The sequence below is a fragment of the Chiloscyllium plagiosum genome, unplaced genomic scaffold (assembly GCF_037043375.1).
Source record: "Chiloscyllium plagiosum isolate Xiang-an unplaced genomic scaffold, Cpla_swu_hap1 HiC_scaffold_28, whole genome shotgun sequence".
NCBI lineage: Eukaryota > Metazoa > Chordata > Chondrichthyes > Orectolobiformes > Hemiscylliidae > Chiloscyllium > Chiloscyllium plagiosum.
This window is the reverse complement of record NW_028270166.1, coordinates 46,825,094-46,960,164: the sequence shown is the minus strand read 5'-3', so window position 1 is coordinate 46,960,164 and position 135,071 is coordinate 46,825,094. Positions and strand designations below refer to the sequence as shown.

General features: G+C 44.9%; 4 protein-coding genes across 4 annotated transcripts in view; 1 reads left to right on the top strand and 3 right to left on the bottom strand.

The window, feature by feature from the left end:
• Nucleotides 1-22,041: 22,041 nt before the first annotated feature.
• wdr55 (WD repeat domain 55) lies at nucleotides 22,042-91,872 on the bottom strand. Its single transcript, XM_043720846.2, has 9 exons — nucleotides 91,687-91,872; nucleotides 53,931-53,999; nucleotides 48,786-48,934; nucleotides 44,752-44,852; nucleotides 39,312-39,399; nucleotides 38,642-38,821; nucleotides 31,343-31,442; nucleotides 29,679-29,848; nucleotides 22,042-26,571 (listed from the first exon to the last, which is right to left on the bottom strand). Exons 2-9 carry the CDS (start codon nucleotides 53,937-53,939, stop codon nucleotides 26,274-26,276), a joined length of 1,095 nt encoding a protein of 364 aa, XP_043576781.1. The 5' UTR covers nucleotides 53,940-53,999; nucleotides 91,687-91,872; the 3' UTR covers nucleotides 22,042-26,273.
• On the bottom strand, nucleotides 80,640-90,521 carry vmac (vimentin type intermediate filament associated coiled-coil protein). Its single transcript, XM_043720849.2, has 2 exons — nucleotides 90,170-90,521; nucleotides 80,640-85,275 (listed from the first exon to the last, which is right to left on the bottom strand). Exons 1-2 carry the CDS (start codon nucleotides 90,358-90,360, stop codon nucleotides 84,903-84,905), a joined length of 564 nt encoding a protein of 187 aa, XP_043576784.1. The 5' UTR covers nucleotides 90,361-90,521; the 3' UTR covers nucleotides 80,640-84,902.
• An 8,286-nt stretch (nucleotides 91,873-100,158) lies between the features above and the next one.
• LOC122565157 (uncharacterized) lies at nucleotides 100,159-127,323 on the bottom strand. The gene is made up of 6 exons (XM_043720850.2): nucleotides 126,649-127,323; nucleotides 122,651-122,747; nucleotides 120,605-120,729; nucleotides 113,135-113,198; nucleotides 101,248-101,276; nucleotides 100,159-100,308 (listed from the first exon to the last, which is right to left on the bottom strand). Exons 1-6 carry the CDS (start codon nucleotides 127,313-127,315, stop codon nucleotides 100,289-100,291), a joined length of 1,002 nt encoding a protein of 333 aa, XP_043576785.1. The 5' UTR covers nucleotides 127,316-127,323; the 3' UTR covers nucleotides 100,159-100,288.
• A 5,591-nt stretch (nucleotides 127,324-132,914) lies between these two features.
• The window catches only part of tax1bp3 (Tax1 (human T-cell leukemia virus type I) binding protein 3), a 19,116-nt gene continuing 16,959 nt past the window's right edge, over nucleotides 132,915-135,071 (top strand). The window contains exons 1-2 of the mRNA XM_087976176.1: nucleotides 132,915-133,037; nucleotides 134,665-134,784. Of these exons, the coding sequence (XP_087832302.1) occupies nucleotides 132,999-133,037; nucleotides 134,665-134,784 (159 nt within the window). The 5' untranslated portion in view covers nucleotides 132,915-132,998. The remainder of the gene's footprint in view (nucleotides 133,038-134,664; nucleotides 134,785-135,071) is intronic.

The following is a 135,071-nucleotide window of genomic DNA, read 5'->3' as shown; positions in this document are numbered from 1 at the left end:
GCACTTGGCTCATATCTCTCTAAATCCTTCCTATTCAGATGCCTTTTAAAATTTTGTAATTGTACCAGCCTCCACCACTTCCTCTAGGAGCTTATTCCATACACGCACCACCTTCTGCATGAAAAAGTTGCTCCTTGGGACTCTTTTGAATTTTTGCTCTCTCACCCTAAATCTATGCCCTCTAGTTCTGGACTCCACTAACCCAATAAAAAGACCTTGTCTATTTACCCTTTCCATGCCCCTTATATTTTTATAAATCTCTATGAGGTCATCCCTGAGCCTCCAACACTCTAGGGAAAACAGCCCCAGTCTATTCAGTCTCTCCCTAAAGCTCAAACCCTATTCATGGAAGTGAGACAGCCCTGTTCCTCATCCACACAGGGAGTAAGTACCTCAAACCTATTAGACAAGGTCTACAGAGACTCCTCTGTTCCCAAATACAAGATCTCTCTATCTGCCTCACTTGCAGTCACACCCTGCTGTCCCTGAGCACTGACCAAATTAGAGGTACTTAATCTACCAGGTGTGACCACCCCCTAAAATAAAGATCCAGGTAATTCTCCCACTCCCAGCTGAGCAGTAGTGTCAGAAGCTTGGACTCCAGCTCATCAATTCTGAGTCAGAGTTCCTCCAGCAACCAACACTTGCTGCAGATGTGGTCACTGTAGCTCATAATAGGATCAGCCAACTCCCACACCATACAGCTACAGAACATCACCTGCCCAACCATCTCTACTAATTAATTAATTAGTTAATATCCACATAGTTAATTTACTAATTGGCTTTGTTTTTTTCCAAACTTAAGACAGATTTCCTATCAGCCAGTCAGGTCACAGCTCTCCTAAGATGTCACTTTTTTAAACTTTTGCTTCAGTTACTCTGGGTATACACTACCTATGCTCTTCCCTCTGACTCTGCTCTTTGAAAACAAGGCCATGAATCTCTAAGGTAAGTTAGTCATTGTTTCTACCTGTGTGGCACAAATGTCACTTGCCATGTGTTGGCCTTTTCACAACAAAAAGTTGCTTGATGTTTCAGAACTCAAGGGCTGCTGGAAAGAAAAGACATGTCTTATCAAAGCTTTTCATTTTACACTCATCAGTACAATCCACAAAGATACCAATGCAAGCAGAAACCCTTTATACTGCAAGAGAAAGGTGTGCTGATTGAGCAGCAAGTGGAGTCTGATTGGTTGAGAATTTGCTACAGAGAATGGAATAACTAATGATTGTCAGTTAACTGACAAGCTTTGTTTAAATTTTAAACCAGGCAGGTTAACTCTGATTAGTTCTCAGTAATAAATCTGTGAACTGCTGTTGCCTATTTTGATGCATTTACAACACAAGTTGTGTTTGCTGCAAACAGGGTGCTGCTGTCAAACCAAGAGGATGGTCTGCCTCTCCCATGATGGGTAATACAGTATATGAATTTCAGTACTTGTTTGATGCCAGGTAGGAAGGTTACATGCCCTAAAGACAGGCAGATCATAGCAAGCACTGTATCCTTTTGACTGTTGTAAGGACTATATTTTTGGACTGTAGATTTAAAAATGGGAAAAAGTATTGTTTTAAACCAATGAAAATGTAACAAGATGTTTGTAGCTTTAAATAAAAGTTACTGGAACACACAATTGTATTACAATGTTGCCTCATTGGGAGAGGGAGAATTCCAAACAAATTGGCACCATGTGTCTATGTTCAGGGCAATTTTGCCCAGAGAGTCTTTTGATTGGGTTTCAATTGATGCCAGTTGTTTTGGGTTCAGGACAGTTTAGCATAGTAACAATATCTTGATAGGTTCCAGAACAAGTTGTTACAGCCTTGTGGGTGGAGAATACAGCAGAAAATATTTAGCTGCAAAGCTCTGTATGCAGAGGAGTAAAAGAGAGTTCCTAGATGTTTGCTACACTCCTTCACCTTATCCTGAGAGCTGCTTTCTCTGCAAATCCCCTATTAAAGGACAAAAACACTTTCCGTGATAGTGAAAGGTCAACTCTTCAATTACTAAATGAAAGACTAAGAATTGTAGTATCAACAAATGCTGTTCATTAGCAAAGGGTCAAATAAACTGAATGCAAACAATTTATCACTGTGATCCAGACTGTAATTCTAGGACATTTTCCCCCTTTCCCCACTCATAAGACATGTCTCTTGTCTTGTACATTTTGTGTATCTGTTTGCAAGTGTATGGGAAATTTAAGAAAATGATACTGTTTAAGTTGTAGATATGTTAGCAACTCAGTTTCTTCTTGCCATTGATTAAAGACAGTTATTTACTTGTTGATGGAAAAGACCTAAGGTACATTTTCCTTAAATGTGACTTAGATAGTTAGGTAGAATCAGGCAATTCATTGGTTTAATCAAATTTTCATATTTAAGAAAACATCGAAAATAGAGGGGCTCAATTTCCAGTACATTATACCGGTGAGTTATGACACTGTCCAACCAGTTCAGGTCTGCAAAGCTGAGTCCAATGTTAAATATGATTCTACGTTTGGACAATGTTAGCTGGATAATCCTGAGTATACAAATAATTACACTGACCTGCAATTTAGAAACTATATATAAATGTAGGTTGAATTGTTATTCTTGTTGAATTATCCTGATGAGTGCAAGACGAAAACATACATGTTTTGAGGAATTCTATTAAATAATTAATCATTATTAATAAATCTAATCTTTTCTTATTGTTTTTCATGGGATATTCCTATAATTTGTTACTATATTTCTAATATTATAAAAAGTTCATTTCATAAAGGAATTCTGCATAATATATTGCACAGTTGTGTAAAGTATGATATGAATCCATGTGTTTTTCACATTCCTTCTGCACATGAATCCTCCTTGAGATAAGCATAGGGTGTGATGTCTGTTATTGATCAGTACATGTAAAGTCCAAAGGTCTAGTAATAAAGATGTTTCTCAGCACACCTACATGCAAATCAGGACAGACACCAACTGGGATCAGCAAGGCATCCTAGTAAGAATGGGGAACCTGAAGTGTTTCTGAGACCTGGAGGTCAGTCAGAGTCAGATGTACAGACCCTTCAGTCCAACTCATCCATGCTGACCAGACATCCTATCCTAATCTGTCCCATTTGCCAACACTTGGCCCAAATCCCTCTAAATCCTTCCTACTCATATACCCATTCAGATGCCTTTTAAATGCTGTAATTGTACTAGCCTTCACCACTTCCTCTGACAGTTCATCATACATGCACCACCCTCTGCATGAAAAAGTTGCCCCCAGAGGTCAAGTCCACTCCATTATTGACCCCAAGATTCCATAGGCTTTTTAATTCTTCTTCCCACTGTGACTCATCTGTCTTGTCTCCTATAACCATTCCAGAGAAATGTAATATTGGCTTGTGTTTCAACACTGTACAAACTCCTTTCCTCCCTGGCTGCTGTTCTCCTGTAATTTCCATCTCTAACGTTTGGCTCATTGCCACTGGCCCTACACCCTTTTCTCTATTTAATGACCATGCTCCCCATCCTTGCCTACTAATATTAAAAGGTATTAAAATAAAATTAGTTTCAAAAATGAATCGAGAAGCATATTTTTTGACAAATTGCAGTGAAAAATCTCCAAAACGTCTGTCGAGAATAAGACCAGTCAGAAGTTCCAGTAATGAGATTGATGATTCTCCTTGGATAAGGGATAGGAAGCTAAGAAGGACAAATTTAAAGAATCATAGAATTTTACAGTACAGGAGGCCATTCGACCCATCGTGTCTGTACCAGCTCCTGGAAAAAGCTAACCAGCTAGTGTCACTCTCCAGTCCTATCTCCCGAGCCCTCTGAATGCATCTTGCAAATATATATCCAGTTCTTTCAAACCCTCCATGGAATTTGCCTTCACCACTCTCCCAGGCAGCGCATTCCAAATCCTAACAACTGAGTAAGGAAGTTTTTCCTCCTCTCACTCCTAGCTCTCTTGCTGACAATCTTGAAATTGTGAGCCCTAGTTACTGACACAATAAATGGAAACAAAATATCCTTCTTTACACTGCTCATAATTTTGAACACCTCAATAAAGTCACCTCTTAATCTTCTCTGCTCCAAGACAAATAAGCTCAATCTCTCTCTAATCTTTCCTTGTATCTAAAATGACTTATTCCTGGTATCGTGCTAGTAAATCTCCTCTCCACTCTCTGGAAGGCTTTAACATCCTTCCTTAAATAATGGTCCAGAGCGAGAGACAATACTCCAAATGTGGTCTGACTAATGATTTGTAGATGTGTAACATCACTTCCTTGCTTTTATAATCTATGCCTCTATTTATAAACCCAAGGATTCTACAAGTCTTAACAACCATTCTAACTTCTGAACACATTCAGAGGACGTGCACATGAATCCAGAAGTCCCTCTGCTTCTGTACTCCCCTCAAAGTTGTACCATTGAACTTGTATTGTCTTCTACCAAAATACTTTGCCTCTCATTTCTCTGCATTGAAATTCATCTGTCAGGTATGTACCCATTTGGCCAACTTGTTAATATCCTTTTTTGAAGTTGTTCAGCATCATCCTCACAATTCACTGTTCTCCCTTGGTACCATCTGCAAATTTAGAGATTTTGCCCTCAACACCCATCTCCAAATTGTTTTTTATAAATCAGAAAAAGTAAGAGTCCGAACACTGATCCCTGGGAATAACACTTTTTTTTAGACTTGTCTTCATTCTAAGCATGGATAGAGCAGGAACAGGAATATTTGTTGCAGGCTCTGAGGTTTAGATGTTTCAGTAAGATCTGAGAAGGTGGTAAAAGAGGGGGAGGTGTGGCATTGTTAGTCGAGGACAGTGTTACGGTGGCAGAAAGGACGTTTGATGAGGACTCGTCTCCTGAGGTAGCATGGGCTGAGGTTAGAAACAGGAAAGGAGAGGTTACCCTGTTGGGAGGCTTCTGTAGGCCTCCAAAAAGTTCCAGAGATGTATAGGAAAGGATTGCAAAGATAATTCTGGATAGGAGCAAAAGTAACAAGGTAGTTGTTATGGGGGCTTTAATTTTCCAAATATTGACTGGAAACGCTATAGTTTGAGTACTTTAGATGGGTTAGTTTTTGTCCAATGTGTGCAAGAGGGTTCCCTGATACAGTATATAGACAGACCAACAAGAGGTGTGAGGCCACATTGGATTTGGTACTGGGTAATGAATCAGGCCAGGTGTTAGATTTGGAGGTAGATGAGCACATTGGTCATAGTGACCACAATTTGATTACATTTACTTTAGCGATGGAAAGGGATAGGTAGGGCAAGAGTTATAGCTGGGGGAAAGGCAATTATGATGTGATTAGGCAAGATTTAGGATGCATATGATGGGGGAGGAAACTGCAGGGGATGGCTACAATTGAAATCTGGAGCTTGTTCAAGGAACAGCCACTATGTGTCCTTGATAAATATGTACCTGTCAGTAAGGGAGGAAGTGGTCAAGCGAAGGAGCTGAGGTTTACTAACGAAGTTGAATGTCTTGTCAAGAGGAAGAAGGAGGCTTATGTGAAGGCTCAATTAGGGCACTTGAGAGTTACAAGTTAGCCAGGAAGGACCTAAAGAGAGCTAAGAAGAGCCAGAAGGGAACATGAGAAGTCTTTGGCAGGTAGGATCACGTAAAACCCTAAAGTTTTCTATAGATATGTCAGGAATAAAAGAATAACCAGGAAAAGATTAGGGCCAATCAAGCACTGTAGTGGGAAGTTGTGCATGGATCAGAGGAGATAGGAGAGGTGCTAAATGAATGTCATTTTCCTGTGAATACCGACAAAAAATAATGTTGTCGAGGATAACACTGAGATACAGGCTACTCAACTAGACAGGATTGAGTTTCACAAGGAGGTGGTGTTAGCAATTCTGGAAAGTGTGAAAATAGATAAATCCTCTGGGCCAGATGGGATTTATCCTAGGATTCTCTGGGAAGCTAGGGAGGAGATTACAGAACCTTTGGCTTTGACCTTTGTCATCATTGTCTACAGGAATAGTGCCAGAAGACCAGAGGATAGCAAATGCTGTCCCCTCGTTCAAGAAGGGGAGGAGAGACAACCCTGGTAATTATAGACCAGTGACCCTTCCTTCTGTTGTGCGCAAAGTTTTGGAAAGGATTATAAGAGATAGGATTTATAATCTTCTGTTTTTGTTAGAGAGAATAAGATTGAGGTGACTTAATAGAGGCATACAAGATGATCAGAGGATTAAATAGGATGGGCAGTGAGTCTCTTTCCTTTGATGGCAATGGTTAGCACAAGGGGACATAGCTTTAAATTGAGGGGTGATAGATATAGGGCAGATGTGAGAGGTAGGTTCTTTACTCAGCAGTAGGGGCGTGGAGCACCTAGCCTACAACAGTAGTGGACTTGCCAACATTAAGGGCATTTAAATGGTCATTCCATAAACCTATGAATGATAATGGAACAGTGCAGGTTGGCTGAGCTTCAGATTGGCTTCACAGGTCAGCACAGCATCAATGGCCAAAGTGCCTGTACCACGCTATTATGAGAAATGCCTATCTATACCTTCCCTCTGCTTCCTATCTTTAGCCAGCTTCTAATCTATGCTGCCAAGATCCATCAATCCCAAACATTTCTAATTTGCTCACCAACTTGCCACATGGCACTGTATCAAATGCTTTCTGAAAATCTAACTATACAACACCCATAGCACTGTCCTTATCCACTGCCTGTGTCACCTTATCAAAGAATTCAATTAAATTTGTCAGACATGATCTGCTTTGCCAAAGCCATTTTGACTCTCTCTAGTATTAACTTTTTTTCTTCTTAGTGTATATTTATCCATTAATTTCCCACTATTGATGTCGAGCTAACCGGTCTGAAGTCTTCTGAGTTGTCCTTTGTCCCTCTCTTAAACAACAGTGCCATATTTGCGACCCTCTAGTCCCCTGAGGTGAATACTGTATTCAGACTGGCCTGTGCAATTTCTGCCAGTGACTCTGCAATTTGCTTCCTTAAGCAGTCTCAGCAATCTGGGATGTATTCCATCTGGGCCTGGTGACATCTTTACCTGGAGTGCTGCCAGCCTTTTTAGCACCTCTTCTTTATCTATCACTGTACTCAACACCCACGTTCTCAATTCAGCCATTGTCACCATCTTCTAATTTTGCCAAGACTGAAGCGAAATAAACTTGTACCTCTACCATATCATTTGCTTCAATGAGTAGCTTGTCCTGTTTGTTCCTTATGGGTCCCATTCTACCCTTCATTAATCTTTACTATTAATATGCTTGAAGAACATACTTTCCTCATGGTAGGGCCCTGGATAGAGCCACCAAGGGGTTCAGGTACATAGGTTTTTTGCAAGTGGAGTCACAGATAGACAGGGTGATAAAGAAGGCATTTAGTATGCATGCCTCTTGCTCAGTTCATTTAGTATAGGAGTTGGGACATTATGTTATCGTTGTACAGGACATTGGTGAGACCACTGTACTGTATACACTTGTAGTTGCCCTTGGAGAGGTTTCCGAAATAGATTTACAAGGGTATTACTGGGACTGGAAGGTTTTATTTATAAGGAGAGGCTGGATAGGCTGGGGCTTTTTCCATCAGAGTAAAGTATGTTGAGAGGTGACCTTACACAGGTTTATAAAATCCTCAGGGGCTTAGATAAGGTGAATAGCAAGTCTTTTCCCCCTGTGAGGGGAGTTCAAAACTTGAGGGCATGTTTTTAAAGTGAGGAGAAAGATTTAAATGGAACCTGAAGGGCAACCTTTTCCACATCAGAGGTGGTTTGTACATGGAATGAACTGTCAGAGGAAGTGATAGATGCAGGTACAGTTACAAAATTTAAAAGACAGTTAGACAGATACATGAATAAGAAAGGTTTAGAGGGATATGGGCCAAATGCAGGCAAATGGGACAAGTTTAGTACAGCAAATTTGGTCAGCACAGACGAGTTGGACCGAAGTGCCTGTTTCTGTGCTGTAAATCAATGACTTTTGACTTAATCCAGCCTTGGCCCTTCTCCTGTATTTGAGATACTCTTCCTGATTTCTATTGCTGTTATTATTCCAATATGTACCATATGCCTCCTTTCTCATCCTTACCTTCTCAACAATACCCTTGGTCATCCAGGGTGCTCTAGCTTTAGACATCCCATGTCTTCCACCCAATTCATCTCCCCTTTGAAATTCTCCCATTTATCATTCACCTTTTGTCCATGAAAGTGTATTTCCAATCAACATGGTCCATTTCAATGTTTAGACCCTTAAAATCTTCCCTTTTCCAATCTGGGATCTTAATCGTCAACTGATTCTTATGTTTCCAACTTAATATTGAACCTTATTGTACTATGATCACTATTCCCCAAATGCTCCCCAACTCTGGTATCCACCTGGCTTGTTTCATTTCCTATGACCATATTCAGCATAGCCCACTCCTTGATAGGAAATACTGTTCTCGAAAGTTCTCCTGCACAGGAATTTCTCCCCTTCCATGCTCCGCACTCTACCTATATCTCAGCCTAGTTGAAACTTTATTGCTGGAACAGCACAGCAGGTCAGGCAGCATCCAGGGAACAGGAGATTCGACGTTTCGGGCACAGGCCCTTCTTCAGGAATCCTGAAGAAGGGCCTGTGCCCGAAACGTCGAATCTCCTGTTCCCTGGATGCTGCCTGACCTGCTGTGCTGTTCCAGCAATAAAGTTTCAACTTTAATCTCCAGCATCTGCAGACCTCACTTTCTCCTATATCTCAGCCTACCCTTGGTAATTGAAATCACCAACTACTACAACCCTACTCATCCTGCAGCTTTCCATAATCTGCCTACAAATGTTCTTTTCTACTGTCTCCCCATTATTTGGAGGTCTATAATAAAAACCCAACAAGATCACTGCTCCTTCCTTGTTTTTCAACTCTAACCGGATAGATTCTAATTCAGGAATTGGATCTCATTCCAGAGCAATGATACCATCTTTGAGAAAGACTGCTACACCACCTCCTCTTTTACCCACCCTATTTCTATTAAAAAGCCTCAAATCAGAGGGCAACAGAGACGTCACTGAGAGCAATTCTGGGAGACTGCACTGCAGTCACTCTGGTCTGAATATCACAGAGGAACTGGTGATTAAACCCAAAACACTGGATTAGTGTAGTGTTTCTCCCTGTCCTACCTCTTCTAACCAAAATATAAAGACATGGCAAGGTGGACAGGCAAGCTAAGTTTCTTTTTTAAGTGCACAGGGCAGAGATAGCAGTTAGGGCAGTGGTATGATCCTTTTGCCCAAATGCGGGAAATCAGGGAGCAGTCTTGTATCCCTGACAACCACGTCTACAGGCAGCGAGACCAGCTGCAGCCGCTCACAGACCGGGTGGTTCAGTTGGAGAAGCAGCTATATGCATACAAATAGCAGAGAGGGATTGATACCAGCTCTAGGGAGGTGGTCACACTACAGCTCCAAACAGATGGGTGACTACCAGGCGAGGCAGGAGTTTCCTATAGCTATTCCCCTCAAACAGGAATACCATTTTGGATACTGTTGGGGGAGGGAGGGGGTGGCAAAAGCCTCTCAGGAGATAGTGAAAGCAGCAGCCAGGCCTATGCACCACAACTGGTTCTGCGATAGAGCAGTGTGGGGCAAGTTCCAGGAGAATGATAGTAGTAGTTGAGTCAATAGACAGGGGCACAAGAGGCACTTGTTTGGCTGTGAACGAGGCTCAAGGATGGTACGTTGCCTTCCTAGTGCCAGGGTCCTGGATGTCTCTGAGCAGGCACAGGACATCCTGAAACAGGGGGGGTAAATAGAGCGAAGTCATTGTCCACATTGGCACGAATGACCGGTAGGAAGAAGTCCTACAAATAACTGAGTTGGGTAAGGAGCAAAAAAGCAGGACTACCAGGATAGTTCTCAGGATTAGTACTGGTGCCCTGGGCTAGTGAGGCTAGGAATAGAGAGAGCTTACAGTTAAACATATGGCTACAGTGCTGGTGTAGGAGGGTGGGCTTTAGATATATGGATCATTGGAATGTCTCCTGGGGAAGATGGGATCTGTACAAGGACAGGTTGCACCTGAACTGGAGGAGCACCAATATCCTGGTTGGGAAGTTTGCTCAAGCTCTTCAGGAGGGTTTAAAACTAATGTGACAGGGGGGTGGGAATCTGAATAACAGTGCAGGGACTGGGGACACGAGTGAGACTGAGATCTGCATAGCACAGAGTAAGAACAGGCTCAGGAACTGGAGGTCAAGAGTGCAAGAACCATAACAGGTAAAACAGATGAACTAAGAGCATGGATTACTGCATAGAATTATGATGTTATCGCCATTACGGAGATGTGGTTAGAGGAAGGACAGGACTGGCAGCTTAACATTCCTGGATATCTGTTTTAGGTGGGACAGAAAGGAAAACCGAGTGAGAGAGTTGCATTGCTGAGCTGTGGTGAGGGAGGACACATCAGAGGGATCTTGCAGTGAGGCATTATGGGTGGAGCTCAGGAATAGGAAGGGAGCAATCACAATGTTGGAAGTTTTTCCAAGTATGGTGACAGTGAGCACGATGGGGCATAGCTTTAAATTAAGGGGTGATAGATATAGGACAGATGTCAGAGGTAGTGTCTTTACTCAGTAGTAAGATATGGAATGGTAGTAAATTCGCCAACTTTTTAAGTACATTTAAGTCCTCATTGGACAAGCATATGGACGGACATGGAATAGTCTAGATTAGATGGGCTTCAGTTGGTATGACCAGTCAGCGCAACATCAAGGGTCGAAGGGCCTGTACTGCGCTGTAATGTTCTATGTTTTCTATAGACTTCCCAACAGCCCATGGGAGACAAGGGAGCAGATATGTAGTCAGATACTGGAAAGGTGTGAAAAAAGCAGGGTAGTTGTGGTGGGTGACTTCAACTTTTCTGACTGGGACACCCTTATAGCCAGGACTCGGATGGAGAGCAATTTATTAGATGTGTCCAGGAGGGCTTTTTGAGATAGTATGTTGACAATCCAACCAGAGAGGAGATCATACTAGACTTAGTATCAGGGAATGAGCCAGGACAGGTGATTGATGTTTCAATAAGGGAGCATTTTGGGCTTCGTGACCATAACTCCATTAGATTTTGAGTAGTCATGAACAAGGGCAAGAATGACCTCCAGTGAGGGGGTTGAATTGGGCAAGGGTCAGTTACATCCAAGTTAGACAGGACATGGGAATGTGGATTGAGAGTAGTTATTTGAGGGTAAATCTATGTCTGGCATGTGGGAAGCATTTTAAAGACCAGTTGATTAAAGTGCAGGACATGATGGCACGGTGGCATAGTGGTTACCACTGCTGCCTCACAGTGCCAGAGACCCAGGTGCAATTCCTACCTCAGGCAACTGTCTGTCTGTGTGGAGTTTGCACATTCTCCCTGTGTCTGCGTGGGTTTTCTCTGGGTGCTCCGGTTTCCTCCCACATAGATGTGTGGGTTAGGTAAATTGGCCATGTTAAATTGCCTGTAGTGTTAGGTGAAGGGGTAAATGTAAGGGAATGGGTCTGGGTGGGTTGCTTTTTGGAGGGTCGAAGAGCTGTTTCCACACTAAGTAATCTAATCTAATGACTATCCTTGCAAATCTGCAGGATAGGAATGGCAGGATTCAGGAACCATGGATGACAAAGGAAATTGTAAGTTTAGTCAAAAGGAATATTATGCTAGTTACTGTGAGAAGCAAGGGTAAAATAGCATTAGCAGATATTTTCACATCCTTATTACTCACAGGTGAACTTCCTGAAGCCTGGGGATGAGCCAATGTTGCTTCCTTGTTTAAGAAAGGAAGCAGGGATAAGCCAGGAAATTATAGGCTGGTGAGCCTGACATCTAGGGGGAGAGGGGCGGAGGGGGGGAAGCTTTTGGAGAAGACATTGAGAGACAAGATATATGCACATTTGGAAGAAAATGGCCTAGTTAGTAATAGGCAGCGTGGTTTTGTACAGGGAAGGACATGTCTCACCAACCTGATAGAATTTTTTGGAATGGTGAAAAAGATAATTGTGGATGTAGTTTATCTGGACTTTAGGAAGGCATTTAATAAAGACCCACGGATTTTATACCAACCTGCTGACATCACATGGGATTCAGGGTGTGCTGGCTAGATGCATACAAAACTGGCTTGGTCATAGAAGACAGAGTAGCAGGGGAAGGGTGTTTCTTTTTTTTAAGGATGGAGAGCGGTAACTAGCAGTGTTCCACAGGGATCAGTCTTAGGTCCTCTGTCTGTACTGTATATCATTTTTATATATATTGCTGATAGTGCCGATTGTGAAAGGATACAACAGGATGTAGACCGTTTGGCGACTTGTGTATAGAAATGGCAGATAGAGTTTAATCCAGACAAATGCGAGGTGATACATTTTGGAGGAACAAATGTAGGTGTGAACTATACAGTAAATAGCAGAACCCTTAAGAACATTAACATACAGACAGATCTGGGCATGAGGTCCCCAGTTCCCTCAAAGTGGCAACACAGGTGGCCAAGGTGATTAAGAAGGTATATGACCTGCTTGCCTGCATCGGCTGGGGCATGGAATACAAGAGTTGGCAAACCATGTTGCAGCTATACAAAACCTTTTTTTGTTAGGCCACTTTTGGAGTATTGTGTACAGTTTTGGTCGCTACACTACCAGAAGGACATGGAAGCTTTGGAGAGTGAGTGCAGAGAAAGTTCACCAGGATGTTGCCTGGTCTCAAGGGTATTGGCTAGAAGGAAAAGTTTAAAAAGACCAGGATTGTTTTCTCTGGAAGGACAGCAGCTGAGGAGATGTGATAGAGATCTACACAATTGAGAGGCGCAGATAGGGTGGACGGTCATGAGGCTTTCTCTCAGGGTTGAAGTTTCAATTACAAGGGGGCACAGGCTCAAGATGAGAGGGGGACAGTTTGAGAGATTTGTGAGGGAAGTTTTTCACACCAAGTGTGATAGGAGCCTAGAACACATCGTCAGATTTATATAAATGATTTGGATGCGAGCATAAGAGGTGTAGCTAGTAAGTTTGCTTATGACACCAAAATTGGAGGTGTAGTGGACAGCAAAGAGGGTTACCTCAGATTACAACAGGATCTTGACCAGATGGGCCAATGGGCTGAGAAGTGGCAGATGGAGTTTAATTCAGATAAATGCGAGGTGCTGCATTTTGGGAAAGCAAATCTTAGCAGGACTTGTACACTTAATGGTAAGGTCCGAGGGAGTGTTGCTGAACAAAGAGACCTTGGAGTACAGGTTCATAGCTCCTTGAAAGTGGAGTCGCAGGTAGATAGAATAGTGAAGGCGGCGTTTGGTATGCTTTCCTTTATTGGTCAGAGTATTGAGTACAGGAGTTGGGAGGTCATGCTGCGGCTGTACAGGACACTGGTTAAGCCACTGTTGAACTATTGCGTCCAATTCTGGTCTCCTTCCTATTGGATGGAGGTTGTGCAACCTGAAAGGGTTCAGAAAAGATTTACAAGGATATTGCCAGGGTTGGAGGATTTGAGCTATAGGGAGAGGTTGAATAAGCTAGGGCTGTGAAGGGTGACCTTTTTTATAGAGGTTTATAAAATCATGAGGGTCATAGGATAAATAGACAGTCTTTTCCCTGGGGTGGAGGAGTCCAGAACTAGAGGGCATTGGTTTAGGGTGAGAGGGGAAAGATATATATAAAAGAGACCTAAGGGGCAACTTTTTCATGCAGAGGGTGGTACGTGTATGGAATGAGCTGCCAGAGGAAGTGGTGGAGGCTGGTACAATTGCAACATTTAAAAGGTATCTGGATGGATATAAGAATAGGAAGGGTTTGGAGGGATATGGGCTGGGTGCTGGCAGTTGGGACTAGATTGGGTTGGGATATCTGGTCGGCATGGATGAGTCGGACCAAAGGGTCTGTTTCTGTGCTCCTAAGAGGTGGTGGAAGCAGGCATGTTGATGACATGTAAGAGGCAAAGAAGAGCTTATGCCCGAAACGTCGATGCTGCCTGACCTGCGCTTTTCCAGCAACACATTTTCAGCTCGACATGTAAGAGGCATCTGGATGGTTACATGATCAGGGAGGGTAAAGAGGAATATGGACCAAATAGGCTTGTTTTTTTTAAGTTTAAAAATCACACAACACCAGGTTATAGTCCTCCAGGTTTAATTGGAAGCACACTAGCTTTCAGAGCGACGCTCCTTCATCAGGTGGTAGTGGAAGGCTCAATCCTCACACAGAATTTGTTAGGACTGAGCCCTCCATTACCACCTGATGAAGGAGCGTCGCTCCGAAAGCTAGTGTGCTTCCAATTAAATCTGTTGGACTATAACCTGGTGTTGTGATTTTTAACTTTGTACACCCCTGTCCAACACCGGCATCTCCAAATCATGGTTTCTTTTAGTTCGGGTAGAGAATGATCGGCACAGGCTTGGATGGCCGAAGGGCCTGTTCCTCTGCTGTACTTCTGTTTTGTTCTTTTGCAACTCAGGACGTTAAGTATTCAGTCCTGTTCTGGCTTGAACCACATTTCTGTCAATACTACTCTGTCATATCCCCCAGAGCAATTTCTGATTTCAGTTCCCCACTGTTGTTCACTATACTCTGACTTTACATACATACAATTTAACCCTACCCTTATCTCTTTCTCGCCCATTGGAAAGTGTTCATTTCTTTGCACACTGTACCCTTCCCTCTCTTCTTTCCCCCACTTCCTGTCTTCTCTCCTTTTTGCCCTCTCTGGTATTTTCCAAACGAGACCCATTTTACAAATGTGAATCTACTGCCACAACGCTATTTACCCTCTCAGCCAGGATCTCTTTTCTGCTCAGATGAAATCCATCTCCTCTTAACAGCTTTCTCCTTTCCCAGAAATAATCCTAATGTCCCAAAAATCTAAGCCCTTTCCTTCTGTACCGTCCCTCAAGCCATACATTTCATTCTGACCTAACTTTTTACCTAAGTGACCAAGCTTGTGGCACGGGTAGTATTTGTGAGATTACTGCCCTGGAGGTCCTGTGCTAGCGAGTTCAGGCTGAATAAACAGATTTAACTGCTTCCAAAAAGCAGGCATGCTGCCCATGACAGTCTACTCTGAAAACTGACCATGTAAGAAGAGGAAATCAAATCTCAGCGGTCACATTTGCAAAATAAATTGCAGGAATGTGAAGATTGCAGATCCTCCTAGGTTCGATGGGGGAGTGGTTGATCATTGCTGATCTTTTTTCTCTTCTTTCTTTCCCTCCTGACAACAGGAGCACACACTGGCTGTGGCCAGCCAACTCAGTCAGTCCTTAACTGAGGAGATTTTAATCTCCTGGTTATATTTTTTTTCTATAAAATCCCCACATTACTGCCTAACAGCATTCTGATCAATACTGTAGTGCTTGTCTGACGTTCTATACAGTATCTTTTGTGAGCAGTTCAGCAAAGGCTTAAATTTCTTATAGGTTCTCATTACACCTGTCACAATCAATGTGACCATTTATTTATTTTGGAAGGGAAGGTACACAGTTATGGTTCCTTGGTCATTTGAAAAGTGACCTCCAATTCTGTAACTCTAGGGTTCTGGACGAAATGCTGGGTTGGCTTGCTCTGATACTTTCTGATCAGCTTGCTCTTTGGTAATTGAATTTTACTGAACCCGTAGATCCTAATCCATCTAAACCTCTCTTCTAGCCATAGTGTGTCAGCTCAAAATATGATCAAGCATTCAGGTAAAGCCAAAACTGAATTTGAATCTAATCTGATGAGGGACAGTCGGCATAGAAATGTGTGCGAGAAGTCATGTCTGACAAATCTCTTTGGTTATGTTTTTGAAAAACCCTAAGAGATGGGTGAGGGTAGGGCAGTGGATGTTGTCTATATGGACTTTAGTAAGGCTTCTGACAAGGTCCCACACAGCTGGCTAGTCATAAAGGTTAGGTCGCATGGGATCCAGGGAGAGCTAGCTATTTGGATTCAAAATTAGCTTGATGATAGGAAGCAGAAGGTGATGGTTGAAAATTGCTTCTCAGACTGGAGGCCTGTGACAAGTGATGTGCCACGGGGGCCGGTGCTGGGACCTTTGTTATTTGTTATTTACAGTGGGAAAAGATCTGCCACCCTCCCTACCCGCAACTTGGCCACACAGAACACACAAATCAAGCCTGTCCAAATTATACAAGAAATACACAGAATGCCTCAGCATTGACCAAACAAGCTGACAAGAGAAGCCAGACATGACCATAGTTACTCGCAGACCAGGGAATACCCTTCCCAAGACAAACTGACAATAAGCTTCCTGGACCCAATTAACACAACCGTCCCAAAGCTCTAAGGGCAGTCTCGTACCTCAGTGATAGCAAAGCCCCACAAAGGACAGGTCAGACGGAGAAGCAGCAGAATACCTCACTCACAGGAGAGCGACAATGGGAACACCTTACTGCCAGGAAAAGGGACCTTCTCCCCTCTGCTCGAAGAGAGCTGGAATCTCCTGATCCCATTAAAAACTGATGCTGCCAGGATGCTACATTGTCTCTACAATCAGCACATTCTTCTGATAACTGCTTTGCGATTATCACCATTGTAACTGGATTACTTAATTATCAAATACATTATATTTTCCCTATCTTTAATTAGCAGCATTGCACTAGATTCCTATAAAACCTGGCTTGAGTTTCAGCTACCTGGACAGTCTGTCTGTGCTGTTTCAGCCTAGTCAATTTCTCTTCCATGATAGCGCTGTGTTAATTAACTGTTGATTTCATTTCGATCTGTGTTTTGTGATCTCTGCTTTATTGGGCTAATTTCTGATGTAAACATACAAGGCATAATTAGTAGGTTTGTGAATGATACAAAATTAGGAGGTATTGTTGATAGTGAGGAAGTTAATATTAAAAATTTAGAGGGATCTTGATAAAATGGGGGGAGTGGGCTGAGGATTGGTAAATGCAATTTAACACCGATAAGTGTGTGGTGTTGCACTTTGGAAAGTCAAACCAAGCTAGGACTTGTACAGTAAATGGTAAGGTCCTAAGGAGTATTGTGGAACAGAGGGACCTCAGAGTACAAGTATATAGTTCTTTGAAAGTGGGTGTCACAGGTAGACAGGGTGGTGAAGGCAGCATTTAGCATGCTGGCCTTCATTGATCGAAGTAATGAGTATAGGAGTTGGGACGTTATGTTACAGTAGTATAAGCTGGTGAGGCTGCATTTGGAGTATAGAGGGTACAGGTTTCAGGTGAGGGGGAAAGATTTAAGAAGAACCTGAGGGGCAACTTCTTCATATAGAGAGTGGTAGGTATATGGGATGGGGCTGCCAGAGGAAGTGATTGAGGCAGGTACTATAGCAACATTTAAAAAAAAAAACATTTTTAGATAGGTATGTGGATGAGAGGTTTCGAGGGATATGGACCCAATGTGGGCAATTGGAACGAGCTAAGTGCCATCATGGTCAGCATAGACCAGTTTGGGCCGAAGAGCCTGTTTCCATGCTGTTACACTCACCACAGGAAGGGACTGTAACTGAGAGTCTGGCCTGCATTCCTGTTCTAATGTGTGTTTGTTTAACTAACAGGGAGTGGCTGTGATCAAGCCTGTGGCAAGGCTCAGGGTCCATCACTTGTACAAACTCAAAGCAGCGAGGAAACCAGCAGTGTGTGATTACTGAGCCAGTACTCCATTGCACCTTTCCTTCATTCTGTCCAGAAATAAGTGTATGCACAATTGGTAAATTAAGCAGCCTCTAACTCTGCTGTCCCTGTCCTGGGAATGTTTGATGGGGACAGTAAAGATGGAGCTTTACTCTGTATGTAAACTCATGTGTCTGTGTCCTAGGAATGTTTACTGGGTATAGTGTCGAGGTTCCTTTACTTTCATTTTAAGAGTCTGTAACTAACCTATGCTGTTCCTGTGCTGAGAGCGTGTGATGCAGACAATGTTGAGGGAACTTCAGTTTCAGTTTAAAAGAGGAGAGGGAGCTTTACTTTGTTTGCTTTTTAGGTTAAAGCAGTAGAGCGGGCTTTACTTTGTATTCAACCCTGTTCTGTACCACCCTGGGAATGTTAGATGGGGACAGTTTAGAAGGGTCTTTACTCTGGATCTAAACCCGCTTTGAGAAAGTTTGTTTGACAAGGACAGTGTCGAGGTAGCCCTACTTCCAGTTTAAGCAGAGTACAGGCAGCTTTACTTTGTATCTAACCCAGTGCTGTAACTGTCTAGGTAATGCTGATGGGGGCAGCGTAATGGCAGCTTTATTCTGGCTCCAAACCAACTCTGACAACTCAACTCATACAAATATGTTGATCAGGAGTAAGGATACACCATTCAGCCCCTCAGGTCTGCTCCACTGTGCATTAAAACCTTAGCTAACTCAAGATAGTACAATCCGGGCATCAGTAAATCAGACCGTATGGTTTCAGCAATAAACTCAACTGCTTTCCAAATATTCCAAACAGCATTAACATGCTCACCCCTCCTTTTAATAGTTAAATGACCACCACATTACTTCAGAAGCTGGAAGTTCTTGGTCACAGGCCAATTTCTGGTGGATAGGATGAAGAAATCAGAAATCATACGCTTGAATATTAATGTGGGAAAACAAGATAAATGAGTTTTCACACTGCAGCAATTTTCAAAATGTTTTCTGTCCCACAGTCCTGACTAAAACATTTTGAGGAGGAAATCATTCTGATCTTTGTACTGAACATCATTACTTTCTTTTCCAAAAATTAAATGATCTGCATTCTCTTTCTTGAAATGTTAAGTTTCCTTTGACATTCTTCTATTATTTGGAGGAGCTGGTGTTGGACTGGGGTGGACAAAGTTAACAATCACACACAACAACAGGTTTAATTGGAAGCAGTAGCTTTCAGAGTGCTGCTCCTTCATCAGGTAACTAGTGGGACAGGATCATAGGACACAGAATCTATAGCAAAAAGTGACATCTCCGCTCAGACAATCCATTAAAGCTGAGGTTAGACTCTGTCTGTATCCCAATCTTGAGTCAGACTGGTTCTATTTCCAAAGTAGGAATTTATAAAAATGTATCAGCAAATGCAAATTCACCCCATAGACTTGTGTGTTTGTATGTGTGCACACGCCTGGGAGGAAGGGAGTAAGTGTGTTTGCATGTGTTTGTGCATGCTTGGTAGAGCATGTGCATGAATTTGACAGTATACACCTTTTTTGAGGGGTGTGTGTGTGTGTGTGTCTGAGAAAGTGTGTGCATGTGTTCCCTGACTGGGAGGAAACACCTTGCCTGGTGATTTTTGTGCTGTCCATTCATCTGTTGTTGTAGTGTGTGCTTAGTCTCACCAAGGTACTGTGCCTCAGGACATCCTGCAGTGTATGAGACGGGCAACACTGGCTGAGTCACATGAGTCCTGCTGCATACATGGTGGGTGGTGTCCCCATGCATAATGGTGATATCTGTGTCGACACTGACACATCTTGAAGCGGCTGCCATGACAGGGTTGTGTGGTGGTGGTTGATGTTATCCTGAAGGCTGGGTAGTTTGCTGTGAACAGAGGTCTGGTGGTGGTTTTTAAAGATGAGAAGTGAAGGCGGAGGGAAGGTCTTGGCGAGGTGCTCATTCTCACTGAGGTGTTGCAGGCTGCGATGAACATGATATAGTTTCTCTCCTCCCGGGAAGTACTGGACAATGGTTGCAACCTATTGGTTGCATCTTGGGTCTATCTCCTGAGGAGGTCATTATGGTTTCTTACTGTGGCACGTCAGAACTGGTGAGCGATGAGTTGAGTATCATATCCTAGTTTTGAGGGTGCCCTTCAGCACCTTCAAGAGTCTTTAGTGTTCCTCCTCACATAAACACCTGCTCTGTAAGTATAGGGCATGGTTGTTTTAATATGTTTAGGGTGGAGAAGTGCAACACCAGTGAGGTTCTTCAGGTGACCATCCTCCAAGGTGGATTTTGGGGTAAGCAACAATGCAGAGTGGCTGAGCAGAGGCTGATAACCAAATTTAGTACCCATGAGGATGGCCTCAACTGACTTTGGGTTCATGTGACACTACAGGTGATCCCTCTCTCCCAGTCACGCAGACCCAGCCTGCACATACACTCAAGTTCCCTTCCTCATGCACGTGTGCGCACACACGTACACATCTATGGGGTGAATTTGCTTTTGCACATACATTCTATTTTCACTCAAAGCACACCACCTGCAAGCAGTCTATTCATATAGCATTTTATAAATTCTCACTTTGGAATTAGAACCAGTCTGAATCAAGATTGGGATACAGACAGACTCTAACCTCACACCTTTTAATGCATTGAGCTGAGATGTTACTTTTAAAATAAAACCTTGAGTTATTTTGAGAATGTGAATTAAAAGTAGTTCTGGGATTTACATATTAATGAACAGAAACATGCAACCCATTCTAAAAGATGAAAGACTTGACAGCCATCCAGGTTTGTTCAATATATACTTTCAGTTGCATGACACTGATCGTTTTATATATTCTGGGTCTTATGACCCTGTCCCAGTAGTTACCTGACTGAGCAGCACTGCTCCTTCATCAAGTTTGAGAGATCAAAAAAAAGCGAGTGAAGGTAAACTGAGGTAAGTAGCAAAATAATTATTAGAAACTAGGTAAGGAAACATTCTTTCTTACAGCACGTGCGCGTGCACACACACAAACACATACCACTGTTCCTGCCCAATCGCAGTGTATTAATGTAAAAGAGATCCAACTGGTCCAATAACACATTCCAGCATGCCCTGACTTCCCACCGCCCCGATTCCAGCGTGCCCCATAAGAACAAGTGTAAAACAAAGAATGGAAGTTGCTGGAAACCCAGTTCTGAAAAAGGGTCAATGTACTTTAAATGTTAATTTTGCTTTCTCTCCACAGATATTGCCAAGGCTGCTGGGTTTCTCCAGCAATTTTTGCTTTTTGTCACAAAGACTAACGATAGAGACCAATTCCCAGGAAGCTATACAAAGTCAGAAGTCTACAGCAACAGAAAAAAGCCTTTTGGCCCATCGATTCTGCATCAGTCAGAAACCTCATCACTGTTCTGATATTAATAATAACACTTTAAATATTCTAACACTCAATGACACCAGTTACTATGGCTATTGCGAGGGTTCTGATTTTGTAAATAAATGCTCTTCAAAGAAAACCTACAAAGTTCATGTTGGACTGCAATGAAGTTGCTTAGCATTATTCTGAAGGTACATCCTCCCACTGAACTCTTATGGTGCTGGAGAGACTCTGGAATTCATTCCAGCCTGTTGGCATGCAGACAGCAATATTCACTTCCTGTAGATGATGCTCATTGTTCTACCTTGTGGTGGCCATATAATTCAGCCTTCATCCAGACAGGAGAAACCTGGCTGAAAGAGTGATCGACATAGAAAATCTTAGAATCCCTACAGTGTGGAAACAACAGCCCTTCGGCCCAACAAGTCTACAATGACCCTCCGAAGAGTATCCCACCCAAACCTAATCCCCTTTTACTCCAGCTATACCTCTGATTAATGCACCTAACCTTCACATCCCTGAACACTTGGGGTAACTTAGCATGACCAATACACCTAACCTGCACACCTTTGGACTGTGGGAGGAAAGCGGACCACCCGGAGGAAACCGACACAGGGGAGAATGTGCAAACTCCACTCAGTCGCCAGAGGCTGGAATCAAACCCGGGTCCCTGGCGCTGTGAGGCAGCAGTACTAACCACTATGCCACCCAGAAACTCATATCATTGTCTCAGTTTATCCACCTCTCCCTCATGATTTATTTAGCTTTCTTTCTGCATTGTAAGATCTACTTTCCAACAACTCTCTGGGTCAGATTTCTCCTAAACCATTGGCAATGAAGAAAACCCTGTATAGGAAGCCCTTGGGAGGATTCAAGTTCCTTCCTGAACTTCACACATATAGGCAGGATGACTCTCTGGTGCAGTGCTGAGGGAGTGTCACACGGTTGGGAGAAAATTTCTTCCAGTCATGAAACGAAACCAAGCCCCTGCCTCTACTCCTAGGTGGAGATGAAGGATCCTATGTTATTTTGGTGTCCAGGTCAATATACATCCTTCAACCACCTTCACAAAACAAATGGCCTGATCATTTTTCACATCACTGTTTCTGGGAACTAGTTATGTACAAATTGATTCATTCTCTGCGTTACAATAATTCAAAAAATAATTTATTTAGAACGTTAAAATGCTGTACAAATGAGAGTTTCTTCTATGGTCTCTTTACACAAAGTCTTTCGTGTATACACTCCTTTTTGCAAGGTTTGTAGCTCAGGTTGAGGTATAGGGTGTAGGTTTGATATCCAGACGTTTCATTACCTGGCTCGGTAACATCAGTGGTGACCTCCAAGTGAAGCGAAGCTGTTGTCTCCTACTTTCTATTTATATCTTTCTCCTGGATGAGGTTCCTGGGGTTTGTGGTGATGTCATTTCCTGTTCGTTTTGAGGGGTTGATTAGGTGGCATCTAGATCTGTGTTTGTTTATGGTATCAAAACAAAAATCAGGGTCCGCTACGTAGATGACACCTTTGTCATCACAAAACGAAACAAGATAGAAGAGACATTTAACATCGTCAACAACACCCTCACGAGATCCAAGATGGCAGCGACTCAGCAAGTCTGAGTCTATAGTGCTCCTCCCAAGACCGAGGCAAATTGGGCCACCCTCCCCCACCACACTCTCCAAATCAACTAAAAATAGTTTTTATTTAATGTAATTAGTGGTTTAGTACTAAATTTATACAGTTCAGTCTCCTGTAAAAATGACTAGGGGGAAAAGAGCCTGCAGCTCTCAGCAGGCAGGAGCCTCTCCCCAGCTGCAGCAGACGCATCTGCAGCCACCCCGGGGGACTTACCTAGTGTTTCCACGAGGCTCCCCAATCTCCAAACTCGACGCGAAGATCGATGCTTTCATAGAGTCCTGAAGTCTGTGGAATTCACTCTCAGCCGCGCTACAAAAGCACGGCTGAGACATTGAATGCAGAGTCGGAGGGGTGGAGCTAAAGACCGCGACCTGCGAGGCCATTGCAGAATCGGCCGTGGAGCGGGTCCGGGCTCTCGAGCAGCAAGTCCGGACCTTAGAGAACCACATTGACGACCTCGAGAATCGAGGAAGAAGGAGGCCAGCTTATAAGGTTCTTTGAACAGTGGCTTCCGCAGTTATTGAATCTGGAGGCCGGATCAGGCCAGGTAAGGGTGGAATGGGCCTACCGGGTCGCAATACGCGGGTCCGGCTCGAACCAGCACCCCCGCCCGGTCCTGTTCCGGCTGCAGAGCTATAAGGTGATGCTTTTGGAAGCCTGCAGAAATCTTGGGAAAGATCCACAAGCCATGACTCAAAGGATCCAAGATTAGGTTATTTCAGGACTTTTCCCCAGCTTTGGTTCGAAAGAGGAAGGCATTTGATGAAGCAAAGAAGCGTTTAAGGGATTTAAACATTCAATACTCCTTGTGCTACCCAGCTATACTACGCTTTAGCCATGAAGGGTCCGTGTTTAACTTCGGATCACCGGAGAAGGCCAAGGAGCTTTTTTGGACTCTTTTAGACAAACTATAAGAGTTAATTGATGTTGTTTTGCCCTACCCCCACCCCGGTCTATCCCTTTTTTTTTCCTTCCATTATCTTACTGTTTAACATTATCTCCAGGGGGTGGGAAGACTGGCTTATTTATTTATCCTTTACTTAGCAATTTCCTTTTCTTTTTTTTAATATATATATATATATATGGCCAGGGGGTCTAGTTAATGTAGATCGGGGGGGGGGGGGGAGGGAAAGAGAGAGAGAGAAAAAGAAAGGTGGCTACCTTATTTTATCTTTGTCCTTGGGAGCAGGGTTATTTTCCCCTGTTATTTTGTACTAATATTATTATTTGCTGAGACTGTAATTTTTATAGTCATATGTTCATATATGGTATTAACATTCCCAAATATATCCAGGTGTTGGTATGGGAGGCATAGGGTACTCACTGTTAGTTGTAGTTCAGTAGTATACTTGAATTTTCTTTATCCTATCGTGGGGTGCCTGGGTCAAGGGTGGGGCACTGGTTGGGAGACGTTATGATGGGTTTTTTGGAAAGGAAGTGATGCCCCCTGGGAATAAGGGGGAAGATCTCCATTTAAATATGTTTTATACTTTTTTTTTTACAATTTAGAAATGGTTTTTTCTATTATATTGATCTGAATGTACTAAAGAGTTTTTATTTTTGTGAATTTTATATGCTCTATTCTCAGGATGTTTTGGATAAATACGGGTTTTGTTGTGATCTGATGTTAACACATTCCGAGCATGTATATCACTGCTCAATTTGTGTTATCCGTTGGAATTTTTTTTTCTCTTGAATAATGTAAGAATTTAATGATACACTCTGGTTAGTTGTAAGTTAGATGAGTAGTTAGTTGAGTTTTGTCTTTTTTCTTTTCCTCTTGGTATTTCTGTTTTCTTGTCTGATAGATTTTGGTTATCATTTATTTAAGATTTAACTGTATATCAATGTTTCTACTTGGGTCTTTTTTAATTTCTTTTGTAAACTTGTGGAAAAAAAAATAAAAAACAACACCCTCACAGGCAAAGTTCACCAAGGAGGAAGAAACCGACAACAGTCGAAAGAAAGGACAACTGAGAACTACAAATCTGCGTACACTGACCACGTACTTAACTACACCATCCCAACACCACACAAACAAAGCTGTATCAGAACACTATTCCAATGAGCCACCACACACTGCAGCACAGACGAACTTCAGAAAACAGAGGAGAACCACCTATACAACGTATTCAAGAAGAACGGATACTCAAAAAATACAGTGCGCAGATTCTTCAAGAACAAAGCACAAGCAGACCAAACACAGCCAGAAACCCTAACCACCTTACCATGCATCAAAGAAGTTTCAGAAATGACAGCCAAACTATTAAGACCCCGCAGAATCCTAGTAGCACACAAACCCACCAACACTCTCAAACAAAAACTAACAAATTTAAAAGACCCAGTAGAACCCATGGACAAAACCAATGTCATCTACAAAATTCCATGCAAGGACTGCCACAAACACTCCGCAGGACAAACAGGAAGAAAGTTAGTCACCAGGATACACGAACACCAGCTAGCCACAAAAAGACACGACGCTCTCACCCTCGTAGCCCTACACATGGATGAAAAAAACCACCATTTCGACTGGGACAACACATCTATCCTGGGACAGGCTAAGCAAAGACATGCCAGAGAATTCCTAGAGGCCTGGCACTCCAACCACAACGCCATAAACAAACACATAGATCTAGATGCCATCTATCAACCCCTCAGAAAACGTACAGGAAATGACATCACCACAAACCCCAGGAACCCCATCCAGGAGAAAGATATAAATAGAAAGCAGGAGACAACAGCTTCGCTTCACTTGGAGGTCGCCACTGATGATGTTACCGAGCCAGGTAATGAAACGTCTGGATATCAAACCTACAGCTCAGCAAGCAAACCTACACCCTATACAATCCTTTCCTGAAGCTGTAGGTCAACAGTATGGAAGCTTCTGATAATTATTAAAGCTCTGAAACGGCAGTAAATGAAGCAGACTATAGCCAGCAGCCATTTCTACCTATGAGAATTCAGTCTCAGCGTCCTTGCAAAAGCTCTGTGTTCTCACATACCTGACAAGAACAGCTTTTCAAATATCATTAAACCTTGTGAACATTGAGCCTGGTTATGAGCTCTCGTGGTCAATCTAGGAGCGATAGGTCCTTGCACACCCTCTCCACTCCCTCCACCAAGACAGTCTGAGTGGGTTCAGGGGCTGACACTGCCACCTGGAAAACTGGACTTTATCTCAGCTCAGCAAGACCCGGGCAGACCAGGAGCTTGGATGGACCGGGAGTCCAGACTGGACAGAGGAGCTGCAGCACAGACGGAAAAGGACACACTGTACACTTCTCACTGTACTCCTGTATCCCGGAAGTTGAGTAGGTGTGATAATAAACCCCAATTCTGAAGGTTTAAATTCTCTCACTCTGGTTGTTGTGAGATTGCCAGAAGAAAGGGGAGTTTTGAAATGGCCTGATATGTAGTCTGAGGTCATGCTATAAATTCAACCCGGATAATGAGGAAAAAATAAAGGCAGGTGCCCAGGATCAGTAACTAAGGAACGGGGAGGGGGGCTGATGGGATATCTGTGAAGCCCCACACAGTTCATCTGCCAACTAACATACACAGGTATCACATCATAAACTAAGGGGAAAAATACAACTGAAACAGGAAATGCTTTTTGAGGATGTAGCTCAGGGTGAGTTGGAGTCTGTGCAGGTGAAGGGGATGAGCAACACCTTGTTTCCCCAAGTCCTGAGGCTGAGCAGTGAGAAGGGTGCACTAACTACTCATCCACAAAGCACTCCTACTCCACATCACTATCACTCTCTTTCTCTTCTCCTTCCACAAGGTCAGCAAAGAAGTCACTTCCGGACCCAAAGGCCTTCCTGCTCAGGGATTCCAGCTTGCCACGTTTCTTCCTTTTCCTGTAGTCATCAACAACAACTTTATGCAGGTCAGAAATATCCCAAAATTTCACTTTCTGGTCATGGGCACAGCTGGCCAAGAATCGGCCCTCGTGGGATATGGCAATCTGTTCAATGGGCTCTCCCACGTGCTGCCCCACACTCCCAATCACTCGGTTCGGAAAAATATTCACAGCCCTGGAAAAGATGGAGAGACAGTGACTGCATCTCTGCCACACAGTTTCAGGATCTCTCTCTCTCTCTCCTCCCCTCTCACATAGTGATGGGGGTCTCTCTCTCTCTCCCTCACACACAGTGATGGGGGTCTCTCTCTCTCTCACTCTCACACACAGTGATGGGGTCTCTCTCTCTCTCTCCCCCCTCTCACACAGTGATGGGGGTCTCTCTCTCTCACACGCAGTGATGGGGTCTCTCTCTCTCATGCACACGCAGTGACGGGGTCTCTCTCTCTCTCCTCTCCCCTCTCACACAGTGACAGCATCTGTCTCTCTCTCTCTCTCTCTCTCTCCCCCTCACACACAGTGACGGGGTCTCTCTCTCTCTCTCTCCCTCACACAGTGACGGGGTCTCTCTCTCTCTCCCTCACACAGGGATGGGATCTCTCTCTCTCTCTCTCACGCACACGCAGTGACGGGGTCTCTCTCTCTCTCCTCTCCCCTCTCACACAGTGACAGCATCTGTCTCTCTCTCTCTCTCTCCCCCTCACACACAGTGACGGGGTCTCTCTCTCTCTCTCTCTCCCTCACACAGTGACGGGGTCTCTCTCTCTCTCCCTCACACAGGGATGGGGTCTCTCTCTCTCTCCCTCACACGCAGTGATGGGGGTCTCTCTCTCTCTCTCTCCCCCTCTCACACAGTGATGGGGGTCTCTCTCTCTCTCTCTCTCCCCCTCTCACACAGTGATGGGGGTCTCTCTCTCTCTCCCTCACACGCAGTGATGGGGTCTCTCTCTCTCTCTCCCTCACACGCAGTGATGGGGTCTCTCTCTCTCTCTCCCTCACACGCAGTGATGGGCTCTCTCTCTCTCTCCCTCACACGCAGTGATGGGGTCTCTCTCTCTCCCCCTCTCACACAGTGATGGGGGTCTCTCTCTCTCTCTCTCCCCCTCTCACACAGTGATGGGGGTCTCTCTCTCTCTCCCTCACACGCAGTGATGGGGTCTCTCTCTCTCTCTCCCTCACACGCAGTGACGGGGTCTCTCTCTCTCTCTCCCTCACACGCAGTGATGGGGTCTCTCTCTCTCTCTCCCTCACACGCAGTGATGGGGTCTCTCTCTCTCTCTCCCTCACACGCAGTGATGGGGTCTCTCTCTCTCTCTCTCCCCCTCTCACACAGTGATGGGGGTCTCTCTCTCTCTCTCTCACACGCAGTGATGGGGTCTCTCTCTCTCTCTCCCTCACACGCAGTGATGGGGGTCTCTCTCTCTCTCCCTCACACGCAGTGATGGGGGTCTCTCTCTCTCTCCCTCACACGCAGTGATGGGGTCTCTCTCTCTCTCTCTCCCCCTCTCACACAGTGATGGGGGTCTCTCTCTCTCTCTCTCACACGCAGTGATGGGGTCTCTCTCTCTCTCTCCCTCACACGCAGTGATGGGGGTCTCTCTCTCTCTCCCTCACACGCAGTGATGGGGGTCTCTCTCTCTCTCCCTCACACGCAGTGATGGGGTCTCTCTCTCTCTCTCTCCTCCCCTCTCACACAGTGACAGCATCTGTCTCTCTCTCTCTCCCCCTCTCACACTGATGGGGGTCTCTCTCTCCCTCACACGCAGTGACGGGGTCTCTCTCTCTCATGCACACGCAGTGACGGGGTCTCTCTCTCTCATGCACACGCAGTGACGGGGTCTCTCTCTCTCATGCACACGCAGTGATGGGATCTCTCTCTCTCTCCCTCACACGCAGTGACGGGGTCTCTCTCTCTCATGCACACGCAGTGACGGGGTCTCTCTCTCTCATGCACACGCAGTGATGGGGTCTCTCTCTCTCTCCCTCACACGCAGTGACGGGGTCTCTCTCTCTCTCCCTCACACGCAGTGACGGGGTCTCTCTCTCTCTCCCTCACACGCAGTGACGGGGTCTCTCTCTCTCTCCCTCACACGCAGTGACGGGGTCTCTCTCTCTCTCCCTCACACGCAGTGACGGGGTCTCTCTCTCTCTCCCTCACACGCAGTGACGGGGTCTCTCTCTCTCTCACGCACACGCAGTGACGGGGTCTCTCTCTCTCTCACGCACACGCAGTGACGGGGTCTCTCTCTCTCTCACGCACACGCAGTGACGGGGTCTCTCTCACGCACACGCAGTGACGGGGTCTCTCTCTCTCTCCCTCTCACACACACAGTGACAGGGTCTCTCTCTCACACACACACACACACACACACACACAGTGACAGGGTCTCTCTCTCACACACACACACACACACAGTGACAGGGTCTCTCTCTCCCTCTCACACACACAGTGACAGGGTCTCTCTCTCACACACACACACACACACACACACACAGTGACAGGGTCTCTCTCTCCCTCTCACACACACACATTGACAGGGTCTCTCTCTCTCTCACTCATACTCCCACAGTTACAGGGTCTCTCTCTCTCTCTCCCCCTCCGCACCCACCACCCCCACACACACACACACACACACACACACACAGCTGGGGTCTCTCTCTCTCTCTTCCCCCTCACACACAGTAATAGGGTCCCCACCCACCTCACACAGTGATGGCATCTCTCTCTCACCACACTCTCAGTAACGGGGTGTTTCTCTCTCTCTCTCTCATACACATACACAGTGACAGCGTCCCCCACTCTCTCACACACACAATGAGGTCTCAGTCTCTCTCTCTCTCTCTCTCACACACACACACATACACACACACACACACACACACACAGAGTAACGGGGTCTCTCCCTCTCCAAATCCCTATGTGCCTCACAGACAGTGATTGGTCTCTCTCTCTCTCAGCCGTGCACGCACACAGTGACAGGTTGTCTGCATTTCTCTCTTGCACAGGATCACATACCCTCACAGCTTTACAAGGACCCTCTCTTGCACATACACAGTCTCAGGGTCTCTCTTGCACAGTTTATGGGAAGTGGGGGTGGGGGTGGGGGTGGGGGTGGGGTGTGTGCGTGCGCGCGCGCACATGTGGGGATGGGGTGGGGTGGTAAGTGTCAGGTGGGTGGGGATGCAGTGCAGGAAGGGGCCTGGGAGCAAAGGGGTGGTGGGAGGCAGATGGGATCTCAACGTGTGCCGTGATTGAACAGTTTCCAAGCTGTGTGCTCTCACCTGATGACTCCATCCATTGAGGCTGTGCACAGAATAGTATCACTGACGGGAACAATACAGTCAATGGATTCTCCTGGCACCAGGAATCGATCACTGGTGGCTCCAAACCCATCCCAGTTGAAGAGGTAGATCATTCCCGCAGTCGAACTGCAGACCACCTTACTGCCTCGCTGATCACAAACAGAAAGACGGTCAGCGGTGAGGGAGGATGAGATGAACAGGGTGCTGGCAGGGAGCTGCTCCGTGACCATAATAGACAGCTCATGAACTTTTCACCAAAGTCAAATAAAGATGTCTCAGACCATGAGGAACTCACTGATGATCTTTACAATATCAGTTCAGCTTGCGATCCTGGCCCATGCAGTTAGCCCAGAGCCTCTCTACCACACACACAGACATAGTGACAGGGTATCTCTGTCTCTGCTCCCTTATACAGCTGCTTGACTAGCAACTCAAAGGTTAGGAGATGAAATTCCAAACTGCCAAAAGGTATTTCATAACTTTTTCAAATATGCTAAATAAAATGCAAAAAAAAAATTGTACCTGTTGGAAACCTGAAGCAAACACAGAATGCTTGAGAAACTCAGCAGGTCTGGCTGCATCTATGAAGTAGAAATAGAATGTCATGGTAGCGTGCCTTTAAGAGAGATGTGTTCTCTGCTGCAGAGGGGGTGATGGAACGTCTGCTTCCGACAGGCAATTGGGAAACAGCTTTTGAGTTCTCCCTTGGTGGGTTTTTCAATTTAGACTAAAGATCATGTGTGGGTGGCCTCTGGGCTCACCCAGACCCAGGGTAATTTTTAGTTTTGCCTTCAGTTGGAAGAAGATTTCTGTTGGCTGCTGAGCTAAAAGCTTGGATTTCCAACCACTGAAGTGGAGTCTGAGATAGCAGGACTTTCTTGTCAAAATTAAAAGGGCTATATTGTTTGTTTCTTCTTGACCAGAGAGAGACTGAATCATAGCTGTTTTATTGAACTTCATTTTTACAAAAGGGTGTGTTTATGGGATGCTTCCTCTCTTGGAACAGTTAGGGTTTAGTGGAACAGTAAGATATTATCTTGTTGAGTTCTGCCTTTCTAAAAATATTTTTACTGTGTTGTATTTGATTAACGTGTGTTTGATTAGTGTGTTTGATTAACGCCTTGCGGTGGACTAATCAAACCACATGTGGAACAATGCCTTTAAATAAATATAAAAGTTAAGGTCAAGGCTATTTCCTTAAAATACTTTTTGGTGGGGGGGGTGAGGGGGTGAATATGTCTGATCTGATCTGTAACAAGAATTAATGTTTTGAGTCCAAGAATTACCGGCATATATTGGACATTAACTGTTTCTAACTCCACAAATCTGCCGGACCTGAACTTCTCCAGCACTTTTTCCGTGTTTACTGAGTAAATATGTTGATCTGTTGGACAGGTACCAGGAAAATGAGTATGATCAACATGATATAAACCCCAGTGGTCACTGATGTTCTCCTGTCCCTGGTGTGGGTGACTCCAGTCCCCGTAGGTTGGGCACCGTAGCGGCACAAGATGGAGCTGAGCCCAATCAGAGTGTGCTGATCCTGTTGGCCATTACTTGGAGAGGGAGAGGTGCTCTCTTCCTTCCTAGTTGAGATCGCAAACTCCTCACATTGAATAAATTTCAGTTTTAAAAGGATTTACCTTCATTATAGCCAACGATGTAAGGTCACCATCCTGAAATTCCGACTGCAGGTCAAAACGGCGCCTCTTGATGTTAAAAACACACATCGTACCATCACCGCTGCAAAGACAGACAGACGGAACAATGTTTCAAACAGAGGAATAGGAGAGCAGTCAGGGAGGAAAACAAGAGGGAGAGAGAGAGATGAACATGTAAACTACAAACAGTGCACAGCTTACCATCCTGTCGGGTTTGCATAGTGGTTGGGAAGGACAGAGCAATCAGTCAACCCGAACAACAGCTCAGAAATCTAGAAACTTCCTCCCTCAACTCGGCCTAATGAGACCTTGAAGAAGAGCTAAACGTACCACTGCACACTGGCTCAGTGGGTAGCACTGCTGCCTTTCAGCACCAGGGACCTGGGTTCGATTCCAGCCTCAGGCGACTGTCTGTGTGGAGTTTGCACATTGGCCCCATGTCTGCGTGGGTTCCTCCCACTGTCCAAAGATGTGCAGCTTAGGTGTACTGGCCATGCTAAATTGCCCCATAGTGTTCAGGGATGTGTAGGCTAGGTACATTAGTTAGGAGTAAATATAGGGTATGGGAATGGGTGTGGGTGGGATACTCTTGGGAGAGTCTGTGTGGACTTGTTTCCACACCGTAGGGATTCTGTGATTTACGAGAAGAATTACAATAGAATACAGCACAGGAACAGGAAGCCTGCACCAATTCCTAATCCTAATACAGACCCACCACTTATCCCCGATGGGGGGCAGTTTCTATCCCTCTGTTCCACTCTCTCCATGTGTCTGTCAAGGTACGTCTTACTGATGTAACTGCTTCCACCACCTCCACTGGCCTTTATAAGAAACATTCTCCCTGCACTTCTCTCCTCTCACTGTGACCCTTTGCCCTCTCGGAGTTGATATTTCACCCCTGGGAAAATGCCTCTGATTATCCATCCTATCACATCATTTTGTAGACCTGTGTCAGGTCACCCGCCAGCCTCCAGCTGCTCCCGAGTTTATTTGCAGCACAGTCTCTGGCTGAGCCTTCCTTTCGAGAATGCAAGTGGATTTGAGCAATGATGACCAGCCTGATGTTAAATAAACTGTTTCCTCCTTCCCCTTGTTCACTGCAGCGCCCTCACTCAGCAGGCTATTGCAGCTACCACATATGCAAAGCAAGATCCCACAAATACAATGGAACTGGAGGACTTGTATTTATTTCCTAGGTTTCGTGTGAAACCAAATAATAACACCAATGAGAGAATTATGGGTAGAATGGGCAATGTTAATAGTGACTGCTGGTGGTTGTATAGCTGCTTGCTGGAAAAAAAACATCCCAAGGAAGGTTTATCAGACAAAAAATGACATTGAGCCATGAGATGTTAGGGTAGGTTTTAAGGAAAGCAAAGGGGTTTATGAAGGTAATTCCAGAAAAGCTCAAACGGTTGAGTGACTAGTGGAGTGCCTCAGGGGTCGGTGCTGGGCCCATTACTGTTCGTTATCTATATCAATGATTTGGATGAGAATGTACAAGGTTTCCTTAGTAAGTTTGCAGATGACACTAAAATAGGTGGTATCGTGGACAGTGAGGAAGGTTATCAGAAATTGCAGCAGGACCTTGATCACCTGGGGAAGTGGGCCGAGAAATGGCAACTGGAGTTTAATATAGATGAGGTCTTGCATCTTGAAAAGTCAAGACAACCTAAGGGTTTCATGCTGAATGGTAGGTCCTTAAGGACTGTAATGGAACAGAGGAACCTTGGAGTTCAGGTTCACCGTTCTCTGAAAGAGGAATCACAGGTAGACAGGGCAGTGAAGAAGGTATTTGACACATTGGCCTTCATTGGTCAGGGCATTAAGTTGGGAAGTTATGTTGCAGTTATAAAGGATGTTGGTGAGGCCACATTGGGAGTATTGTGTTCAGTTTTGGTCACTTTGCTATAGGAAGGATGTTATTAAACTGGAAAGAGTGTAGATGATATTTACAAGGATGTTGCCTGGACTCAACGGTCTGAGTTATAGGGAGAGGTTGGACAAGCTGGGACTTCTTTCCTTAGCGTGTAGGAGACTGAGGGGGGAGTCTTTTAGAAGTGTATAAGATCATAAAAGGTAATGGTTAGGGTGAACATACTCAGTCTTTTTCCCAGGCTTGGGGAATCGAGGACTAGGGGCATCAGCTTAAGTTTAGTGGGGAAAGAATAAAAGGGAACCTGGGGGGCTACTTTTTTTACACAGAGGGTGGTACACATATGGAATGAGCTGCCAGTGGAAGTGGTTGAAACGGGTACATTAACAACATTTAAAAGGCATTTGGACAAATTCATGGATAGGAAAGGATTAGAAGGATATGGGCCAAGTGCAGGGAAATGGGATTGGCGTGGATGGACATTTTGGTCGGCATGGACCAGTTTTGGGCCAAAGAGCCTGTCTCACTGCTGTAGGTTTCCGTGACTCTATCTATAATGGGCACCAGAAACAGAAGAGTACAGAGTTTGATGTTTATTGTGGATAACGAGTTAGAGTCAGAGTGATACAGCATGGAGTCACTTCTTAAGAATGAGACTGCAGAGTACTTAGAAGTGCGTGCCAAACATAATCCCAAACTAAACTAGTCTTAATTGTCTGCTAAAGGCCCTCCAAACCTTTCCTATCAATGTACTTTTCCAAATATCTTTCAAATATTGTAATTGTACCCACATTCACCAGTTCCTCAAGATGTTCATTCCACACATACGCACCACCCTTTGTGTAAAAGAAATTGCCCCTTAAATCTCCCTCCTCTCACCTTAAAAATGTCTCCTAGTCTTGAAATCCCTCCTAAGAAAAAGACACCTACCATTAACTCTGTCTATACCCTTCATTATTTTATAAATTCCTATAAGGTCACCTCTCAATTTCCTATGCTCCAGTCTTAGCCTATCCAGATTTTCTTTCTAACTCCAACCTGCAATATCCTGGTAAATCTCTTCCGAACCCTCTCCAGTTTAGGAATATCCACCCTATAACTGGGCGACCACAACTGGACACAATATTCCAGAAGAGGCCTCACCAATGTCCTTTACAACCTCAACATGACTTCCCAACTCCTAGGCTCAAAGGACTGACCAATGGAGTGCGCCAAACGCCTTTTTAACCATCCTGTCTATATGTGACACACACTTCAAAGAATTTTGTACCTGCACCCCTAGACCCACCTGTCCCTCAGCACTACCCGTCCCTCCACCTACCTTTGTGATATCTGCAACACTGTCCTCAGTTCCTTTGTTCAGATTGTTAATGCATAATGTGAATAGCTGTGTTGCCAACACAGACCCCTGTGGAACCTCGTGCTACTGGCTGCCATCCTATAAAAGAGCACTTTATACGGATTCTCCGCTTTTTGGCAGTCAGCCAATCCTCTACCTCGTCATGAACACCATGCTCTTATCTTATTTAGCAGCCTCCTGTGCAAAGGCCTACTGGAAATCCAAATAGATCATTGACTCTCTTTTGTCTTGATTGTTACTTCTGCAAAGAAATCCACACATTTGTCAGACATGACCACTCCTTAACGAAGCCATGGTGACCCTGCCCTATTTTACCATGCACTTCTAAGTACTCTGCAGTCTCATTCTTAAGAAGGCACTCTAAAATCTTACCAACAACTGACGTTAGGCTCTCTTACCTATAGTTTTCTGCCTCTGCCTCTCTCCTTTCTTAAACAGAGGTACTGCGTTAGCCATTTTCCAGCCATCTGAAATCCTCCCTGGCTCCAGTGATTCTGAAATATCAGCAATGCCTCTACAATCTCCTCAGCTATCTCATGAACTCTGGGGTGTAGTCAATCCCGTCTTGGTAATTTATCCACCCTCAGACATTTCAGCTTCCCCAGCACCTTCTCCTTAGTGATGACCAGTGCTCTCACTTTTGTCCCATGTCTCTCTTGAACTTCTGGTATGCTGCTGGTGTCTTCTATTGAAAACCGATGCAAATCTTATTCAGTTCCTCTGCCACTTCCTTGTTCCCTGTTACGACTTCTTCAGCCTCGTCTTCCAGCTGCCCAATGTCCACTCTTGCCTCTCTCTAACCTTTTACATGTCTTGAAAAAAACCTTTTATATTATTCTCATATTTCATCTTATCTCTTCTTTTTGCTTTGTTAGTTACCCTCTGCTGGTTTCTAATGGCTTCCCCATCTTCACCACATTGTATGCTTTTCTTTTGCTTTTGTGTTCTCCCTGTCTTTCCTTGTCAGCCATTGTTGCCTCATCTTCCCTCGAGTATATTTCTTCTTCCTTGGGATGAATTTCTGCAGTGCCTCCTGAATAACCCCAGAAACTCCTGCTTCACTCTCTTTCTTGCTGGGCTCCCCATTCCAATCAACTCTGGCCAGCTCCTCCATCATGTCCTTGTAGTTACATTTACTCAGTTGTAATACTGTTGCATCTGATTCCATCTTCTCCCTCTCAAATTACAGGGTGAACTTTATGATGTTATGGTCACTGCCTCCTAGAGGTTCCTTAACCTTGAGCTCCCTAATCAAACTTCCCTCATCACACATCACTAAATCCAGAATTGCCTGTTCCTTAGTGGGCTCTATCACAAACTGCTCGTAAATGTTCCACAAATTCCTTTTCTTGGAATCTGCTGCCAAGCTGATTTTCCCAGTCCACCTGCATATTGAATTCCCCCATTATCATTGTAATACAGCCTTTCTTCTATGCCTTTTCCCTCTCCTGATTTATTTTCCTCCCCACATCCTGACCACTGCTCGGAGACTTGTACACAAGTTCTATCAGCGTCTTTTTCTTTTCCTTTCCATCTGCCTGTCTTTCATAGGTCACGTGTCCTTGAATAGCTCCCAGCTGATCCCCTTACAACCACATCTCTGTGATACCCATATCATTGTACATGCCCATTTCAGTCTGTGCTACAAGTTCATTTACCTTGTTTCATATATTCCATGCAACATCCTCAGTCCTGCATCGACTGTCCCTCTTCTCATAGCTGTCCCCTTATCTGCTCTGCCTGAAGTTAGATTCCTGATTCTTTCCATACTTTCTGTCCTATTACCTGTTGTGGAAACTTCCCCCCACTTTAACTTTTTCCAGAATTTTCCATGCAGCTGAAACCAAACCCCCAGGATTTAGTTTGAAGTCCTATCTGTTGAGCTTCGTTGTGCAATTCGTGAGGACTCTCGCTCAGCTCCAGCAGGATTCAGCTGGAGCCAGTCCCTTTGGAACAGCTCCATTCTTCCCCAGTGCTGCAGATTCACAGAGATTGGTCCTTCTTGTTGACAGCCTAGGACCCAAGGACACAATCTCATCATAAGCAGTCATCCATTTAGGACTGGGATGTGGAAGAATTCCTTCTCAAAGGGGAGTACTGAATCTGTGTGATACTTTATTGAATCTTGCAGTCATACTCTGCTATTTTATACATTGTCCAATCTTCCACCCTGCCTTCTATCCTTCAGCAATTGTATGCTGCTTTATCTTTAATATAGTCTTTATTTAAGGGACTGCTGGACGACAGTAAATTGAGGGGTTAGGTTGATCTAATATTAAGATAAATGCTTGGCACAACATCATGGGCCGAAGGGCCTGTACTGTTCTATGTTAACATTCTTTTTAGTTAACCTCAGGTAATATGTCCTCCCCTCCATCTTTCCTACCTTTTTGTCCCGCTTCAATGTCATGGATCAAATTAGATTAGATTAGATTAGATTAGATTCCCTACAGTGTGGAAACAGACCCTTCAGCCCAACAAGTCCACACCAACCCTCCAAAGAGCAACCTACCTAGACCCATTCCCCTACACCTAACACTACGGGCAATTTAGCACGGCCAATTCACCTAACCTGCACATCTTTGGACTGTGGGAGGAAACCGGAACACCCGGAGGAAACCCACACAGACACGGGGAGAATATGCAAACTCCACACAGGCAGTTGCCTGAGGCAGGAATTGAATCTGGATCCCTGGTGCTGTGAGGCAGCAGTGCTAACCACTGAGCCACCTTCAATATTCAGTTCCTAATCTCTGTCATTCTCCAACCATACCTCTGTAATGATGACTGGAGCATACTTATTCACTTGGAACTTTTCTCTCTCATTCAAATGTATCTGAAGTACCCCCTTAAATATTTGTCACTGTATCTCTCAGCTGATTTCATGCCCAAATGACGGCCCTTATTTAACTATAAAGTATTAATTTCCTACCCACTCATCTCCCTGAAAACGGTTGTAAAATTCTACCTTATGACGATCACTGGTACTTCAGACTGCCTTCGCTGTGAGGTTGTTAAACTAATCCTCTGTCAATGCACAACACCCACCTCCAGTCCAGCTCACTGTCAGGCTGGCTCCAGGATGTGCTGTTTATACAGACTATCTCGAAAACCTCATCAAGGCTACGTTTGTCCATCTGACTTTCTCAGTCTATTCGCAAATTAAATCCCTCATTTTCCCAATGGTGGTGCCCAACAAATCTGAACCCACCTTTTCCCACCAGCCTTTTGACCAGTACATTCAATTCTTTCACCTGATTTTGGTGTGGGTGTGGGTGTATGTAAGTAAGTGTGTGTGTGGGGGGGGAGGGGGGGGGAGAGGGGGGGGGGGGGGGAAGGGAAGACAGGTTATATGAGGCCTGCATGAGGGCCCACAATTCCCTGCTTCTGGATACAGAATTTGATCCACAATGTCTGTGCTAACTCTCTGCAATTGCCCCACATTGCGGCTGAATCACTCATCTTTTTTCTTCACATTATTGCCCAATTCTTTTTTAAAGGGGTTGGTTGAATCTGACAATGCATTCCAGATCCCACTTGAGGTGAAAAGAATGTTCATCCCCACTGCCATGACAGCATTGTTTCTTTTGTTAGTCACTTTTAACTGGTGTCTTCCGCTGTCCAACGTCACCAACACAGTGAACACTGCCTCTGTTCCAACGGCTCATAATTATGAACCCCTCAATCAAATGTCATCTTAACTTTCCCATCTTCAATGGGAAAGGCTTTGTACACCCAATAAAAGCAAATTACTACAGATATTGTTATTCTGAAATGAAGAACATAGGACTCAACTCAGAGTTGTTCCCGGAAAACTTCAAGCTCCTCTTCCAAATGGAATCTTTTACATCCATAAGATCTTATTTAACATTTCAGTTGCAAGTCTGATAGCACAATAATGAGGGAATTGCACTGAGGATCAGGCATGATTATGTGCTTGGGTCTCCAGAATGGGAGGTGCTGACAGAGGGGGACTGGCACTGAACCATAATGAAGTGCACTGCCCAGATAGCCTCATGTTTTCCAGCCTGAGTAATTCCTGTACCTGGTCGTGAGCAGAATCTTCTTGTTCTGGTCGATCGTGATGTCACTGATGTAGTCGTCATGGTTTTTCATCTCCATAAGTGAGGTTCCCTTTCGTAAGTCCCATACTTTCAATAAACCATTGTCGTCACCCGTGGCAAAGAGATTTTCATCGATCAGCTTCAAGCTATTAATGGCGGCACTGCAGCGAAAACACCAACAGAGGCAGAGACAAAATGTCAGCCACAGTGATGTCATACGGGAGGGGGAGGGGTCATAGGTCAGTCACAGGGAGTGAGCAGAGGACACAGGTCAAACAAGAGGAGTCAGTAGAGGTTACAGCTTAACTAACAGGAAAAAAGGCTGGGAATTAATTCGGCCAGTTCCTGAAACAAGGTGATAATAAATTGACGATTAACAACAAAAACTTTGGAATTGACAAAGAGATAGACCAAACAGACTGAGAAACAGCCACCTGTGAGAGAGTGAAATGAAATTCAGGGATGGGATCTGTGGAAAAGCATCATGAGATGGAGATAGGCTTCCTGACTTTATTCTCAATCGCACATTCAACAACCCTCCCTCTGATACTCACTCTTCACCCACTGCTCACAGAAGGCCCAATGCCCCTAAATAATACCACCCCACTCCAGTTTGCCTTCTCCAGGCTGTTCATCACCCACATCACTTACCTGTGAGCTTTTGGAATCCTTGTAACCAATTTGCCTCTCTCGACATTGAGAATGTGAATAGATTTATCCTTGGAAACTGTGAAAAGCTCTGGAAGAGGAGAAATGGTGAATTCTGACAAGGTTGTAACATAAGATGCTCCAGCTGTACCAACTGACACATTAAGGGATTCCAATGTTCTCAATTTTAATAGAAGAATTAATAACATTGAAATCAAGAATGTAAAATAAATAAATAAATATTCATAATACTATTAAGAGATAAGAAAAATTCCAGTAAATTCATACAGATATTCACATTTCAACATCAGTGTCACTCCAGGGCAGAGGGTCTGACAGCATTATTGAAGCACGTGAGTATCCGATGGCGTTACTGAAGGGCGTGAGTTTATCAGATGGTGTTACTGAAGGGCGTGAGTATCGGATGGTGTTACTGAAGGGCGTGAGTATCGGATGGTGTTACTGAAGGGCGTGAGTATCGGATGGTGTTACTGAAGGGCGTGAGTATCAAATGGTGTTACTGAAGGGCGTGAGTATCGGATGGTGTTACTGAAGGGCGTGAGTATCCGATGGCGTTACTGAAGGGCGTGAGTATCGGATGGCGTTACTGAAGGGCGTGAGTATCGGATGGTGTTACTGAAGGGCGTGAGTATCGGATGTCGTTACTGAAGGGCGTGAGTATCGGATGGCGTTACTGAAGGGCGTGAGTATCGGATGGCGTTACTGAAGGGCGTGAGTATCGGATGTCGTTACTGAAGGGCGCGAGTATCCGATGGCATTACTGAAGGGCGTGAGTACCGGATGGTGTTACTGAAGGGCGTGAGTACCGGATGGTGTTACTGAAGGGCGTGAGTATCGGATGGCGTTACTGAAGGGCGCGAGTATCCGATGGCGTTACTGAAGGGCGCGAGTATCGGATGGCGTTACTGAAAGGCGTGAGTATCGGATGGCGTTACTGAAGGGCGTGAGTATCGGATGGCGTTACTGAAGGGCGTGAGTATCGGATGGCGTTACTGAAGGGCGTGAGTATCGGATGGCGTTACTGAAGGGCGTGAGTATCGGATGGCGTTACTGAAGGGCGTGAGTATCGGATGGCGTTACTGAAGGGCGTGAGTATCGGATGGCGTTACTGAAGGGCGTGAGTATCGGATGGCGTTACTGAAGGGCGTGAGTATCGGATGGCGTTACTGAAGGGCGTGAGTATCGGATGGCGTTACTGAAGGGCGTGAGTATCGGATGGTGTTACTGAAGGGCGTGAGTATCGGATGGCGTTACTGAAGGGCGTGAGTATCGGATGGTGTTACTGAAGGGCGTGAGTATCGGATGGTGTTACTGAAGGGCGTGAGTATCAAATGGTGTTACTGAAGGGCGTGAGTATCGGATGGTGTTACTGAAGGGCATGAGTATCAAATGGTGTTACTGAAGGGCGTGAGTATCAAATGGTGTTACTGAAGGGCGTGAGTATCGGATGGTGTTACTGAAGGGCGTGAGTATCGGATGGTGTTACTGAAGGGCGTGAGTATCAAATGGCGTTACTGAAGGGCGTGAGTATCAAATGGTGTTACTGAAGGGCGTGAGTATCGGATGGTGTTACTGAAGGGCGTGAGTATCAAATGGCGTTACTGAAGGGCGTGAGCATCGGATGGTGTTACTGAAGGGCGTGAGTATCGGATGGCGTTACTGAAACGCGTGAGTATCGGATGGTGTTACTGAAACGCGCGAGTATCGGATGGCGTTACTGAAGCGCGTGAGTTTATCAGATGGTGTTACTGAAGGGCGTGAGTATCGGATGGTGTTACTGAAGGGCGTGAGTATCGGATGGTGTTACTGAAGGGCGTGAGTATCGGATGGTGTTACTGAAGGGCGTGAGTATCAAATGGTGTTACTGAAGGGCGTGAGTATCGGATGGTGTTACTGAAGGGCGTGAGTATCGGATGGTGTTACTGAAGGGCGTGAGTATCGGATGGTGTTACTGAAGGGCGTGAGTATCCGATGGCATTACTGAAGGGCGTGAGTATCGGATGGCATTACTGAAGGGCGTGAGTATCGGATGGTGTTACTGAAGGGCGTGAGTATCAAATGGTGTTACTGAAGGGCGTGAGTATCGGATGGTGTTACTGAAGGGCGTGAGTATCAAATGGTGTTACTGAAGGGCGTGAGTATCGGATGGTGTTACTGAAGGGCGTGAGTATCAAATGGCGTTACTGAAGGGCGTGAGTATCAAATGGTGTTACTGAAGGGCGTGAGTATCAAATGGTGTTACTGAAGGGCACGAGTATCGGATGGTGTTACTGAAGGGCGTGAGTATCGGATGGCGTTACTGAAGGGCGTGAGTATCGGATGGCGTTACTGAAGGGCGTGAGTATCGGATGGCGTTACTGAAGGGCGTGAGTATCGGATGGTGTTACTGAAGGGCGTGAGTATCGGATGGTGTTACTGAAGGGCGTGAGTAATAAATGGTGTTACTGAAGGGCGTGAGTATCGGATGGTGTTACTGAAGGGCATGAGTATCAAATGGTGTTACTGAAGGGCGTGAGTATCGGATGGTGTTACTGAAGGGCGTGAGTATCAAATGGCGTTACTGAAGGGCGTGAGCATCGGATGGTGTTACTGAAACGCGCGAGTATCGGATGGCGTTACTGAAACGCGTGAGTATCGGATGGCGTTACTGAAGGGCGTGAGTATCGGATGGTGTTACTGAAGGGCGTGAGTATCGGATGGTGTTACTGAAGGGCGTGAGTATCGGATGGCGTTACTGAAGGGCGTGAGTATCGGATGGCGTTACTGAAACGCGCGAGTATCGGATGGCGTTACTGAAACGCGTGAGTATCGGATGGCGTTACTGAAACGCGTGAGTATCGGATGGTGTTACTGAAGGGCGTGAGTATCGGATGGCGTTACTGAAGGGCGTGAGTATCGGATGGTGTTACTGAAGGGCGTGAGTATCGGATGGTGTTACTGAAGGGCGTGAGTTTATCAGATGGTGTTACTGAAGGGCGTGAGTTTATCAGATGGTGTTACTGAAGGGCGTGAGTATCGGATGGCGTTACTGAAACGCGTGAGTATCGGATGGCGTTACTGAAGGGCGTGAGTATCAAATGGTGTTACTGAAGGGCGTGAGTATCGGATGGCGTTACTGAAGGGCGTGAGTTTATCAGATGGTGTTACTGAAGGGCGTGAGTTTATCAGATGGTGTTACTGAAGGGCGTGAGTATCGGATGGCGTTACTGAAACGCGTGAGTATCAAATGGCGTTACTGAAGGGCGTGAGTATCAAATGGTGTTACTGAAGGGCGTGAGTATCGGATGGTGTTACTGAAGGGCGTGAGTATCAAATGGCGTTACTGAAGGGCGTGAGCATCGGATGGTGTTACTGAAGGGCGTGAGTATCGGATGGCGTTACTGAAACGCGTGAGTATCGGATGGTGTTACTGAAACGCGCGAGTATCGGATGGCGTTACTGAAGCGCGTGAGTTTATTAGATGGTGTTACTGAAGGGCGTGAGTATCGGATGGTGTTACTGAAGGGCGTGAGTATCGGATGGTGTTACTGAAGGGCGTGAGTATCGGATGGTGTTACTGAAGGGCGTGAGTATCAAATGGTGTTACTGAAGGGCGTGAGTATCGGATGGTGTTACTGAAGGGCGTGAGTATCGGATGGTGTTACTGAAGGGCGTGAGTATCGGATGGTGTTACTGAAGGGCGTGAGTATCCGATGGCATTACTGAAGGGCGTGAGTATCGGATGGCATTACTGAAGGGCGTGAGTATCGGATGGTGTTACTGAAGGGCGTGAGTATCAAATGGTGTTACTGAAGGGCGTGAGTATCGGATGGTGTTACTGAAGGGCGTGAGTATCAAATGGTGTTACTGAAGGGCGTGAGTATCGGATGGTGTTACTGAAGGGCGTGAGTATCAAATGGCGTTACTGAAGGGCGTGAGTATCAAATGGTGTTACTGAAGGGCGTGAGTATCAAATGGTGTTACTGAAGGGCACGAGTATCGGATGGTGTTACTGAAGGGCGTGAGTATCGGATGGCGTTACTGAAGGGCGTGAGTATCGGATGGCGTTACTGAAGGGCGTGAGTATCGGATGGCGTTACTGAAGGGCGTGAGTATCGGATGGCGTTACTGAAGGGCGTGAGTATCGGATGGTGTTACTGAAGGGCGTGAGTATCGGATGGTGTTACTGAAGGGCGTGAGTAATAAATGGTGTTACTGAAGGGCGTGAGTATCGGATGGTGTTACTGAAGGGCATAAGTATCAAATGGTGTTACTGAAGGGCGTGAGTATCGGATGGTGTTACTGAAGGGCGTGAGTATCAAATGGCGTTACTGAAGGGCGTGAGCATCGGATGGTGTTACTGAAACGCGCGAGTATCGGATGGCGTTACTGAAACGCGTGAGTATCGGATGGCGTTACTGAAGGGCGTGAGTATCGGATGGCGTTACTGAAGGGCGTGAGTATCGGATGGTGTTACTGAAGGGCGTGAGTATCGGATGGTGTTACTGAAGGGCGTGAGTATCGGATGGCGTTACTGAAGGGCGTGAGTATCGGATGGCGTTACTGAAACGCGTGAGTATCGGATGGCGTTACTGAAACGCGTGAGTATCGGATGGCGTTACTGAAACGCGTGAGTATCGGATGGTGTTACTGAAGGGCGTGAGTATCGGATGGCGTTACTGAAGGGCGTGAGTTTATCAGATGGTGTTACTGAAGGGCGTGAGTTTATCAGATGGTGTTACTGAAGGGCGTGAGTATCGGATGGCGTTACTGAAACGCGTGAGTATCGGATGGCGTTACTGAAACGCGTGAGTATCGGATGGCATTACTGAAGCGCGTGAGTTTATCAGATGGTGTTACTGAAGGGCGTGAGTATCGGATGGTGTTACTGAAGGGCGTGAGTATCGGATGGCATTACTGAAGCGCGTGAGTTTATCAGATGGTGTTACTGAAGGGCGTGAGTATCGGATGGCGTTACTGAAACGCTTGAGTTTATCAGATGGTGTTACTGAAGGGCGTGAGTATCGGATGGCGTTACTGAAGCGCGTGAGTTTATCAGATGGTGTTACTGAAGGGCATGAGTATCGGATGGCGTTACTGAAGCGCGTGAGTTTATCAGATGGTGTTACTGAAGGGCATGAGTATTGGATGGTGTTACTGAAGCGTGAGATTATCCGATGGCATCACCGAAGGGGGCAATTATTGGATGGTGTCACTGACAGGCACGATTATTGGATGACGTTACTGATGGGTGCGATAATTGGATGGCGTTACTGATGGGCACAATTATCAGACAATGTTACGAAGAGGGAGAGTATCAGACAGTGTTACTGCAGGGCAAGGGTATCACAGTGCTGCTGATGGCTTCGCTGATGTAAGTGGAACTTTCAGTCAGCCGAACTGCCCTGTTTTGCTGATGGGAAGTTGAAGATAGAGACCTCACCTTGCCCATTCTGGGTAAATTCCAGCTGGCGACAAGATTTCATGTGATGTCCTGATGACCACAGTTCCTCATTTCCAGATTCCTCACATGAATAGGAGATGCTGCAAATTAAAATTAGTGCAAAGTTTATTTCTCTTCTCATTTCTTTGAGATTTATATCCTCTTCCTCCCACTGACAATTTGCTCACTGCTACCCAAGCTACCACTGATTTAAGCTCTGCTTAAACCTTAGCCTTAACCTGACAAACTGATACCCACCTCTTCTCTCTAAGTCAAAAAAACAACATGTCAATAAATGAGTAAATAACGTGCTAATCAACCTCAATAATTTTAACTAAGTGTTGCAAGATTACAGTGTCTATCTGAAATAAATCCATTTCAATCTGCCTTCTGTCAAAAGAAGTCCATAGATTCTATGAGAGAGCAACTTTTAATTAAATAATAGCATTTATTCAATAACGTTTCGAAATCACTTGAGACTGAGATTTGGAAGTGTACCGATAGTAGTTTGCAGCAATTTTTCAATTACATAAACATTAGAACGCACACGTTCAGGCAAGAATGTAAAAGCCTGAACCAGCTACAAAACAGGAACAGTGATCTGAAGCATTAAGGATGCAATAAATGCCTGAAATTAGTCAGGAGAGGAGGCAAAAACCAACTGGGGAAGGACGGGTAGGACGGTCTAGGAAGTGCGAGGACCTGTCAGGTTCCATTAGCTTGCCTTTCTCCTAGTGGCTCAATGCTAGCCCCTCCAGCACTCTCCCCAACACACCCCACCTTCACCACTCCCTTCCTCAGTTCTCCCAATTTCGCAGTTTTAAAAATATGGAAATATAAAATTGGGGTCGAGAGTATGGTGCTGGAAAAGCACAGCAGGTCAGGCAGCATCCGAGGTGCAGGAGAATCGATGTTTCAGGCATAAGCCCTTCATCAGGAAAAGCATGACAAAGGGCTTATGTCTGAAACATCGATTCTCCTGCTCCTCGGATGCTGCCTGACCTGCTGTGCTTTTCCAGCACCACACTCTCGACTCTGATCTCCAGCATCTGCAGTCCTCACTTTTTCCCTTGCCAACTTTTATAGGTGTGCCATCGAGAGCATGCTGTCTGGATGTATCACTACCTGGTATGGCAACTGTACCATTCAAGATCGGAGACGTTTACAGAGAGTGGTGAACACAAAGGCCAACCTCCCATCAATAGAATCCATCTACCAGGCCCGCTGTCAAGGAAAGGCCGCCAGCATTCTCAAAGATCCATCCCACCCTGGCAATGTTTTTCTACAACCTCTACCATCGGGGAGAAGGTACAGAAGCCTGAACACACACACCAGCCAGTTTTGAAATAGTTTCTACCCTACTGTTGTTAGAATACTGAATGGACTCTCAAACTCTGAACATTTGCCTGTACCTGTGTTTTTGGTTTTGCCGCTGTTTACCTATTATTTACTATCTATGCTACTTAACTATCTGATCTGCCTGTATTGCTCGCAAGACAAAGCTTTTCACTGTGCCTCGGTACACGTTACAATAAATTCAATTCCAAATATAAAACTGGGTTTAGAACTGATGTCCTCAAAGCTGCCAATTAATCCTAAAATCAATACTTTGTTAATATCCTTTAGGGAAAGGAACCTACTCTCTTTATTCTGTCTTGTCTCTGTACACAACTGTTGAGTAGCACTTCCGTGTGCTTGGCTCTTATCTGTTTTCTGAATTGCTCCGTACACTTGGAGCCTTAAACTGTTTGAGAAAAACGGTGGAAGAAGATGGGACAACAGCACCTTCTCAGGGAAACTGGGACCAGACAACAAATATCAACTTAATTAGCATCAATGTCAAATAATTAATTTAAAAAATACGATAGCCTGAGTTGGTGGCCAGCCTCGTTACTGACCCAGGAGTGTACAACAATTGGGCTCTTACTGACCCAGGGAGACATTGCAACTACAGTGTTGAGCAACATCAGCATAGGTCGATTCAGTTCCTCGGAGACCAGTTAGAGTCACGGTCAGTGAATCATAGAGTCACAGAGTTATACAGCACGGAAACAGACCCTTCAGTCCAACTCATCCATGCCAACCATAAATTAAATAAATTACATTTGCCAGCACTTGGTCTAAACCCTTCCTATTCACATACCCATCCAGATGCCTTTTAAATGTTGCATTTGTACCAGCCTCCACCACTTCCTCTGGCAGCTCATTCCATATACACATCACTGTCTGCATGAAAAGGTTGCTCCTTGGGTCCCTTTTAAATCTTTCCCCTCTCATCTTAAACCTATGCCCTCTAGTTCTGGACTCTCCTAGCCTGGGGGAAAGACCTTGACTATTCACCCTAACCAAGCCACTCATGATTTTATAAACTTCTATAAGGTCACCCCCCACCCCCTCAGCCTCTGATGCTCCAGGGAAAAGACACTCAGCCAATTCAGCCTCTCCCGACAGCTCAAACCCTCTGAACCCTTCCTATAGCAACGATACTGAACTTTCTATCTTCTGGCTACAATTAGTACATGAGAACATAAAGATTAGGAGCCAGGAGTTGGCCATTTGGCCTGTGGAACTATCCATTTAATAAGATCATGGCTGATCTAATTACTCCATATGCCCACCTATCCCTGATACCTTCCACAACTTGCTTATCAAGAACCTTGCCAATTCTGCTTTAAAAATATTCAAAGATTCTGCTTCCATCACCTTTTCAGGAACAGAGTTCCAAAGACCCTCAACCCTCAGAAAATTTCTCACCTCTTGTCTTTAATGGGTGATCCCTTATTCTTAAACAGTGATCCGAGTTCTAGATTTTTCCACAAAAGGAACCATTCTCTCCACATCCACCTTGAAGATCCAAGACCACCACCCTCAGGATCTTATATGTATCAACCAAGTAGTCTTTTACTCTTCTAAACTCCAGTGGATATAAGCCGAGATGGTCCAACTGTTCCCAACTGAATTCCTGACGAAGGGGTTATGCCCAAAACGTTGATTTTCCTGCTCCTTGGATACTGCCTGACCCGCTATGCTTTTCCAGTACTACACCCTCACCACATCTACAGTCCTCACTTTCTCCTAGTCCAATTGTTCTACATAACAGAAAGCACCAATCCAAGTATTACTCTTGTAAACCTTCCCTGACCTGCTTTCACCATATTCACACCCTTCCCTAAATAATAACCAATACATTGTCTGTAGATGTGTATTCACCAGTGTCCTATATAACTAAAAATATAACCTCCCTACTTTTGTATCCAACTTGAGATAAATAACAATTTTCCTAATTATATGCTGTATCTGCATACTAACCATTTGCATGATACCCAGATCCTTTGCATGCCATTTCAACAATTTGCTACTTTTTCATTCTTTCTGCCAATAAAGACATTTTCACATTTGGGCAGCATGGTGGCACAGTGGTGTTAGCACTGCTGCCTCACAGTGCCAGAGACCCGGGTTCAAGTCCCACCTCAGGGAACTGTCTGTGTGGAGTTTGCACATTCTCCCTGTGTCTGCGTGGGTTTCCTCCGGGTGCTCCGCTTTCCTCCCACAGTCCAAAAAAAACATGCAGGTTAGGTGAATTGGCCATGCTAAATTGCCCGTAGTGTTAGGTGAAGGGGTAAATGTAGGGGAATGGGTCTTGATGGGTTGCTTTTCGGCGGGTCGGTGTGGACTTGTTTGGCCAAAGGGCCTGATTCCACACTGTAAATAATCTAATCTAATCTAATCATCTAATCCCACAGTTTCCCCACAATGTCACTATTACCAGCTCTTCATCCACTCACTGAAACTTTCTATATCCAGTGTAGGCTCTTTTAGCCTCTTCACAACTTACTTTCTCACCTAGCTTTGTATCACCAGCAAATTTAGTAACCATACCTTCGGTCCCTTCATCCAAGGAATTTATATAATTTGTGAATAGTATCTTGAATCTCTGGCATCATGATTAGGACAGCCTATTCAGTTTGGTGTGACCAAGGCAAAGACAGGACTATTCTGATGATAGTATCATAAGCCTGCAGAGAAATACATACACATAGACATCGCCATCCACATCCCCAGCTGCAATGACATCCCGCGTTGGGTGAAAAGCTATCGTATTTACAGTAGCATCAAAGGTGACATCTTCTGGGGTCTCTCTTACCCGGGGCTCTTTCACCTTCTCCTCGTCTTCAGAAAGATCCTATCAGAAACAAACGGTTAGATCCAAGAGTACAGTGAACTGCAGCAGATCACTAAGGCTTCATACAATCCCAAACTTAAAACAGAGCGTCGTTAACACGCAGTGAGTTAATTGTTTCCTGTAAAGGCTGTAGATAATCCGAGACATCAGGAAGGACAATCAGTACAGAGCCATTTCATTACAGAGTTTAGCCAATCCAGGCGAGGAAGAGGAACTCTCCTGTCACTAATTTGTAACGGTCCTTGCTCTTCAGCCACTTCCTACCAAGCCTCTAATAATGGTGGTGGTGTGTTGGTGGTTGTGCTGATTGGGAGGGGGGGGGGTGTGAAGGTTGCATAAAAATACCCAAACTCTCCTCTCCAAATCACTTGCGATTTATTCTGAATCAAATCATACTTGTATCTGGTTTGGACTTGTTTAATGGTCAGTGCGAAGGGTCTTCAGATACAGCAGTTTGATTTTTACTCTGCGTCTTCAACTATCCTGGATCTGAGCTCAGAGTTATTTGAATAATAAAAATGGAACAATTGCCACAATTGACATAACTGAGCTTGACAAACTGAAGCAACACCCACACATTTCAGCAAGAGATTTAATCTCTCCCATGCAAAAAGCCATGGATTCAAGCCCCTTTCCAGTAATTTGAACATAAAATCCAGGGTGACACTCCAAGAGGTATGGAAGGAATGCAACACTTTTAGAAGAATCAATAATCCGAGATCTCATTTAGGACAGCATAGGAAACATCCAGGAGCTGATGGATGAAGAACAAGGGGCCAACATGGGAAAATAACTAGAAGGGCTTTAACACACAGCAGGGAAATATCTGAGGCTGCAGAATTCATGCCAAGATTAGTGACTGAGGAAGAAATTATATTCATATTGAAGATTAGATTGGACAGATGGACGAAGGAGACAAAGTGCAAAGGATAGAATATTGCCAGTAAGAGAACTAGGACTGAGATGAGGAGAAACTTAGAATGCACTGCCTGAGAGTGTGATGGAAGCAGATTCCATAGGAGGTTTCAAACGAGAACTGGATATCCTTTTCAAAGTTAGAATTTAGAGGGCTTCAGTGATAGGGCTGGAGAATGGGGCAAGTTGGATAGCTCTTTCAGCAGCCGGTACTGACATGGTGTACTGAATGGCCTCCTCCCGTACTATGATACTCTAAGACCCTATGATATAGAAATGAATCAGACAGACATTGGGAATGTTTGGCTATATGGAAGCTACCCACTGCCACAGATTCGTTGGGCAAACATTCTCCCTTGACCATTACCACCCAAAACAATGGGCTGGTTCTGCATTTGCTTCCTAACAATAGGCCTGGGTGTAAATAAAATAGTAACGCAAAGGATTACACTGTGACAATAATCCAGGAGTTAGATGCAATGTGAAAGGTTAAACCATAGAAAGCACAATGGCCTGGTGTGGCAACTGCTCTGCCCAGGACTGTAAGAAACTACAGATGGTGCTGTGCACAGTCCAGACCATCACGGAGCCAACCTCCCATCCATGGACTCCAGTTACATGTCTCGCTGCCGGGAAAAGGCTGCCAACATCATCAAAGACCCCTCCCAACCTGGTAATACTCTCATACAATCTGTTCTGCAAGGCAAGAGATACAGAAGCTTTAACACACACACCAGTAAGTTCAAGAACAGCTTCTTCACTGCCATTATTAGACTAATGAATGGATTCTCTAACTTCAAATCCTGCTGACCTTGTATTGTGGCCTGTATGCCTTACTCTGTCCAAGTTTTTTTTCCACCCCATTTTTGTCCTTGCTTACTACGATCCGCCTGTACTGCTTACAAACAAAACTTTTCACTGTACTTAGACACACGTGACAATACATCAAATCAAACAAAACTGGCATTTACATAGCACCCTACACAACCTCAGGATATCCCAAAGAGCTTCACAGCCTATGAAATATTGTTAGAATGTACTCACTGTCAATAATGCAAGAAATCCTGCACAAGAATGTAACTAATTGGCAAACAATATTTTCCATGAAAATGGTGGGTGAATATTATGTTGGCCAGAACACAACGCAGAGACCTCTCCAGCTCTTCCATGGGGTTGGGCCACAGCCATTTTTATGACACCCTCCAACAGTACGGCACTCCCTCAGCACTGACTCTCCGACAGTGCGGCACTCCCTCAGCACTGACCCTCTGACTGTGCGGCACTCCCTCAGCACTGACCCTCCGGCAGTGCGGCACTCCCTCAGCACTGACCCTACCACAGTGTGGCACTCCCTTAGCACTGACTCTCCGACAGTGCAGCACTCCCTCAGCACTGACCCTCCAACAGTGCGGCACTCCCTCAGCACTGACCCTCTGACAGTGCAGCACTCCCTCAGCACTGACCCTCTGATAGCACTGATTTTCTGATAGGGCTGCACTCCCACAGCACTGACCGTCTGAGAGTGGTGCATGCTCAGTACAATTCTGATAGCACAGCCCTCACATTGTTCAAAAAGTCATTACTGAGAGAGAATCTCCCTTTACTGAATCAGATTATTACTTAAATGATGATCAATTGGGAAGTGTGCACATAAAAAGGTATCTGGGTGTCCTTGTACACCACTCAATGAAAGTACAGTCAGGTGTAGCAAACAATTAGGAAGGTAAATGTTTTATGCAAGAGGATGAAAGTTTGGAAGTAGGGATGTGTTCCTGCAGTTACACAGTGCCTTGGTGAACGCACACCCAGAGTACTGCGTGCAGGTTTGGTCTCCCAAAAGGATACTCTTGCCATTGAGCTAGTGCAGCAAAGGCTCACTTACTTGATTGATACCAGGGATGGCAGGGCTATCTCATGAGGAGAGATTGATTGATACCGGGGATGGCAGGGCTATCTCATGAGGAGAGATTGATTCAACTGTGCCTGTATTCACGAGAGTTTTGAAGGATAAGGTGATCTGATTGAAATGTATAAAATTCTAACATGTCTGGATAGAGTAAATGCAGGGAGGTGGATTTCCTTAGTTGAGAAGTCTGGAACTAGGAGACAGTATGGTGTAAGACTGAGTTGAGTAAAAAAGCCTTCAAAGTGTAGTGAACCTGTGAAATTCTCAACAGCAAAAAGTTGTAGACAGAAATAATGGTTTTAGGTTTTAAAGGCATCAAGGGGAATGGGGAGATAATGGGAATACGGGAGACAGAGGATCATATTAAATGGTGGAGCAAGAAGGGTCAAATGGTCTGCTCCTGCTCCTAGTGTCTATGTTTCTATGAATTGTGCACTCAAACATCCAAACTGGTATTCGAACCTACAAGATCTGCCAGAGTGGACTTGAGGAACTGTGGGCCAGATTGAGGGTTTCAGCTGGAAACTCAATGCTGGTGCTAATGTAAATTCCCGCATCATTAGAAGCAAAATATTGCAGATGCTGGAAATTTTAAACAAACACAGACGATGCTGGAGAAATTTAACAGGTCTGGTAGTATCTGTGAAGAGAGAAATAGAGATAACATTTCAAGTATAATTCTTCTTCAGAACCTGTATAGAATTACAGAATCCCTTCGGCCCAACAAGTCCATACCAACCCAGACACATTCCCCAATCTATTACTCTGCATTTACCCCTAACCAATGCACCTAACCTACACATCCCTTAACACCAAGAGCAATTTAACATGGCCAATTCACCCAACCTGCACATCTTTGGATTGAGAGAGGAAACCAGGGCACCTGGAGGAAACTCACGCAGACACAGGGAGAATGTGCAAACTACCCTCAGATAGTCACCCATAGAGTCATAGAGATGTCCAAGCATGGAAACAGACCGTTCGGTCCAACCCATCCATGCCGACCAGATATCCCAACCCAATCTAGTCCCACCTGCCAGCACTCAGCCCATATCCCTCCAAACCCTTCCTATTCATATACCCATCCAAATGCCTCTTAAATGCTGCAACTGCACCAGCCGCCACCACATCCTCTGGCAGTTCATTCCATACACGTACTATCCTCTGAGTGAAAAGGTTGCCCCTTAGGTCTCTTTTATATCTTTCCCCTCTCACCCTAAACCTATGCCCTCTAGTTCTGGACTCCCCCACCCCAGGGAAAAGACTTTGTCTATTTATCCTATCCATGCCCCTCATAATTTTGTAAACCTCTGTAAGGTCACCCCTCAGCCTCCTACGCTCCAGGGAAAACAGCCCCAGCCTGTTCAGCCTCACCCTATAGCTCAAATCTTCCAACCCTGGCAACATCCTTGTAAATATTTTCTGAACCCTTTCAAGTTTCACAACATCTTTCCGATAGGAAGGAGACCAGAATTGCATGCAATATTCCAACAGTGGCCTAACCAATGTCCTGTACAACCGTAACATGACCTCCAACTCCTGTACTCAATACTCTGATCAATAAAGGAAAGCATACCAAACGCCTTCTTCACTATCCTATCTACCTGCGACTCCACTTTCAAGGAGCTATGAACCTGCACTCCAAGGTCTTTTTGTTCAGCAACACTCCCTAGGACCTTACCATTAAGTGTACAAGTCCTGCTAAGCTTTGCTTTCCCAAAATGCAGCACCTCGCATTTATCTGAATTAAACTCCATCTGCCACTTCTAAGCCCATCGAACCTGGGTCCCAGGCGTTGTGAGGCAGCAGGGCTAACTAGTGAGCCATTATGCCTCCATGATAGCAAGTTTTGGCAAACACTTTATTAAACACCAGGAAAGAGACAGAAAGCAATGTAGGTAAATAAGCCAAAATATTAAAATGGAAATTGTGTTGGAGAGAAGAGCAAAATTGAGAAATGGCAATAAAGTAAACACTCACATCGAAGCAAAATACTGTGAATGCTGGAAATCTGAAACAAACAAGTAAATACAGGACAAACTCAGCAAGTCTGGCAGCATCCACATTCTGAAGGAGGATCACTGGTCTCAAAATGTTAACTCTGTTTCCCTCTCCACAGATGCTGCCAGTCCAGCTGAGGTTCTCCATTTTCTGTGCTTGTTCCTGCGTCATTACCTCAGTCATAATGGTTGTCTCCTTTTCAGCTTCACATCCTCTGGAATCTTCCTGCTGTGAACTTCCTGTCTAAGTGAACAAAAGGGGGAAAACAGCGATCGTTAGTTATCCACTCTGTCAAGTTTACAATTTCCTCCTGTTCCAACGTGCTGTTGTCACTCAATCCAAACCTCATAAGAATGGCAGCCCCATTTAGTTTAGTAAGGGATTGAAAGATGCTAAAATATCAGCAAAACTCCAACTGACTCAGCAAATTTATCATATGATCAGCCAAGCCAGACAGAGCAGTGGTCTCAGCATCAGTCTCTGTTACCATTCAACCTGTTTTACACACACACGTCATCGATGGTCAATGGATTGCCACTCCTTCCAAACTTCAGTTCCACGTTTTATACATTCCCACATGTGGATATGCAGGGCAGATGCTCAGCAATTAAATGTTCTTTTGGATTTTTCATGAACTGTCACTTCAATTTTGTTGTAGCTGGACAGATAACGCACAACTGAGTGATAGGTTAAAATACCAAATTGCTAGCGAGGTTTGAGAAGATTTGTAGCTCAGGTTGAGGTTCTGGATGTAGGTTTGCTCGCTGAGCTGGAAGTTTCGTTTTCAGACGTTTCATCACCATACTAGGTAACATCATCAGTGCGTCTCCAGATGAAGCACTGGTGGTATAGCCTGCTTTCTATTTATATGTTTGGGTTGGTGATGTCATTTCCTGTGGTGACAAGATTTCCTATGGTGATGTCATTTCCCAGTCGAAGTGGTGTCCTTCCTCATCTGTATATAAGCATACTAATGAGAATGGGACAGGACATCACTTTGACTGGGACAACTCATCCATCCCAGGACAAGCCAAACAGAGACATGCATGAGAATTCCTAGAAACATGGCATTCCAACCAGAACTCTGTCAACAAACACATTGACTTAGATCCCATTTACCACCCCTGAGAAAATGAACAGGAAATGACATCACCAAAGGAAATGGCATCACCAACCCAAGGAAACCCAAACATATAAATAGAAAGTGGGCTACACCACCAGTGCTTCATCCAGAGGTTCACTAAAGATGTTACCTAGTATGGTGACGAAATGTCTTCCAGCTCAGTGAGCAAACCTACATCCACACTAAATTGCCCAGAGTGTTCAGGGATGTGTAGGTTAGGTGCATTAGTTAGGGGTAAATGCAGAGTAATAGGGTAGGGGGAATGGGTCTGGGTGGGTTACTCTTTGGAGGGTCAGTGTGCATTTGTGAGGCTGAATGGCCTGTTTCCACACTGTAGGGATTCTATGAAAGCAGTGTCTATGAACATTTGTTTCAATTTATTTGTAAATCAAATATTGTAAAGCAAAGCTTCCATGCTTACAAGGGGGAGAAGCTGGCACGTGGGCCATCTGCAAGCTCCCCTCCAAGTCACTCACCATCCTGACTTGGAAATGTATTGCCGTTCCTTCTCATAAAGGGGGATCTCATAAAGACTTATAAAACTCTAACAGGACGAGACAGGGTAGATACAGGGAGGATGTTCCTGATGGTGGGTGTGTCTAGAACCAGGAGTCACAGTCTGAGGATTCGGGCTGGACCATTTAAGATGGAGATGAGGAAATATTTCTTCACCCAGAGTGGTGAGCCTGTGTAATGACAGCACAGGAAGTAGCTGATGCCAAAACGTTGAATGTACTCAAGAGGCAGCGAGATAGAGCACTTTGGGTGAATTGAATCAAGGTTATGGGAGAGAGCAGGATTAGGCTATGGAATTGGACAATTGGCCGTGATCATGATGAAATGCAGAGCGGGCCTCCTCCTGCTCCTATGTTTCGATGTTTAATTACGCTAGGATGTAGATTATCAGGCTCTAGAGATTCATCTGCCTTCAATCCCATCAACTTTCCCATCACCATTTCTCCATTAATACTGATCCCCCTCAGTTCTCCCCTCTCACTAACTTGCATTCTCCAACATTTCTGGTGTCTGATTTTGTCCTTTTTGTGTGAAGACAGAACCAAAATATGTATTCAGTTGCTCAGCCATTTCTTTGTCCCCTATTATACATTCCCCCATCTGTCCGTAGGGACCTACACGTGTCTGCACTAATCTCTTTCTCTTCACATACTTGTAGAAACTCTTAGTGTCGGTCTTTATATTCCCTGCAAGCTTACTTTACGACTGCATTTTCCCCTTCTTAATCAAACCTTTGATCCTTCTTTGCTGAATTCTAAGCAACTCCCAATCCTCAGACCTATTATTTTTCTTGGCCAATCTGTATGCTTCTTTCTTGGATCAGATATTGTCTTTAATTTCCTTTGTAAGCCATGGATTTTCCCTCTTACTCTTTTTGCTTTTGTGCCAAACAGGAATAAACAGTTGGTGCCGTTCCCCCATGCGTTCCTTGAATGTTTACTCCTCTTACAGGCCCCTCTTGCTTCCCATTGTCCTCACAGGCTTCTCTACCTCTTCCCCACAGAGCCCTCCCCTTCACAGAACTCTCACCCTACGCCTCCCCACCAATCTCTTACCTCACCTTTACAGACCTTGCTCCCTCCCGCCCATTCTCCTCACAAAGCCCTCTCCTTCCCCCAGCTCTTTAAAGACCTCTCTCCCGCACCCCTCATACAGACCATCCTCCCTCCCTGACCTTCTCAAAGACTAGTGTCACAGGCCCCTCCCCCTCAGACCACCTTTACTCCCCCTGCCCCGCCAGATCCCTCTGCCTGTCTCTCACCAGTAGCCCCATCTTTCCCTCACTTCTCCCTCCCCTGTATCTCCCTCCTCCTCCTCTCCCTACCCTCCTCACCAACCCTCCCCCACCCCCACATCCCACTCAGTCCCCTCTCTCTACCGCACCTTCTCACAGACCCCCTACCCTTCACCCATGTCTCTTCCACCTCCTCACACAGCAGCCTACCACTCCCTCACAGGCCTCTCCCTCCCTCTCCCCTTGAAAGAACCCTCCCTCCCAAAGACCCCTCCACCTTCCTGTCACCTCACAAACTTCTCTCCCTTCCTCTACCCTTCACAGATCCCACCTCCTCCCTCTCAAACCATTCTGTATCTGCCTCACAGGCCCCTTAACCATTCCCTCCCACCCCTCTCACAGAATCCAGTCCCCACACACCTCTCTCTCCCACAAAGATTTTCCATTCCCTTCCCTATCACAGACTCCTCCACCTCCCCATCCCAGGCCCTTCTCACTCTTGTGTGCCCTCTCCCTCCAAGACCTCTCCATCCCCTGCTCAGAGCCCTCTATTTCATAGAACCCTCTCCCTAACCCTCACACTCCTCCTCAAAGACCTTGCTCCCTCACCCTCCCATTCATTCCCCCACACCTCTCCCTCCCCATCCCCCCTCATCTTCAGTCCACTCTCCCTACCCCACCTTCTCATAGACCACTCTGCATAAACTCCATTCCTACCCATCCCCTCACAGATTCTTCTCCTGACCCTCTCACAGAGCACCTCACACAGCCCTTTCTATCATCCTCAAAGACCACTCTCCCTTCCCATCCTCCTCACAGACCTCTGTCACACACTCCTTCTCCTTCACAGCTCTCCCTACAGCTCACAACTCTCAACCCCCACCCCCACCCCCCCAAGCCAGAGCTCCTTCACAGACCACTCTCCTTGTACCTCTCAAAGGTCCCTCTCTATCTCCCTTCCTCTCATAAGACCCCTCTCCCTTACCGAGCTGCTTCCACTCCCTGAGACGGCCCTCTCCCCCTTTAACCCCCTCAAATACCCTTTTCCCCATCTCTTACAGGCCTCTACCTCTCAGATACACCCTCCCCCACCCATCTCCCACTCCCTTACAAACCCATTCCTTCTCCCTCACGGACTCCTCTCCCTCCCTGTTATAGGCCCCTCTCTCTTCTTCCCCCTCTGTCAGGCCCTCCTATTCCCACTCACAGTCCCCTCCCCATTCCCACACAGATTATTCTCTCTCCCATTGCCCTCACAGATCCCTTCCCCTCTTGGACACTCTCACAAGCCCCTCGCCGACTTACAAACTGTTCTACACCCCCCTCGTAGACTCTTCCCCCTCCCCGTCAGAGTCCACTCCCGCCTTCTCAGACCTCTCTCACATACAACTCTCCCTTGTTTCCCCCTCATATACTGACAACACCCTCCCCAACAGACACCTCTCCTTCACCATCATAGACCACATTCCCTCCCCCTTCCCCTGACAGTTCAATCTCATTTCCCTTCAGAGGCCTCCCCCTCACAGACCTCTCTATCACCCTCTCTCATCCCCTTACAGACCCATCTCCAGCCCACTCCATCCCTCTTGCTCCCCATTGTCCTCACTACCTCTCCCTCACCAAACCTCCTATTCAGACAACTCCTTTTCCCCTTCCCTCACAAACTTTGCTCCCTCCCCCAACCTCAGACCCTTCAGCATCCCACTCAGAGCCCTCCCCCTCCCAGAGTCCCTTAAAGACCCCTCTCCAGCAACCCTCTCTCACAGCCCTTTCCTTCACGCAACCCTCCCTGTCTGCCTCAAAGTCGACCGTCTCTCCCCCTCACCAACCACCCTTAATCCCCTTGCTGTCTCAGATTCCACTGCCTTCTTTTCACAGGCCCCTCTCCCTCCTTGCCTTCACACAACCTTCTCCCTTCTCTTCCCCACCAACACCTACGCTCTCCCTCACAGACTTTGCTCCCTTACCCTCCCATCCAGCCCCTCCATACCTCTCCCGCACCCCTCTCACAGCCCTTCCCATCCTCCTTAGTCTATTCTCCCTCCTCACATACCACTCTAGCGCAGACTCCTCCTCCTCACCCACCCCCATCCCAGACACCTCTTCCACCCCACCACCTCACAGCACCTTCACAGGCCTCTCACTTTCTCCTTACCCCTCAAAGGTCCCTCTCTGTCTCCCTCCCGCTCATAGACTCTTCCCTTTCACACAGCCACCTCCCACTTACTCACAGTGCCCTCTCTCCTCTCCCACCCACAAGCTCCTCCCTCGCACAGCCCCACCAACACAACACCCACCCCTTGCTCCTTTCCACATGGCCCCCTCATTCTCTCCCTCTACATGGGCCGCACCCCCCCAATCTAACAGCCTCCTCTCTCTATCCCTCGCCACCATAGATCTCTTTCTCTCTCGTCCTTTCACAGGCTCCTCTCTCAACCTTCCACCCACCCCGCTTTCACAGATCCCTCCCTTCCCTCTCACAGATCCCTCTCCTGCCCTTTAGAGATCCCAACCCCTCCCGCGCACAGACCACTGTACATCTCCCTCACAGGCCCCTCTTCCTTTTCTTCGCAGAGCCCAACCATTCATAGACCACTCTTGCTCTGCTTCACAGAACACACTCCTCACAGGTATGTCTTCCTCCCCAAAGACTTTCTAATCCCCTCTCCCTCAAAGGCCCCTCGCCCTCGCAACATAGACCTTTCTCTCTCTCTCCGTCCCCTCTTCCTACCCAAGACCCCTCTATTGTATCCCCATCACAAGTACCTTTCCCACCCTCTGCCCCTGCCTTCACAGCCCTTTCCTGCCCCTCACAGATCACTCCCTCCTGCACATCACCTGCTCACAGATCCTTCCACCCCTCCCTCTCATGCTCCATTCCCTTCACAGGCCCCGTGTCTCCCAATGTCTTTACAAGCTTTTCTGCCACTCTCTCACCTTTCCCTCCCTCCCCATCCACTTCACAGACCGTTTGCCCTCCCCCTCAGATCTTGCTCCCTCACCTTCCTCCTCACACTTCTCCACCTTCCTCCCACTTCTTACAGTCCACTCTCCCTCCCCTTCAGACCCTTTGCCCTGCCGCTAATGGAGCTCTCTCCTTCAAAGACCGCTCTGCCTCCCTGATCTCTTTCCATTCTCCTCTCATACCCCTTGTCCAAACAAATCTCCCTCAATTGCCTCATAGACTTCTATCTCACCCTCCCCTTCACAGACCTCTCTCCCTGTCCCTCCCTCCAATTCTCAGAGCTCTCTCCCTCCTGCTGCCCTCACAGACCCTTCCCCAACATAGCTCTCTCCTATCCCCCTCACAGAGCACCCAAACCCCAGATTCCAGTCTACCTCAGAGACCACCCTCCCTCTCCTGCCTCCTCACAGACCCCTCTCCTTCACTTTGTCTCTCTCAAAATCCACCCCCTCAGACCCCTCTCCTCCCCCTTACTAAGCCCACAACCTCTCAGTTCACTCTCCCTCCCTGCCCTCTCAGAGACACCTGTCAAAAACTCGATCCCCTCACAAATGCCTCTCCCTCACCCACTCTCCCAACTTACAAAATCCTCTCCATCCCACACAAACTGCACCCCCTCAGCTCACTCCCTTCCCCCTCCACTTAGAGACTCCTTTCATAGACACCTCTCCCGGTCCCTCATAGATTTCTCTGACAGACTCCTTATCCCCTCACAGAGCCCTCTTTTCTACCACCTCACAGGCTCCTCTCCCTCCCCCTGTTCCATCCCCCTTCCTCCGAGCCACCACACCTTTCCCTCATACCCCCTCCACCTCACAAACCCTGTCCCTCCTCTTCTCCCCATCTCTCTTCTCCCTCCTGACAAACCAGACATCTCTCTATTCCCAACACCCTCTCCCTCCCCACAGACTCCTACACCTGCTCACAGAGCTCTCTCCCTCCCCAACCCCATCATCTCCCCATCTGCCTCCCCCTCATATGCCCCTTCCCCTCTCCCCCTCAAAGGTGGTTACCTTTGCTATCTGAACCCCTCTTAGATCCCACTCCCTCCATCTCACAGATCCCTCTCACTCCCCACAGCCCCACCTCCCTCACAGGGCTCTCTCCCTCCTCAACTCCATCAACCCCTCCCCCCAACAATCCACCTTCCTCCCCTCAGAGGCCCCTTCCTCTCTTTCCCTCTCATCCTCACCTTTCCTATCTGAACCCCTGTCAGATCCCACTCCCTCCCTCTCAGAGACCCCCTTGCTCTGCATCTTCCTCCTCGCAGGCCACTTACCACTGTCCCAGACTCCCCCTCCCCCCCTTCACATACCAGCCTTCCACCTCCCCCCCCCCCTTCACATACCAGCCTTCCACCTCCCCCCTCACATATCCCTCCCCACCGCTGAACTCTTTCTCACCCTCCCTCACAGTCTCCTCTCTCAGCCACTCACACAATTCTCTCCCTTCTATTCACAGAGCACGCCCCCCTCCCCCGCCTTTCACAGACATTCCTTCCCCTACTAGCCCCACAGACCCCCCACCTTCCCCTTCACAGACCCCCCACCCTCCCCTTCACTTCTGGTCTCTCCATCCCTTTCCCCTTCCCCTCAGATATCTCGCCTCCCCGTCCCCCTCCCACCCCTTCGATGTCTCTCCTCCCCACATGTCTCTCGCCTCGCTCAGATGCCCCCGTCTGCCTCTGCCTCTGCCTCTGCCTCTGCCTCTGCCCCCGCCCCCGGTGTGTGTGAGAGGGAAGGCGCCGGTGTCTGACCCGGGGAATGTGTCTCACCGTGAGCGCCGCCATCATGCTCCCAGAATGCACCTGGCGCGGTGTGGAGCCCACATCCGGGTCACTGCACGTTCATTAGGGTCAGGGGTCAGTGTCTCAGGAGGTCAACGACTGGGGTCAGGGCGCAGTGTCTGCGGGATATTGGAGGGGAATCAATACGGGGGGGGGTCAGTGTCTGGGGACTATGGAGGGGGTCAGTGTCTGGGGACTATGGGGGAGTCAGTGTCTGGGGACTATGGGGGGGGGTCAGTGTCTGGGGGATATGGGGGGGGTCAGTGTCTGGGGGCTATGGGGGGGGTCAGTGTCTGGGGGCTATGGGGGGGGTCAGTGTCTGGGGGATATGGGGGGGTCAGTGTCTGGGGGCTATGGGGGGGGTCAGTGTCTGGGAACTATGGGGGGGGGTCAGTGTCTGGGGATATGGGGGGTCAGTGTCTGGGGATATGGGGGGTCAATGTCTGGGAACTATGGGGGGGATCAGTGTCTGGGGACTATGGGGGGGATCAGTGTCTGGGGACTATGGGGGGTCAGTGTCTGGGGACTGGGGGGGGGTCAGTGTATGGGGGATATGGGGGGAGTCAGTGTCTGGGGACTATGGGGGGGTCAGTGTCTGGGGACTATGGGGGGGTCAGTGTCAGGGTGCTATGGGGGGGTCAGTGTCTGGGGACTATGGGGGGGTCAGTATCTGGGGACTATGGGGGGGAGTCAGTATCTGGGGACTATGGCGGGGTCAGTGTCTGGGGACTATGGGGGAGGGTCTGTCTAGGGACTATGGGGGAGTCGGTGTCTGGGGACTATGGGGGGGTCGGTGTCTGGGGACTATGGGGGGGTCGGTGTCTGGGGACTATGGGGGGGTCAGTGTCTGGGGACTATGGGGGGGAGTCAGTGTCTGGCGACTATGGCGGGGTCAGTGTCTGGGGACTATGGGGGAGTCCGTGTCTGGGGACTATGGGGGGGGTCAGTGTCTGGGGACTATGGGGGGGTCAGTGTCTGGGGACTATGGGGGGGTCAGTGTCAGGGTGCTATGGGGGGGTCAGTGTCTGGGGACTATGGAGGAGTCAGTATCTGGGGACTATGGGGGGGAGTCAGTATCTGGGGACTATGGCGGGGTCAGTGTCTGGGGACTATGGGGGAGGGTCTGTCTAGGGACTATGGGGGGGTCGGTGTCTGGGGACTATGGGGGGGTCGGTGTCTGGGGACTATGGGGGGGTCAGTGTCTGGGGACTATGGGGGGGTCAGTGTCTGGGGACTATGGGGGGGAGTCAGTGTCTGGCGACTATGGCGGGGTCAGTGTCTGGGGACTATGGGGGAGGGTCTGTCTGGGGACTATGGGGGAGTCCGTGTCTGGGGACTATGGGGGGGGTCCGTGTCTGGGGACTATGGGAGGGTCGGTGTCTGGGGACTATGGGGGGGTCAGTGTCTGGGGACTATGGGGGGGAGTCAGTGTCTGGGGACTATGGCGGGGTCAGTGTCTGGGGACTATGGGGGAGTCCGTGTCTGGGGACTATGGGGGGGGGTCAGTGTCTGGGGACTATGGGGGGGTCAGTGTCTGGGGACTATGGGGGGGTCAGTGTCTGGGGGTGTAGCGGGGCGGTCCGTGACTGGGGAGAGGGTAGAAGTGGCAGTAACTGGTTGAGCGTTAGTGACAGGGTTTGGTAACTGGGGTTGTGGGGGGTGGGGTTAGTAACTGGGGGTCTGGGGGGTGAGGCCAGTGTCTGGGAGATATCGATGATAGGGAGTCAGTGACTCATGAATATGAGTCAGGGGGACTAAGTAACTGGGGTATATTGGGGGAAGGAGTCAGTGTCTGGGGGCTAGCTGAGTAATGGGTCAGTGTCTGGGGGATATCAGAGGGAGGGGTCAGTGTCTGGGGGATATTGGGGGGCATAAGTGATGGGGATTATTGGGGGTCCATCAGTGATGATGGATAGAGCTTGGGGATTATCAGTCAGGTTATATCAGGGGTGACTCAGTGACTGGGGGATATTGAGTGGGGGGTGTCATTGACAGGGATTTGCAAGAACATCAGTGACTGGGGAATATCTGGTTTGGGAAAGTACTACTGTCAGGGAATGGGACACCGTTACCCTTGGGAATACTTGGGAATGGTGGTGAAAGTTTCTCCCTGGAGTGGGTCAAAACCTGGATCAGTTGTTGGAGTGGGTACCATCCCCAGAGGTATGAGGAAGGGGATCACACTGATGTCATTCGTAGTGGGAAAAAAGTTAATTCAGTGGGGTTACTGGCGACCCTGTGTACTGGGTGCCTCAAATACTTTCAACGCACTTTCATCTCCCTTGAAACCAACAGCCTGTAAGTGTATCTCAATGTGAACTTCATGTCACTGAGCACCAGCTTGTGAAATGCAAACCACTTTCTGGCACAAGGTCCAACTAAACCCCAGGAGTTTCAGTGCAGGTACATTCACAAATGTCCCATCTGATCCATCCTGAGAAGCTCTGAATAGATACAAACTCTTTCTTCAGTCTGATCTGCCATCATGTTATGGGCTATTTAATACACTATATTGGTTTTGCTCATGCTGGGTATCGGGACTAGCCACACTACCATACATCAAGAGCATTTCCGAACTGACAGACAGACTACTGCGACCACTAGGACTCATAACAGCACACAAACCAACAGCCACTCTCAGACAAAGGACCCGATACCCAGCATGAGCAAAACCAATGTAGTGCACAATATCCTATGCAAGGACTGCACAAAACACTACATAGGACAAACAGAAAGACAGCTAACGATCTGCATCCATGAACACCAACTAGTCACGAAACGCCACGACCAGCTATCCCTAGTAGCCACACACGCAGATGACAAACAACATGAATTAGACTGGGACAACACTACTATTATAGGACAAGCCAAACAGAGAACAGCCAGGGAATTCCTAGAGGCATGGCACTCATCCACAGATTCAATCAATAAGCACATTGATCTGGACCCAATATACCGACCACTGCAACGGACAGCTGGAACTGACAACCGGAAGCGACAGATTCAAACCACTACAAATGCTGGAGGAAAGATCACAGAAGCACTTCACAGGAGGCTCCCAAGCACTGAGGATGTCACCTAGACAGGGACGAAACATCTGCAACACAAATTCCCAGCTCGGCGAACAGAACCACAACAACCTCTTCACATTCTCTCTGGACCATGACTAGAGAGTCCACTATTTCCTCCCATAGGTGTTGTCTTTCCTTAATTCTCATTGACCTTTCACTGATACATTGTATTTCGCCTGTTTCACATGTACAATATGGTGTTCTTCAGTTTATATGCTGGTCTTCACACAATCTGCACAGAAATAAATAGATTTCTGAAGATTAATGATATCAAGGGGAATTTAAATAATGTGGGAAAATGGTCTTGAGGTGGATGATCAGTTATGATCTAATTGAATGATGGTTCGATATGCTAAATGGCCTCCTACTATTGCTAGGAGTAATTGGTCAGATTTGAGCTTTTTTCTCTGAGAAAGAAGTCCAAGGACTGAATTCATAGAAAAGAAGATTATGCTTCTTATTGGGAGTCCAAATAGGGTTCATAAAGTTTCTTAAAAAAAAACCTGCATGTACAGTGGCATGATGGCTCAGTGCTCAGCGCTGCTGCCTCAGAGCAGCAGGGACCTATGTTTGATTCCACCCTTGGGCAACTATCTGGCCACTCTCCCTGTTTCTGCCGGTGCGCTGATTTCCACCTACAGTCCAAAGATGTGTAGGTTAGGTGGGTTTCTGTGATGTTATGGGGATAGGGTGGGAGATTGGCTTTGGATGGAATGCTGCAGACTTGATGGGTCAAATGGCCTCTACCTGCACATCAGGGATTTTATGCGCCTGGCCATTTTAAAGCACGTTTGTATCAATGAACTACTTTCTGAAATGTATTTACTGTTGTAAGAAAAGCAGTAGACAATTTAGCAAACTCCCACCGACAACAACCTAATGTGTTCTTGTGATTGAAAGATAAACATTGACCAATACTTCAGGAATAACTACCCTGCTTTTCTGACAGCACAGCACTTCCTCAGCACTGCAGTAAGGTATCAGCCTCGATTTCTGTGGTCAAGTTTCAGAGTGGAACTGGAACCACGACAATCTGACTTAGATAGAAAACAGCAATAGTCAACTTCTAAATAACATGTTCACCAATTAATCCAACAGGAAATTTGGGAGGGAGGTCTTTGCCAAGAGTGAGGAGAATGTAGAACTCAAAAATCACAAAGTAATTGCAGTGGATAAAATTCAGTACAGATAGTCATTTGGTAGTAAAGAATTGCTGTAAAAATAAACACATTTTATTGAAGCTTTTCGTCTTGCACTCACCATGATATTTTGCAAGAGTACCAATCCAAGAAGAAAATCAACATTTATATGGATTGAGGGGAGAGAACTGATTACTTAGCAACTGGGGAACAGTGCCCTACCAGGCATTACTCTCCTCTCATGCAGTGTTGTTCTTTCCCTCCAATTGTACTCATGAAATGTATTGATGAATGCGAGGTAAGAACTTTATCAAAATGCGTATTCTTTTCATATTTGAACTTTGATGTATTGAGGGATCAAACAGAAGATTTTGATGTATTCCTCGAGGTTTTGTGACCAGTGTCCAATTATTCAATGCAGCCTCATTCCCAACCTGCCGACTCTTCTTAACTAATGATTGAATGAGAATAAATCAAAAGGTCATTGTAATGTTTCTCTGATGTTTCTGTGTGGAGATTTCTTTTAAATTCCTGAAGACGGTAGGTTGGAGGGTTGTGAGGCTGAACCAAGGCTTGTAGTTTGGGAGAAAAGCTAGAAACAAAATAAAGAAATGTGAATTTAGAAAAACAATGAGGATTTCCTGCTGTGGATTAGTAAAAATTAGTTGGCAAATGTTTATGGCCACGCTAATCTGTAAGAATATTACTTTAGATCAGACTTTGTAGTTTGACAGGTTAATAGGTCATCAGTAAAATGTTGAACATTTGAAGAAAACATACCAACATACGAAATATGAGCAAAAGTGGACCACTTGGCCCTTGGGCCTGCTTCAGTATGATCATGGCTAATCTGTTGTGTTTTGAACTCTTCATTCTCATCCATTCATGGTAACCTTATATTCCCCTGCCTAACAATAATCTTTCCACCTCTGTTTGAAAATTATTCAATAATCCCACGTCCACTGCCTTCATAGATTCGTACACTGCAGGGGTGGTACAGTGGCTCAGTGGTTAGCACTGCTGCCTCACAGCGCCAGGGACCTGGGTTCAATTCCCGCCTCGGGCAACTGTCTGTGTGGAGTTTGCACATTCTCCCCGTGTCTCTGCGTGGGTTTCCTCTGGACGCTCTGGTTTCCTCCCACAGTTCAACGATGTGCAGGTTCAGGTGAATTGACCATGCTACATTGCCCGTAGTGTTAGGTGCATCAAGCGGGGTAAATGTAGGGGAATGGGTCTGGGTGGATTACTCTTTAAAGGGTCGGTGTGGACTTACTGGGCTAAATGGACAGTTTCTATACTGTAGAGAATCTAAAGAAGAGGCCCTTTGGCCAATCAAGTCTGTATTGTCTACTACACCTATCTACACAAGGCCCATAACCTTGAATGTTGACATTTTAAAAAGTACTTGGATGAGCACTTAAAGGCTGTGAGTTTTCCCCGCCTCAAATATCCTCCCAGGCAGTGCATTCCAGATCTTACCCTCTGCGTGACTTCCTCAAATCACCTCTGAATATCCTGCCTTTCACTTTAAAATTACGCCCCTTTATTATTGACCCTTCAACTAACGAGAACAGCTGCCTTCTATTTACCCTATCCATGCCCCTCATAATCCTATACACCTCTATCAGGTCCTCCCTCAACCTTTTTTGCTCTGAAGAAAACAACCTGAGCTTATCCAGCCTCTCTTCATAGTTCCATCCTCGGCAACACACTGGTGAATCTCTTCTGCACCCCCTGCAGTGCAACCACATCCTTCCTATAGTATGGTGACCAGTGTTCCTGTTGTGGCCTAACCAACATTCTGTCCTGCTCCAATATGACTTTCCTGTTTTATGATCTATGCCTTCTTAACTATCCTATTAACCTGTCCTGCCACCTTCAGGAATCTGTGGACAGGCCTCCCAAGATCCTTCTGTTCCTCTGAGTTTCCTATTGTCTTGCTGTTCATTAAGTATTGTCTTACTGCTTCTTCTTTTAAAATGCATTATGTCACTTCTGTCAAGGTTAAAATCCATCTGTCGCTGATCTGCGCATCTAACCAATCTGTTTATATTCTTCTGTAACCCAACACCTTCCTCCTTACTGTCAATCATCTGCCCAATCTTTGTATCATCTACAGACTAACTTATTATGTCCCCCACATTCTTATCTCTGTCATTTATGAATATCTCAAAAAATAAGGAACTTGTATTGATATCTGTGGTGCACCATTGCATACTAGGCTCCAGTTATACAAAACATCTTCTACCACTCAGCCAATTTCGGATCCATCTTGCTAATTTACTCTGGACCCTGTGAACCTTTACTTTTGTTATCAGTTTCCAATGTGGGACCTTGTCAAAGGCCTTGCTGAACTCCACATGAATTACATCAACTGCCCATGATTTGGAGATGCCGGTGTTGGACTGGGGTGTACAAAGTTAAAAATCACACAACACGAGGTTATAGTCCAACAGGTTTAATTGGAAGCACACTAGCTTTCGGAGCGACGCTCCTTCATCAGGTGGTTGTGGTTGCCTTACAATTGTGTCCTCCATAACCACCTGATGAAGGAGCGCCGCTCCGAAAGCTAGTGTGCTTCCAATTAAACCTGTTGGACTATAACCTGGTGTTGTGTGATTATCAACTGCCCAACACTCATCAAAACACTTAGTCACATCAAAAACCTCCACACGATTTGTTGGTCATGACCTTCCTCTGACGAAGCCATACTGACTATCCATAATCAGACCTTGCCTCTGTAAATGAAGATTAATCTTCTCCTTCACTATTTCTCCCTACACTAATGTTAGACTATAGATAGTTCTGTACTCTACCACCCTTCTAGCAAAGTGGAACCACATTAGCTGTCCTCCAGTCATAGAATTGTGCAGCACAGAAACATACCTTTTGGTCCAACCAGTTCAAGCCACCCATAATCCCAAACTAAACTAGTCCACTTGCCTGCACTTAGCCCATATCCCTCCAAACATTTCTTATTCATGTACTTATCCAAATGTCTTTTAAAAGTTGTAACTATAACCGCATCGAGGAGAAAGTGAGGACTGCAGATGCTGGAGATTAGAGCTGAAAATGTGTTGCTGGAAAAGCGCAGCAGGTCAGGCAGCATCCAAGGAACAGGAGAATCGACGTTTCGGGCATAAGCCCTTCTTCAGGAATTGCATCTTTCCTTAAAATATACCCCCTAGTCTTGAAATCCCCCATTCTAATGAATGCCATTCACCTCATCTATAACCTTTGTCCTCCGGCATCTCCCCTGTGGCCAGAGATTATTTAAAAATTTGGGTCAGGGCTCCTGCAATTTCCTACCTTGTCTCCCACTGCAGCCTGGGATACAACTCTCGTGGACCTGGGGATTTATCCACTTTTAAATCTGCCAAAACCTGGAATATCTCCTCACTTCTTACATAAGGAAAGATGTTGTGAAACTTGAAAGGGTTCAGAAAAGATTTACAAGGATGTTGCCAGGGTTGGAGGATTTGAGCTGTAGGGAGAAGCTGAACAGGCTGGGGCTGTTTTCCCTGGAGCGTCGGAGACTGAGGGGTGACCTTATAGAGGTTTACAAAATAATGAGGCGCATAGATAGGCTAAATAGGCAAAGTCTTTTCCCTGGGGTCGGGGAGTCCAGAACTAGAGGGCATAGGTTTAGGGTGAAAAGGGAAAGATATAAAAGAGACCTATGGGGCAACTTTTTCACACAAAGGGTGGTATGTGTATGGAACTGCCAGAGGAAGTGGTGGAGGCTGGTACAATTGCAACATTTAGGAGGCATTTGGATGGGTATATGAATAGGAAGGGTTTGGAGGGAAATGGGCCGGGTGCTGGCAGGTGGGACTAGATTGGGTTGGGATATCTGGTTGGCATGGACAGGTTGGACCGAAGGGTCTGTTTCCGTGCTGTACATCTCTATGACAATATGATTCTAAGTCTCCTCAAGAACTTCGCATTCCATGTTCTCAAATTCTGTACTTGCAACTTCCTTCTGAGTAAACACTGATGTGAAGTATTCATTTAACAATCTCCCAATGTCCTCCAGCTTCTGGCACAAATTGCCATCTTGGTCTCGAATAGGTCCTTCTGCTGGTTAAGTGATTGAAGAATCAGTTGGGGAGCATTTTGCAGACAGTGATCAGAACTGTTAAAATTGCCACGGAAAAGGAAAAAGGATGGGTCTGAAATCAAAGTTCTAAACTGTGGGAAGGCTGATTTTAATAAGATCAGATATGATTTGGCCAGAGTTGACTGGGAGCTTATATGTTCAGATAAACCTGTGTCAGACAATTTCAAGGAAGAAATATGGAGTGTACAGGGCCAACACGTTCCAATAAAGAGTAAAGGGTGGGATCAATAAATATTGTGAACTCTGCAGGTCAAAGGATAAAAATGATTGACTAGACAAAAATAGGGAGGCTTGTGACAAACATTGAGGGCTGAAAACAGAGAAGCTCTAGAGGAGTATAAGGAATAAAGTAAATGAGCTTGGGGCGCAGATCGAAATTAGCAGGTATGATGTGGTGGGCATCATGGAGACGTGACTGCAAGGGGATCAGGAATGGGAGCTGAATATTCAAGGATATACATCCTATCGAAAAGATATGGAGGTGGGCAGAGGGGGTGAAGTTGCCTTATTAGTAAGAAATGAAATTAAATCAATAGTAAGAAACGAAGTAGGGTCAGATGGTGTAGAATCTGTGTGGGTAGAGTTGAGGAACTGCAAAGGTTAAAAAAAAATAGTTGGAGTGATGTAGAGGCCTGTAAACAGTAGTCAGGAGCTAGAGAAGGTGCATAGGAAAGGCGAAGTTACAGTGATCATGAAACATTTCAATGTACAGATGGGCTGGGAAAATAAAGTTGGGAATGGATTGCAAGAAAAATAATTTGTGGAGTGTCTATGGGATGGCTTTTTGGAGCAGCTTGTGGTGGGGCCCACAAGGAACAGGCAATTCTGGATTTAGTGTTGTGCAATGTGGCAAACTTGATAAGGGAGCTTAAGGTGAAGGAACCCTTGGGGGCAGTATCATAATACGATTGAATTTACTCTGCAGTTTGAGAGGGAGAAGATAGAGTCCGAGGTAACAGTATTGCAGCTGAATAAAGATAACTACAGAGACATGAGGGAGGATCTGGGTAGAATTGACTGGGAGAGGAGCATAGCAGGAAAGACAGTGGAACAGCAATGGCAGGAGTTTCTGGGAGTAATTCAGGAGACACTGCAGGGGACCATCCTGAGGAAAAAGCAGCATGGTACAGGGAGAATGAGGCAACCATCGCTGACTAGGAAAGTCAGGGATAGCATAAAAGCAAAAGAGAAAGCATGTAATGTGGTGAAGGGCAGTGGGAAACCAGAGAATTGGGAAACTTACAAAGACCAACAGAGGGCGACAAAAAAAGAAATAAGGATGGAGATTAAATATGGGGGCCAGTAAAGGAGTTTCTTTAGATATATAAAGTGCAAAAGAGGCAAAAGTGGACATTGGGCCACTCGAAAATGATACTGTTGAGATAGTAGTGGGGAATAAGAAAATGGCCAAGGAACTGAATAATTACTTCACGTCAATCTTATAGGTAGAAGAAACGAGTAATATCCCAAAGATTCAAGAGAGTGTGAGAGCAGAGCTGAGTATGGTGGCCATCACCAAGGAGAAGGTGCTAGAAAAACTGAATGGCCTGAAGGTGGATAAATAACCTGGACCAGATGGACTACAACCCAGCATTCTAAGGGAGCTAGCTGAAGAGATAATGGAGGTGTTAGTGGTGATCTTTCAGGAATTACTAGAGTGAGGGAGGGAGGGTCCCAGAGGACTGGGAAAATTGCTAACGTGACACACCTGTTTAAGAAGTGAGTAAGGCAAAGGATGGAAAATAGCATACCAATCGTCGATAAGATCCTGGAATCCATTGTGAAGGATGAGGTTTCTGAATACTTGGGGAAGTGTAGGGTAAAATAGAGCAAAATCAGCATGGTTTCACCAAGGGGTGGTCAAGCCTGACAAATCTGCTGGAATTCTTTGAGGAAATAACGAGCAGGGTAGACCAAGGAGAGCCAATGGATGTTATCTACCTGGACTTCAAGAAAGCCTTTGACAAGGTGCTGCACAGGAGGCAGATGAGTAAGATGAGGGATAATCGTGTTAGAGGTAAAATGGTAGCATGGATAGAAGCTTGACTGTGCGACAGACAGTGAGGATAAAAGGGTCCTTGTTGAGAGTGTGGTGCTGGAAAAGGACTCCTGATGAAGGCCTTATGCCCGACACATTGAATTTCCTGCTCCTCGGATGCTGCCTGACCTGCTGTGCTTTTCCAGCACCACAGTCCCAACTCTGATCTCCAGCATCTGCAGCCCTCACTTTCTTCCATAAAAGGGTCCTTCTCAGGATGGCAGTGACAAGTGGTGTTCCGCAAGGCTCAGTGTTGGAACCACAACTTTGCACTTTATACGTTAACAATCTCGATGAAGGTACTGAGGACATTATGGGTAAGTTTGCAGACGATACAAAGATAGATGGGGACAGGTAGCATTAAGGAGGCAGGGAGGCTGAGAAGGATTTATATAGTGGGCAGGGAAGTGGCAGATGGAATACAACATGGGAAAGTGTGAGGTCATACACTTTGAGAGGAAGAATTGAGGCATGGTCTATTTTCTAAATGGGAAGAAAATTCAGAAGATGACATGCAAAGAGACTTGGGAGTTCTATTCCAGGACTCTCTCAAGGTAAACTTCCTGGTTGAGTCAGAAGTTAGGACATCAAATGAAATGATGGCATTTATTTTGAGAGGACTTGAATATAAAAGCAGGGATGTACTTCTGAGGCTCTATAAGGCTCTGGTCAGACCATATTTGGAGTATTGTACACAGTTTTGGGCCCCATATCTCAGGAAGGATGTAATGGTCCTGGAGCGTGTTCAGAAGAGGTTCACAAGAATGGTCCCAGCAATGAAAAACTTAACATAAAAGGACAGTTTGAGGACTTTGGGTCTGTACTCATTGGAGTTTAGAAGGATGAGGGGGGATCTAATTGAAACATACAGAATATACTGAATGGCCTGGACAGAGTAGATGTTGGGAAGATGTTTCCATTGGTAGGAGAGACTAGGACCCAAGGGCATAGGCTTAGAGTAAAGGGGAAACCTTTTGGAATGGAGATATAGAGGAACATCATCAGAGAGTGGTGAATCTATGGAAATCATTGCCACAGAAGGCTGTGGAGGCCAGGCCTGAGACTGAGATAGATAGGTTCTTGAGTATCAAGGGTTACGGGGAGAAAACAGGAGAATGGGGTTAAGAAACTTATTAGCCATGATTGAATGGCCTAATTTCTGCATCTATGTCTTATGGTCTAGTACAGAATGTTCAAATGGAAACTTCAAAAGGAAATTAATAGACTAAGGAGGGAGATATGAAAGATTAATGGCAGGTAAAGGACAATCCTAAATTATTTTACAAGTACATTAATGGTAAAAGCATAACTAGGAAAAGAATAGGTCCAATTAAGGACTACAGTGGTAATTTGTGCATGGAACCAGAGGATATTGGTAGGGTTTTTAATAAATACTTTGTGTGGGTGTTCACAAGTGAGGAGAAAGATGTGTCTATCAAAATCAGGAAGAAAGAAATGAGCTAAAGAGAGGACGTTCTGAAGGGTATGGCAGGCTTAAAAGTAGAGTGAGGCAAGGGAGGAACTTGCAAGGGTGTTGGCATTAATTTTCAGTTCCTCTCTGGCGACAGGGGAAGGTGGCACAATAGTTCAGTGGTTAGCACTGCTGCCTCACAGCACCGGGGACTCAGGTTCAATTCCATATCTGCATGGATTTCCTCTGGTTTCCTCCCACAGTCTAAAGATATAAAGGCTAAGTGGATTGGCCACACTAAATTGCCTATAGTGTTCAGGGATCTGCAGGCTAATTGGATTAGCCATGGGAGATGTATTGTTACAGGCCTACCATGCAGGGTGGGTCTAGGTGGGATGCTTTTCAGAGGGTTGGTGTGGACTCGATGGGTTGAATGGACTGCTTATGCACTCTAGGGATTCTATGATTCTAGAAGAGATTTCAGATAATTGGAGCACAACCAATGCAATACCGTTATCCAAGAGGGAAGCAAAGGACAAACCAGAAAATTGTAGGCCAGTCAGTCTAACCCCCCAGCGGTGGGAAAACTACTGGAAACAATTCTGTGGGACAGAATTCATCTGCACTTGGAGAGGCAGAGATTTTATTGAGAAGTGATCGTGTTGATTTAATTTTCAAAACGGTGCCACATGAGGGCAATGCATTTGACAGTTTACTTCAACTTCAGCAAGGCTTTTAATAAGATCCTGATTGGGAGACTGATAACAAAGGTAAGAGTCCATGGGATCCAAAGAAATTTGGCAAATCAGATACAAAATTGGCTGAGTGGCAAGAAATAGAGGGTGATAGTCAAAGGGGTTTTTGTGACTGGAAGCAAGGAACACTTATTGTCCTGTGAAAGCAACCTTCATATTTTTCTACATTATACTCCATCTGCCAGTTTCTTGTCCACTCACAACTATGTATATCCATGTGCAACTTCCTTGTCTTTTTCACAAAAACCTATTCTAGCTATCTGGGTGTTATCTATAAGTTTAACCATCATGTCTTCATTCCCCTCATCGAAGTAATTTGTAAAATGTTGAGACACCAATACAGACACCTGCAGGACACATACTCAATCATATCCTTCCAAAGATTGGTTTATGCATTCGTCTTTTCTGCCAGCCAGCCACGTTTCTTTCTGTGCTAACGTGTTACCCTTTGTATCTTTTATTTTTTGCAATCTTTCATATACTAACTAATCAAATGCCTTCTAGAAATCCAAAATACAGCATGTTCACAAGTTCTCCTTTATCTACACATGACTCCTTCAAATCACTCTAAAATAGGTTAAACATGATTTCCCTTAACTGCGCAGCTGCAATCTTTTACAAGATTAATTCTAACACTGCCCATGACAGACATTAAGCTTCCTGTTTTCTGAATTTTAATATCTGAAGCTGATGAAAGTATTAATCTGTAATACTGTCAAGTGTGGTGCTGAAAAAGCACAGCAGATCAGGCAACATCCAAGGAGCAGGAAAATCGACGTTTCGGGCAAAGGCCCTTCATCAGGAAACTCCTGATGAAGGGCTTTTGCCTGAAATGTCGATTTTCCTGCTCCTCAGATGCTGCCTGATCTGCTGTGCTTTTCCAGCACCACACTCTTGACTCTACGCTCCAGTATCTGCAGTCCTCACTTTCGCCTGATCTGTAATACTGTTCATTGTTGTTGATATCTTTAGTAATGATTTTAAATTCTGTGGCTAAAAGCTGGTAATGGGACAGCTGGCTGGTGCAAAGGAGTGATCAAATGTTTAATGTTGAGTAAATCCAATTTTTAAAAAAAATGATCAATCTCATCTGCACTATGAAGTCAGGCCAGGTTGGTATTGGGTGAGAATACTGGATGCAGTTGGCTTTTTGTACACTTGAATAATTTTTTTTTTCTTCTATCACTTTAGGTTTTTTGATAATCAATTTAAATCTGTGGCCGTTGGTCACTGATCCATCATCCGCTAGATAGAACGTTTCTCTTTATTTGATCGAATCACTTCATGAGTTAAACACCTCTATCAAATCTCTCAGTCATCTCTGTCCAAAGGAAAGCAAGCTTGTCCAGTGTATCCCACAACCTTGGAACCATTCTAGTAAACCTCTTCTGCATAAAGTCCAAACCTTCCTTATATTATAGTGCTCAGATGTGAACCCACCCCAGCTGCGGCCAAAATTCTACCCACAATTCTACCCACAACATCTCTTTCTAGTGATATTCATATTGTAATGTCGATTTTCCTGCTTATTGACTATCCCATCGCCCACAATGCTTTGTATGCGATGGGATGGGCACTTAAAAAAAAACAGACACAGACATGATAAACTTGAGCAACATCAACCTACAGAGGAGAGGTAACTGGTTAGGGAAAGATTACAGCAAGTCATGGAACTTTGCAGTGGTCTATCCATGTTCCTTGAATAGACCACTGCAGAGTTTCATGACTTCCTGTATTTAACGTAATCCACAAACTAAGAGATGAAATGAATCTTTATACTTAAGATACAGGGAACATATGGGAATTTCCACTACCCTAGAATAGATATGGAAGTTGATCTCCCTCAGTTCTAGAAGGAAAAAAAGGAGTCAGAGACTCCAATGGATACCAGTGATTGACTAGACTTTGAACTGCAATGAAATGAATGATTAATGAACCACCTATGAATGGCAATGGAATGTTGACTAGAATACCAGAAATCTCTGTTTTTTTTAAGATTCATGGAATGGCTGAAACATTAGGAACACTCACTCCTTATCTAAAAGTACTGTCCTAGTAATACTCTAAAACAGCAACCTTGTGCATCTTTTTTTTTAAACTGGTCCAGCTCCCACAGAGCCAGTTCTCAGAGTGAACAGAATGTCTGACACGCCTGTTCTTTTTTTTAGCTCCCTCGCAGGCAGCTCTCAGAGTTAACAGGATGTCTGATACTCCTGTTTTTTTTTACCCCCACACTACTGCCTAACTGCAGTAGTGCTTTTTTTGCCCCAGCACCCATGTTGTGCGTGTGCAGGTGTGAGACACAGTGAAAAACACAAAATGACCTTTTGCATCTTTGTGCCACCAACCATTTTGTGGTGATTGGAACCAGGTTGACCTCATTGACTATAAGGTCATTGATTGGGGTTGTTAACTATGTGCACGTCCTGTGGAAGTATCTTATTGCTAGAGAGCTGCCCCTTTCTTGGTGCAGGGCAGCCATTGTCCTGCTGCCAAGGAAAGGGGACCTTTGTTCCTCGTGGTACTGGCACCCGGTCTCCCTCCTCAGCATGGATTAATTTGCCAGGACGTTGGCTTCTTGCCTGGCTTCTGTACTGGTCCACATGATCCACCCTGACCAGACCTACACGGTCCCAGGCTGGAGAATTCACGACAAAGTCCATCTGGTTCAGGACCTGATCCATTTCTGCCGATGGGCTGGTTTGCCAAGCGTCTTCCTGTTCCTTGATCAGGAGAAGGTGTTCAACAGGGTCGATCATGAGTATCTGTTCGGAACTCTGTAGGCATTCGGGTTCAGGATGCAGTTTGTTACCTGGATCTGACTTTCCTACACCGCTGCAGAGTGCCTGGTTAAAGTTAACGGGTCCCTGACGGTGCCCTTTCACTTTGGGAGAGGAAAGCATCAAGGCTGCCCCCTGTCTGGCCAGCTGTATTCCCTGTGTGTGGAGCCTTTTCTCCGCCTCTTGTGGAGGAGGTTATCAGGGTTGGTTCTGTGTAGTACAGGCGCAGGGGTGGTCCTCTCGGCTTATACTGACCATATGCTCCTCATTTTCACTGACCTGGAGAGGATGTGCAAGTGCCAAGCGGTGTACTCGGTGTCTTCCACGAGGATCCACTGGGCCAAGTGTTCCAGACTACTGTTTGGTCCGTGGCGGGTGGACTCTCTGCAGGAGGAGTTACGGGGAGGATTCAGTTGGATCACCACCCATCTCCTCTACCTGGGGGTCTACCTCAGCCTAGCTGAAGAATCCTGGCCAGCAAACTGGCAGGAGCTGGAGACCAAAGTCTCAGTTCGCCGAGGCCGCTGGACAGGACTGCTCCAAGTGCTATCTTACAGGAGTCGAGTGCTGGTCATAAACCAGCTGGTGGCTGCCATGGTACCGGCTGGTCCCTTTGGTCCCTCCTCCTGATTTTGTCGCTGACATCCAGAGAACATTGGTTCACTTCTTTTGGGACAAAAAGATGCACTGGGTCGCTGAACAGGTCCTGAGTCTCCCTGTTGAGGAGGGTGGTCAGTCACTCGTGTGCGTTCACATCCAGGTGGCGAATTCCTACTTTCAGATCTTGCAGTGATACCTTGCAGCCTCCTCCTAGGTGGTGTGCCCCGGCAACGTATTTTTTCCACCTGGTGTGCAATCTCAACTACGACACAGACCTCAGGACATAGAACATTGTCCATTCGCATCATGCCTACCCTCCAGCTGGTGTAATGGCTGTCATCAGGGAGCCGTTGCTCAGGAATCAGCACCTCCAAACACACAAGTTCGAGTGGCTGTTGGAGGGGAGGGCTGAGGCAGTGAGGGTGACCAGGGTTGGGACATGCTGGGCACTAGTGGCCTGGACTGGATGGTGCTGCAGGATTTGGTGAGCAGGGCAGCAGTAGACATCTGGTTCATGATCACCATTTGACACCTTAAAACAGCGTTGCTTGGACCCGACATAGTGCACCAGTTGGAGGATGCTCAGGTGTGCAGTGGAATCCCTCCCCGTGCCTAACCCTGAGTTTCACATTGGCCCCAAGGTCCCGTACCTCCACCGGGAGCCTGTGCCCCACAATCTGAGCCACCTCCGGAATTTTAGATTTGTCCCCTTTAGAGAATGTAAAACAGCAGGCCCTGTTCCGATTGCTGCACACCATCCACCTCTTCTCCCTTATCCACCGCCAGACACACCTTGGTGTACCCATTTGCCAGTGGGCCATGGGATCCACAGTGGAGGGCTCTCTACATGGGAGTCCTCCCCCTATCTCTCAGGAATCTGGGGTAGAGGGTGTTGCATGCTGGAGTTCCCTGCAACCACAGATTGCAGTGGTTCATGGACTCCCAGCCTGACTGCTTGTTTTGTGGTGCTGTGGAGACTTTGGACCATGTATATATGGGGTGTGGGTGTCTGCACTCCCTTTTCGTTTTCCCCCAAGAGCCTTTTTTTTTGGTTACACTTCAGCCCCACGCTTCTGATCTTTGGGCATCCGGTGCAGATTGGAGAGGGTAGGTCAGAGGATCTCCTTGTGGGTCTGCTCCTGGGCTTGGCCAAACTGGCCATAAACAGGTCCAGGCAGCAGGTCACGGAGGGGATCGTTATGGCTGATTTGTGGTTACGCCCATGTCTGGGTGTCCCTGGAGAAGGAGCATGCCGTGTCAACCAACACCCTCAAGGTTTTCAGGGAGAGGTGAGCACCACAGCGCTTGGAGTGTTTTATTTCCTCCTTCGATTCTATTTTGATTTAACCCCAGCCCTCCCTTTCACTTTTGTGATCACTCAGCATTGCCTTATGTTGAGAAGGCACTGCTTGTCACTGCCCATTCGAGTGTTTCCTTTCTTCCTGGTGGTGGAATATAAATTAAGTTTTATGCACTCATTGTTCTTCACTGTGTCCTACACCTGCACACATACAAAGAAGAGAGAAAAAATATATATACATAAAACGAGGAGATAAGCAGGCCCGGAGAGGGTCAGTCAGTATTCAGGGCGGCTGAAGACCAGAAGGCTGACAACCTGTTCGGAAGAAAGCGGCCTGGAGTGGTCCGCTCAGTACATGGGGTGGTTGGGAACTGGATGGTCGACAAGCAGCCTGGAGGAAAGCGGGCCTGGGGAGGGTCGGTCAGTACGCAGGGCGTCCAAAGACTGGAAAGCCAACCACGGTCCTGCAGAAAGGTGAGCCAAGGACAGTCTGATCAGTATGCAGTGTGGACCGGTGTTAGATGTGTAAGTACCCAGGGATAGGAAGGTGTCAGCGGGAGTTGAATTATGTAATAAGTGGTTTTATTTTTGAATATTGCTTTTAGCTATATGTGTTTTGTAGACTGCTTTCCTTTGTGCCTGGTGCAGGCAATGTGTAAAGTGTTTGCAATTGTACATTGTGGCTTCAGCCTGCTGTAAACTTTATCCTTAGGGGCTGAAATGGACTCTTTTCTGGATTTCTGGCATTGTGGCACCTTTGAGAGGACAGTGACTTCTGTGAAAATTCTGCATGTGTTTTATGCAGTTTGTTTTGTGAAATTTTGGGCACCTTATAGTTGTGTTCCTATTTCTCCTGTTTATTGTTATATTGTATTTTGTGTAACTATAAATAACAAAAATAACCAGATCAGAATCGCCTCAGTTCAGGCGACTGACTGTGCACAAGTAAATAAAAGGTGACTTGGTCTTGGGTTATCAGCCTGTACAGTTATTTCACATTTTGTCAAAACAAAACTTGGTCTCATCACACTGAAAACAAAACCCCACCTTTTCCAAATAGTACATTTGCATGCATTTAGTATTGTATTGATTCTGCTGAGAATAAGTTTTATCAGTAAATTGTAAAATGAAATACAAAATTATGATTTGACATTAGTAGGAAGCCTATGGCTGCATTTCACTGACAAGTATGGCAGTTCTTGAGGTTCCACATAGATAACCTTCCTATCGCTGGTTGAGAACTTTAATCTTGGACTGTCTACTCAGGCATCAGAAAGGGGTTTGAACCTGCTACTTTCGGATTCAAATGTGGCACCAGACTCCAAATATAACCACTAGCCTATCAGAAGCTTGAAATCATTTCAACTTCAAAGATTCATGAAGAGAAAGAGACCTTGACCATGGAGACACTGCAGGGGAGATTTATTAGATTGGTATCAGGGGAGTGGGTCTTTAGTTATATTGAGAAATTGCGACTACTTTTCTGGCAGCAAAATAAACTTGAAAACAACTAGAGATATTAGGAGCAGAAATTCACAGCTTGGGAGGGTGGTGAGCACAGACTCAATAATTTTTAAAAGGGAATTGGATAGATACTAGAAAAATAAGTTTTTTGGGCTATGCAAAAATACCAGTAGGACTGTTAGAATAGCGTCTCCAAAGAATTGGCAGGCAACCAAACAATCCATCCATACCTGTGACATTGCTGTTACCTCCTGCCATTACATGAGAAGTTTCCTTCAGTTCCTCACTCTCTAGCAGTGATGTCTGGCAGACACATGCTTTACAACAGGTTAGAATAATTTGTTGCTTTTAATTGTTCTTGGTTTGTTTGGAATGTTTGGCCTCAGAGTGTATGATTTCAAGATGGAAGATTGAACATTCACTGGGTCTTCTGAGAAATTCCATTATTGAGCTCCGCACACGTCAGGTGGTGGCAGGCTCAGGCTCCAAAGTTCCCACTTTGAATTGCCAGCTACAATCGTTACTTGAGCCAGCAACAAAAATGTTTCCCTTGTATAGTAAACAGATTAAACACAAACTACTTATGAAGTTATTGCACTGTTTTATAAAAGGCACCAGCTTATCGGATTGGTGTCTACAAATGTTGATCAGAAACTGCACATAAGTGAAATATTAGCCCTGAGCAAGTTGTGATACATTCACCCAGTAACTTTCAAACAAGGAACATCACACCATAGCCCCAAAACCCTTGAAACAAAAGATTACATTGTAAGGGAACATGAACAAGCATCCTCAAGACTGCTTTCTCCTCAAAGCCAAGTGTTATTTTCTATTTATGCTGACTGGCTTTCTACATGTTCTAACTCATAAGTTATTTAGTGTGTTATTGCTGTCAGGTAATATACATTGCAATTATAAAACTAAATCAGGAAAGTTGAATGTAAAAAGGGCAACAATGCATTGTAACAATCTCCCCACAGTGAGATCAGTCACCCAACCTCAGAGTTCAACAAATTTACCACATCAATTCTAAATTAACTTTTTCTGAATGCTCACTGTTGCTTAAACCCGAGTCAAGGTGATCAATTGCCTAGTAACTTCCATCCATGTATTTTGCAACAAATATCCATGTATTTTGTAACAAATAAAAAAAACTAAAAGAACCAGAGCAGCAAATTGATGAACAGATTTCCAGCAGATTCACATAATAATTGTAATTTCAGCATAATGGACATAGGCTTTTCACAAATTATATGAAAAATTAGAAACTAATGGAAAATAATGGTTTAGAAGTGTCTAGATGAACATTAGCTTGAGTGATTATATTGAGATTGGCGTACACAGCGACTACTGATCATCCTTATAGATGTTAGAAAGTAATTGCCATCCAGAGGATCTCTCACAAAATAGGTGATTCCATAGAGGAAAAGGTTATCACAGTGATTTACACAAGAGAATAAATGAATATCTGAGGGATTTGTATAGAGAATAATAATATCAGTGTTTTACACAGAGTAATATCAGAGTAATGAATACCAGTAATTTAGAGAAAATAATAAATATCAGCAATCTACACAGAATAATGAATTTCATACTAGTTTTTAAGAGAATAATGAATATCAGTGATCCACACAGAATAATGAAGTGGGATCTATAATGTATAATGACTTATACAGACAATAAGTGACTTACACAGAGAATAATGAATATATCAGAGGGAATTACACAGAATAATGAATATCAGCAAGTAGTTACACTGAAAGATGGAGATCAGAAAGTGATTAGATAAGGCAATGTGGTTATGCAAGGGTGACTCAATAGCAAATGAAATGATATAGTAATGGATTTTTAAAAATAAAAATACAGGGAATAATTACAAGTTTGTTCAGGGGGTTTGCACAGCACAACAGAAGAGGGTGACTGGTAGAAAAGATCAAGATCCTCCTCTCCCCTTCAACATTGCGGCTCTGATAGGACTCATCAACCGGTGTCTGATGTCAGCTCTACTTCATCAGAAATTAGACACCATCAACAGCATTGGATGTTGAGTGTGGAGTGGCCTGGCCTGCAAACCCCCATCTTTCTCCAAGGACATACTCACTGTTGTGATTTGGGATTTATGAGTTGATCAGACGGCAACTGTTCAAACTGAATAGAATTTTAAAAATCAGCTTAGTGACAGATTATGTGTGCACACACAGCAGATTCTTTCCTGAGTAAGGCTGCTATTAACACATTAATTTCACTTAAAGATACAATTGTATTAGTTTGACATTTCTGTTCACAGATGAAGTGCTAACACAAATTGATAAAGTTTCAACTCAGAGTCATGTTGAGACCCAAAGTACACCAGATAGGGATAGATGGATGCAATGAACTGAAAGTGCTCTCAGCTAAGCAACTGCATAGCTCTGGACCCAATGACAATTAAACTCCAAAACTTGCACCAACGATTTATAATTTTTAACTCAACCTCAATAACTCACTATGAGTCACTAAATGCCCTATAAAGGAAGGTAACTGCAAGTCCGGCCAGACTTCAGGTTACTGCTGTGCAATCCCAGTGGAATAAAGTGCAAAATATACTGTTGGGAAACTTAATTTGCAATTACTCAGTGTGAGCAAAAGGCATTTGGGCAGTCCACAATCAGAGGAGGAATATTGTCGCCAGACCACCATGTTCCTGACCCAAGTCTCCCAGTGACTTGTATTTCCATAGTATCTCCGACATCTTCAGAATGTATCAATATGCTATAAAACTATAGTAGTACTTTTTAAAATATAATTACTGTTCTAACACAGGAACTGTGATGGCCAATACACAGTTTTCCAGAAATACTAATGTCACCATAACTGGGTAAAAGATGTTGAAAAACATCACTAAATTATGAATATTCTGTAGACTGAATATTAGATCATCCACTACTGCACTTCCAGGACAGGTTCACTCATTCACTGCCAAATGATCTATTCTCAGAGTAGGCTTGTTCCCAATCACCCTGCTTCCAGGACGGTGGTTCCAAATCACTATGTTTCCAGGGCAGATTTTTTTCCAAGTGCCCTCCTCATGCAGAACAGGGCTCCCAGGGCAGACCCATTTTTTTCCACTGACCGTGTCTCATCCCCTGGACGGTTCACTGGTTATACTCTTTGGGGTATTTAGCTTTTAGTTTATGTGCAGAGAGTGTGCTTGCAATGGCCAGGGATAGCCATTATGACCTAAAAGCCAATGTAGAAAAAAAACAATTGGACTATCCAAATATTGGACATTGTTCGGGGTTATGGATATATTTGAAGCAGGGTACAACACTGTAGGAACTTTATAACAAAATTTCCTCACCCTATTGTCATGTGGTGCACAAGACATCACATCTGTTTCGGACAGATCAAAGGGAATATTCTTTGAATGAATGCAGTGTCCCCAGTTCTCAGACTAGATTGTTAGTGTAGAGCCAACTCACTGGCTGGAAATCACTTTCCCTGCTACTCACAGTTCTGTGGGTAGCTCTGTTCAAACTTCCAAACATCAGCATCAGGTGCATCTCAAGCAAAAAGATAGGCAGCGCTGATGAGCCTGACTCAGGACTCACGGTGCTGAGGGTGATCTGGCCATTTTCTTTTCCTTTTGTTTCTGTCTCTTTAATTTCAGCTCTTGGTTTTAAATTCTATAGTTTTAATTCTAACTACTGTATTCTGAAATGGCGTTGGAGTGTGGCAACTCTACACTTTTACTGGACTCAGGTAATGTGACAATAAAATATAATCTTAACAGTTACCTCTGGACAAAGAACACAGAAGTTTTAAGTTTTGAAAGTGTACAGCATCCAATCAACGGACGGGTCCAGTCAGGGATTGAATCCATTACAGCCAGCGTTGCTGAGACTATTATCAGGGCGGGGGCAGAATTCAGAAACTCAGGTGAAGAACCCTGAAAATACATCCATCGGAGTGACGATACCAGAGTCTACATTTGCAGGTCCTGGCTCACACATTGACAGACTCAGGTTGTAATGTCAGGCTAGGTAACTAGTAGGAATACACAGACTTTTTGTGCACACAAAAACTATAACAATTCAGACAGCTCTTTAAGTGGGTATGTTCTGTTTACCAGGCACAAGGATAATATTTAAGCAACATTGCTGCTAATACCCCATAGAGCAAGGGCTTCTCCATTCCAGGCTGCATTTAAAGTCAGACATCACACCATAACCAGTCCAGCAGCTAAACTCCCTTCATTAGCAGTAACAGACTTGTGTACCTTGTAAATGGCCAGGCTGTAAAACATGAAAATATCTGTAACAAATATAACTTCTACCCTTCTAGGCACTCAATACACCTGTCTGAAGTCAAAAAGCTTTGGGAACAACCTCAAATTTACAATGATGACATGATTGTTTCATTAACTCTAGAGGTTGGGAAGAACTGAGAAAAAGAGGCGGCTTAAGGTACCTCTTTGTGTTGAACTTACAAGGTCAGTACTTGCTTACTCCTGCCGCCTTCTCTCAAATATTCAGAAAAAAAAATCATTTCGGTAAACCCAAAGATACCCCAACACCATTGTTAATAACACGCTATCATCATTAAGCATTTCACACTGTTCTTTTACATTCAGAGGAAAGTTAGAGGATGAAAAATTCCAGAATCTTTGGAATACAGTGTTAGGACGTCCAGAAATCGGACTGCACACTTTAGAAATGCTCTGGTTTTCACTTCTTACAGTGACTGGAAGGTTTGATGTTCACAGGTGTTGGCATGGGGATGTTCATTTCTGCAGAAACAACAGGCACTTGTGGATTCTTCCTAACATCTCTCAACAGGAGGGTCAAACCTCTGAATGCACAGCTTTAAACTGTGGTCCCAAAGATTGCATCATCTTGACCAGGTTCCTCCATATCATCCTCACTAACTGAGAAATGTTGGTCACAGGGACTTGTGTTCATTAACCCATTGATTCCTGAGAGGAGGGAGTGTGCATGGTCATCAAGAAAGCCAGGCTGAGAGTCAAGGTTTGGGAGGTGGTCACTCTGTGAGCGTTCAGCCTCAGCCATGTATGACAGCAAGTTGTCGAGCAGGGGCCGGCTGCGGGTGATTTTATCCAGCAGCTGACTGCGGTGTCTGAGCTGGGCGATCACATTGTCCTTCTCCTTCATCACTGTCTGCAGCCTCTGTACGGTGCCCTCGCAATCCTGCAATTTCTCCTGCACATCCACCATCTCCCTGAAGAGCAACAGCAATAGAGACATTTCAGTTCAGCTACCAGTCACACACACAGTCCCTTTCGCATTCCCCCTTTCTTCCTTAATTCACCCTTTCCTTCCCTTCCTCAAAGCCACTTCTCATTGTCCCCAATTCTCCCTCTCTTTTCTCCCCAAAACCTTACTCCTTTCCCTTGCTCATCCCATACTCATTCCTTCCTGCTTCATTCCCTAATCCATTTGCCCTCACCCATTCTTTCCACACAAACCCCACTGTCCTTGCCCTCTTGAAAGGTTTAGAGGGGGTGAAATTCTTAATGTGTCCAGGAGAGCTTATGAAACCAGTAGGTAGAAAGTCCAACAACAGAAAGGGTGCGCTGGACCTAATTTTACGGGATGAAGCTGAGCAAGTGGTGGATGTGGCACTGGGGAGCACTTCAGTGATAGTGGATATAATTTACTCAGATTTAAGGAAATTATGAATAAGAACAAAGATAGACCTGCTGTTCTAAAGGTTCAGAACTGGGGAAAGGCCAATTTTAATAAGTCAAGAATCTAGCTAAGGTTCACTAATATCCTTGAGGGAAAGAAATTGGTTTGACCTGCATGTGACTCCAGACACCAAATGATATGGTTGATTCTGATCTGTCCTGTGAAATGGCCCAGCAAGCCATTCAGTTATATCAACTGCTTGAAAGGAAAATATGAATGAAAACAGACTGACCACCTAGCATTGACTCAAAGTGGAAATGACAATGGCAAAAACAATCCTGCTTTCCTCCTTTCTAACACTTGGGGACCAAAATTGGAAGAGCTGTCTCACACTAGCGAGGCAACAGCCCGATATAATCCTGCCATCCATGGATATGTCCTTCTCACCAGCATGACAGGCCCAGCAGAGGTAGCAGCTCAATGGTAAACAGTCAGAAAGGAATTGCCCTGGGAATCCTCAACACTGATGTCCATTAGGTCAAACACAGGCAAGAAATTAATCTGATTACCACGTGCTGTCTTCCTTCAGCTGATAAATCAGTACTCCTCCATGTTAAACAACACTTGGAGGAAGCATGGAGGGTGGTATGAGTGCAGAATGTTCTTTGGGTGGAGGATTTCAATGTCCACCACTATGAATGGCTTGGTACAAAACTACTTAGTGAGTTGGTTAAGTCCTAAAGGATACTGCTGCTAGATTGGATCTGCAGCAGATGGTGAGAGAACCAGAGCATAAACATACTTTACCTCTTCCTTATCAACCTTCCTGCCACAGGTGCATCTGGCCATGATGGAACTGTTAGGAATGACCACCATATAGTCCTTGTGGAGATGAGTTCCCATCTTCAAACTGATAACACCCTCCATCATATTGTGCAACATTATTTCTGTGCCACATGAGACAGATTTCAAACAGATCTAAAAACGCAACACTTGAGGCACAATGGGCATCAGCTGCAGCAGAACAGTACTTAAATACAATCTGCAACTTCATGGCTAGCACATCTCCCACTATCAATATAGGCAATTAAGCCTAGTTCAATAAAGCATGCTGGAGGGCATGCCAGAAGCAGCATCAGGCATACCTAAAAATGAGATGTCAACTTGGGGAAGCTAACAATTGGCAGGACTACTTGCATGTCAAACAGCAGCATTAATAGCAAATTAGACAGGATTAAGCAATCCTACATCCAGTGGGTCAGATCTAAGCTCTGTAGTCTTGCCACATCCAGTCGTGATAGTGGTGGACAACTCACTGGAGCAGGAGGTTCCACAAACATCCCAATCTTCAATGATGTAAGAGCCCAGTACATCAGTGCATAAGACAAGGCTGAAACATTTGGCAAAAGTGCCAAGTGGATAATTAATCCTGACCTCTTCCAAAGGTCCCCAGCCTTCAGCAAATTCAATTCACTCTATAGGATATCAGAAATCGGTTGGAGACACTGCACACCGAAAAGGCCATGGACACTGACAACATTCCAACAAGACTAATGCGGACTTGTACAGCAAAGCTTGCCAGTTCCATAGCCAAGCTGTTCCAGTACAGCTACAACACTGGCATCGACCCAGCAATGTGGAAACTTGCCCAGTTGTACACAAAAACAGAACAAATCTAACCTGACCCCAATTATAGTCCTATCAGTAACAGTAACATGATTTAAGATGCTACCATGCAGCACTTGTTTAGTAACCTACTGAATGACACCCAATTGGGTTCTGCCAGGGTCACGCAACTCCTGACTTCATTACAGCCTTGACTCAAACAGAAGGGAGGGGAGAATGAATGGCCTTGACATCAAGTCTGCATTTGACTGAGTGTGGCATCAAGGATTCTGAGCAAAACTAAAACAAAGTAATTGAGGGGAAAAACCTTCTCCTGGCACACAGGAAGATAGTTGTGATTATTGGCAGTTATAGAATTATGGAGTCCCTACAAGTGTGGAAGCAGGCCATTTGGCCCATCGAGTCCACACCGACTCTCCAAAAAATATCCCATGTAGACCCAACCACCTACTTTATCCCTGTAACATTCCATTTCCCATGACTAATCCATCTAGCCTGTACATCCCTGGACACTATGGGCAATTTAACATGACCGAACTACTGAACCTGGATATATTTGGAATGTGGGAGGAAACTGGGAGTACCTGGTAGAAACCCACACAGTTGAAACTTTATTGCTGGAACAGCACAGCAGGTTAGGCAGCATCCAGGGAACAGGAGATTCGACGTTTCGGGCACAGGCCTGAAGAAGGGCCTGTGCCCGAAACGTCGAATCTCCTGTTCCCTGGATGCTGCCTAACCTGCTGTGCTGTTCCAGCAATAAAGTTTCAACTTTGATCTCCAGCATCTGCAGACCTCACTTTCTCCTCGAAGAGAAACCCACACAGACACAGGGAGAATGTGCAAACCCCACACAGACAGTCACAAGGGTGGAATCAGCACTGAGGCAGCAGTGTTAACCACTGAGCTACTGTACTGCCCACATTCATCTCAAATCCAGATCAACTCTGCAGCAGTTCTTCAGAGTATTTTTGATCACTTTGCTTAAAGATGTTATAATACACTTCTGGAATATGTAGTACTTCAACTCAAGCCTCCTGGCTCAGAGGCAGGGACACTACTATTGTCCATTTTAGTTCCTCAGGGTAGTGTCCCAAGCCCAATCATCTTTAGGTACTTCAATCACCTTCCCTCCATCACAAGGTCTGAGTGGGGTCGTTGACGATTGCTTAATGTTGAGCACCATTTAAAACTCCTCAGACACTGAAGCAGTTGATGTTCAAATGCACCTGGATTACATTCAGGCTTGGGCTGATAAATCACAAGTAACATTCACACTACACTAATGCCACGTAATGACCATCTCCAATAAGACAGAATCTCGTCGTCCCTCATGTTACTATCACCGAACTCCCCACTAATCAATATCCTAGGGTTATCACTGACCAGAAACAGAACTGGACTAGCCATACAATCATAGCAGCTGCCAGAGCAGGTTAGGCAGCATCAGAGAAGCAGGACAGTCGATGTTTCGGGTCAGGATCCTTCATTTGGAGGGAGAAGGGAGGTGAGTAATAAAGAGATGGAGGGGGGTGGATGCAGGTAGGGGGTTATTGTGATTGGTGAGTGGGAAGTGTGCAGTGGATAAGTGAGGAGAGGATGAACAGGTTAAGTCCGGTCAAGAAAGCAGGGAGGAGAGGACAGGCTGGACATAGGATGAGGATGAGGATATTTTGAACCTGGTGAACTCCATGTTAAAGGTCATTGGGCTGTAAGCTCCCAAGGCAGAATGTGAGGTGTTGTCCCTCCAGTTTGTATGTAGCCTTATTTTGGCATTGGAGGAGGATGGACATGTCGCCAAGGGAGTGGGAGGAAGAGTTTAAGTGACTGGCAGCCAGAAAATGGTATTGATTGGAGTGTACAGAGTGCAGATGCTCCGTGACCTAGTCCCAGAGTCTGTGCTTTGTCTCTCCATGTAGAAGATACCACATTGGGAGCAACGGATACAGTGGACCAGAATGGAGGATGTGCATGTGAATCTCTGCCAGGTTTGGAATGATTGTTTGGGGCCTTGGATGGAAGAAAGAGGGAAGGTGTAGGGGCGAGTATTGCACTTCCTGCAGTTGCAGGGAAAGGTGCTAGGTGTGGAGGAGGGGTTGGAGGGGAGTGTGGAACAACTGAGGAAGCCGCAGAGTAAATGGTTCCCTATGGAAAGCAGACAGGGTGGGAAGGAAATATCTGTTTGGTGGTCTGACTGCAGGTGGCGAAAATGGCAAAGGATGCTGGGTTTGGAGTTTGGTGGAGTGCTATGTGAGGACCAGGGGGCCTTTATACTTACTGAGATTGAGAGGGAAGGAGGGTTTGAGGGCTGAGGTCCAGGAAATGGAGGAGATGTGGTTGAGGGTGTTATTAATCACGGGAAAGGAAATTACAGTCTTTGAAGTAGGTCATCTGGGATGGTCTGCAGTGGAAGCCCTCATCCTGCGAGCAGATGTGGCAGAGTCACTATTCCTTCACTGATGCTGGGTCAAAATCCTGTAATTCCTTCCTTAGGGGCATTGTGGGTCTACCTGCAGCAGTTTAAGAAGGCAGCTCACCATCACCTACAAGGGCAACTAGGGATGGGCAATAAATGCCAGCGACTTCCATATCCTATGAGTGAATAAAAAACGTGAAGTGGGAGCTGCTACATCAGGGAAGCGGGAGACACCTTAAAAATGCCTTAACACGAAACTAAACAGCTGGGTGTTTGATGAGCGGTGACACAGTGGGCTCTCTCCTCGCTATAAAGCCTCTCCGACGCTGTGACTGTGCCTCTTTCCTCTCTTCATGTTGACCACCCGCCAAGGCGCGGCCTGGAGAACTGGCGCGCGTTCCCAGTGCCCTGGCGCGTCCCCGCAGTGGCTGTGCCTGCTGACCGGTCCTTGCGCAGGGTGAGCTCCCGGATGGCGGCCTGCAGCTCGCGGTCTTTGCTCATGAGCCGCTCGGCCTGTTCCCGCACGGTCCGCTCAGCTGCCTCGAGCCGCCGCTCCAGCTCCGTCACTCTGAGGTGCACGGCCGCCAAGTGTGCGTTCGCCTCTTTAATCTGCACCGGGCTCAGCACCGACATGCTGCCTAGCGGTGACCGCGCTCACGTAGAGAGACCGAGACCGACTCTACATGAGCCTCAACGCCGCTACGAAAGCATCGGGCAGGCCCCGCACCGGGCAGTCAGCGCGCAGGCGCAGAGCAGGCCCCACGCCGGGCGGTCAGCGCGCAGGCGCAGAGCAGGCCCCACGCCGGGCGGTCAGCGCGCAGGCGCAGAGCAGGCCCCACGCCGGGAGGACAGTCCGCATGTGCTGGGCGGACCCCTGGACCGGGCGGTCAGCGCGCAGGCGCAGAGCAGGCGTATACGCCGTGCCGGCCCGCGAACAGTGTGGGCAGGGCGCATGCGCAGGGCTGCTCCCACACCGACCTGGGAGGAAAGGGTGTAGTCGCCGGTGCTGACCTCTCCGTCATTGTGGGCCCCACCTGAGGCTCAGGGCCTGAGGAAAATGGCGCAGAAACAAACCGGCGGCAGGATTGATAGGCAGTTGAAGTAGAATGTAGACATGTAATTTGAGGGAGGGCTGTTCGACCTGTAATGTTAACTCTGATTTCTCTCCACAGAGCTGCTGAGCTTTTCCAGCACTTTCTGTTTCTGTCAGTGTGAGCTGCGGAATTGGGTAGGCAGGAGCTTACCTGGGTAAGAATGACGTGGCAGATAGGAGCATTTTTATATTCAAGAATTTAAGTGCCTAATGATGGTTTTAAAAACCCTCTGACACACTAATGTCCTTCATGACAGAAAATCTGCCATAGTTGTGGTCTGGCCTACATGTGGTTCCAGACTCCAATGTGGTTGACTCAACTGCCCACTGACCTGGGTTATTAAGCCATGCAGTTGTATCAGTCACAGATAAGTCTCAAAAAGAAATTGGATGCAATATCCCAGCACTGAAAACAACAACGAAAACAGTCCTATTGACTTTGTAATAGCCTCCTTCCTACCATCTAGGATGGAGTGCCACAATTTTAAATCAAAATGTTTTTTGCAAGTTCATCCAAATCACATCATTGACAATATCAGCTCCTGCCCCTCTCATTAGATCGAGTTCAATGAGGCAAAAGTTAAGCATGGTTTACGTTTTCCAATCTTGCTGGTGTTCTTTATATTTGCATTTATTTAAAAACAAATCAATTTCAAAGTAATTGAACTTGTAACTTTCAAGAGACTCCTGGCTGAATGAGTGCATTTGCTGGAATTTAAAAAACTCTCAAATAGCACCACTGCTGTGAACTCAATGACTGACATTACTATTTATCTGGCAAATGCTGTTAATGCCAGCGCTAAACCAGAGAAAAAAAAACAGCCAGACTGGATAATATTACAGTCAAAAGAATAAAGGAAACTTACCAAACCCAGCTTGACAGTAAACAAGGTGAATAATGACTCCCAGAATAAAATCAGTGCTTAAATCCTTGCTGTTTTAGTTTACAGCAGCACAGTGAGTGAGCAGTTTCTGCTGATCAGCCACAATACTAAAACAGTGGTTTCATCAGAACAATTTAATTTCTATCCAGTGTCCAGACTGAAGTGAACTTTTTCCTCTGCCATGGAAAAAGTGCTTGAAGTTGATTGTGAAGGATCAACTGCTTCAGTTCAAAGTCTCTTCAGAGTTCAGTCAACACCATCTGCGAGATGTCAGTGGAATTAGTCCAAAGATCAGTGGATGGGACTACAGCTGCCAAGAAGTTACTCAGTCTGCAGTTTGTCCCTTTAATTACACAGTACTTTGTTTTTCCTCTTTGTTCAGTTCCTTAGGCAGAGAAATTCTCAATGCTGAAACAATAATGCTACTTTAAACATTTATTCATTACAAAACATAATGTGGCAAAAAGATTAAGCCATGAAAACACAAGCAAAAAAAAAGAAAAGCCTAATTTGGTTTGTTTTTCAAAAAAAGGGTTCATTCATGGGATGTGGTTATTACTGACTTCTCAAAACTCACTAGCTTATTACCAATCCGTACTGCACAACCATATTGAGAGTCAACCATATTGTTGTGGGTCCAGAGTCACATGTAGGCCAGACCAGGTAAAGATAGCAGTTTCCTTCCCTAAAAAAAGGAAGTGAACAGGATAAGTGGACAGTTTGTAGAAATATATTAAAAGTAAGGCTGTTCAAAGTTTGGGAGAAGATTTGTAGCTTGGGTGCTCGTTGTGGTTCTGTTCGCCAAGCTGGGAATTTGTGTTGCAGACGTTTCGTCCCCTGTCTAAGCACATCGACCTGGACCCAATATACCAGCCACTGCAGCAGACAGCTGGAACTGACAACTGGAAGCAGCAGATACAAATCACTATAAGTGCCGGAGGAAACATTACAGAAGCGCTTCACAGGAGGGTCCCAAGCACTGAGGATGTCACCTAGACAGGGGACGAAACGTCTGCAACACAAATTCTCAGCTCGGCGAACAGAACCACAACAGTAAGGCTGTTCCAGACAACACTGCCAAGGTTAACTAATATTAATTAACCTAGGCTCCTCAGCACACATCAGGAAGTGACTAAACCACACAAGTGTGCAGTCAGTGTACCAGGCCATAACTTTATTTGAAGATAACAAAAGGTTAAGAGTTAAACTTAATGCTTTTAACAACTCTATTTCAGACTATCTAATTCTTTAGAAAGTTAAAATACTTCCCAAGTACAGGTAACTTTTGCTGATCAGTTGAATTGTTCAGTCTGTACCTCTCTTGGGTTGGAGGATGAGCCACATTGGTCACTGCTATATTCCAACATACCTTTAGGTCACCTGAAGAGTGGGGTTCCCCAAGGTCTGCTCGGCTTGGTTCTTATACCCATCTGGATACTTTATGGAACTTTCTAAGGACTTGAGCAATCAGAGGTTTCGGATTAATTGGCTTTATCACCTTGAAATGCTGCTAATTGGCTCTCAATGGTTCGCTTCACAGTGACCCCTTAACAGTGTCTGCTTTTGGGCATGGAAGTCTGGTTTTGTCTCAGAATATATACCTGTTTTTTTGTCTTACTGAGGCATGTCTGCTCTATGCATCTAGAGTTATGTTTGTCAGGAAAGGTTGAGATGCCCTTTCACACATCCTAATGTGTTCTGATGCCTCTCTCGTTGCAATTATCTGAGCATAGATCTTGCAAGGACTCATCCCTGGGCAGAATTGTCTCTCGTGTCTGTCTTGGCTCAGGCATTCCCAGCATACTTTGCTTTTTGGCCAATTTTAAACCCTATTTACAAAGGAACCTCGATTATCGAATTGAGGTGGGTGGGAAGTATTTCGTTCGGTTAATCGAATTTCGGACAATCGAATGCTGGATAACATAGTTTAACCAAGCATCGGACCTTGCAACCTTGCTGGGTAATCCGATATTCAGATAACCCAATGCCAGATAATCGAGTATCCTCTATATTTCAGTTGTTGTGCCTGTATTTCTGGCCTCCCTTTTTAATGATTTTTTTTCACTTGAGCAGTTGCAGGCAGCTACAGCAGCACCAAAGTCACAAAACACATCTGGGGAAAAATAAGAGGTTCTCATACGTGTCCTCTTAATTTTAAAATTACTTGTGTGTAATTAATTTGTTTGTATTTTGTAACTACAGTGATTTCTTTTAGAACAGATTTTGAAAGCTAGCTTTGGAGTGAAGGAGTTTTGTTACATTGATGGACTTTTGTTTATTTTAGAATGTTGCGATGCAGAATGATAAATAATGAGGCCTCAAGGGTTTGATAGAGTTCTGAAAACTAGTTTGTTTTTAAGCTTGGGGGAGGTGCCCTTGGTGGGTGAGAAAAATCGTTTAGTTTCACTTTTAACTATAAGTAGTTTTTTAGTCTTGAGAAGACCTTGGAACAGGATGGCTGTATTGAACATACTGTGGAGAAGAGAAGGCTGTAGTAAGTTACGTCCTCAGAATGAAATGTTCATGTTGTTTCCAGACCAGATAAAATCCTGGAAATTTTTATTTTCACTGAGTGCAGTGAAGCTCCAGTGTATGACAGTTCCACAGAAGCTATCACAGTTGCAGTTCAAATATTGAACCCCCAAATGACTCATAACCTGTAAGGTGTTAGATACAGGGATGCTGATGTATTATATGAAAGGTGTTTTGGGAATTGTACCAGGCATGGTGTTTTGGGCATTATCCAAAAGCTGTTTATTCCCTTTTCAATTTAGAAAGGAATGTTTTGGAATTTATGGATTTATACTTTCAAATTCTGTTTAAAATCTTTGAATTAGTATGATAAAATCAGTACAGTGGTGAGACAGGCCCATTGCATTCATACCGACCCTTGGAAAAGCATCCCACTGTCCATATTCTCTGTATATCCCTGTATTCTCCATGGCTAATCCACTAGCCTGCACATAGCTGGACACTATAGGCAATTTAACCTGGCCAATCCACCTAAACTGTACATCCTTGGATTAGTTAGGATTATTCTATTTTATCTGCATCCTTTAACAGATTGGATTCACAATTAGTTTGATGATAGGAAGCAGAGGGTAATAGTGAAAGGATGCTTGCCGGACAGGAGGGCTGTGACTAGTGGTGTGTTTCAGGGGTCGGTGCTGGGCCCTTTGCTGTTTGTTATCTATTTCAAGGATGTGGATGAGAATGTACAAGGCATGATTAGTAAGTTTGCAGATGACAGTAAAATAGGCAGTATTGTAGACCGTGAGGAAGGTTATCAGAAATCACAGCAGGACCTTGATCAGATGGGGAAGTCCGCTGAGAAATGGCAAATGGAGTTTAATATAGATAAGTGTGAGGTCTTGCATTTTGGAAAGTCAGATCAAGGTAGGAGTTTCATGGTGAATGACAAGGCCTTAAGGAGTGTAGTGAAACAGAGGGACCTTGGAGTTCAGGTCCAAGGCTCTTTGAAAGTGGAGTCACAGATAGACAGGGCAGTGAAGGTGGCTTTCGGCACACTGGCCTTCGTCAATTAGGGCAGTGAGTATAGAAGTTGGGAAGTTATGTTGCAGTTGAACAGGAGGTTGGTGAGGCAGCACTTGGAATATTGTGTTCAATTTTGGTCATCTTGCTAAAAGAAGGATATTATTAAACTGGAAAGATTGCACATGAAATTTACAAGGATGTTGCCAGGACTCAAGGGTCTGAGTTATAGGGAGAGGTTGGACAAGCGAGGACTTTTTTCTTTAGAAGGAAACTAACAGTGTATAAGATCAGAGCTGAAAAATGTGTTGCTGGAAAAGCACAGCAGGTCAGGCAGCATCCAAAGAGCAGGGGAATCGACGTTTCGGGCATGAGCCCTTCTTCAGGAATGAGGAAGGTGTGCCAAGCAGGCTGAGATAAAAGGTAAGGAGGGACTTGGGGGAGGGGCATTGGGAATGCGGTAGGTGGAAGGAGGTTAAGGTTAGGGTGATAGGCCGGAGAGGGGGTGGGGGCGGAGAGGTCGGGAAGAAGATTGCAGGTCAAGAAGGTGGTGCTGAGTCCGAGGGTTGGGACTGAGATAAGGTGGGGGGAGGGGAAACGAGGAAGCTGGAGAAATCTGCATTCATCCCTTCTGGTTGGAGGGTTCCTAGGCGGAAGATGAGTCGCTCATCCTCCAGGCATCGTGTTGCCATGGTCTGGCGATGGAGGAGGCCAAGGACCTGCATGTCCTTGGCAGAGTGGGTCAGCCACGGGGCGGTTGGGTTGGTTGGTGCGGGTGTCCCAGAGGTGTTCTCTGAAACGTTCTGCAAGTAGGCGGCCTGTCTCCCCAATGTAGAGGAGGCCACATCGGGTGCAGCGGATGCAGTAAATGATGTGTGTGGAGGTGCAGGTGAATTTGTGATGGATATGGAAGGATCCCTTGGGGCCTTGGAGGGAAGTGAGGGGGAGATGTGGGCGCAAGTTTTGCATTTCTTGCGGTTGCAGGGGAAGGTGCCGGGAGTGGCGGTTGGGATGGTGGGGGGTGTGGACCTGACAAGGGAGTCGCAGAAGGAGTGGTCTTTCTGGAAGCTGATAGGGGAGGGGAGGGAAATATATCCTTGGTGTTGGGGTCTGTTTGGAGGTGGCGGAAATGACGAAGGATGATACGATGTATCTGGAGGTTGGTGGGGTGGTAGGTGAGGACTAGTGGGGTTCTGTCCTGGTGGCGATTGGAGGGGTGGGGTTCAAGGACGGAGGAGCAGGAAGTGGAGGAGATGCGGTGGAAAGCATCGGCAACCACGTCTGAGGGGAAATTGCAGTCTTTGAAGAAGGAGGCCATCTGGGTTGTTCGGTTTTGGAACTGGTCCTCCTGGGAGCAGATGCGGCGGAGGCGAAGGAATTGGGAATATCATGAGAGGCATGGATAGGGTAAAAGCACTCAGTCTTTTTCCCAGAGCTGAGGAATCGAGGATTTGAGGGCATCAGTTTAAGGTTAGAGGGGAAAGAATAAAAAGGAACCTGAGGGGAAACTTTTTTACACAGAGGGTCGTATGCATATGGAATGAGCTGCCAGCAGAAGTGGTTGAGGCCGGTACATTAACAACATTTAAAAGGCATTTGGATAAATATATGGATAGGAAAGGATTAGAAGAATTTGGGCCAAATTTAGGGAAATGGGGTTAATGTGGATGGACATTTTGGTCAGCATGGACTAGTTTGGACCAAAGGGCCTATCTCTGTGCTGTAGGACTCTGAGTCTATAACAATAAAATAATTTTAATACAAAGGCAAAATCTGCTGCATTGCCTGCTTATGCTTCAATGAGAGACCACTTTATTATAATCAAAACAAATGAAATATGACCTATCAAGCCAGTTCCTGAAGGTGACCCAACTTATCTGGTAATAATATCTGCTGGGGTCGTAACAGCATTCAGATACAGAGTCTTTAGCTTTATCTTTTTCTCATCATTGTAAAATGTAGTGTTGATCATTGGTGTACTCCTCAGTTTTAACTCCCTGTCTTTTTCCGAGTCTTATTTTCCATGTGACAATTTTCCTTTTTTACCTTGCTTCTCCTTTTTTATATACTATATCTTTTCACATTTAATCTTTACCTCCCTCTATTTAGTTTTAAACCCTCCTGAGCTATGTGGTTCACAACAACACTGGCCCCAGCAAAATTAAAGGTATAGACCACCCTAACACTACAGCCCTTGCTTTCTTCAATACTGGTGCATATGTCCCATGGACTGGAATATAATTCCCTCACACCAGCTTTTGAACCACATATTCATTGCTCTAATTTTATGTGCCTGATGCCATCGTGACCATCCTTGGTTTTACATTTTAGGTTCTGGTTTTCAATTTAGTGCCAAGTCCCTCATACACACTATGCAGAACCTCTTTCCTTGTTCATTGGTACTTGCATGGATAATGAATGTTAGATCCTCCCTCTTGCACTGCAGATTTCTTCCCAGCCCTGAGAAGACGTTCTGAACCCTGGCACATGCAGACAACACAGCTGTCTGGGCACTCATTCCTGACTTCACTTCTGTTAGCTTCATCCATCTTCCCAATGCAGGCTATTTGAACTCCAAAAGGTGAATGATATTGTGATCTCTGCACTGATGTCCTGAATGGCATACCCAGAACAACCCAGTCACTTCCAGAGCAATCTGATCAACATCAGAACCACATGGTCTCTCACACAAACACGCAAACATAGTGTGGGTAAAACCTGAGAATAATCTGGTAAAACTGGAGAAACCCAGGCACATGAAGAATTATTCAGGAACTCTTCCCACCCCAAGAACAAACCAGTCACCCCCAGAACAATCCAAGCAGCCCATTGCACAAGTAAACCAGACACTTGGCATGACATGGATCTCAACGTACAAGCCGTTCAATCTCGTCATTCACTGGCATTTGAGAGACAATTAGTAGTATCAGCGTGGTCTCCTAGGAAGCCTGTAAAGGACAGTTTTGTAGTTCACTGGCCTGTGCAAATCACCAGAGGACATTGGTGGGCGGCACGGTAGCACAGTGGTTAGCACTGCTGCCTCACAGCGCCGGAGACCCGGGTTCAATTCCCGCCTCAGGCGACTGACTGTGTGGAGTTTGCACGTTCTCCCCGTGTCTGCGTGGGTTTCCTCCGGGTGCTCCACAGTCCAAAGATGTGCAGGTCAGGTGAATTGGCTATGCTTAATTGCCCGTAGAGTCAGGTAAGGGGTAAATGTAGGGGTATGGGTGGGTTGCGCTTCGGCAGGTCGGTGTGGACTTGTTGGGCTGAAGGGCCTGTTTCTACACTGTAAGTAATCTAATCTAAAGGACAAGTGGCTTGTTATGGGCCTGACAGAACATTGATGCATTGAGGGAACAGAAAGCTTTAGAATCGATGAGCAACACTGCACCACCATCAGACTACTCATAGTGGAGTCCTCCACACACAGCATCACAGAAATCAGCCACTATAATAATATCTTTCATATTTGACCAATTGTTCCTTCTCAAGGCTGAAATAACCAAACCCTGGGACTCAGGAATCTGCCATTCAGCCCCCTTGGTACTGCTCCACTATTCAATAAGATCATGGTTGATCTGTTTGCAATCTCAAATCCACTTTCCTATCTTCTCCCAATACCCTCTCAGTTCCCTAACTATCAAAACAGAATCTATAATCTATTTCCTCATCCTTCTGTGGGGATCCCTTACTTTAAAGGAGACTCCTTACAGTATCACCTATCCAGTTCCTCATGAACGTTCATTTAGAACAATGCATTTGTCAGCTCCTCCATGGTTAGACAGGGGATCTCAGGAGGACAAATGCTCCCTATTGATAGGAATTAACTGGATGGGTAAGCGATTTCTGTTGAAATGAGACGTTGATTTATGCTCTCTACCACTGGCATATATTGCGAGAAGTTCATTTAAATCAGCAAATTGTCATACTAGCCCAAGCAGCAAATGACACTGGGTAACCTCTTTGTTCAGTTTAACCCTCCCCTTATCCAGTTCCTAAATCTCTCCCTTTCCCTCCAGGAGGCCTTGAATACCACTCGAACCAGCATATTGAGAGTCACCTTTGCTCCACAATGGGGTATTTTACTGCCAAATTGCCACTTTTTGAGGAGTGAAACAGACTTTTACATTAGTGTCCCTTATCAGTTTGTCATTCTCTTAGATATCCAAAATCGCCATTAAACACAGCTGAACTTTCGTTTTCCCCCAACCATTTCACTCCTCTTACTTTTCACCTGTTATCCACCACTGCTAAATCATATATGTTTCCAACTAATCAATTTATCTGCAGAGTTGGGTAAGGACAGTGCAATGACACCAAAGATTTGGGGAAATGTCTACTGCATTTGGTATTCCCAGGTAGTATCCCATCCATGTACTAACCAGGCTTGAATTTGCTTAGCTTTCAAGATCAGACAAGAGCATAGATTTTCAGACTAGATCGGCTGTAGGCATCGGTTTGGCATTAGGTTACCATGATATTATTGCTACCTGGGTTTCCAAATTTTTGCCAGGTCAATTATCAGCAAACAGTGACAAATAACAATGCAGCCTTTGCTTCTGAAAGGGGTTGTCAATTGATGCAAGGAAACCATTTTCTGACTGAAATCATGCAAATTTTCCACATACTTATGATTTTCCACACTTACAAGCCATAGTTTATTTAAAAAAAGCATTTATTCCAGTTAGAACTAATTAGAGTACAACATCAAGGAATCAATAACAGCAAAATATCAAGATAAAATATGGCAAAAATTACAATAAACAATGAATTGTGTATCTTGTAAAGAAAACTATGATCAAAGTGGCAGCAAGAGAGGCACCCAGTTATAACCACCACTCCCAATAAATTTAACCATGTAACCTGACAATAATTAGTTGTTATTTCAGTCTTGCCTCATTTGTAATGAGACTAATTGAATACTACTGATAATCCAAAACTTCTGATTCCAACTTTGCAGATGGAAATTGCTGGCCTCAGGGTGTTGCTGATGTAACTAGGTGTAGGAAGCCTAGAATTGCTGGAGATCAACTCCACCATGCAGTTCTGAATCCTAATACTTTGACCAACGGAATGTGCTGTCCTCTGGCTGTTAGTTGTTGCAGTACCTGCCTTAATATAGTCAAAAGAAATACCATTGAGAAAAAAAAATGCTCTGACCAAATTGGTCACATTTCTTTGAGATGATGCATTTACCAGTTCTGGAGAGTAAGTTAATTTCTACTAGTTTGCAAACACAAGGTGAGCTCAGTTGCAAGCTCCTAGACTAGAAATTGGTTTGTGCCAGTTTTCTGCATACAGGTTACAAATCATGTTCCGCTCAAACTCTTAGACAGAGGACAGCAGCACACAAATTTGTCACTATGACATCATTTAGCTGATTCACTGTGCAGTGCGTGCAATCAGCAGATGGTGCAATCAACACCTTGTTCTCACACCCAATCTATCCCTCAAAAGGAGGCTGCATTAAATCACACAGGCTCACTGAGTGCTCCTGGTGCAATTGTAAGTAAGGAAAATGGAACATCAGGGCAGAGTGACAAATCCAGTGTCTGTGCCTTCTGAAAAAATGATGGCGGCTGCCTGGGCCATGCTGAAAGCAGTTGGTGGAACACTCAGGAGAGTGTTCAATTGCACCATCTCAGTGGTGCTATAGATCCAAATGTTGGACCCGTTGTCCCTTAGTCCCAAATTGTTTCAAGGTCAAGTGATATAGACTGCTATATGTGCATTTTGTGTACCTATCCAATTCAAATCAGAGTAGTCAATGCTCAAGTGTCATTTGTGTCATTGTTTAAGAGCGATATGCATTGGACTTTTTTTTTAGATTAGATTCCCTACAGTGTGGAAACAGGCCCTTTGGCCCAACTAGTCCACACTGATCCTCCGAAGAGTAACCCACCCAGACCCATTCCCCATATTTACCCCTGATTAATGCACTTAACTCTATAGGCAATTTAGCATGGCCAATTCACCTAAACTGTACATCATACAAACAATCTCGATGAGTAAACAAACAACAAAACACTTTAGAAAAAGAAACTTCTGTACCTGTATTGCCCACATCGTCATAGATAATGCTGCAAATATAGATAGCACAGAGTGTTACTGAGAGAAAGGGATTAAATACGCTGCAATATAGTCATTATTCATTTGGAATAATAATTACTATTGAAGTGAAATTCAGTCAATATTTAGAATCATATAGTCATATATCACAGAAAAGCTCCTTTGGCCTGACTCAGGCTGACCGGATTTCCTAAACTGAACTTGTCCCATTTGCCTGCATTTAGCCTATATCCTTTTAAATCTTTTCTATACATGTACTTGTCCAAATGGCTTTTAAATGTTATAATTGTACCCATTTTGACTGCTTCCTCTGGCAGCTCATTCCACACATGCACTATGAAAATGTTGTTCCTCAGGTCTCTTTTAAATCTTTCCCCTCTCACCTTAAACTTATGCCCTCAACTTTGGACCCCTCTATCTTGGAAAATTATGTTGGTTATTCGCCTTATTGTTATGGAGCTGAAGGCATGTAATGTACCTTTAAGAGCGAGAGATAATGCTGTTCTGAACTGAAAACTTATAAGCACCTGTGTATATGACTAGATGGCAGTCCCAGAGTGTACTGGAAAATTGTAAATATGTAACATTTGGCTGTGAAATGGATACCTGAGTTTTGGTTGCTGTTTTGACATTAATTTGAATTTAACCAGTTTAAATTATGCCCCGCAATACTAAAACCCAGTAGAGTTTGAGTTTATTGTTTTGCCAACAACAAACCAATGAGTTGATCTGCTGTTGGGGTTAGAAGAATGGAAACATTTTGAAAACCGGTCAGAGAGCAACTGCCATTGAGAGAGAAAATCCTGGAGAGCTAATTGCCCATCTAATATCTTGCTCTCAAAGAAATTAGAAAACACTCTCTATCAAAGGTTCCTTTTCATGTGAAACAAAACTCGCTATAAAAAGAAAGAAGACGACCCAGGGAGATCAGCGGCTGGAAGAGTGAAGACACAAATGAAGACAGAGACTGTGTGTTTTTGAAATTAAGTTGATGTAATTTTAATAAGTGTCTTATTGGAACAGCATATTGTTATAGAGTTGGAGGCAGATACAGTCATAGAGTCATAGAGATGTAAAGCACAGAAACGGACCCTTCGGTCCAACTCATCCATGCCGACCAGATATCCTAATTTAATCTAGCCCCATTTGCTAGCACTTGGCTCATATCCCTCTAAACCTTTTCTATTCATATACCCATCCAGATGCCTTTTAAATGCTGGAATTGTACTAGCTTCCACCACTTCCTTTGGCAGCTCATTCCATACACGCACCACCCTCTGCGTGAAAAAGTTGCCCCTTAGGTCTCTTCTTTATCTTTCCCCTCTCACCCTAAATCTATGCCATCTAGTTCTGGACTCCCCACCCCAGGGGAAAAAAAGCTTGTCTATTTATCCTATCCATGCCCCTCATGATTTTACAAGCCTCTATAAGGTCACTCATATTTTAACAGATTACGAGGCAAGGCGAGCTCTTTTGAATGTTTGGTTTAATTAACAGAGGGGTTCGCCTCTGTGTCATAACATTATTAATGCCCCTCATGATGTTATAAACCTCTAATAAGGTCATTCCTCAGTCTCCGACACTCCAGGGAAACCAAAGTGTCTGTTTCCAGGCTGTATGACTCTAAATGCTATCTCTCAGAATCCCTTCCAACAATTTACCCACCACTAATGTTAGGCTCATCAGTCTTATTTCCCTGGCTTTTCCTTGCAGTCTTTCTTAAACAATAGTACAACATTAGCTACTGCTGAAAATGTGTTGCTGGAAAAGCGCAGCAAGTCAGGCAGCATCCAAGGAACAGGAGAATCAACGTTTCGGGCATAAGCCCTTCTTCAGGAATGAGGAAAGTGTGTCCAGCAGGCTAAGATAAAAGGTAGGGAGGAGGGACTTGGGGGAGTGGCTTTGGAAATGCGATAGGTGGAGGGAGGTCAAGGTGAGGGTGATAGGCCGGAGTGGGGTGGGGGCGGAGAGGTCAGGAAGATGATTGCAGGTTAGGAAGGCAGTGCTGAGTTTGAGGGATTTGACTGAGACAAGGTGAGGGGAGGGGAAATGAGGAAACTGGAAAAGTCTGAGTTCATCCCTTGTGGTTCGAGGGTTCCCATGCAGAAGATGAGGCGCTCTTCCTCCAACCGTCGTGTTGCCATGGTCTGGCGATGGAGGAGTCCAAGGACCTGCATGTCCTTGGTGGAGTGGGAGGGGGAGTTAAAGTGTTGGGCTATGGGGTGGTTGGGTTGGTTGGTCCGGGTGTCACAGAGGTGTTCTCTGAAACGTTCCGCAAGTAGGCAGCCTGTCTCCCCAATATAGAGAAGGGCACATCGAGTGCAGCGGATGCAATAGATGATGTGTGTGGAGGTGCAGGTGAATTTGTGGCAGACATGGAAGTGTCCATTGGGGCCTTGGAGGGAAGTAAGGGGGAGGTGTGGGCGCAAGTTTTGCATTTCTTGCGGTTGCAGGGGAAGGTGCCGGGAGTGGAGGTTGGGTTGGTGGGGGGTGTGGACCTGACGAGGAAGTCACGGAGGGAGTGGTCTTTTCGGAACGTTTCTCTCTACAACATTAGCTACTTTGCATACCTTCCGGCATCTCACCCATGACTGTTGTTGACACAAATATCTCTGCAATGGGCCATGCAGTCTCCTCCCTAGCTTCCCAGAATGTTCTGGGATACACCTGTTCAAGTCCCAGGGTTTTATCTATCTTTGTGCATTTTAAGACCTCCAGCACCACCTCTTCTGTAATTTGGACTCTTTTCAAGACATCACTATTTACTTCCCCAATTTTCCTAGCTTCTGTTCTTCCTCCACAGTAAATACTGAGACAAAATTTTGTTTATTATCTCACCCATCTCCTGTGGTTCCACACACAGACAGTCGAATCGAATTTTCAGGGGTCCTATTTTCACCCTAGTTACTCTTTTGCCCTTAAAGTACTTGTAGAATCTCTTAGGATTCTCTTAACCTTTTTTGCCAAAGTTGTCTCATATCCACTTTTTGCCCTCTTGATTTCCCTTTTAACGTGATCTCCTACTCTTCCTATACTCCTCCAGGGATTCATTTGATCCCAATTGTCTATTCTTGACATATTTAGTTAATGGTGAGGATTGGTAAATTGTAACAAACTTGTTAGCAGTACAGGATAGTTACATGTCATTAGGCTTGATCATTATTAATGAGATACTACTGTTACTAATTATGAAGAATAATCAAGAAAGGCACAAACTCACTTGGACGGATCCTATAAAAAAACTACAGTTGTAAGAGCAGGTCAAATAGTCACAGTCAGCATCATAGAGGTCGAAAACACAGAAAAGTGTCTCATTTTTTACAGTTTCAGCACAACCTTCCTGTTCTTAAACTCTATGCCTCAGCTATCTTTCTTGATCACTTTATCCACATGTCCTGCTACCTAAAGGGACCAGTATACATGGGCATCAATGTCGCTCTGATCCTTGGTGCTTCCCAGGGTCCTGCGGTTAATCATGTATTGTCTTCCCTTTTCTATTTTTTCTGCCCAAGTGCATTACCTCATAATTATACAGAAAGATTGGGAATTCGGTCATGAGTAATTCACCTCTTGGCTACCCAAAGCCTGTTCACCAACTACAATTTTTGTGTCAAAATCACGACCATCTTCTCACGTAGGGCAGGAAAAGCCAATCATGTCCATACACTGAGCTTCTGCCAAATGGAATTACAGGTGTCCCCTGTTATCTGAAAGCAGAACATTCCTACAAAACCTTTCGTAAGCCAAAATGGGGTAAAGTGAAGAAGCATTAATTTATATGGGAAAAATTTCGCCTTTCTTCGTAAAAACGAAAATCCTCTTTGAATTTCTTTTGGTTAGCGAGAACAGGTACTAATATAGGTCTTTCGTAAAAGCAAACTTTTGAAAAGTGGGGGATACCTGTACAACAAATGCTGCTATCCTCATTGCAACACTCTCCACTAATTTTGAAAGTTAATTCTTGCTTGGCTGCCTTTCTTCCTCACATGCTTTAGGTCACGTAGAAATTGAGCTATGTACACCCAGTCTAGTTCATAAGAAATAAGATCAAGACCAAGACATTGAGCCCGTTGTAAGATCATGGCTAATCTGATTGTGGCTTTAACTCCACTTGCCTGCCTGCCCCCATACTCCCTATCTCCCTTTTGAATAATAAATGTCAAACTCAATCTTGAGTAGATTCAATGATCCAGCCTCCACTATCTATCTCTGAGGAATTCCAGAAGCTAACAACCTTTAGAGAAAGCATTGCTGTTCAATCCCATCTTCTGTGAGAGACTCCTTACTTTGAAACTGTTTTGCATGGTTCTAGATTCTTTCACTAGAGGAAACATCCCTTCAGTATTTATCAACCCTCATGAAAATCTTATATATTTCAATAAAAATCACTTCTCATTCTTCTAAATGTCAATGCCTTTATCTCCAAACTGCTCAAAATTTCCTCATAAAACAATCCCAAGAAATTAGCCTAATTAACCTTCTTTGAACAGTTTCCCAGAAAAGTATCTCCCCTTATAAGTAGACCAAACCGTACACATGATTTGGAGATGCCGGTGTTGGACTGGGGTGTACAAAGTTAAAAATTACACAACACCAAGTTATAATCCGACAGGTTTATTGGAAGCACTAGTTTTCGGAGCGCTGCTCCTTGTGGTTGAAGGAGCAGTACTTCAAAAGCTAGTGCTTCCAAATAAACCCGTTGGACTATAACCTGGTGTAGTGTGATTCATTTGTAGCAAGACTTACCTACTTGTAATTGTTAATGTATTATCAAGCAAAGCAGTGTCCCCGGGAAGACAAGGGGTTGAGGTGGAAATCACAGGTGTCAATGCTTGCTCCTGTTTTGAGCCTTGTGTTCCTTGTAAAGCAAACCCATTCTGACCCTAAGCACAGCAGGCCCAGCTGTTGGCTCTGCAACCCCCAAAGCACAGTGGCCCTGCCTCTGATGGGAGCACATTGACTTCTTCCACGCCCCTCAAAGTCCACGCCTGGATTTTTGGGTCCTGGAACACTGGTGAAAATGTTTCTCCAGTCTGAAAAGCAACCATTCACCACTACTTTCTTTCCTGTCGTAGAATCATATACTCACTACAGAGAGAGGCCATTTAGCCCAATTGAGTCTGCACCCACCCTGTGAAGAACATCCCTCTCTATCGCCATAATCCCGCATTTACCAATGGCCAATCCACCTAACCTATGCATCACTGAGCACGAGGAGGCAATTTAGTATGGCCAATCCATATAACCAGCACATCTTTGGACTGTGGGAGGAAGCTGCAGCATCTGGTAGAAATCCACGCAGACACGTGCAGAACATGCAAACTCCATCCAGTTACCCAAGACTGGAAACAAACTTGGGTCCCTGGTGTTGAGTCAGTACCAGAGTCACCTCATCGTCCATGTTGTCATTTGCATTAATTCTGTCCATGATTGTATCAAAAAACTCAATCGATTTAAACACTTAATGGTAAGGTCCTGGGGTGTGTTTCTGAACAAAGAGACCATGGAGTGCAGGTTCATAGTTCCTTGAAAGTGGAGTCGCAGGAAGATAGAATAATGAAGAAGGCGTTTGATATGCTTGCCTTTATTGATCAGAGCATTGAGCATAGGAGCTGAGAGGTCATGTTGCGGCTGTACAGGACATTGGTTAGACCACTTTTGGAATATTGCGTGAATTCTGGTTTCTTTCCTATTGGAAAGATATTGTGAAACTTGAAAGGGTTCAGAAAAGATTTACAAGATGTTCCCAGGGTTGGAGGATTTGAGCTACAGGGAGAGGCTTAATAGGCTGGGGCTGTTTTCCCTGGAGTGTCAGAGGTGACCTTATAGAGGTTTATAAAACCATTAGGGGCATGGATAGGGTAAATAGACAAAGTCTTTTCCCTGAGGTCAGGGAGTCCTAAACTAGAGGGCATAGGTTTAGTTGAGAGGGGAAAGATATAAAAGAGACCTAAGGAGCAACATTTTCACGCAGAGGGTGGTGCATGTCTGGAATGAGCTGCCAGAGGAACTGTTGGAGGCTGGTACAATTACAACATTTAAAAGGCATATATATGGGTTTATGAATAGAAAAGGATTAGAGGGATATCGGCCAAGTACTGACAGGTGAGAACTAGATTAGGTTGGGATATCTGGTCGACATGGATGAGTGAACCGAAGTGTCTGTTTCCGTGCTGTGCATCTCTATGACTCTAAGATCTGCCATTGTTAAATCTATATTGACTCTCCTTATCTAATTCACATTCGTCCAATGATTAATAAATCCTTGTGTGTTTTGGGATATAAAGCATATCCTGCCCCATGGATTGGGGAAAAGACACTCCTTTATTGACTCCCAGGTCCCAGTGTTTAATGATAAGGAAATTACTGATAAACAGGTGGGTGAATCAAGGCATGAGCAATCATTGGCTGCTTCTCAAAATGACCTTGAGTAACCTCAGTGATTTCAGGATGAACTGGACCTCAATAACAAGGATTGCATCCTCCATTTGCAGTGAATTAAGTCTGTTCTTTACCAGCCATGCATGCAGGTTGCTGCTATACAAGATGTATTTCCAACCAGGAAAGCACAACAGTGCAAAGAATAAATTGTGAAAAATAGGGCGAGTGTTTGAAAGGTGAGCATTAAAGGGCCTGACTAGTTTTCCATATCATAATGACCTTTTCTCAAATAGTATGAGACTGAGGCCAGGTACAGATGAAGTCTTATCATCAAAGTGTACAGTATTCACAGGTTAAGGCTGAAACTGAGGAATTTAGATCATGATGGGCAAAAACATTCCCTTCATTGTGGCATCTAGAATCCAGCAGGATAACACTGATAAACTGGAAATGTACTGTTTGGTTGTGAACTTTGCCTGTGAAAGGTGCTACGGCAATGCAATTTCTTCATTCTTACACTCCTTAATATTTTTCAAACAGGACAGTGGTAATTTTACTCGAGTTAATGATATCTGCACTGATTATTGTTTGGTTTATCAGACCAGCAGTATGTGATTGCGTTTACTGTTTCGCATTTTGATCTGATAAGGTGGGATTTGAGGTTCATCCTCTTTTCCATGTGAACTGGTTGTACGGTGGGGTTTGGGGATCTGGTTTCGCCGCCACTTTCCCTGTAAATTGTTGTTTCTTGTAACCTGCTGTTCATTGTTAATTGTTTGTTTGTAATTTGTACTGGTTAATAAAATATAAAAACAAGGGGAGTGTTAGTGGTGGGCTCTAATACTAAGTGCTTATAATTATAAATTAGAACACCATCTGGGAGGCTGAGTAGTGAGTGCGGATGCATTGAGCTGCCTCCTGTTAGCAGATACATCACTGGTGGTAACCCCAGTGGAAGTGTGTGTAGTGATATGAAATTTTCTCGACACACTTTCAGTCATAGCTGACAATATCAGACTTTGGGGGCAGAAAGATCTAATCCTTTCAAACTGAAACATCTGGTGGTGATAGGGGAAACTAAAGGGCCGTCATAACTAGAAATCTTTTTTGGTCCAGGGGAGACCAGCTCATAGTAGAGGACAGCATATTATTATGGGGAGCAAGCGTGATTGACCTGAGCAAAGGTTTCTGCCAATTACTGAATGGCTGTATTTCTCTAGGGCCATCCAGGGATCTCTAAAATGAAGATCTTGGTGAGAGGATATGTTTGGTGTACAGGCCTGGATGCAGACATAGCCGTGTTGGAGGGGCAGTTCCTAGGGTGCCAACAAGGACAAAAATGACTGTCAGCAGCTCCCCCACATCTGTGGAAATGGCCGGGTAAACCTTATACTTGGTTACACCTCAGTATGCATGGGGGGGGGGGGGCGTGGCATGGTGGCTCAATGGCTAGCACTGCTGCCTCACAGTGCCAGGGACCCGGGTTTGCTTCCAGCCTCGGGTGCCTGACTGTGTGGAGTTTGCACATTCTCCCCGTATCTACGAGGATTTCCTCCAGGTGCTCTGGTTTCCTCCCACAATCCAAAGATATGCAGGTTCGGTGAATTGGCCATGCTAAATTGCCCATAGTGTTCAGGAATGTGTAGGTTAGGTGAGTTAGTCAGGCGTGAATGTGGGATAATGGGGAGGGAATGGATCTGGGTGGGTTACTCTTCAGAAGGTCAGTGTGGACTTGTGGGGCCAAAGGGCCTGTTTCCACACTTTAGGGATTCTGTGATTCTATGCAGGTCCTTTCATGGTTTCAATGGTCTTAGTCATTGTAGATGCCCACTGAAAGTGGGTTGGACATGCTTAGGATCCATTCATCAGACACATGGATGACAGTAGAAAAACTGCACCCACCTTTTTCAATACACAAGAGTCCTAGAAGTGTTGGTCACAGATAACAGACCTTCATTTTCAAGCAGGGAATTTGGGTATTTCCTAAAGTCAAATGGGATAAAGGACAGCTCCATACTACCTCTCATCCAATAGCCTGGCAGAAAATGCAGTCCAAACTTTGAAGGCTGGCTTGAAGAAACAGCCTAAAGCTTCACTAGATACCAAGCTGTCACAGTTCATATTTGATTGTAGGATCACCCTCATGCAACTACAGGGATAGCACCTGCTAATGGGAAGAAGACTCTGCACCAGGTTAAACCTGATCTTCCTGGACGAGGGAGGGAGGGTAAAACAGTATCAGGAATGCTAGTGCCAGGCACAAGTCTCCACTAAGTGATAAAGACAGTTTGATACAGGGGACGAAATTTGATTTAAGTATCACAGAAATAGTCCTGCTGGGGTAAGAGGCATAGTTGACGTGAGGTCAGGTGACATTTAAAATTTGGGTAGGTACGATGGCTATGAACAAGCATGTGGACCATATGAAAGCTGCGAAATTGCAAATGATTCTGGAGAAAAATGTGCCCTGTGCTTTGGAATGGTTGATGGGTCCTCAGAATCAGTGATGGACATGACGGATGTAGCCGCCTCTATGCCTTTATCACCAGGAGAACAGAGTAAAATTCTACTGAAGTGCTGCTGGTGCAAGAGGCAAGCTCGAATATGTTACACACCACTGGCATTGGACACTGACTTGGAGGAATCTGACCTGGTGCTAAATGCCCCAAGAAGCTCTCCCAGGAAAAGGACTGGCCCATTTCCTCAGAATCTGAGGGAGGGATGTAATTGTAATGAGGTCAGCCAGCTAGATCTCAAGAATGAGTTCTCAGATTGGGGCTGTTAATCTCGTCCAGTCAAGGAGCTCTGTGTGGTGATACTATGCTTTAAAAGATGTATTTTGTCCTTTTTTATGAAGGGAGATTGAGACAGAGGAGATGAGTGGTTTGTTTCCAGTTAATAAAGTAAATAGCTTGTGAAGCCTTGGGTTTTGTTTTTTAAAGTTAGAACAACAGCAATCAGTCCTGATAAAATCAGATTCCAATTGGATTGGTTAAAGGAGTTGTCCAGCTTCAGGGGGGCCTCTGTCACTTGCTTGGCAGACATTAATATTTAGGAACAGACAGGCATCTCCAGGGTCACGCATGTGGCCAACTTTAGCTCCTTAATTTCCATTTCACGTATGGAGTTAAAGGTTATCCCCTCGATCTACAGCTAAGTTTCCACTAAGCCCACAATGAGTCATTATTTTATGACAGCAAGTGGAGATGAAGGGTGAATGTACTGAGAATACATTACAACATTGGGACCATTAATCATTGATTATCCATCTTCCTCCAACTTCTCTGCTTCATAACACCACCGGCTCAAACATCAACTCTGACCTGTTCCAGCATAACCAGTACATCTCCCGAAATAGATTCTCATTCAAGCCCCACGCAATCACCTCTACTCTTATATACTATTTGATATTGTTTAGAAATTTTGGGTATCACTTTCCACTTCTCATTTTCCTGAACTGCCATTCTTCTTGATGACACTGCTGATTCTCTTGTGGTCAAATTCTGACAATTTTCAGCTTTACCATTTCTTTAACCACTTAACATCATAACATGTCTGAAACCCCATCATTAAAATTCATACCCATCCCTTCACTGCCTGCAATCTCCTTGATGACCTTTGACCTCCAAACTACACCAAGCCCTGAGCTCTACAAACACTTGCAGCCTAATTCCACTTCCTACCAGTTCCAGTTCAATCAATCTCATCTTCTATCACTTCTCCCAACTTTTCTCCTCTTTTATTACTCTCTGTTTGGCCTCTTCCCCCTCATTTGAGATATATTGTTGTCCTACAGACAGGTTTGTTGACATTTTTAAACTGAACAGTGGTGCTGTTTTAGAATGCTTTGAATTTGGGGTGATCAACCTCTGCTGATGGAGATTTACATGAAGGTAATGCCTTATTGCTGAGGAGACCCAGGAAGGAGCTGTGATTGTTTAAGTTGCAGTGAGGGGGCTGGTGGAGGTGATGGGGTAAGTGAATCCACTCCAATCAGTGAGAGGCCCAGAGGAAAGGAATTTATGATTTTTATCTACATCTCCTTCGAGCCTCCTGACTGAAACAATCCCAAAGGAAAGCACCATCTATATATGACAGGTGGGCAGGAGACCTTAGTGGGAATTCAGGCAGCAGCCAGGTCTGGCAAATATTTCACTTTCTTAATATGGATATAGTGGGTGAGACTTCTTCCTGTGACTTTTAAAGAATGAAGAATCAGAATGCAGACACAATGATTCACAATCAATGGAATGAGTGAAGTAAGTACAGACCAAAGTGACACTGCATAAATTGAGCAAATGGCAACAAAGGAATGTTCTGGAACTTCTGATCCTACTGAAGAAAACTACCATTGAGTAACTAGCATTCAGATGATACTTTGTCTCATTGGCTTTACATGGCTTCTCATTGTCATGTATGTTAGAAATATTGATTAGGCTGAAGACAAGACTTTCATATTAAGTTAATGGATGTTTATATTGTCAATTTTATATTTTACTGCTCTCTTTGAGTCAGCCTTATGTGAGCAAAAACACAGGGGTGACATGAACTGACTTGTCGATAGAGATCACAGGTTTGTGAGATGCTGTCACTGATGCTAGTACTGGCAAAGGCACTGCCTTTATATATCAAGGCAAGGCTGCCTTACTCTCTCTTGTTGGAGAAATATATTGCCTGGCACTTGTGTGATGCACAAACCTGGGATGCATACATGTGTCATAGGGGAAGTGTTCAAGAAGAGGCTGACCGAAACCTTGATATGAGCATGGATTCAGTCATTGAAGGTCAGTTTATACCAATAGGAAGAGAATGCAGATCTAAATAAATATGTAGAGTGATCCCACACTCTGACAGGCAGTCGTGCTCGAACAATACACTGGTTATAAGTTGGGCCTGTACTTATTGGAGTTTCTAAAAATTAGAGGCGACCTTATTGAAATATACAAGATTCTTAGGGGACTTGACAGGATATATGTGGAGAGGGTGTTTTCCCTCGTGGGAGAGTCTAAGAAGTGAGGGCATAATCTCAGAGCAAGAAGTTGCCCATTTTAAGACCGAGATAGGGAGGAATTTTTTTCTCAGAATGTAGTGAATCTATGGCATTCTTTATGATAGACAGCTGTTGAGGATAGGTTGTTAAGTATTTTCAAGATTGAGATAAATTTTAATCAATAAGGGAATCAAGGGCTATGGGGAAAAGACAGACAGACAAGTGGAGTTGAGGATGATCAGATTAGCCATAGTCTCATAGAATGATAGAGCAGACATGATGGGCTGAATGCTAGAGACAAGACATGAGAGAGGAAAAGATAGTGAGAGGAAGAGAATACATTTTCACAGTAAATTCTTTCTAAGTACCCAGAGTGAGCAGACAGTTCCCAGTTTATGATTAAACCCAGTGTCACCATTTAGTTCAGTGTTCTCAATAATTGTTTCCATATGGTCTTTCTGCTGGGAGCTTCCATAGCTGGATAAGTTCATATTGTACCTGAATTCTGGTGGAGGGTCAGGAAACTCATTGGGGATCACGGTAATGTCATCGTACATTTCCTCTGAAAGACAATGAGGGCACAACATGATAAATATTTCAATAACTCAATCACAGTTTATGATCCAACTCTTGTACTGTCTGATGACAACTGAACTGTAACTCAATAATAATCTGGACAGAAGTGGTCTGGCCTATATGTAACTCCAGTCCCACAGTAATGTGGTTGACTGTTAACTGTTCTCTGAAAAAGCCATGCAAATCACTTAGTTGTACAAAACCAACACAAAAGAAAAATCTAAGAATAACACCAAATGTTCCGGCATCAACCTTGTATTACGATCTCAGCTGATGCTTATTAATGTTCTCTATCTTTAGAAATCACACAGAGTACTGTCTCTGAGCCAAGAGGCACAAGTTCAAGACTTACCTGCACCAGCGGTTTATACTAACATTTCTGAACAGGTTCATTAGAAAATACATGTATATTGGTCAAAAAACTTTCATCACTAGGCACTGGACTGAAAAATGCCAAACAGAGACCAGTTGAAACATAAAACCTGAGAAAGTTAATGGTGTAGAGGAAGACCATTCAGTCCTTCATTTCTGTACTAGTTAAGAAAGCACTATTCACCCCAATCCCACTCAGCAACCCTGTCTCTTTACTATTTTCTCACTTGAATACATCTCATTGCTCTGACATTGACTTACCTGTTTCCAATCCACATTTACCAAACCTCATCTCAGCTTAGTAAAATTGACCTTTCCCCAGTTTGGAAATTTTACTTCTGATCAATATTTCTCTGTTCCATAACTACTCTAAATCAAACTGGTTTATGATCACTGCCATCAAAATGCTGTTTTACTAACTCTACTTCTTCTTAGTTTATAATTTCCTCACACTAAGTCCAGATCTCTTAAAGTGGAGTCATAGGTAGACAAGGCAGTGAAGAAGGCTTTCGGCACACTGGCCTTCATCAGTCAGGGCACTGAGTATAGAAGTTGGGAAATTATGTTGCTGTTGTCCAGGACGTTAGTGAGGCCGCACTTGGAGTATTATGTTCAGTTTTGGTCACCCTGCTATAGGAAGGATGTTATTAAACTGGAAAGAGTGCAGAAGAAATTTACAAGGATGTTGCCTGAACTGAGTTATAAGGAGGGGTTGGACAAGCTGGGACTTTTTTCTTTATAGTGTAGGAGACCGAGGAGGATCTTATAGAGGTGTGTAAGATCATGAGAGGCATGGATAAGGTGAATGCACTGTCTTTTTCTCAGGGCTGGGGAATCGAGGACTAGAGGGTACCAGTTTAAGGTTAGAAGGGAAAGAATAAAAGGAAACCTGAGGGGCAACTTTGTTACACAGAGGGTCGTATGCATATGGAATGAGCTGCCAGTGGAAGTGGTTGAGGTGGGTATGTTAACAACATTTAAATGGCATTTGGATAAATGCATGGATAGGAAAGGTTTAGAAGGATATGGGCCAAGTGCAGGGAAATGGGGTTAGTGTGGGTGGACATTTTGGTCGGCATGGACCAGTTTGGGCCAAAGGGTCTGTCCCTGTGCTGTAGGTCTCTATGACTCTATGACTGTCTCTTTTCTTATTTGGGTTTCTCCATTCTAGTAAAAATATATTCTTCTGAATCCAAATTAAAATTATCTGCCCTCCATCTGTGTACATATATTCCAATTAATATTAGGGTAAGTGAAATCCCTTCTATCTCTGCCTTTTGTTTTTGCAATATTGAGCAGAGTGGATTTTCCTGGGTGGATTGTGCAGCAGGTCAACGTCATAGTGAAACGGATTAGGAGAATAGACCTATGTGAGAGGCAAGCAGCAGCAGGAGATAAAACCTGACAGCAGAGAGCTCCTTTAACCTGTTCCTAGCTATCAGAGCAGGAAAGTGATGAAACAGGTGAATCAGTAGGGGATGGGTGGGAATTTCATCCATGTCTCTTTTGATTGGCTAAGTGGTTTAAACCAGAATATGTTATTACAACTGAAGAGCTAAAGTTAGGATATTCATTTTTAAAATACTTAACATCCAAAGCAATAAATTAAATAGAATATAGATGGTAATGTGGTACAGCTGTAGAATGTGGGTGCTGGTGTGAGCTACAGTAACCGCATCTACAGCAAGTATTGGCTATTCAAGGAACTTTGGCTCACATCAGGGAGGGGAAGAGTTACCTGTACACAGTATTCCAGGAGACAGCCCTATCCCTTACATTAATAACATCATTTTTGGTCCATTATTAGAGCAGAGGTGTGTGGAGCGGGGTATTGGGATCCCGAGTTTAGCCAGTGCTGTTATGAGGTATGAGGTTCATGCTGCTGGTGTGGATAATGGCAGAGACTACAAGAAGCATGAGCAAATTGACCACAGCACCGTGGTCCAGAATGCAATTCAAGAGGGGAAAGAAAAGAGAAATGAAGTAGTAATGGGTAGTATAGTTAGGGGAATAGATATTGTCCTCTGCGCAAAGTTAGAGAGTCCCAATGGCTCAATTGCCAAATTGGTGTCAAGGTTCAGGACATCTCTCCCAGAGCAGGAGAGGAACTTGGAGTTGAAGGGGAAGGATCCATGTTGTAGTCCTTGTAGATACCCATGACATGGGGAGGACCAGGAAAAAAGTTCAATGGGGTTACAAGCTGCTTGTAGGAAAAATGGGTTCTCATTCATGGGGCATTGGCACTACAATGGTGAAAGAAAGATCTGTTCCGCTGGAATGGGCTTCATTGGGATATATTTTGCTTGTTATTTTTCTATGTTAATTGTTGATGCTTTATCCCTAATGTAAACTGTTTAAAAATTAAGAATGTAACCAAAAGAAAAGTTGTGTAGCAATTAAGAATCTATTGGGAAGAAGAAACTTGAAAGGGTTCAGAAACGATTTACAAGGATGTTACCAGGGTTGGAGGGTTTGAGCTATAGGGAGAGGCTGAACAGGCTGGGGCTGTTTTCCCTGGAGCGTCGGAGGCTGAGGGGCGACCTTATAGAGGTTTATAAAATCATGAGGGGCATGGATAGGATAAATAAGCAAAGTCGTTTCCCTGGAGTCGGGGAGTCCAGAACTAGAAGGCATAGGTTTAGGCTGAGAGGGGAAAGATATAAACAGACCTAAGGAGCAACTTTTTCACGCAGAGGGTGGTATGTGTATGGAATGAGCTGCCAGAGGATGTGGTGGAGGCTGGTACAATTGCAACATTTAAGAGGCATTTGGATGGGTATATGAGTAGGAAGGGTTTGGAGGGATATGGGCCAGGTGCTGGCAGGTGGGACTAGATTGGGTTGGGATATCTGGTCGGCATGGACAGGTTGGACTCTAATTGAATGGCTGCGAGATTTTAGTTTATTTTATAGAAACATCGTAGAATTCCTACAGGATGGAAACAGGCCATTTGGCCCAACAATTCCACACTGACCCTCCGAAGAGAAACCCACCCAGACCCATCCCCCTACCCTATCCCTGTAACCCTGTATTTCCCATGGCTAATGTACCTAACTTACACATACCTGAATGCTATGGACAATTTAGCATGGCTAATCCATCTAACTTGCATATCTTTGCCATTTAAGTATAACTATCTTTGTCATACAAAGTATTTTTGAAATGGAATTTCATTTTTAAAGGGTGGAAGCATGTAGAGACAACCACTATTTTACTTTTATTTTCCTTATCTTTTTGGTTTGGAACTATGAGTTGAAGTTAAGATTTGGACTTTAAACAGCAGCTTGTTTTAAAAGTGAAGAGAGGAAAGACAGATGTTTTCAGTTCAGAACTTTTCTGAAAAGTAATGCAGCTTAATTATTCATCTAAGGACACTGCTGAGGCACTGTCACTGAATAGTTGCTATGCTCAAGATTGGCAATTGGTTGGACGTTAAATTGGTCAATCGAGGAAGGACAAGGCTAACTAGCCAACCACACAAATTGTTGATTGAAAAGATAATAAATCAAATAGAATTGGTTCTTACTTGTTTGGCAGGAGGCAATGTGATTTTTGGAGACTTCTAGAGATGGTACGTCTTTTTTAGATTTTCTACAGTGTGGAAACAGGCCCTTCGGCCCAACCAGTCCACGCCGACCCTCTGAAGAGTAACCCACCAAACCCATTTCCCTCTGACTAACACTATGGGTAATTTAATACGACCAATTCACCTGACCTGCACATCTTTGGACTGTGGGAGGAAACCTGAGCACCCGGAGGAAACCCACGCAGACACGAGAACGTGCAAACTCTACACAGACAGTCACCCGAGGCTGGAATCAAACCTGGGACCCTGGTGCTGTGAGGCAGCAGTACTAACCACTGAGTACTGTGCCGCCCCAATTGTTTTGCTCTTTCTCTAACTCGCTTTAGTTTGTCTCCAGTTATCAAATTGTTGAATGTTCTGAGAAAAGAATCCCAGTCTTTAAGGGTTAAGTAAATATTTCTAGAAGTCCATTGAAACTGTTTGCATTAACTGGTGAATTTGGAATTCAAACAAGATATACAGTTTGATTTGCCTGTGAACAACCCATATTCCAAGAATTTTATGAAAGCCTGGTATCTATCATTTGAAACAGTCATTAAACTGACAAATTACAGTTCTTTTATTTCCTTTTTAAAATTTGTCACTTAATTGTGTCTGAGTGGGGACAGGTTATGACAAAAAAAATTACATCGTAGACATTAATTATATTATGTTGTTTATCTGTATTCTGCTAGAGTCACATTGTTAATTTTTGTTTAAGCTAAAAACTTGGTGTCCAAGATATCTTAGTTGTAAAGTCTAGATAGGAACAATTGTGCAATTTTAATGCTATTCAATGTTTTAATTTCACTGTGTTGCAAATCCAGTGTAGGGAGGCTGATTTTGTTTGGCTTGCTATCCCTGGTCATAACAGGGACCAGTGTTCTGGTGAATCAGAAACTAAAGTTGTAGATTGGGCTTTAAATTAATTAGTAGCAGAGAGAATTTAGTAATAGGAAACAATGGCCTAGTGGTATTATCGCTGGACTCGGGCAATGTTCTGGGACCCGGTTTAAATCTTGCCACATCAATGGTGGAATTTGAATTCAACAAATATCTGTTTTTTTAAGAGTCTTAATGATGACCATGAATCCATTGTCAATTGTCAGGAAAAACCCATCTGGTTCACTAATGTCCTATAGGGAAGGAAATCACCATCCTTACCTGGTCTGGCTTACATGTGACTCCAGGCCCACAACAATGTGGTTGATTCTTAACTACCCTCTGGGCAATTAGGAATGAGCAATAAATGCTGGCCCAGCCGGCAATACCCTCATCCCATGAATGCAGTACAGAGGTGCATCGATAAGGAGATGCAGAAATAGAAATAAATGAATATGACTTGATAGCTATTGCAAAGATATGCTTGCAGGGTGACCAGAACTCAGAATTTGCTGTACTGGAAGATTAGGCTAAAAGGAAAAGGAATTGGTGTACCTTTGCTTAAAAAAAAGGAAGATAGTGGTGTAGAGGTGAGTAATGATATATGCGCAATCGATCATAATATGAAATCAGTAGTTGAAGTAAGGAATAGCAAGGGAAAGGAGTCATTGGCGGGAGTCATCTATAGGTTCCATTGTCTCACGGTAGGATAATGTGGACTTGATAACTTTGAGCTAGTCAAAATCTCTTGCTGTCATCCCAACTTATACCAAGTCCCACACAGCCATCACCTTCCCTGGAGCATCGGAGGCTGAGGGGTGACCTTCTAGAGGTTTATAAAATAATGAGGGGCATGGATAGGATAAATAGACAAAGTATTTTCCCTGGGGTGGTATAGGTTTAGGGTGAGAGGGGAAATATTTGAAAGAGAACTAAGGGGCAACTATTTCACACAGAGGATGGTGAGTGTATGGAATAAGCTGCCAGAGGAAATGGTGGAGGATGGTACAATTGCAACATTTAAAAGGCCTCTGGCAAATGGGACTAGATTAGGTTAGGATATCTGGTTGGCATGGACAAGTTGAACCAAAGGGTCTGTTTCTATGCTGTACATCTCTATGACTCTATAATTGTCTAAAGTGAACTGGGGAAAAAGACTAAAAGGAAGATAAGTGGATGAACAATAACAGATATTTTAAGCAGATATTTCATACTGCTCAGCATAACTTTATTCCAGTCAAAAAGAAGTATCTGATGAGAAGGGTGAATCACCTGTGGTTAACAAGTGCGGTCAATTAACAACTAAGGCAAAATAGAGAAAATTAGTGGTAAGCAAGAGGATTGGAAATGTTTTAGAAACCATCAGCAGATGACCAAAAAGCTAATAAAAACAGCAAAAATCAATTATGAAAGCAAATTGGTAAGAAATATAAAGACAAGCAAAAGAGTTTGGGTACATAAAAAGTGAATGTGGGACACTTAGAGAGCGTTTCTGAATAAGTTATAACTGGAGACAGTGAAACAATGAACACTTTGAACCAGTATTTTATGTTGGAGGGTGATGGAGGATACTGTAAACATTCCAAAGATATCAGATAAACAAGGTACTTCTGGAGGAAAAGATTTGTGACAGTCTCTACCACAAGGGACAAAGTATTTTACAAACAAATGGAACTGAAAGCAGGTGAGTCAACAGGTGACCTGGGTCCAAGGGCTTTAAAGAAACAGCCAGCAGAGATGGTGGTGGCATTGATCGAGATATTCTAGAGCTGATTGGATTCCAGGAGGGTTCCAGTGGATTGAAAACTTACAAATTTCAAGAAGAGAGGGTGACAGAAAGCAAGAAACTATTAGTCAGTTAGCCATCTACTGTGGAGAAAATGCTAGTGTCCATTATTAAAGGAGTATCTGGACATTTGGAAAATCTCAGCACAATCACAATCATGGTTTTGCTGAAAGGAAATTATTTTTGACATATTTTCTAGAGTTCTATAACAAGCAGAGTTGGTTATAATGTAACGTATTTGAATTTCAAAAATCATTTGATATGATGCCACACAAAAGGTTTCTTTATAAGATAGGTGTTGGGGGTAATAGATTATCATAGATTGAGAATTAGTTAATACATAGAAGGCAGAGAGTCAAGATTAATGGATCTTTTTCAGGTTGGAAAGATTATAGCTAGTGGAATGCCACCAGGATTAGTCCCAGAGCCTCAATTATTTAACACTTGTATCAATGACTTCTGGGAGGGGTAGAGTGTGAGAACCCAAATCATGGTTGATACAAAAATTGGTGAGTACATACAGAATCTACAAAGTATTATAAAGATGTTAGGTTAGCTGGTCAATAATTCCCTCGTTTTTCTGTCTAATTTTTCTTAAATATTGGAGTGCAGTGCACAATTTTCCAGTTGAAGCAAAATGTCCCTGAACTGAGAGAACTTTGGAAGGTTGATGTTAAAGCACATGCAATGTTCTCACTTACTTTATTTTAAAACACCAATAATTATAAAGGAGAAATGGTGACAATCACTATCAAGTTCAAACTGTGCTCTTAAAGAGCTTCAATACCTTCCATCATGCTGTCTGGTTTGAAAGGTGGGATTGGAGGATGGATATTGAGTCCCTTCAGCTTCTTCCCCACTATCCCCACTGGCTCCACATCATCATATTCATTCTGTTCTTGTTGCTGACACCTGGAGACAATGACAATCAGAGGAACCTTAGATTCCAATAATACATATCAGCCAACTGTAGAGAGAGAATCACAGTTAACATTTCAGGTCAGTGGCCTTCCATTAACACTCAGAATAGGCTAGGAGTAAGACGGCTCTTGCAGAGAGTCGGTCCAGACACTATGAGCCCAATGGTCTCCTTCTATGCAGTAACTGTTCAATACTCTGCAATTACAGGCCAAGATACTCAGTGTTTCTCAAGCCAGACAAAATGTAATTTGATATTTCTTTAACCAGGCCTCTCTAAATTGTTCCATTACCAATCTGATCAGAAACATAGAAAATAAGCGCAGGAGTAGATCATTCAGCCCATCAAGCCTGCTTCGCCATTCAATATGATCACGTCAGATGCTAATGGACTTCCAAGTCCCACTCCAGAGATTTGAGTTTATTATCTAGGCTGACACTGCTGAGCAGTACAGGGCCATGCTGCGCTATCAGAAATGTCATCTTTTACCTGGACCATTCAACTGAGGCCCTGCCTGCCTGCTCCACTGTAAAAGACCTCAAAATATTTAAGGGTGTTAGGGACTTCTCTCTTGTTGCTTAGCAATATGTATTCATCAACCAACCCCTAAAACAGATTATGTATCATTACCATCTTGCTGTTTGTGGGATCTTGCTGTGCACAAAGTGACTGCCGCATTTCCATTGTTATTTCAAACTTAAACTACTTCATTGGCCAGAAAGCTTTGGAACATGCTGTGACTGTGTAAGGCTTTATAGAAGCATATGAAAGTCATTGGCATTGAACGAGACCATTCAGCCTATCATTTCTGCACTGGAAAAGTAAGTTTATCCTTTTCTTTCTAAAAGTAAAGTGTGCTACATCCAAATGCATGGACTGCAAGGCAGTCCACACAAAAATGTAAACAAGAAGCTTGTCCACATCTCAGAGACCACTTAACAAACTCAAACTGTGAAAATCTGAATAGTGGTTTGGAAAACTTGGAAAAGTAATTCTGAAAGTTTTAAACAGCCAACACTCCAATGTTCAGAAAGGGTCAGAAGCAACATAATAGGAGTTAAAAGCCACCCTGTGTGATGGCTAAAGCAGGGGAGCAGACAATGTAAGGGAAATAATTCAAGTTCACAACCGCAATAAATATTATCACAATACCTAAAGACATTTACTGGAATATCTTAAAGAAAAGAATTGATGGTTGACCATGATGCGAAGTTCAGATGCTTTGATTTATTGTTTAGTTTGTTCATGATGTGAAAGTATTGCTAACAGCTTCTGCATCGATTGCCCTTCATTCATTTTCATAGAGAAGGTGGGTGTTTATGCGGTTCAGGGAACATATCTGGGATGCACCAAACAACCCCATCACTCTGTGACTATAACTTTAACTCCCCCTCCCACTCTGCCAAGGACATGCAAATCCTGGGCCTCTTCCACCGCCAAATCAAAGCCACCTGCCAACTGCAGGAAGAATGCCTCACCTTCCACCTCAGGACCCTACAACCACATGGCATCAACGTCAACTTCACCAGTTTCCTCATCTACCCTCCTCCCATCTCATCCCAGATCAAAACCATCCAACTCGGCACTGCCTTCTTGATCTGTCCTACCTGTCCATCTTTCTTCCCACCCATCTGCTCCACCCTCCCCACTGACCTATCACAATTATCTCCCACTTGCATCCACCTATTGCCTGCCCCCAACCTCGCCCCACACCCCTATTTATCTCTCAGCCCCCTTCCCCCTCCACATTCCTGATGAAGGGCTTGTGCCCGAATCGTTGACTATCCTGCTCCTCTGATATTGCCTGACCTGCTCTTGTTACTAAGAGTCACTCTTTTCCTGATTGTATCGCTTCCCTTGCTGATAGAGTGGTTCTCCTGTAATGAAGCCCAATAACACAGGGTGAATACTCACATGGGCTGTCTGTTATTTTTCACGATCTGTAGGTGGGCATTCTGAATATCTTCTGGAGACAGAGGTATGAACACGTGATGAGCATGTGGCTGGACTACTGTAGAAATGGGAAGATCCCAGACAATAGTCAGTCAGTTATTATTATAATAACGACATTAACAACAGAATAACAAAGCGCTTCACACTGACTAGCTGGGGGTATGACATGCTTTCATGAAGTAGGAAGGTAAAGAGTGTGACAGATACCTTGCTTGAATAGATAGGTTTTGAGTTTGATTTTGACTTTGGAGAGTTCCACAGAAATGGAATCAAGAATTAGGTGTGGGAAAGGATATAAGGTTTGAAGAGGCTGCAGGATAAAGTGGGTGAACCAGGAAGAGATCTAAACTTGGAAAATTTAATTTAAAAAGTTGGGAATCGGAAATCAGTTGTGAGATCATACATCAAAGCCCCCCCCTCCACCCCAAACCCCGCCGTCACTATAAGCTTCACTTTGGGATGAGATTTAGTTTCAGTTTTTCATTTGCTGCCCCATACATATAGCCGGTAATGTCGGGGTCACCATTAGCATATTGAGTGACAATTTGTATTTTGTGACCCACAGAGTTTTCATTGAGTTGGACATGTCTTGGAAACCTTTGGAAAACTTCTCAGGGTTTGGAAATCTTGGTGGGAAGCCTCATGGTGAGATGTTGCCAGGATTGAGGGTTCGAGCTATAGGGAGATGCTGAACAGGCTGGGGCTGTTTTTCCTGGAGCGTCGGAGGCTGGGGGGTGACCTTATAGAGGTTTATAAAATCATGAGGGGCATGGATAGGGTAAATAGACAAAGTCTTTTCCCTGGGGTGGGGAGTCCAGAACTAGAGGCCATAGGTTCAGAGTCAGAGGGGAAAGATATAAAAGGGACCTAAGGGGCAACTTTTTCACGCAGAAGGTGGTGCATATATGGAATGAGCTGCCAGAGGAAGTGGTGGAGGCTGGTACAATTACAACATTTAAAAGGCATTTGGATGGGTATACGAAAAGGAAGGGTTTAGAGGGATATGGGCCAAGTGCTGGCCTATGGGACTAGATTAGGTTAGGATATCTGGTCGGCATGGATGAGTGGATCGAAGGATCTGTTTCCATGCTGTACATCTTTATGACTCTATCTTTCCTTCCATGATGATTTCTTTGGATCAATGTCCTCCCCCTACTGAATGGATCCTTTCACCATATCCAGTGTTCTCAATCCAACTGGATTCTTATCCACTCTTGAACTTTTCATTGAGAACTTTGGTGTGACATTGTCCATCTTGTAGGAACAAAATCACATCGGAATACGCTTAGGCCATTCAGTCCACTGAGCCTACTCTACCATTCAATAAGATCATTGTTGATCGAATACTTGAATGCCTTTTACTCACCTCATCATCATTATCCTGTTTTCCACTCATAATCAGAAATCTATCAATCTCCACATTTAAACATACTCAAAGACTGAGCTTCTACAGTCCTCCGTGGTACAGAAATCCAAATGTTGTTCTTATCTCTGACTTAAGTGGCATTACTTCCCTTTCTAAATTGTGCCCCATGGTTCTCGATTCCCAAATCAGGGCATACATATTACCTGTATCTACTATGTCAGTCTGCTTCAGTATTTTGTAGGTTTCAATGAGATTGCCTCTCATTTTTTTTTGAAACTCTAGATAATACAGGCTCTGTTTGCCCAATCCCTCTTCATTAGACAGCCCCACCATCCTGGGAACAAGTCTGGTGAATCTTTTTTATGCTCCCTTTGTGACAATAATATCTTTCCTGAGGTAAGGAGACCAGTAATGTACCAGGTGTGGTCTAACCAATCTCCTATACAAGTCTCAAATTCTTTGCTGTCCTTGTCCACTCTCTAACATGTAGCCCTCTGAACCTGTTGCATACTCTGTTCTCTCAGGTTTAAGCTTAAGACTGTTATCAAGCCTTCTGATAAAGAGGATGCCGTTCTGTCTGGCAAACTGAGTTCCATGTGGCAGCGATTGAACATCTTCTCTCCAATATTTGCTCTTATCTCCATTGTTTCCCAAACAGTCTTATTGTTGTTATAGTCTTAACCTTATAATCCTAAGCTTATTGTTTCTGGTAATTTTCCCCTATTGGGGCAATTTGGGTATGACATGAGTTAACCCATAAATCCACTTGAATTTTCAGCTGAGATTAGAGTGAGTTAGAGAGTTTTAAGTAACTTTATAAATCATTTAAGACTCATTTTTCAATTACTAGTCAGTTTAAAAGAAAAGTTAGTTAGACCGTATAAGCACACTTAGATGCTGATGCAACAGACAGGCAGAGTTTCCGTGAAAATGCAAAGTCTATGAACCAGCGTCAATCCTGAGGCCTTATTTGGAAATTGATAGTGAGGATGACCCCTGTACTACACAAAGGAAAACAAAGCAGAGGAGTTTACTCACAGATGGGAATGAAGAACTAGCTTTAGTGGGAAGATAGGGAGTGGTGAGACCAAGGATAACAAGCGCCTTGCCACTTTTAGAATGTGTGATAAACAAAGTGTTTGTGTAAAACAGACCACTTCAGAATTCAACTAATGTAGTGTCTCCATGACTTGCAATATATAAACTCTGCTGAATCCTAGTTGAGTTAGAGTGCTCCCTTAGATTCCTTTTTAAAGTGGACTTTCCTGAAATTGGCTCATTAAGCGATTGCTGACCGGTACCTCTCGGCTCCTGAGATTATTTCATAAGATAATCGAACACAACAGCTTCCCGCTTCATAGTTATCCAACATCATGCAGTTCATTTCTTCCTCCGTCCCAAAATGCATGAACAAGACTGCCCTGGTGGACCAGTCCTTTCAGCCTGTTGTTGGCCCACTGAATTGCTTTCTTCCTATCTTGACTCAATATTTTCTCCTCTATCCAGTCTCTCCCCATCTACTTCTGTGATATTTTTGATGTCCTCCATTAATTTCCTGACCCTACCATATCTTCTTCACCATGGACCTTAAAAGAGAGGAAGGTGTATTTGTTATTGGCATCATGATAGAGATAGCAGAAATAGAGGGAAATGATCTTTTAAATATGGAGTTTGGTGGGAAGGAAGGTGAACAGAAGGAAAATGCTACTTTCATTCCAAGAGGGAGGAGAAGTGGGGAGGACAGAAGGGAGAGAAATATGATAGACGTGGTTGAAGGCCTTGTCGATACGGCTAGAGGGAATCCACAGTAGAGCAAAAGGAGAACCATACAGAAAAATTGCTTGGAAGGTAGCATCATCAAACAGATGCAACGGAGAAACTGGGAAAATGAAATGGCATCCTCCCATTTATTACAACCAAGATCAGAGGCTAGTCACACAACTGCATGGATGCTTTAGGCTCTCTGCTCCCTAACCAACTGCCTGTCAATGTGACTGAATTGCTTTAAGCCAATTGCTCAATATCCCTGAAGTAGCACTTTAGGAGTCAAGAGCAAGGGATGTCCAAAGTTAAGATAAATGAGAGGTCAGGTTAGGAGGATTATGCAGAGGAAGTGGGAGAATGGAGAAGAGGGTGAAGTAGAGGAATGAAAGGAGGTGGAGAGGAGGCAGGAGATGGATAAAGAGGTGAGGAAACAGGAATGGGTTAATGGCTCCCCAACAATAACAATAGTAATCTAGTACCTTCCATATAATAATCTGTTTCAATTAAAGTGTTAAATGTACATTATTCATAATGTACATGGCAAACTAAGACAGAAAGTACAGAAGAAAATCAGCAGGTGCTCTGCAGACAGGAAAACAGTTAACGTTTTGGGTCCAGTGATGACCCTTCGACAGAGCTGGAACTTCTTTTCCCTCTACAGATGAGGGGTAGAGGGAAGTTTCTGCTGAGTTTCTCCAGCACTTTCTGATCTTGTTTCAAATTTCCAGCATCTGGAGTTTTTTTTTCTCTATTGTACAATGACAAACTGTCTTTCTCTATGACATTAATCATTTCATTCACAGTTATTGGACAGTTATGTGATCCATACCGAGTGGTAGCACCGATGATGTAACAGACCGAGTTTCTGTCTCTCTCTGGTACCTCTGTAGGTTGACTCTAGGTGGACGCCGTGGTTTCACTGGCATTGGCCCAGTCATGGATGGGAGAGTTCTTTGTTTGGGGATGATAAGATCTTTGTCTGCAGTTTCTTTCCTCTGACTCACTGGATATCTGACCCCAGGCACCTGGTAATTCTTCCAGTTTCCTGAGCTAACAGGCTGTAACTTCAGCATTAGGTTTTGCCGCAAGGCCTCAGTCTTGCTGCTAGGCCCTGGTGCAGAGTCTTGGCATGGCCACAGTGTGTCAGGAAATCCCTGGTGGCCTCCAGTGTTAGTGAGAAGAGGAATAGATCCCACGGTGCAAATGCTGCTACGTTCCTTCTCAGTCTGCGGAGCCTTTGAGACATCAGATAAACATTTCAAAGCCACTTGACTTCTCATTCCTGGTTGAGCTCCTGGTTTGAAGCCTGAGGTTGGTTTACGGTCTTCCTGTTTGAAGGCATTGATGTTACTGTCCAGTCTGAGAGGAAGCCCTCCCTTAGTTATGGCTTTGGGTGACAGGCTTTCGCTGAAAGTAGACTGAGTTGTGACTGGAACAGCAGAACCCTGCTTGCGATGCACATCACTGTCAAGTACCTTGGGGTTAAACTTTGCCATGAAGCCGCTTAACTCTTCTTTCTCTGACTGAAGCACATAGACAAACAAACTCTCACAAACTCACCTGGCTCTCCTCCAGAAATGATCTATATGTGTTTGAGAACAAAACACAAAGATAACGTGTGAAATGTCTTGCAGCTTCAACCAACCACAAAATGCAATCCGCATTCTACACAGTGGCCTGTGATGCAGTTACGATAAACATAACCACAGGCTGTGAGCCTTATCACGGCCATTGACATTTAACAATATATATGGGTCAAGTTGTGGTAATGGTTAGTTAATCCAAGGAACCCAAAATAAACCAGCAATTCAGACAGTTACAATCTACTGTTAAAGCATTCAAAGGAAATATATTTATTGTTAAAATGAAGAAAACAAGATTTGCATTTCCACAGTGTCTTTCATAACCTTAGGACATCCAAACATGTTGTACAGCCGATGGAGGACAAGTGTAGACACTGCTGTATTTCAGAAAAGACAAGAAAAATATGCTTGGAAGTAAGAAAACAATTGAAATGGTTGGTTTGAGCCCTGAAGTGGGAAGTGTAAAACAGAGACTAAACTGAGCTTTCTCAAATTGGAACAGTTTGTTTGATGTATGAAGTTAGAGTTAAGAGAATTGATTGTAATTTTTTTCATTTAGAATAGTGCTAAAGCTTAAACCAGCACTAACAACAAAATGCATGGTGGCTCAGTGGTTATCATTGCTGCCTCACAGCACTAGGGACACAGATTCAATTCCAACCTTGGGAAACTGTCTGTGTGGAATTTGCATATTTCTCCCTGTGTCTGCGTGAGTTTCTACCAGGTGCTCCCACAGTCCAAAGATGTGCACATTAGGTGGTTTGGCCATGCTAAATTGTCTGTGGTGACCAGGGTAAATGTGGGGTTACAAGGATAAGTAGGAGGCTGGATCTGGGTGAGATGCTTTTTGAGATTTGATGTGGACTCGATGGACTTTCTGCACAGCAGGGATTCTGTGATTCTAACACAAACCACAAGGACAAGAAATCACACTTGTCTAATTTATTCCAACCTGCTGTGTTGTAGTGGGGGTTATGGTCACAACCAGAAAAAAAGCATCAGTGAGCTGCATTAGCAGCAAAGATCACAATTTCCAAATTTATCCACACAATGATAATTCATTATCAAGGGCTTTAATTGTTTTCAATTTTAAAAAAATACGCTTAGAAGATCATATGCAAAGGCTGTACCTTTTTATTTTTCTGTATTTTCGGATTATGTTCTCAAATTGACATAGAACTGTATTAAAAACTAAAAACTGTGGAAGGCACTGATGCACCTTCTAAAAACAAGCTACCAGAAGTTTTTAAGATTAGCTGCTACCACAAAGAGGCATCCCAAAGTTTTTGAAAGACATAGACATAGTAGGAACGGTAAAAAGAAGAATAAATGTAGGGCCAATCAGAAAGCAAAAAGGGAATAGAAACATGGAGGCAGGGGCATGGTGGAGGCGTTAAATGAATACTTTGCATCTGTCTTTATTTAAAAAAAAAAGGATGCTGCTCAGGCCATGGTGACAGAACTGGAAACTTTGATCAAAGTTGTTAAGAAAGAAATCTTGGTTCAATTTAAAGTTGACAAGGCACTGAGACTGGATGAGATGCATGCGAGAGTATGAAGGTACAAAATGCAGGGGCACTGGCCACAATCTTTCCATCTTCCCTAGACTCGGGGAATATGTCAGAGACTGGAGAATTGCAAACACTGTGGCCTTGTTTAAGAAGGGTGGTAAGGATATTCCTAGCAATATGGACCTCTGTTTAATCGTGGTGATGGGGAAACCTTGAGAAATAATTATTTCAGATAGAATTAGTAATCACATGGAAAAAGGTAGGTAGATTAGGAAGCATAACACAGATGTCTAAAGGGGAAATCTTGTTTAATAACTTGGAGTTTCCGAAAGAGATAATGGAAGTTCTCGATGAGGTTAACACTGTTGGTATGGTGTACCAGCAGGGGTCTGATACAGTGCCACACAATAGACTTGTGAGCAAAGTTATAGTTCCTGGTTCAAAAGGGACAGTAGCAACATGGTTACAAAATTAACAGAGTGACAGGAAACCAAGAGTAAATATCAATGGATATTCATTGTCTAGAGGAAGGTTGTACTGGAGTTTCCAAGGAATTGATATTGTGACCCTTGCTTTTTCTGATATAGATGAGTGATCTGGATCTTGGTGTGCAGGGGACAATTTGAAAATTTCTAGATGATACAAAACTTGGAAGAATTGTAAACTGTAAGCTGACTAGTGTATTCAGGCACCCAGGTCTGCTTTTGCATCCATATTTCCCAAAATATAACCATTTAAATAATACTCTTTCTTTCTGTTTTACACACCAAACCACATATTTCACATTTAGATTTTGTATTACATCTACCATGTGTTTGCACACTCACTCACCTTGTCCAAATCACCTTAAAGGTCATTGCATCCCCTCACAACTCTCAATTCTATTTAGTTTTGTCATCAACAAACTTGGAAATGTTGCATTTGGTTCCCTCATCCAGGTCATTGATATATATCATGAATAGCTGAGGCCCCTAGCACTGATCTCAAGCACCAGTGCCACTATCATTGCCAGCCACTCAGGAAAAAAAACATTATTCTCACTCTTTGTCTCCTATCTGTCAAACAATTCTCAATTCGTGCTGATCTATTACACCCATCCCATGTGTTTTAATTTTTACCCCAACCCTTTTATGTGGAGCCTTATCAAAGCCTTCTTCAGATCCAAATACACCTCATTCACTGATTCCTCTCTAACTATTCTACTAGTTACATCCTCAAAACACTCAGTTAATTTGTTAAACATCATTTTTCCTTCATGCTGGCTTTGTTCAGTTCGATTTAATATTGTCTATGTTCTGTTATCACATCTTTTCCCACTAGTGATGTTGACTACCGAGTTAGCAAAAATAAATCTCAGTAAGGAGGAAAGATTCTGAGAGGGATAAATCAACCAAGGGCGTTAAGGAGAATATTAAGTTGAAAGGAAAAACACATCAGGAGGCAAGAGCCAGTGATAGTCCTGACAACTGGGATGTGTAGACTCCAGTAAAGGAGGACTCAAAAGATTATAAAGACAAAAAAAACCACTATGAAGGCAAACTAGGAAGGAATATAAAAACTGACACAAGGAGCTTCTTTAAATATATATAAAAAAAGAGAGTCAAGGAAAAGATATGAATTTGGGAGATGGTTGTGGGGAACAAGGAAATGGCAGAAGAGTTAAACAGATAATTTGCACCAATCTTTACAATGAAAAGTACTTCAAACATCCCAGTAATACTAAAAATATGGGGGAAGAATTGAGAACCCAGGGAACAGGGATCATTGAACTTCCTTCTCAGTTTTTCCCACCATCCATAGGCACACAAAAAAAATTGGTGTTATCTGTATGACAGTATCGGTGGAGTTTTATAAGAGGGTTGAAAAGGTGCATTTATAATTTTGTGTACCTAGAATTTTTGTTTGTAATAAATCATTTTCTTGTTAAGTAAAGAAATGTGGTCAGTGAAGTATGTTAACCTGGGTTGAAAAATTGGGTAATTTTGCATACTTTTCTAAAACATTTTACTTCTTCACAACTCCAGGGCTAGCATGGCTTAATTTCCAGTATGGCATGATGGGTATAAACTGGAAGAAAAAAGGAAGGACCGAGACTTCAGTATCTCAAACATTATGGTAAATGACAGAAAGCAGGAATAGGGCACCTTTATTCCTGATGAAGGGCTTTTGCCCGAAACGTCGATTTTGCTGCTCCTCCGATGCTGTCTGAACTGCTGTGCTCTTCCAGCACCACTAATCCAAAAACAGAATTTTAATTGCTGAGTTTGGGTGTAAACATGTGTTTTAACTCTTTTAGTTTTACCAGAGTCTGTTTTGAGGTGAAATGAAAACCCTTGTGGAGCTGTAAGCTCACATTTAAACCATCAAGCAAACAATTAATTGTACCTTCAGTCCAGGATTTTGGCTTTTATAGCCAAAGCCTGGATTTCTCGAGCTGTTTAGCTCTCGTCAGGGTCAGCAAAATGACAGCATAGCAGGGAGTCACTGAGCAATAAAACAGCAAAACCCTGCTTTGTTTCTGCAAAAGTTCAAGCACTTGTTCTGAATGTGTACATTCTCTGCTTTATAGGGGATCGTCAATGTTTTGGAAGTAATTCCACCTATTATTGCTTTTCTGCAACATTTGAGCGACCTGTGCAGCTATTATGTGTATCTTGAATAAGGAACAACAGCAGAAGCCAAATATTTATCCTATTATACTTACAATAGTGTTTTGTTTGTGTTTAAAACATTCACGACTTTAAGATGTTATGTCATTGTGGTCAGCTCCAATACATCAAAACTAGCATCTACTCTAGTTGTTAATGTAAATAAGCACTTCAATTGACGGATTAAGCTTCACATTTCCTTTATCTCCTTAAATGTAACTTCTTCCTTCTGTGAGGGCTCACTGCAATTAGTCTGTTTAAAATCTGAACCAATACCTATAAAACTCCTACAAACTTTATTTTCAGTTTTAAATTCTTACTATTTATGAATTTAACATATTTCTCAAACATTTCAGACTAGGCACTTTACAGCCTGCTCGACTTAATATTGGGTTCAACATCTTCAAATTGTCAATGAACTCCCATTTTTTCCTTTTTTAGTTTGTTACATTCTATTATCATCTCTCAACTCTTCCCCACACCAACCCATGGGGACTGTCTGTCGTTTCAAATCTATCAGGGGACAGACCATTGTTCTGGCATTTTCACATTCAGGGTTACTTGATCTGAACTATCAACACCTTTTCTCCACCAGCACACTACATCACCATCTCCACAAACATCTGCTGCCCCCAACTATGTCTTCAGTTCTGATGAACAGTCATCGAGACTCAAAACGTTAGCTTGCTGTCTCTCCATGAATATTGTCTGCCCCGCTGTAATTCTGCAGCATTTGTTGTTTTCAGGACAGACTCCAGCGTCTCCAGGAATTTGTTCCGACAGGAGATATCCAGTACGCCCCGCCCCCGCCACCTCGCCCCGCCCCCGCCACCTCGCCCCGCCCCCGCCACCTCGCCCCGCCACCTCGCCCCGCCCCCTCGCCCCGCCCCTCGCCCCCTCGCCCCTCGCCCCGCCCCTCGCCCCGCCCCTCGCCCCGCCCCCTCGCCCCGCCCCCTCATCCCGCTACCGGCCGCTCACCCCGCCCCCCGCCTGTCGCACAGGCAGCCGCCCCTCCCCCAGCCGCTTTCACCGCTCCCCCAGCCGCTTTCACCGCCCCCCCGACAATCCAGCCGCCCCGCCCCCCGCCCGTCGCACAGCCAGCCGCCCCGCCCCCAGCCGCTCACCCCGCCCCCGCCGGTCGCACAGCCAGCCGCCCCGCCCCCAGCCACTCGCCCCGCCCCCAGCCACTCGCCCCGCCCCCAGCCACTCGCCCCGCCCCCAGCCACTCGCCCCGCCCCCACCTGTCGCACAGCCAGCCGCCCCGCCCACCGAGCTCAGCCAGTAGCCCCGCCCCCTCCCTGAAGTCCCGCCAGTCACCCTACTCCCTGCCCCTTTCCCCACCAGAGGCCTCGCCTCCGGTGATGTCACTTCCGCCTGTAGCTACGCCCCCTGTTGGCAGTGCCGCCCCTGTCCCGCTGGAAGCCGAGCCGAGGCGCCATGTCCTTTATCGCCGGGCAGCCGGTCGCTGTGGTTGTGGTAAGTGGCTGTGGGTCTGGTGTCTCGGGATTAGGCCGGGCCTGACGCGCTGCTGTCAGGGAGAGGATGGCTGACCGAGGTGAGCAATAAACCGAGGCCCGGTCACTCCCTCAGGCTCGGGGCTGACCCCGCGCCAAACCCCGGTCTCTCCGCCCTTTCGTCGTCGTCAGAGCCGCTGCCACTCGGTCGGAAGGTCCCCACCCTTGCAAGCACCCCGGTCCCTCACATTTCCCCCATCCCATCCCCCCATCTCTCTCTCCCCCACCCCCCCATCTCTCTCTCCCCCACCCCCCCATCTCTCTCTCCCCCACCCCCCATCTCTCTCTCCCCCACCCCCCATCTTTCTCTCCCCCACCCCCCCATCTCTCTCTCCCCCACCCCCCCATCTCTCTCTCCCCCACCCCCCCATCTCTCTCTCCCCCACCCCCCCATCTCTCTCTCCCCCACCCCCCCATCTCTCTCTCCCCCACCCCCCCATCTCTCTCTCCCCCACCCCCCCATCTCTCTCTCCCCCACCCCCCCCATCTCTCTCTCCCCCACCCCCCCCATCTCTCTCTCCCCCACCCCCCCCATCTCTCTCTCCCCCACCCCCCCCATCTCTCTCTCCCCCACCCCCCCCATCTCTCTCTCCCCCACCCCCCCATCTCTCTCTCCCCCACCCCCCCCATCTCTCTCTCCCCCACCCCCCCCATCTCTCTCTCCCCCACCCCCCCCATCTCTCTCTCCCCCACCCCCCCCATCTCTCTCTCCCCCACCCCCCCCATCTCTCTCTCCCCCACCCCCCCCATCTCTCTCTCCCCCACCCCCCCCATCTCTCTCTCCCCCACCCCCCCCATCTCTCTCTCCCCCACCCCCCCCATCTCTCTCTCCCCCACCCCCCCCATCTCTCTCTCCCCCACCCCCCCCATCTCTCTCTCCCCCACCCCCCCCATCTCTCTCTCCCCCACCCCCCCCATCTCTCTCTCCCCCACCCCCCCATCTCTCTCTCCCCCACCCCCCCCATCTCTCTCTCCCCCACCATCTCCCCCCCATCTTTCTCTCTCTCTGTCTGTCTGTCTCTGTCTCTGTCTCTGTCTCCCCCCCCAATCCCCCTCTCGCCCACCCAAATCGCCCCCGGTTCTCTCCCCCTCCCCCCCCCCCCCCGGTTCTCTCCCCCCCCCCCCCCCCCCCAGGTTCTCTGTTCCCTCCGTTTCCTCTCCTCCCCCCAGTTCCTCCCCTCCCCCCGGTTCCTCCCCCCACACCCCTCCCCCCGGTTTCCCCCTACACCCCTCTCCCCGGTTCCCCCCCTCCCCCCACCGGTTCCCCACATGGCACTCGCTCCCCTCCCCACATGTCCTCGCGCCCCCCCCCCCGTTCCCTACATGGCTCCCCCTCCCCCCCCTTCCCCTCCCCAGATCGCCCCTGCCCATTTTGTCTATGCCTGTAATCAAGCACTCATCTACCCTTTGGGCACTTGCCCCATAGCTTTGTGTACAGTGATGCTTCAAGTGATCATGCAAGTTCTTCCTAAATACCGTAATGGTCAGTAGCTGAGAGTTAAATCTTTCAGTAGAAAACATTCAGAAAATGGCCACTGTTCTTGAGTGCAGGTGTTCACACACACTCTAACTCTGATTCTTTATTTCAGCAACGTATTGAAATCCACAAACTGCGTCATGGTGATAACCTGATCCTGGGATTCAGTATTGGAGGTGGAATTGACCAGGACCCAGCACAGAACCCTTACTCAGAGGACAAAACAGACAAGGTGAGAATGGGCGAATCCAAATCCTGTGAGACTTACCAGCAGGAAATAACCCAGTGGATGCATATTAATAGCCAGTAAACAGTTTCAAACACCTTTTAGGTATTGTGCATTCAGAAGATCTAAAGGCATTAGAGAGGATGGTGATAAGATTCAAAAGAATTGTTCCAGGGATGAGGGACTTCATGTATGTAGGTTGGAAAATGTTGGACAAGTTTCCATGGGGAAGAGAAGATTGTGAGCAGATTTGACAGAAATGTTCAAAATCATGAGAAGTAAGGGCAGAGTAA

Coding starts and splice junctions, on each gene's coding strand:
- vmac (XM_043720849.2), bottom strand. CDS start 90,360: ATGTCGGTGCTGAGCCCGGTGCAGATTAAAGAGGCGAACGCACACTTG. Junction 85,276..90,169: donor CTCACCCTGCGCAAGGACCG/GTCAGCAGGCAC, acceptor GTTGCTCTTCAG/GGAGATGGTGGATGTGCAGG.
- wdr55 (XM_043720846.2), bottom strand. Junction 29,849..31,342: donor CATCGTTGGCTATAATGAAG/GTAAATCCTTTT, acceptor GTTTGTGATCAG/CGAGGCAGTAAGGTGGTCTG. Junction 26,572..29,678: donor TCAATGGATGGAGTCATCAG/GTGAGAGCACAC, acceptor CATCTTTTCCAG/GGCTGTGAATATTTTTCCGA.
- LOC122565157 (XM_043720850.2), bottom strand. CDS start 127,315: ATGGCAAAGTTTAACCCCAAGGTACTTGACAGTGATGTGCATCGCAAG. Junction 120,730..122,650: donor AAAAATAACAGACAGCCCAT/GTGAGTATTCAC, acceptor CATTGTCTCCAG/GTGTCAGCAACAAGAACAGA. Junction 113,199..120,604: donor ACCAGACAGCATGATGGAAG/GTATTGAAGCTC, acceptor ATTGTCTTTCAG/AGGAAATGTACGATGACATT.